The sequence below is a fragment of the Symphalangus syndactylus genome, chromosome 1, assembly GCF_028878055.3.
Source record: "Symphalangus syndactylus isolate Jambi chromosome 1, NHGRI_mSymSyn1-v2.1_pri, whole genome shotgun sequence".
NCBI classification, from domain to species: Eukaryota; Metazoa; Chordata; class Mammalia; order Primates; family Hylobatidae; genus Symphalangus; species Symphalangus syndactylus.
The window spans coordinates 35,456,068-35,577,963 of NC_072423.2; the positions used below are offsets into that span (position 1 = coordinate 35,456,068).

Sequence of the window (121,896 nt, forward strand, 5' to 3'; positions counted from 1 at the left end):
AATACTCATCTAGTCGAATGGGAACCAGAGGCAGAAACAGCCTTCAAAACCTTAAAGCAGGCTCTAGTACAAGCTCCAGCTTTAAGCCTTCCCACAGGACAGAACTTCTCATTATACATCACAGAGAGAGCCAGGATAGCTCTTGGAGTCCTTACTCAGACTCGTGGGACAACCCCACAACCAGTGGCATACCTAAGTAAGGAAACTGATGTAGTAGCAAAAGGCTGGCCTCACTGTTTAAGGGTAGTTGCAGCAGTGGCCATCTTAGTGTCAGAGGCTATCAAAATAATACAAGGAAAGGATCTCACTGTCTGGACTACTCATGATGTAAATGGCATACTAGGTGCCAATGGAAGTCTACGGCTATCAGACAACCGCCTACTTAGATACCAGGCACTACTCCTTGAGGGACCGATGCTTCAAATATGCACCTGCGTGGCCCTCAACCCTGCCACTTTTCTCCCAGAGGATGGGGAACCGATCGAGCATGACTGCCAACAAATTATAGTCCAGACTTATGCCTCCCGAGATGATCTCTTAGAAGTCCCCTTAACTTATCCTGATCTTAACCTATATACCGATGGAAGTTCATTTGTGGAGAATGGGATATGAAGGGCAGGTTACGCCATAGTTAGTGATATAACCATACTTGAAAGTAAGCCTCTTCCCCCAGGGACCAGTGACCAGTTAGCAGAACTGGTGGCACTTACCCGAGCCTTAGAACTGGAAAAGGGAAAAAGAATAAATGTGTATACAGACAGCAAGTATGCTTATTTAATCCTACATGCCCATGCTGCAATATGGAAAAAAGGGAGTTCCTAATCTCTGGGGGGACCCCCATTAAATACCACAAGGATATTATAGAGTTATTGCACTCAATGCAAAAACATGAGGTGGCACTCTTACACTGCCAAAGCCATCAAAATGGGAAGAAGAGGGGAGAACAGCAGCATAAGCAGTTGGCAGACCAGCAAGAAGGAAAGAGAGAAAAAGAAAGTCAGAGAAAGAGCAAGAAATAGAGACAAAGAGAAGGAGTCAAAGAGAGAAAGAGGAAGTCAGAGAAAGAGAGAGACAAAGAAGAAGTCAAAGAGAAAGAAAGAGAGATGAAGTAGTAAAGACAAAAACAGTGTACCCTATTCCTTTAAAAGCCAGGGTAAAGTTCTGTCTACCCAACCAAGGCATATTTTTCTATGTGGAACATCGACCTATATCTGCCTCCCCACTAACTGGACAGGCACCTGCACCTTGGTCTTTCTAAGTCCCAACATTAACATTGCCCCAGGAAATCAGACCTTATGAGTACCCCTCAAAGCTCAAGTCCGTCAGTACAGAGCCATACAACTAATACCCCTACTTATAGGGTTAGGAATGGCTACTGCTACAGGAACTGGAATAGCCGGTTTATCTACTTCATTATCCTACTACCACACACTCTCAAAGGATTTCTCAGACAGTTTGCAAGAAATAACAAAATTTATTCTTACTTTACAATCCCAAATAGACTCTTTGGCAGCAGTGACTCTCCAAAACCGCTGAGGCCTAGATCTCCTCACTGCTGAAAAAGGAGGACTCTGCACCTTCTTAGGGGAAGAGTGTTGTTTTTACACTAACCAGTCAGGGATAGTACGAGATGCTGCCCGACGTTTACAAGAAAAGGCTTCTGAAATCAGACAACACCTTTCAAACTCTTATACCAACCTCTGGAGTTGGGCAACATGGCTTCTCCCCTTTCTAGGTCCCGTGGCAGCCATCTTGCTGTTACTCACCTTTGGGCCTTATATTTTTAAACTTCTTGTCAAATTTGTTTCCTCTAGAATCGAGGCCATCAAGCTACAGATGGTCTTACAAATGGAACCCCAAATGAGTTCAACTAACAGCTTCTACCGAAGACCCCTGGACCAACCCTCTGGCACTTCCACTGGCCTAGAGAGTTCCCCTCTGGAGGACACTACAACTGCAGGGCCCCTTCTTCGCCCCTATCCAGTAGGAAGTAGCTAGAGCAGTCATTGGCCAAATTCCCAACAGCAGTTAGGGTGTCCTGTTTAAAGGGGGGATTGAGAGGTGACAGCGTGCTGGCAGCCCTCACAGCCCTCGCTCGCTCTCGGCACCTCCTCTGCCTGGGCGCCCACTCTGACAGCACTTGAGGAGCCCTTCAGCCCACCACTGCACTGTGGGAACCTCTTCCTGGGCTGGCCAAGGCTGGAGCCGGCTCCCTCAGCTTGTGGGGAGGTGTGGATGGAGAGGCGTGGGCGGGAACCGGGGCTGCGCACAGTGCTTGCAGGCCAGCATGAGTTCCAGATGGGTGTGGGCTCGGCCGGCCCCACACTCGGAGCGGCCGGCCAGCTTCGCCAGCCCCGGCCAGTGAGGGGCTTAGCACCTGGGCCAGCAGCTGCTGTGCTCGATTTCTCACCAGGCCTTAGCTGCCTCCCCGCGGGGCAGGGCTCGGGACCTGCAGCCCGCCATACCTGAGCCTCCCTGCCCCACTCTGCCATGGCCTCCTGGGAGGCCCAAGCCTCCCAGACGAGCACCACCCCCTGCTCCACGGCGCCCAGTCCCATCAACTGCCCAAGGGCTGGGGAGTGTGAGCCCACTGTGTGCAACTGGCAGGCAGCTCCACCTGCAGCCCCATGCGGGATCCACTGGGTGAAGCCAGCTGGGCTCCTGAGTCTGGGAGGGACTTGGAGAACCTTTATGTCTAGCTAGGGGATTGTAAATACACCAATCAGCACTCTGTATCTAGCTCAAGGTTTGTAAACACACCAATCAGCACCCTGTGTCTAGCTCAGGGTTTGTGAGTGCACCAATCAGCACTCTATATCTAGCTCAAGGTTTATAAATGCACCAATCAGCACTCTGTGTCTACCTCAGGGTTTGTAAATACACCAATCCACACTCTGTATCTAGCTAATCCAGTGGGGACATGGAGAACTTTTGTGTCTAGCTCAGGGATTGTAAATGCACCAATCAGCACCCTGTCAAAACGGACCAATCAGCTCTCTGTAAAACAGACCAATCAGCTCTCTGTAAAATGGACCAATCAGCAGGATGTGGGTGGGGCCAGATAAGAGAATAAAAGCAGGCTGCCCGAGCCAAGAGTGGCAACCCGCTCGGGTCCCCTTACACACCACGGAAGCTTTGTTCTTTTGCTCTTTGCGATAAGTCTTCCTACTGCTCACTCTTCGGGTCTATACTGCCTTTATGAGCTGTAACACTCACCGCGAACACCTGCAGCTTCACTCCTGAAGCCAGCATAGACCATAAACCCACTGCGAGGAACGAACAACTCCAGACGCACCACCTTAAGAGCTGTAACACTCACTGTGAAGGTCTGCAGCTTCACTCCTGAGCCAGTGAGACCACGAACCCACCAGAAGGAAGAAACTCCGAACACAACCGAACGTAAGAAGGAACAAACTCCAGACACACCACCTTTAAGAACTGTAACACTCACCGTGAGGGTCCGTGGCTTCCTTCTTGAAGTCAGTGAGACCAAGAACCCAAGAATTCCGGACACAACAGGACGTCTCCTGGAGGGCCCAGCAGCCTCGCAGTGACGATCCAGACTCCGCAGAATCCAGGTGCTGGGAGCGTCCGCGCAAGGCTGGGCCTGGCGGGCTCTCTGAAGGCAGCGGCCCAAGCCCACCCGGCCTCAGGCTCTGCACAGGGCCAGCCCCTCAGGGACCACGGTGGACGACTCCGGGCTGGGACCACTAAGCCCACCTGGGTCCCGGGACATTGTCTATCTAACCCGGAGGAGCTGAGAGGACGGAGGCGCCTCGGGAAACGCGCGCCTGCTCCCTTCGCGGGGCAAGGGCGACACCCAGTGGTGGCTGCGGGAACTCGGCTGCGCGGTATCTTACCCAGCGCAGGGCAGGCGCCGGGGCCCTCTGACCCCACTGCCCTCTTTCCTCTCCTCCCTCCTGCTCTGCTTCCAGTCCCCCACCCGCCCCGCAGACCCTGCCCCGGTTCCCAGGCTACCATCAGCGCTGCTCACCCCGGCTCCCTCTGCCCCACAAGGGACAAACCCTGGCCAGGGCGGGGGCACCCCGTCTCTTTCCCAGGGTCCACCGTCCAGGGGGTCTTAGGTGGCCTTGAATACCAGGGACTGCCGCCCACCTTTAACTCCAGTCTCCCCCGCTGGGTGCATGGCCCCGTTACCTGTGGGCTTTCGCAATAAACGCAGCTCCTGTCAGCCCCTTCTCGCTGGGAAAATCCACCTCCCCAGGGCATTGAGGGGACCTCGCGCTGTCACACAAAGGGCTCGCTCCACACCTAGAATCTGGAGCTCTCTTCACCTGCAGATCCAGGACCACACCTGCCACAGTGGTGAGCCTTGGAGGAGGCCACCATTCCCCAAACAGGACACTGAACAGTCCCTCAAGGCCAAGTTTATGACCGGCTTGTCCACTTCAAAGGCCACGGACATCTCCCAGACTTAACACTTTTCCATTATGCATCCCTTTCACTTTCGGTAACGATGCCTCAGGAATGCCTTCCCAGGCTCCAGTCATATCGTTAAGAATGTTACGTACACTTTTCTCACTTTATGCTCACACCAAACCTAAGAAGTTAGGTATTTCCGTCAGTGTTTTACAGATAAAGAGTCTTTCAAAGTTAAAAACGTTGTGAAGTTCCAACATGCAATAACAGAACTAAGATTTGACCTCGGGAGGGACGGATGCCATAGTCTCTTAATCTGACACCTGAACGTTCAGTTACTGATTCCTGTAAACCTGTAGGAAGATGTATTATTGTGGTAGTGTGGTCACCCATGGTGGAATATTTTGCACCTTTACTCTCCCTCCTGTCTGAGTAGTTCTTTGGTTGGTTTTCAATGTACCAAGGACAGGTACTTCCAGCTCAGCAGAGGTGACAGCTAAGTCCTCCTGCCCCAGTTGTGCCCTGGATGTTCCTCTGACTTGCTCTGATCCCACCGCATGTGCTTCTCAGCCTCCGCCTCTGCAAGCCAAGGCTCTGCATTCCCAGTGGGTTCCCTTAAGGACATTGCAAGGTGGCCTGGCTTGGCCCAATACTATAATAATTTCTCCTTAAAGAAAGCAGCCTGCCAGGGCATTAAGTCTGCCACCATTTTGCTCAGCAGAGAGTCCACCTGCAGCCCCCAGCAAAAAGCCTGGCTCACAGTGGGCACGTGCTGCACACTTGAAGAATGAATGACCCCAGGCTCGATGGCTCACACCTGTAATCCTAGCACTTTGGGAGGCCAAGGGGAGTGGATCACTTGAGACCAGGAGTTTGAAACCAGCCTGGCCAATATAGTGAAACCCGTCTCTACTGAAAATACAAAAAATTAGCCAGGCATGGTGGCGGGCACCTATAATCCCAGCTACTTGGGAGGCTGAGGCACGAGAATCACTTGAACCCAGGAGGTGAAGGTTGCAGTGAGCTGAGGTCGTGCCACTGCTCTCCAGCCTGGCTGACAGAGAAAAAAAATATATTCCCATGGTGCTCTCCCTGGTGTCAATCTGTGTCTTTTCTTTTTCTAAGGACATCAGTCATAGTGAACTGAGGCCCACCCTAATGACCTCATCTTAACTTGATTACTTCTGCAAAGACCCTGTTTCCAAATAATGTCACATTCACAGGTACTAAGGGTTAGAATAACATCTCTTTTAGGGGGACACAATTCAACCCGTAATAGCAGTGAAGGGCAATGTGCCTGTGGTCTCACTGTCAATTAAAACGAAAGCTCTCAGGGCTTGGTTTGTCACAGGAAAGGTCAGCGGCGTTTATGAGGTTGGGTTGCTTTACACACTGCAGAGATGTACTGGTTTCCGCCATGACTCCTTTCACTTTTTATTGGTCTATCAGTGATGCTTTTGTGGTCACTGTAATGACTGTGTTTACTCCAGGCTTAAGTGCTCGTGTTTCTCTCTCTCTTTCGTGTTAGGTGTTAAAATGGACTATTAACTTGGAATACAGCCTCTCCCTCTTGGGAAGTGGCAAGAATATTCTAATGTCAAGATAAGTCAAGCTGACCTTGCATTTTTACTGAAGCCCATGCTCCTCTGCCTAGTCCTTACCCTTCATCCCGGTCCAGCCCCAACTGTTTCCTGCTGCTGATCCTCCATTCTCAGCTCTACACACTGGCTGCTTGCCCTTCCTGAAATGCTCCTCGGGATTCCACACTTGGCTGTGTCTTTCCTGGAAGCCCCTTTCCACATCCAGCTCATCCTGTTGGAATTCTCCCCAATCTTCAAGGCCAGGTTTAAAGGCCATCTCCTCCAGGAAGCCTTCCCTGATCCTCCAGCTTCCTCCTCAGAAAGTTGACCTTCAGTGCAAACACCAATCATGTGCTACTTTAATCTGAAGTAAAGGTATGTCTCTCACCCTTCTCCTTTCTCCTATGCAGCAGTAACGGAGAGCATCTGGAGACCTCGCATAGAAGAAATCGCTGGGGCTGCTGGGAGTGTTTCATTGAAAAAGAGAACACTTCCTGGAGTCATGAGTCATGTGCCCTAAGCTTCTTTCAACTGTTAATCATCTATCAGACTTTGAACTCCTCATGGAAACTCTACCTGGGCTTCTTTGGAGATCCTTTACACACATAGACACACACATGCACACACACGCATGCACACACACACCCCTGTTCCTAGCACAAGCAGTGCCCACATACAACCTCCTGTCTGATGTGAAAGGTCTCTCTTTTGCACCCTCATTGGTGGTATGGTGGGCAGAATTCTAAGACGGTTTCCAAAGCTTCCTGTCCCCTGAGTGCCTGTGCCCTGACCTGAAAGATCCCTGAGACTGTGAATATCATGGATTTTACTCCTGTGATTCAGTTATGTCAGATGGTAAAGTTGATCTTAAAATAGGGAGATGATCTGGGTGGCCCTGACCTAGTCACGTGAGCCTTTTGAAAGCAGACCGTTTTCTTCCATGGGTCACAGAAGGGGAAGACTGAGAGTTTCAAAGCATAAGAGGGACTTGACGGTGGGTGGGTCCCGTGACTGAGCTGGAGGAAGTCACGTGGCAAGCCCTGAGAGTGGCCTGTAGGATTTGAGAACAGTTCCCAACCAACAGCCAGCAAGACAAAGGGACCTCAGTCCTCCAACTGTAAGGAAATGAATTCTGCCAACAGCCCGAGGATGTCTGGAAGTGGATCAAGCCTCCAGATGAGGACACACCTGGCCAGTACCTTGGTTTCAGCCTTATGAGATGCTGAAAGGAGGACCCAGCTACAATGTACTGGCCTCCTGCTGGATGTGGAAGTTCACCCTTGTGATCACAACTACTTGGGAGGCTGAGGCAGGAGGACTGCTTGAGCCCAGGAGTTCTAGGCTGTAGTACACTATGCCCATCAGGTGTCTGGACTAAGTTTGGCATCAATAAGGTGACCTCCTGGGAGTGAGGACAACAGGGTTGCTCAAGGAGGGTCAATTGGCCCAAGTCGGAAACAGCAAGTTAAAATTCTTATGCTGATCAGTAGTGGGACTGCACCAGTGAGTAGCCACTGCACTCCAGCCTGGGCAACACGGCGAGACTTCATCTCTATTAAAACAAAACAAAACAAAAAAGGCTGCACTCCTGACCCATGGAACAGTGAGCCAATAAGTTGTTGGGGAGGAGTATTTTCATCTGCTCTGCATGTTAAAATCCTCTTACCTTAATACTAGTCGGGAAAATGCAAAGTAAAATGACATTATAGCATCGCTCTTGACCCAATGTGATTGACACAGATTCCTAAATATATAACATCCAACGTGGGCAAGGGCAATGGAATATATAAACACTTGAATACACATTTGGTGGGACTGCAAAATGATAAGGTCTTCTGGGAGACAATTAAAATTTTTAAATGGGCATACCCTTCAATTCAACAACTCCCCTTCTCAATATCTGTCCTAGAGAAATATACTCAAAGGCATGTGAGATATATTTATTGAACCATTTGATACTATTTAGAAACAAGTTAGAGACCTATTAATAGAACAGTGGTTAGAGGAGTTGTGGTAGAACCATACTGGGAATACTGTAGGTTTCATTCAGTGTTTTAAAACAAGGTAGCAGCTCTAAATGGACTAACGTGAAAAGATCTTGTGCATATATCAGTAGATGAGAAAAGGAATTGCAGGACAATACTTATAGACCACATTTTAGCAACGATTCGGAGACACCCACTTATTACTTTTCAACATCTCAGAAGGCACCTTACAATCGAGAGTGGCCCAGTGCCAGTCAAGCTGCATATCCTGAACATATGTGAACCCTTGAAATTTCAGTTAACAAACCACCTAAGGACAATTTGAGGAAGGAACAAGGAGTCCTGTCTGTTTCTGAAAGCTTTCTATGAGATCAAGAAAGTATCAGCATCAAAAATTGTAGGCCAGGCCAGGCACGGTGGCTCACGCCTGTAATCCCAGCACTTCGGGAGGCCAAGGAGGGTGGATCACCTGAGCTCGGAGTTCAAGACCAGCCTGGCCAACATGGTGAAACCCTATCTCTACTAAAAATACAAAAATTAGCCAGGCATGGTGGCACACACCTGTAGTCCCAGCTACTTGGGAGGCTGAGGCAGAAGAATTGCTTGAACCGGGGAGGCAGAGGTTGCAGTGAGCCAAGATCAAGCCACTACCCTCCAGCCTGGGTGACAGAGTGAGACTCCATCTCAAAAAAAAAAAAAAAAAAAACTGTAGGCCAGGTGCAGTGGCTCATGCCTGTAATCCCAGCATTTTGGGATGCCAAAGTGGGAGGATCACTTAAGCCTAGAAGTTCAGGGCCAGCCTGGGCAACATAATAAGACCCTGTTTCTACAAAAAATAAAAAATTAGGTCAGGCACAGTGGCTCACGCCTGCAATCCCAGCACTCTGGGAGGCCGAGGCGGGCAGATCACCTGAGGTCAGGAGTTCAAAAACAGCCTGCCCAAAATGGCAAAACCCTGTCTCTACTAAAAATACAAAAAATTAGCTGGGCGTGGTGGTGGGCGTCTGTAATCCCAGCCACTCAGGAGGCTGAGGCAGCAGAATCGCTTGAACCTGGGAGGCAGAGGTTGCAGTGAGCTGAGATCGTGCCACTGCACCCCAGCCTGGGCAACAAGAGAGAAACTCCATCTCAAAAAAAAAAAAATTAGGCCGGGCACAGTGGCTCACGACTATGATCCCAGCACTGTGGGAGGCCAAGGCGGGCAGATAGCTTGAGCTCAGGAGTTTGAGACCACCTGGGCAACATGGCAAAACCCTGTCTCTACAAAAAATACAAAGATTAGCTGGGTGCAGTGGCATGCGCCTGTAGTCCCAGCTACTTGGGAGGCCGAGGTGGAGGATCATCTGAGCCCAGCAGGTGCAGGTTGCAGTGAGCCAAGATTGTGCACACCACTGCACTCCAGCCAGGGCAACAGAACAAGATCCTGTCTCAATAAATAAATAAATAAATAAATAAATAATTGCTGGGCATGGTGGTGCATACCTACAGTCCCAGCTACTTGGAAGGCTGAGGCAGGAGGACTGCTTGAATCCATGAGGTTGAGGCTGTAGTGAGCTATGAACATGCCACTGCACTCCAGCCCAGGTGACAGATCAAGACCCTGTTTCAAAAAAAAAAAAAAGAAAATTGCAGAATGAGTGTTGGCAGCCAGGAAGACAATCCCTGAGATAGTAGTGAAGCAGTCTTTCCTTCTTTTTGTTGCCCAGGCTGGTCTTGAGCTCCCAGGCTCAAGCAATTCTCCAATCTTGGCCTCCCAAAGTCCTGGGACTACAAGTGTGAGCCACTGCGCCTAGTCACTTTTTAATTGCCTGTTTAAACAAAAATAGTAACAATGTAATGTGGGGTCTATAACATATATAGAAATAAAATGTACAACTGCAGTAACACAAAGAATAGAAGAAGGAAAATGAAAATAAGGTTGACATATCATAAGTAAAGAAATACAATTCTATATAAAGGTAGGCTATGTTAAAAACATATATTGTAAACCTTAAAAAAACCACTAAAAATACAACAAAGAGGTAGTGCTAATAAGCCAGTAGAGAAGATAAAATGGAATCGTACAAAATTATACATAACTCCAAAAGAAATCAGGAATAGAGGGGAAAAGAACAAAGAAAATGTAGAATAAATAGCAAACAAATAGCAAGATGTGAGTTTTAAATCCAACTATATCAATAGTTATATGAACTATAAATGGTCCAAATACTCCATATAGAGAGATTTTTTTAAAGCAAGCTGGTCATGCTGGATGAAAAAAAGACCCAACTATAAGTAGAAGGATGGGGAAAAGATATACCATGCATATGAATCAAAAGAAATGGAGTTGTTAAAATAACATCTGACAAAGTACAATCAAAGCAAAGAATATGATCAGGGGCCAGGCGTGGTGGCTCACACTTGTAATCCCAGCACTTTGGGAGGCAGAGGTGGGCCGATTGCTTGAGCTCAGGAGTTTGAGACTAGCCTGAGTAACACACAGAAACCCTATCTCTACAAAAAATAGAAAAATTAGTTGGGTGTGGTAGCATGTGCCTGTTGTGTTCCCAGCTTCTTAGGAGACTGAGGTGTGAGGATCACTTGAACCTGGGAGGTTGAGGTTGCAGTGAGCTGTGTTTGTGCCACTGCACTCCAGCCTATGTGACAAAGCGAGACCTTGTTTCAAAAAAAACAAGCAAAAAGAAATTATCAGGATAAAGAGAGACATTTCACTAATTAATTGCTAACTCACTAAGAGGATGCGCAAATCCTACATGTAACCACAATCAATAACAGAGCTTCAAAACACATGTGGTCAATTGGTTTTTTTGTTTGATTTTGTTAAACTTGTTATTTTATAAAGTTTTAGATTTACAGAAAATTTGTGAAGATAATTCAAAAAGATTCCATATAGTTTGCATGCAGCTTCCCCTATTATTAACATCTTCCACTGAAATGGTACATTTGGCATAATTAATGAAACAATATTGATACATTACTATTAACCAGGGTCCATAATTTATTCAGATTTCCTTCATTTTTACCTAATGTCCTTCTGTTCCTGGATCTTATATCCATAATACCACATTCCATTTAATTCTCATGTATCCTTAGGTTCTTCTTGGCTGTGACAGTTTCTCTGACTTTCCTTATTCTGAATGACCTTGGCAGTTTTTAGGAGTAGTGGTATTTTATGAAATGCCCTTCACTTGGAATTTGTCTGACATTTTTCTTATGATTAGACTGGAAAAAAGACCAAAGAGGTCAAGTTGCATTTTTATCACATCATATCAAGGGCACAGAGTATCAGCGTAAGTGTTGATGTGAACCCTGATTGCCTTGGCTGAGATAGTGTTTGTCAGGTTTTTCCAGTGTGAAGTTACTTGGGCAATTACTTTTTCACAAAGGTGCTAAGGTGATTTAATGGAGGAGACAGAAACACTTTTCAATAAATGGTGCTTGAACAACTGGATATACTTATGGGAGAAAATGAACCTTGACACTTACTTCCTAGCACAGGTAAAAATTAACTTGAAATGTATCATAGACCTAAACATGAAAGCCAAAAGTATAAAACCTCTAGAAGGAAATCTTTGTGATCTGAGGTAGGCAGATTTCTTAGAACACAAACAGCACAAAAAATAAATTTTAAAATTCATAAAGTTGACTTCATCAAAATTTTAAAACAACTCTGAAAGTCACTAAGAACATGAAAAGGCAAACTACAGATTGGGAGAAAATATATCTTTCTCCCTGATACAGGTCTTTATCCAGAATAATTTTTTTAACTCTTACAATTCATTAACAAGGCAAACAATCTAATTTTTAAGTGGCAAAAATTTGAACAAATACTTCACCAAAAAAGATATGCAAATGGCCAAAAAACACATGAAAATATGCTCAGTATCAACGCGTCTACCCGGTCGCCCTGTCTGGGAAGTGAGGAGCGCCTCTGCCCGGCCGCCCCATCTGGGAAGAAATGAGGAGCACCTCTGCCCGGCCGCCCCGTCTGGGAAGAAGTGAGGAGCACCTCTGCCTGGCTGCCCCATCTGGGAAGAAGTGAGGAGCGTCTCTGCCTGGCCGCCCCGTCTGGGATGTGGGGAGCGCCTCTGCCCGACCGCCCCGTCTGGGAGGTCTACCACGGAGGCCAGAAGCAATGTGGGGGCTGGACGTGGTGGCTCACGCCTGTGGTCCCGGCACTCTGGGGGGCCAAGGCTGGTTGATCACTTCGGGCTAGGAGTTCGAGACCAGTCTGGCCAACATGGCGAAACATATGAAACATGAAAAATACAACAGGCAGACCAACCAACCAACTCAGTGACAAAAAAACAGGTCTACCCTGGAGTCATACTCTAATTTTTTCTATTTTCCTCCCTTTCTGATCCTTTATCCCACTTTCTTTTTCTTCCTCTTCCTTCTTCTTCGTCAAATAGAGGATTGAGTTATCACTGATCCATATAAAGTCCCTCTCTCATTTATTTTAATTCCCACTCCCCATTTCTATTCCCCGTCTTCCCATGTGCAACCTTCCTAATATGTTTGATATGCATCTTTTTGTTTGTATGTATTTTTAGAAAATGTTTATTGTTTTTGTGTGCAAAAAAAATTAATAAAAAAAAGAAAATATGCTCAGTATCATTAGTCATCAAGGAAATGCAAACTAAAACCACAATGAGATTCCGTTACATACTCCTTAGCATGGGTAAAATTAAAAAGACTCACAATACCGAGTGTTGGTGAGAATGTAGAGTAATGAAAACTTTCATTTTTCTCTGGTGGAAAAGTACAATGAAGCAGTGGATGCAGTGGCTCATACCTGTAATCCCAACATTTTGGGAGGCCAAGGTGGGAGGACCATTTGAGGCCAGGAGTTCCATACCAGCCTGGGCAACATAGTGAGACTCTGTCTCTTTAAAAATTGAAACAAATTAGCTGGGTGTAGTGGTATGTGCCTGTAGTCCCAGCTACTCAGGAGGCCGAGGCATGAGGATTTCTTGAGCCCAGGATTTCAAGGCTGCAGTGAGCTATGACTGTGCCACTGCACTCCAGCCTGGGTGACAGATTGAGACCTTGTCTCAAAAAAGAAAAAAAAAAGTAAAATGATGAAACCACTTTGGAAAAGAGCTTGAAAAATGTTAAACATACATTTACTCTACAAACAATTAATATTACTCATAAGGTTTACCCAAGAAAAATAAAAACCAATGTCATCTAAAGACTTGCACATAAATGTGCATACCAACTTTATGCATAATAGCGAAAAACTGAAAACAACTCAAGTGTCTCTTAACAGGTGAATGAACAAATTGTGATACATTCATACAATGGAATAGCACACAGCACAAAATGATATGAACTTCCAATACATACAACAGTTTGGATGAGTCTCAAAAGCATTATGCTGAGAAAGACGCACCAAACACGAGAGTGTACAGACTGTATGATTCCATTTCTAGAAAAGGTCACTGTATATGGACAGGAAGCAATGGTGGCCCAGGGCCGAGGGAGTTGATGTACAAGAGGGAACACTTTGGGGTGATAGAAATGTTCTTTATATCGATGTTGGTGGTGCTTCCATTTGTCAAAACTCGTTGAACGGTAAACTTTAAATTGACGTGCTTTATTGTCTTCCTTGATTAAGTTGATACAATACAGTATCAGAAGTCAAGAAGCTCTGCTCCCGGGAGTTGACAGCAGTCCAAAGTTTTCTGTGACCCTTGGCTCTGCCCCAGGAGGTCATTCTTTCTCCATTATCATCCTCTTTGGCTGCATCCGAAGAGAACATTTGAAAATATGACCTCTTAGGGGCTCAGCAGAAGACAAGGGACTCCACTGTTGTTTTAGGTCTGGTGCAGTCAGTCTCTGGTGGCAACAGGACTCTCAAAACCTTCAGCCAAAGGCATCTTTTATTTCGGTTGGAGTTGCAGCAGTGAGTGTGATTACCACACCCTTGATTTGGTACTTGCCACCTCGAAGAGCTTTAACCAGCCTTTGTTCCTCAGGACACTTCTTCCTTCTCCTGTTTTATCTTCTTGAGAGTGACACATTACTTCTGCTGCATTCCAAAGGTCAGAGCAGGTCACATGGTATCAACTTGGGGGAAAGACAGTATAATCTTCCTGAAACAGGAGAGTTCCCTGATTCCCCTTGCAGGACTTCTGACAGGGGTGTGGCTTGCCTGTTTGGTCACCCTGCACCTCAAACCCCTAGGGGGAGTGTGCAGATGGGCAGGTTCAAAGGCTGGGGTGAGTGCTTTGGGCTTTCGGCCCTGCAGTAGTGTCTAGGGGTGCCTGCAACCCCAGTGTTACCAAGCTCTTCCAGCTTTGTGGTCTGCAGATGGCTTGTGTGTCAGTCAGCTCAATAGACCCTCTGCCTTATCACAAGGGCAGAGGTCAGTGTGACAGCCTTCTGCATCCCGAGCTCTTGTCCAGCGTCCTGAAAGAATCAGGTCATATGCAGACTCAAAGGAAGAGTGCAAGGTTTTATTGGTGGTGGAGTGGGCTCTCAGCAAGATGGATGGGGAGCCAGAAGGGAGGATGGAGTGGGAAGGTGGTCTTCCCCTGGAATCAGGCCACCCAGCAGCTGGACTCTTCTCCAGCCGCCCTCAGCCAAACTCCCCTTGGTGTCCAAATATCCCTCCTCTTCTCTTTCTCTGCTGTGTCGTTCTACCATCACTGGTCTGCTGGTCTTGACATTCAGCCACTTGTGTGTGCCCGCTGAGCTCTTGGGTTTATATGGGCACAGGAAGGGGGGTGTGGCAGGTCACAGTGGTCTTGGAAAATGCAACATTTGGGCGCAAAAACAGGAGTGGCTGTTCTCACTCAGGTCCATGGGCATAGTCCCGAGGGCGGAGCCCTCACTAAGGACCTTGCCCTTCTATACCCAGCACTTCCCTGTCCCCCTCCCATATCATTCCCCCCATGGATGGGTAGTGGATTTTTTAAACAACAGTAAAATCAACCACATTCACCAAATCCTATAATAGGAGTGTGCCCAAGATTCTGTTTATTATCTGCAGTGAGGTAAGTTTGTTTTGGATAAATAAAATGAAGATGACATCAGCCAAATATAGAGTTTAAACAAATCTTATAAATAGATCACCTAGTTCAGGGTTATGTAACCAGGCTGTGCAACATAATCCCCCAAGGAACTTCAAATAATACATATTATTAGGCCCCAGAGAGTCTGATTTAGTAAGTCTGTTGCGATACCAGGAAATCTGCAGTTGTATAAAGCTCCCCGAACTCCTGGGACATTCGAGTGCCACCAGCCCTGCACCAGCACTGCTGCCAACCCCCACATCCACTGTCTGGAAACCATTACAAACTCTGATCCAGTTCACACCCAGCCCCTCTCATCCAGTGCAGGATGCTACTACCTTAAACGGGGGTATCAATGAAAAATAGAAGTGAAGTCAAATAAGACCTGGACCGCAAATCTATAAATCTCAAATGGCAGCATAATGGGAAGCAGTGATGAAAACCTGAGGACTATGAAAGGGTCTTTAGTCCTGAGATTATGGCAGCCCTCCTGTTGGCATTGCATGAGCACCAGAGCCCTAGACTGCTCAACACAGATCCAGAGAGCCAAGTAACTTTTATAAAACCAAGTAAAGAAAAAAATCCTGAGTTAGTATCCTAGCTGCAAAAAAGGCTGACAAATGTCATCTTTTAACTGGATCTTCTTCTACCCAGAATAAGATCGGAGTTCTGTTGCAATGGAAAAAGGTGAGAAGACATATGGAGTAGGGAAACTCCATAATATTGGTTGAATAAATGAGTTACAAAGAAATGAATAAAATAGATTGATATATTTTATTGGGATAGGCATTTTACTGAAATACTAGGTTTCTGACATTCTTAGTTGTGTCCAGGTAGACTGGTTCAGTAAGAACCAATTAAGTTGGCTGGGTGAGGTGGCTTATGCCTGTAATCCCAGCACTTTGGGAGGCCGAGGTGGTGGATCACCTGAGATCAGGAGTTCAAGACCAGCCTGGCCAACAGAGTGAAACCCCATCTCTACTAAAAATACAAAAATGCTGGGCATGGTGATGCATGCCTGTAATCCCAGCTACTTGGGAGGCTGAGACAGGAGAATCACTTGAACCTGGGAGGTGTAGGTTGCAGTGAGCCGAGACCATGCCACTGCACTCCAGCCTGGGCAACAAGAGCAAAACTCGGTCTCAAAAAAAAAAAAAAAAAAAAAAAAAAAGAACAAATTAAGTTGAAAACCAGAAATAGTGACGAATACGCAGACATCTGTTATTTTATGGATCCTTAATCAGCAAGATTTTAGCTGAGTCATGCCCCAGTCACAAATTGGAAACAACCTGCTTATTATCTATGCTAAGTATTGTTTAGGCGCTACAGAAAATACAGAGTATTCCTGCTGTAGCCTAAGTTCCGTCTTATGGAATCCCCACCTTCCTAAGCAGAGCCCAGGTCCTGCTACAGAACCCAAATATGCCAAATCTCTGCTTTCCCAGCCTCTCTTGAGGCTAAGACAGGGACACATGATCTATGCTCTCCACCCACGTTTACCTGATGCACTTTGCTTTGTAATCAACAGGAAGAAGTGGGGACTGTAAAGAATCTGGGCCTTTGGCAGGGCAGTTGCCTCCAGGCTCCAGAGGCAGCAAGGACAGTGACCTAGCAATAGCATCCAGGCCACAGAGTGGGCAGTGTGGGAAAAGCTCACTGTGAGTCTAAGTTCAAGCCCGAGCCCAGCAACAGTAGTGAGGACTCCGCCAGACCAACTCTGCAATGGGATGTGGGGCAGTTCCTTCCTGACTCTGTGGATGCTAAGCCTGGGTGTCCTACTCTAGTGGAGATTCTGATTACTAAGCTGTATCCTTGACATAAATTTCTTATCTGCTTAAATTAGCTAAAGTTGGTTTCTTTGCTTACTAGATAAATCATGTCCTTAAGGAATTCATATTCTAGACAAGAAGCATAACACAGTCTCCCTGAAACAAAAGGAAACAAAAAAGAATAATTACACAAGTAAACTGGGTAGAAGAAACTGGAAGCAAGAGGGATCATAAGGTGATCCAGGGATTTTGAGAAAGGCTTGGTGTGGATGAGCCATTATCCAAGTAGGAAGTGAGCCTGGCTCCTTCCCATGGCCACATGGCTGTGAGACCTGCAGGCCCAAGGACCACCCTTTCCCTGAGGGTCCAGAAGAACACCACCAGAGCATCCATTGCTCTTCAGAGCCAGAGCTTCCTCGGCAGTGCTGGGATGAGCTGGGGTTCACTCCGGGAAGCTTCTTAGGGCTCACTCACTAAGCAGTGCTACTGTGATCTGGAGAACCTGCCAATTTCATCATTCAAGGGAGCACAGCCCCCTACCCAGAGCAAGTTCTTCTCAGATGTGTCTGTTTCCTAGAGATCAGCCTGGTATGAAAGCAGCACAGCACTGAGAGGGACACAAGCTCCTCGAAGAGAAAGTTTCCAGTCCACCCATCAACACGTCTCTTGGAGTACATACAACAAGCAAGCACATGCTAGATTTCATGTGTGGAATGTTGTGATGATGTGAAATAATTAGAAATAGATATTAGATCTTCCTTTCCAGCTCCTGGTCAGAGTTTCTAAAACCCTTATAATTTTCTAAGTGCTGAAAGTGGAAGAAGCATCTTATGTTATATTTGGCTTTGTCTCCAGTTCCTGAAATAGCTCCAGGGTGATAAAAGTGAGAAGAGTGTCTTGTTATTTTCAACCACAGCTGAGTTTACATTAATGAAATGATTTTTGGGAAGCCCCTAAGGATGGGGGAGCTGGTTGCCAGGGGAACCAACCACATGATTAGAGGATTGGATTTAGCTTCCCCCTCCACCTCCAGGGCTGGAGATTTACTTAATTACCCATGGTCAATGATTTCATCAATCATGCGTTTGTAACGAAGCCTTGGTAAAAACCCTGAAGAACAGGGTTTGGTGCCAGGAGAGTTGTGTGAGTAGGTAAAGATAAAGTTTTTTTAAATTTTAGCCTATAATACCAGCACTTTGGAAGGGAAAGGCAGGAGGAGGGAGGATTGCTTGTGCTCAGGAACTCAAGACCAGCCTCCAGCTGGGTGCAGTGGCTAATGCCTGTAATCCCAGCACTTTGGGAGGCCAAGGAGGGTGGATCACTTGAGGTCAGGAGTTTGAGACCAGCCTGGCCAACATGGTGAAACCCTGTCTCTACCAAAATATACAAAAATTAGCTAGGCATCATTACACAATGGTAAAGAGATCAATGCAACAAGAAGAGCTATCCTAAATATATATGCACCCAATACAGGAGCACCCAGATTCATAAAGCAAGTTCTTAGAGACTACAAAGAGACTTAGACTCCCACACAATAATAGTGGGAGACTTTAACATCCCACTGTCAATATTAGACAGATCAATTGAGACAGAAAATTAACAAGGATATTTGGGACTTGAACTCAGCTCTGGACCAAGCGGACCTAATAGACATCTACAGAACTCTCCACCTCAAATCAACAGAATATACACTCTTCTCAGCACCACATCGCACTTATTCTAAAATTGATCACATAATTGGAAGTAAAACATTCCTTAGCAAATGCTAAGAAATCATAACAGTCTCTCAGACCACAATGCAATCAAATTAGAACTTAGGATTAAGAAACTCACGCAAAACCACACAACTATATAGAAACTGAACAACCTGCTCCTGAATGACTACTGGGTAAATAACAAAATTAAGGCAGAAATAAATAAGTTATTTGAAAACAATGAGAACAATCCATGCAAATAAACTAGAAAATCTAGAAGAAATGGATAAATTCCTGGACATATACACCCTCCCAAGTCTTAACCAGGAAGAAGTCGAATCCCTGAATAAACCAATAACAAGTTCTGAAATTGAGGCAGTAATTAGTAGCCTACCAACCAAAAAAAGTCCAGGACCAGATGGATTCACAGCCGAATTCTACCAGAGGTACAAAGAGGAGCTGGTACCGTTCCTTCTGAAACGATTCCAAACAGTAGAAAAAGAGGGAATCCTCCCTCATTTTATGAGGCCAGCATCATCCTGATACCAAAACCTGGCAGAGACACAACAAAAAATGAAAATTTCAGGCCAATATCTCTGATGAACATGGATGCGAAAATCCTCAATAAAATACTGGCAAACCAAATCCAGCAGCACATCGAAAAGCTTATCCACCATGATCAAGTCGGCTTCATCCCTGGGATGCCAGGCTGGTTTAACATACACAAATCAATAAATGTAATCCATCACATAAACAGAACCAATGACAAAACCCATATAATTATCTCAATAGATGCAGAAAAGGCCTTTGACAAAATTCAACACCCCTTCATGCTAAAAACTCTCAATATACTAGGTATTGATGGAACGTATCTTAAAATAATAAGAGCTATTTATGACAACTCCACAGCCAATATCATACTGAGGGCAAAAACTGGAAGCATTCCCTTTGAAAACCGGCACAAGAGAAGGATGCCCTCTCTCACCATTGCTATTCAACATAGTATTGGAAGTTCTGGCCAGGGCAATCAGGCAAGAGAAAGAAATAAAGGGTATTCAAACAGGAAGAGAGGAGGAAGTCAGATTTGTCTCTGTTTACAGATGACATGATTGTATATTTAGAAAACCCCATTGTCTCAGCTCAAAATCTCCTTAAGCTGATAAGCAACCTCACTCAGCAAAGTCTCAGGATACAAAATCAATGTGCAAAAATCACAAGCATTCCTATACACCAATAATAGAGAGCAAAATCATGAGTCAACTCCCATTCACAATTGCTACCAAGAGGATAAAATACCTAGGAATACAACTTACAAGGGATGTGAAGGACCTCTTCAAGGAGAACTACAAACCACTGCTCATGGAAATAAGAGAGGACACAAACAAATGGAAAAACAATCCATGCTCACAGTTAGGAAGAATCAATATCATGAAAATGGCCATAATGCCCAAAGTAATTTATAGATTCAATGCTATCCCCATCAAGCTACCATTGACTTTCTTCACAGAATTAGAAAAAACTACTTTAAATTTCATATGGAACTAAAAAAGAGCATGCAGAGCCAAGATAATCATAAGCAAAAAGAACAAATCTGGAGACATCATGCTACCTGACTTCAAACTATACTACAAGGCTACAGTAACCAAAACAACATGGTACTGGTACCAAAACAGATATATAGACCAATGGAAGAGAACAGAGGCCTCAGAAGTAACACCACACACCTACAACCATCTGATCTTTGACAAACTTGACAGAAACAAGCAATGGGGAAAGGATTCGCTACTTAGTAAATGGTGGTGGTAAAACTGGCTAGCCATATGCAGAAAACTGAAACTGGACCCCTTCCTTACACCTTATACAAAAATTAACTCAAGATGGATTAAAGACTTAAATGTAAGACCTAAAACCATAAAAACCCTAGAAGAAAACCTAGGCAATACCATTCAGGACATAGGCATGGGCAAGGACTTCATGTCTAAAACACCAAAAGCAATGGCAACAAAAGCCAAAATAGACAAATGGGATCTAATTAAACCAAAGAGCTTCTGCACAGCAAAAGAAACTATCATCAGAGTGAACAGGCAACCTACAGATAAAATTTTTGCAATCTATCCATCTGACAAAGGGCTAATATCCAGAATCTACAAGGAACTTAAACAAATTTACAAAAAAAAAAAAAAAAACATCAAAAAGTGGGTGAAGGATATGAACAGACACTTCTCAAAAGAAGACATTTATGCAGCCAACAAACATACGAAAAAAAGCTGATTATCACTGGTCATTAGAGAAATGCAAATCAAAACCACAATGAGATACCATCTCACACCAGTTAGAATGGCGATCATTAAAAAGCCAGGAAACAACAGATGGTGGAGAGGATGTGGAGAAATAGGAATGCTTTTACACTGTTGGTGGGAGTGTAAATTACTTCAACCATTGTGGAAGACGCTGTGGCGATTCCTCAAGGATCTAGAACCAGAAATACCATTTCACCCAGCCATCCCATTACTGGGTATATACCCAAAGGATTATAAATCATTCTACCATAAAGACACATGCACACATGTGTTTATTGTGGCACTGTTCACAATAGCAAAGACTTGGAACCAACCCAAATGCCCATCAATGATAAACTGGATAAAGAAAATGTGGCACATATACACCGTGGAATACTATGCAGCCATAAAAAAGGATGAGTTCATGTCCTTTGCAGGGACATGGATGATGCTGGGAACCATCATTCTCAGCAAACTAACACTGCATGTTCTCACTCATAAGTGGGAGTTGAACAATGAGAACACATGGATGCAGGGAGGGGAACATCACACACTGGGACCTGTCAGGGGGTGGGGACCTGGGGGAGGGATAGAATTAGGAGGAATACAATGACGGATTGATGGATGCAGCAAACCAGCATGACACGTGTATACCTATGTAACAAACCTGCACATTCTGCACATGTATCCCAGAACTTAAAAGTATAAAAAAAAAAAAATTAGCCAGGCATGGTGGTGCACACCTGTCATCCCAGCTACTCAGGAGGCTGAGGTAGAAGAATTGCTTGAACCCGGGAGGCAGAGGTTGCAACACTGCACTCCAGCCTTGGTGACAAAGCGAGACTGTCTCAAAAACAAAAACAAAAAAAAAACCTGGCCTGGGCAACATGGCAAAACCTTGTCCTCACAAAAAATACAAAATATTAGCCGGGCAAGGTGGTACAAACTTGTAATCCCAGCTACGTGGGAGAATGAGATAGATAGGATCACTTGAGCCTGGGAAGTCAAGGCTGCAGTGAGCTGTGATTGCTCACTACACTCCAGCCTGGGCAACAGAGTGAGCCCCTGTCTCAAAGAAAAAAAAAAGTTTTTTATTTTAACATGAAATGTAAAGTATACTCCATGCTCTCTGAGAACTCATGGGTTGGAGAGAGAGGTGGTTTACCTAACAAGCCCACTATACAAAACAGGAGTTAAAGGAGGCTCTGAAGAGCCCTACAGGCTGCTTCATGGTCGACATGGACTTTCCCAGAGTTCTATAAGGACACCACAGGCACAGCAGCAGTCACAGGTTTCCCCAGCCCTGCCCTCTTCCTATGCTTCCATGACCTGCACTGCCCGATTTCTGCCTGAAGCATCAACTGTGGCAGCTGCTGTGGACCATGGCAACTCTGCAGGTTTTCTTCAAGTAAAGGCTTCCCCAGTGGCCCAGCAGCCCTAGGTCCCCAAATCCACAGGGTATTTGTAAAAGGTTGTTACTGTCACAACCATTCTAGTTCTGAAGGTGGGGAGTGGGTTTGCGGGTGCTCATTTTACCATTACACTGCATATCTTATATATTATATTCATTTTTATTTATCAAGCATTACACAGTATGTATGTATGTATTTTGAGATGGGAGTCTCACTCTGTTGCTCAGGAGGGAGTGCAGTGGCATGATCTCAGCTCACTGCAACCTCCACCTCTCAAGTTCAAGCGATTGTCCTGCCTCAGCCTCTCAAGTAGCTGGGATTACAGGAGCACACCACCACACCTAGCTATTTTTTTTGTGTTTTTTGTAGACAGCGGTTTCACTATGTTGGCCAGGCTGGTCTCGAACTCCTGGTCCCAAGCAATCCACATGCCTTGGCCTCCCAGAGTGTTGGGATTCCAGGTGTAAGCCACCACCACACCCGTCCCAGTATTGTTTTAATTGTTTAAAATTGTTTTAAATGCCAATAACTATAGCCAAAGGAGTTGTGTGCAAAGTTCTAAGGAATTTTGCAAAGGATACTGTTAGCACTGGAGCTCTCGTGGCTGATCCTCCTGCCTGTCAATTGACTCCTGCGTGCAGCCTCAGTCAGATGATGGTGATGCCAGGACGAGTGAGACAGATTCTGTCCCTGCTGAACTCCTGCTTCCTGGGCCCATCAGTAGATACTTGTGGAGAGGCTTTGCTGCCTTCCCTAATTTAAATTCCCTACTCTTACCATGCCTGCTGTTACATTTGTTTCAGGGATGTTTTTAGATTTGCCCATTTCTATATGTTTTCACTGGCAACTCACTAAGGTCACATCCTCCAACTCTCACTTTCACCTTTTTGGTCCCAAAGAAGAAACCTCAAGAATATTATCACTGATGGTGAAGAGATGTCCATAGATGACAACTATGAGGCAGCCCTAGAGAAATGCTAGTCCTAATTGGAGCTCTAAGACAGAGGGCCACCTCCAGAAGAGTCAATTAATTAATGGAACTGAAAGGTTGTCTGATGTGACTGACCATAATGAAGGAATTTTATTATTCTGTTGCAAAGTTGGGGGCTCAAATAAGAGCTACACAGAAAAACAAGCAAATAAACATATTGAGGCAATTAACTTCCAGAAAAAGGCAAAAAACTTGTATAAGAAAGAAAACTGACAGAGTGGCCCAGCTGTGAATAACGAATTAATCAAAAGTTGTGATTTACTTTCTTCAGTGAATGGGTAATAATGGTGGTAGTAGTGGTATGAGAGAGCTAACTCATCATTTTCCACAGTAAGAAGTCAGTAGATGTCTACATTTAATAATAAAAGAAAGATATGGCAATATGAGTATGCTATTTAGAAAGATGTGGGTAAACCCAGAAAAAACAGCTAAGAAACAGGAATGGGAGTGGAAAATGCGGAGGTAAGAGACTGTTGTCTTTCATCATAAGCCTCATAGGAATGACTTTTTAAAATTAAAACTTTGAGGTAATTATAGATTCACATGCAGTTCTAAGAAATGACACAGAGCAATCCCATGTACCCTTAACACAGTTTCCCCCAACAGTAACATCTTGCTAAATGCTAGTACAATATCACACCAGAGTATCCACATTAATAGAGTCAAGACAGACAACATTTCCATCCCTAGAAGAATCTGTTACCCTTTTAGATTCATACCCACTTACCTCCCATCCCATGCCCTCCCTTGGCAACTACTGATCTGTTTTCCATTTTTGTAATTTTGTCATTTCAAGAACATTTTGTAAATAGAATAATCCATCTTTTGGGAATGGCTTTTTTCACTCAACATAATTCTTTAAAGGGGTTCATCAAGGTTACTGCATGTATTAATAATTTGATCCTTTTTATTGCTGAGTAGTATTCCATGTGTGTATTACAGTTTATTCAACCTTTCATCTGTGAAGGACATCTGTGCTGTTTCTAGTTTTTAAGTTGGTATAAATAAAGCTGCTATAAACATTCAGGTACGTCTTCATACTTCTCTGGGATAAATGCCCCGGATTACAGTTGGTGGGTTATATGGTAAGTACATGTTTAGTTTCTTTAAAGGGAACTGCCAAAGTGTTCTTCAGGTGGATGTACCATTTTACATGCCCACCAGCAATGTGCATATGTGGTCCATTTTCTCTGTATCTCCACTAGCAGTTGGTGCTGTCACTATTTTTTATTTTAGCCTTCCTGATTTATGTGCGGTGATACGTCACTGTGGTTTTAATTTGCATTTTTCTAATAGCTAGTGATGTTGAACATCTTTTCATGTGCTTATTTGCCATTTGTATATCGTTTTTGGTGAAATGTCTTTTGTCCATTTTCTAATTGGATTTTTTTTATTGTTGAGTTTTGAGAATTCTTTATACATTCTAGACATGAGGCCTTAATTGGATATATGGCTTGTAAATATTTTCTCCCCGTCCAAAATTTGTCTTTTTATCCTCTTACTAGGGTCATTCACAGAGCAAAAGTTTTCCATTTTGATGAAATCCAATTGATCAGTTTTCCCATTTCTGAATTGAGCTTTTGGTGTCAGGTCTAAGAACTTCTTGCTTAGTTCTAGATCCCAAAGATTTTGGTTATTTTCTAAAAGTTTTATAATTTTACATTTTAAGTATGTAGTGCATTTTTAGTTCATTTTTGGACAAGGTATAAGACTTGGGTCAACATTCATTTTTATGTGTGTCCAGTTTCTCCATCACCATTTGGTAAAAAGGCTAGCTTTCCTCCACTGAATCGCTTTTGCATCTTTGTCAAAAATCAGCTGTGTGTATTTGTACGGATCAATTTCTGTGTTCTCTTTTGTTCCATTGGTCTATGTGTCTATCCCTCTACCAATAACACACAGTCTTGATTACTGTAGCTATATCTTAAAATCAGGTAGACTGATCCCTCCCACTTTATTCTTTTTTTCAACATTGTTTTAACTATTCTAGTTTTTCTTTACACACAAACTTTAGAATAAGCTTGTTTGTACACAAATATATCTTGTTGAGATTTTGATAGAAATTGCATTAAGCCTGTCAATTTTAATAAAATTGAGGGAGAAGCAACAGCTTTACCATGTTGTGTCTCAATCCATGAACATGGTATGTTTCTCCATTTATTTAGATCTTTAACAGCATTGTGTAGTTCTTAGCATGTAAGTCCTATACATGTTTTTTAGACTGACACCTATTTCTTTTTTTAAGTGGTTGTAATTGGTATTGTATTTCTAATTTGTGTTCACACATTCATTGCTAATAATAAAATTTTTGTCTGTAGAGCTTGTATCTTGTGTCCTTGCTGGACTCATTTATTAGTTACTTGTTTAAAAATACTTTCCTTGGAATTTTCTACATTGATAATCACATCATCTGCAAATAGGAACCATTTTGTTTCTTCCTTTCCAATCTGTATTTCCTTTTCATGCCTTATCACACTGGCTAGAACTTTCAGCATTATTTTGAAGAGTGGTAAAATCAGACATCCTTGACTTGTTCTCAATCTTAGGCAGAAAGCTTTCAGTTTTTCACCATTAGCAATAAAATGTTAGGTGCAGGTGTTTGCTAGATGCTCTTTATCAAGTTGAGGAAGTCTCCCCCATTCCTATTTTTCTGAGTTTTTATCATGAATGGTTGTTGGATTTTGTCACGTGCTTTGCCTGCATCAACTGATATGACAACATTTTTCTCCTTTAGTCTGACAATGTGATGGGTTAGACTGATTTTCAAACATGAAGTCTGGGATTCCTAGAATAAACCCCACTTGCTCATGATGTATTTTTTTTTATAGGTTGCTGAATTCCATTTGCTAATGTTTTGTTACGGATTTTTGTGTGAATATTCACAAGGGATATTGATCTGTAATTTTCTTTTTTTGTATTGAGTTTGTATTAAGGTAATACAAGTATCATAAAACGATTTGGGAAGTGTTTCCTTCTCTTCTGTTTCCTGGAAGACTACAGAATCAGTGTTATTTGGTAAGAATTCTCCAGTAAAACCACCTAGGCCTGATATTTTTGGGATTTTAAGAATCTTACTTCCTTAATAGCTATAGACTTACTCAAATGATCTATATTTCATATTGTTTGAGCTGTGGTAGGTTTAAGAAATTGGTCTGTTTCAACTAGTTTGTCAATTTATGTGTGTAGAGTTGTTTGCAGCATCCTCTTATTATCCTTTTGATGTCTGCAGAGTCTAGTGATCTCCTGCTTCATTCCTCATATTGGAAATTTGTCTTCTTTGTGAGTCTTACTAAAGGTTTTTCCAATTTTAATTTTTCCAAATAAGCTATTTCATTGGTTTTCTCTAATGTTTTTGCTTCAATTTTATTTTTTTCTGCTCCTATCTTTATTTCCATCTTTTGGGCTGCTTTCAGTTAATTTTCTTTGTTTTGTTTTGTTTTCTGAGAGTTTCACTCTGTCACCCAGGCGAGTGCAATGGTGCAATCTCAGCTCACCGTGACCTCCGCCTCCCAGGTTCAAGTGATTCTCATGCCTCAGCCTCCCAAGTAGCTGGGATTACAGGCATGTGCAACCACACATGGCTAATTTTTGTATTTTTACTAGAGATCGGGTTTCACCATGTTGGCCAAGCTGGTCTCAAACTCCCGATTTCAGGTGATCCACCTCCCTCAGCCTCCCAAAGTGCTGGGATTACAGGCATGAGCCACCGCACCCAGCCTCACTCTCCTTTTTCTAAGTGCTTGAAGTGGGGGCTTAGGGTATTGAGATTTTCCTTTTCCTAAGGTTTGCATTTAGTGCTATAAAGTTCTCTTTCAGCACTGCTTTTGCCATATTCCACAAACATTGGTGTTTTATTTTCATTCTCATTCAGTTCATGGTTTTAATTTTCCTTGAGACTTCTTTGACCCATAGATTATTTACATTGTTTTAAGTGTTTGGAGATTTTCCTGTTATCTTTCTGCTGATGATTCCTAGTTTGATTATATTGTGGTCAGAGAAAACTTTGACTTCTTTTACACTTTTTGAGTTTTGTTTTATGGCCCATGATATGACCTATCTTGGTTTATGTTGTTAGCATTTGAAAGGTATACGAATGTTGCTGTTATTGGATGGCTTATCCTATAAATGTAAATTAGATCTTATTGGCCGATAGTAGTGAGTTCTTCTATATTCTTGATTTTATGTTTAATTCTGTTGATTGCTGAAAGAGAAATATTGTAGTCCTCAAATATAGTTATGGATTTATCAATTTTATTTTTCTTCACATATTTTACTGCTCTGTTGTTTGGTGCATACACATTTAGGATTCCTATGTCTTCCTCATGGACTGACCCTTTCATCATTATATGTTCCTTTGATATTTTCTTTGCTCTGAAATCTATGTTGATACTAGTATAGCCCATTACTGTTTTCTTTTAATGTTTAGCTGATATGTATCTTTCCATACTTCTTTCAGCTTGCCTTTATTGTTATGTGAAGTGAGTTTCTTGTAGACAGTATACAGTTGGGTCATGTTTTCTTGATCCATTCTGCAAGCATTTCTTTTAATTAGTATAGACCATTTATAATAATGTAATTACTGATATGTTAGCATCTAAGTCTCCCATTTTCCATTTACCTTTGTTTTGTTGTTTCTGTGTTCTTTTTCCTGCCTTATCCTGAGTTACTTTTTGAGAATTCTCAACATTTTTGAGAATTTCATTTTGATTTATCTGTAATGATTTTGTGTATACATCTTTGTATACTTTTTTCAGTACTTGTACTAGGAATTTCATTATATATTCATAACATCACAGTCTACTACTGTCACTTTACCAGTTTGAGTGAAATGTAGAAAACCTATATTCCTATAGGTTCCTTTACTCTTACCTGTTTATAATTGTTTTAAATATTTCCTCTATATACATTTTGAACCACCTCAGGCAGTGTTATAATTTTTGTTTCAACTATCAAATGTAATTTAGAAAACTCAAGATGAGAAGGAAATCCTACTTACCCGTATTTTTGCTTACCATGTTTTTTTGGGGTTTTTGTTTTCTCCTTCCTGATGTTCCAACTTTCCTTCTATCATTATTTCCTCTCTGCTTAGGGAACTTCCTTTACTACCATTCGATTAAGGTAGGTCTGCTGGCAGTGGATCGTCTGCTCTCCCTGAACCCCTCCTGTCCATCTGTCTGAGACCTAGTGGTGGCCCAACAAAACTATCAAAATATAGATGTGGATGCCACTCCAAAAGTACGCCAGAACTAACAGAATTATTCTTTTAGAATACAAAGGGCTGAGGAGAAAGGGCATTACAATTTATCAGTAAGACAACACGGGTGGGAAAGGTTTGAAGAAGTGATGGAGATGTCCTAAGCTTTGAGACTGCCATTTCTGAGAGACTTGTGATGTGGGAGGAGATGGAATTAAGCAGAAAGAATTAAGGGTCGAGAGCAGAAAGCAGAGAGACACACAACTGCCCTTTCACCTGAAGTACTCCACAATGTTTGTTTTTCCTTTTTCTCAACTGAATGCTAACCTACTATCCTCTTCAAGTTCTAGCCTAAAATACTATAAATTTCAGGTTAGCAAACAGGTGAGAACAAATCTCTTAGCCCTATAAACTCTCCAAAACTCATGTCAGCAAGCTTAGAAATAAAATGTTGATGTGCATGTTATATACAAGCCTTTGCCACAGAATCTACTTACCTGACCACCACTCCCCTCCCATTGACCCCTATTTCAGAGAGAAGGCAAATGGGAGAGAAACAGCTTTCCTTATCCCTTAGCTGGGCAATGAAAGGGTCTCCAATTTCCAATTTGTACCTCTCCTTTAAGCATCCTGGTTCTTATAATCCCCCTAGCACCCATCTCTCTGATCACCATCACTCCACCTTCTCCTTTTAAAAATGAGAAAAGAACGGGGACTGTTATTCCAGGGTCATATTTTAAATGTCACATTTCCCATTTCAGTGGCCACAAGGCAATAAAGGAAAATGTTGACCTAAAGTTTGAAAATTCTCTAAGTGATTAGAAACCCTTTCCAGATCCAAGACATGCACAAGCTTAAGAAAAAGAATGAGCACATGATTTAGTTGGCTTTCTCTTTTAATCAAAAACATACTTTGTTACAGAGTTCTCAAGAAAGGTTCAACTATTTTTTAGCCACAGACTTTAACCAGGCAAAAGTATACAGAAAGCCACAAAGGAACTCCTGGGACTTTCAACTGACCAGTTGTCCCAAAAGCAGAAGCTAAGAGTGGCTCTTCTCTGGCTTCTGGCATAGCTGCATTCCTCTGAATTTAGGGGAGGAAACAGTTGGGAAATACCACCACCAAATCTGTCCCCAACCCCCAACTCACTTCTTCTAAACTGGGCTCTGCAGCCCACCAGGTTTTCATCATCTATAAGCATTCACTTTTCCCTTAAATCACATGTCCAATGCATTGAACAGAACTCAATACTTGACGAAAGTCTGCCAACTCCATGTTTAGTCTTAATCAATCCAAGCCCATGAGTCCTTCTATCAATGACAAGCAGCCTTTGCAACAGCAGCTGGTTTCATCCCTTCCTCTCCAGCTACCACAAAGCTGGTCTCTACCAGGACTCCCCAACCCCCCACCCTCAACCCAGCCCCAAGGAAGGCTCCCAGGCCCTTGAAAATATGAAGTTCATTAATTGTACTCATCCAAGGGTAGGCTAAAAGAGAGCTCTGAATGATCCAGCCAAAAGTCACCTAATCAAAATGGACCTAAAAAGAGCCAAGAATAAAGTTAATAATCATCTACTGGTATTGTTTTCTTGAGTCATATAAACCAGTTTAATTGACGCGGTTCAGGTGAATTTCCTTGTTTAGAGCATAATATCACTAGGCATTAACAACAGGTTTTCAATCCATTTTCACTGAAAAAAAAAAAATTACAAGCACACACCACTTAGGAGGGTGGTATCACACACACCAACTCAAAAGCTAGAATGTCATGACTCGAAAGCCTTAATAAACTCTGACCAGAAAAAATGAAGGCTTTTCCCTCTCAGGAGTGTGTGTGTGTGTGTGTGTGTGTGTGTGTGTTTCCCTCTCAGGGGTGTGTGTGTGTGTGTGTGTGTATGTGTTTCAGTGTTTATTGCAGCCCCTAGTTTTCCCTCTCAGGGGTGTGTGTGTGTGTGTGTGTGTGTGTGTGTGTATGTGTGTGTTTCAGTGTTTACTGCAGCCCCTAAGGTAGTGCTAGGCCTTTGGTTAAAATTAAGTCTTAAGGGCATACTATGTAACCTTTTGTCCATAAAAGAACAGTAATAAAATATCAAGCCTAGTCTCCTTTGAATAACATGGAAATAAGTAAAAAGCCCCCTCAAACAGCAGAACAAAGATAAGGAAGAAATCCAAAACTGCTGCAAGGTAGCCAAGGTCACTTAGAATTTCAAAGCTGGAATAATTAATCTACTCCAACTCCCTCATTTTACAGATGAGGCAACTAAGGCCCAGAGAAGATAAATTACTTGCCCAAAGGTCACACATCAAATTCGTGGCAGAGGGCAAACTAGAGAGTGCAACTGTCTGGCCCAACCCAGAGCCATTACTTTCAGGTTGAACAAGAACACTGGCTCTGGACCTATTGAGAAAGCATTTAAATAAACGGTGTGAAAAGTATCACATCAACAGAGAGAAATGATTGTCTTCACCAAAGGTTTTCCTTAGTCCTTACTACATTAAAAAAAAAAAAAAAAAAAAAAAAAAAAAAAAAAAAAAGGACAAAAAGTTTCATTCATTCATTCAAGTCTGATGTTAAAATCCCTGAAAACACTAGCAATTACTTTAGCTACTCCTTGGGGCAGGATGTCAGACCCTCAATTCTCATAAAGGCACCTATAGGTCAAAAATATCTGTACAGGAGTAAGGCCAGAAGGCAGGGCTTCTAAGGGAACACCAAAACAAAACAAATGGCCTTAGTTTCCCAAGGTTTGTTTTGTTGTGTGTTGTTTGCTGGTGTCCTCCAGGCAATGGTATTGCCTCTGGCTACTGATGCTAATTTAGTAACCCCTGTAACCCCAGTTTTTGTAAGAGCAGCATTCAAGTGGAAGCAATGAAACCTTTCAAAATATTATTCTAAGGGAGAAAATAGGAATATGACTCACTTCTCTCTATCTCAACTACCTGAAACTCAGCAGGAATCAGGAAGCACTCTAAGCTACATCAAACTGATATCAAATGCCAATGCAATGAGGTCTTTTTCAGCACTTCACAGGAAAGTGTCTTGGGTCCTGTCCCAGAGTTTGTACTTGTGTTTTAAAGAACGTTCTAGTAAGTTTGGTTATCTGGTTTCCTTGCCTAAGCAGTCAGAAATGAAGAATCAGAAAGAGAAGAAGAAAATGCTAAAAGGAGAACACTAACACTCACATATGAATGGTAGCTGTCAGAGAGGGAAGAGACCAGGAAGCGAGAAGCGGGTTAAAAAAAAAAACTAAAAATTCAAAACCATAGCTGTCTGAGGCCATTTAGTAAAGGCAACACAGTCCTGCCTGTTTTAGAAGCCCCTGAAGTCCACAAAGATAGCCAAGCACAAAAAGAAATGTTACCATCTAGTATATCCTCTGATATACGTATTAAATAACTCCACCAAAAAAAGGCTAAAAATTAAAACGTTTTACTGCTTAAATAAGGCAATTCTGGATGATGTGGAAAATTTCATTCCATGGTGATTCCAGATAAACAAGATAAGCAACCTAGCAGCATTGGGACAACTGCTAGGGATAAGGCTGGTCCTAGGATGCCGCTTTGTGGATGAATAAAGCCATGGACTTTTTACGTACTTCCTGGTATGTTCAAAGAAATTACTTAGTTATCAGGGAAAAAAATGGAAAGGCTTGCACAAGATTGTCACAGCCTATTCTCTATAGTCTTTGCAAAAGAAAATATAAGATTATTTAGATAGCTATCTGCAACAAGATGGATTCTGCCTTTACGGAAAAAAAAAAATGCATTACTTTAAGCTGAGTGTACCCCACCTACAAAATAATTGTTAACTGGCTTTAGAGGTAATTGCTTTCATATACTCATTTACCTCCGTAACCTAAATTTACCATTTTCCCAATCTGCTATCATTAAATAAAATGCCAATAAAGTTGGCAATAATGAAGGGAGCAAACTAGAAATTATCAACAAAAAGAACTCTGTTCCACTGAGAATAAACCTGCTTCTCCCAAAAGGCTCTCAGAAAGGGTGTGAACTAATGTGACTCTGCAAAAAATAGTGAGTAACTATTAACCAGTTACCATCGAACCAGGCACAGAAACATTTCTTGACCATTTTATTCTTTAACCTCCATAGACACTTAAGGAGCATTATAGCAAAATGTAAAATTTTCCTTCCTCAGATGACCACAGTCAAAGATACCTGCAACTCACCTTCCTACAATTAGCAATAAACTTTAAAAATAATAAGATGTATATCATCTGGGAGACAGGACATTTTATTTTGCCTTCAAAACTTGTATTACAAACACCCCCCTTTACACACCACACCCTGCCCCACAAAAATGGATTTTAAGTCTGAAATGCAGCACAGCTAATATGAGTTGTTTACTCGGATGTCTTAAGTATGGCTCTCCTTAAGCCAGACCATGCAACCTGTAAATCTGCACTGTTCGCAGGAGGAATAGGACAGGCAACCTATTTAGTGGTTACAGCAATACAAAAGAGCCATATTTCTGGAAAAAGCAAGGTTATATGGCAGTGATTTATTGTCATTATCTTTGTATACCAGGGGCGGTAAACTATTAAAAATGAGATAGACTATATCCCACGATCTACTCCCCGGAAAATAAAGGCAACACCATGAAGGATTCCCTTTGATAATGCACTGAAAGGCACTGGACAAACATGGAATGAGGTCTTACGGTGGGTGTACACGGCTCATCTCTCATTTAGCTTGCACTGAAATTCAACATTTTGAGAGTCTTTGAGATACGAATTAGCTAGAGAAAACCCACCCAGAACCATAACCTCATAATTTTACCCTTAAAGTAGGCATAAAATTTTAAACCTGTGAGAATCTTTAGTCTTATTCATCAAAGATGACTACCACTAAGAAATAGAAATATAGATTAACAACCAAGTTCTCAGGAATAGCTGATCATAACATACTAGATGTTTTCTCAAAAGCATGTGACTAAATCTAGGTACAAATATAAGCACTTAACAACTAGAAGTATTTCTATACTTTATGGCTCTTAGTAGAAAGAAACCAAGACAGGTGGCTTGGCTCCAAAGAGATACTTCTTAACAAATATTTTCCACATACTTTCCCCAGATGATTAAACATGAAAACATTCCTTAAAGTAGAAAAGGGAACAATGAGGCCAGGTACAGTGGCTCACGCCTGTAATCCCAGCACTCTGGGAGGCCAAGGTAGGCGGATCACTTGAGGTCAGGAGTTCAAGACCAGCCTGGCCAACAGGCAAAACCCCGTCTCTACTAAAACTACAAAAATTAGCCAGGCATGGTGGTGGGCACCTGTAATCCCAGCTACCAGGGAGGCTGAGGCAGGAGAATCAGTTGAACCCGGGAGGCAGAGGTTGCAGTGAGCTGAGATCATACCACTGCACTCCTGCCCGGGCAACATAGCAAGACTCCATCTCAAAAAAAAAAAAAAAGAAGCAATGAATTATGTCAATGTATGATTAGGGTTTTAATCAAATCATCTGGATTTTTAAAAATCTGTTATTCTAAAACTCACTCCTATTCCTCATTCACAGTTAAATGGACCTAAAGTTAGCACTTTCTAGAGAAGATGTCTTTTTATAAAACTGCCAATAAAACTTAAATCACCAAACTTTTACAGAAGTTAGGTTTTTACTGAAAGAATCTGTAAGTAATCAAGAGTACAAATGAGTTGGTAGATAAGCTATTTAAAGACAAAAGTCATATAGCTTGGATCAAGATCTATGTTTAAATCACAGAAATAAGCAAACTCAGTGGTTTCTAGGACGGTCTATTTAAAAGACCTTCTGAGCAAGGCAGTAGAAGCTGTGTTCATTCCAGGCAATATAAGGAGGACTATCAACACACAAGTGTTTCTATAGCTAAAAGTCCTCCAGGCAAAAGTAAAAGCATCTGAAAGATAATCCTTGATTTTATTTCATACTGTTTATCCTGTAGACAATCTATTTATCATCTTGTGGACAATCAGGCCTATTTCTGCTATAGTAAAATAAAAATTCAAAAAAAACCAACTCTACACATGATACACAATGTCCATGGGGAAGTCCTGGTAGAGTGTGAGGAAAAAAAACAAAGCTGCCCAATAGAACTGGCTGTTGCCTGTCATTTAGTAGAAGGTACCTCACCACTGAGATTGGACTCAAAAGTGCAAAAGAAAAAAAAAATCTTAAAAATCAAACCTAGAATTCAACTTTGTATGTTGAGATTCAGTTTTATTTATGCTACCAGCTAGGTAAAAAGCATACATATTGTGTCTGTGGTACAGTCAATACATCTGCAACTTTTCTACTTAAATTCTCTATACAAAGTCACTGCCAATTGATATGATCATTGATGTCAAAGGACTTAGAATAACCAAAAGATATAAAAAAGTTTGCAGTCTTGCCCCAAGATACAAAAACTGAATTTTAAACAATATCATAACATACATGATTTAAACATTATACCAAAAAAAGTCACATCAAATCAAGTACAAAAATATCCAAACTACCTATTATGAACTGTAATGTTTCCATTATTCTGCACAGTATTTAACATAGAATTTAGCAGTTTCCAAAATATTCAGTTTATTCATTATTTAGTTTAAGCATTGCCACCTTTGCAGAACAGTGAGACATTACGTAGAGTGACACTGCTTTTAGTGTTTTAAAAAATACAAAACCTTTCCCTATGAATGAAGGAAAGGAAATTCCTCTTATAGGCTTCTTAGCAACCAACCTTGTGCCTAGAAATACAAAGAATACAACTACTGTTTAACAGGGGAAAAGTATACTTCTTCATAAAGAGTCATCCATTAGGAATAACAAATGTAATTTTAAATGACTTTTTTTGTCTGGTAATTTTAAGGGATTCTCAATATACACACAGATGAGAGAGTTTTTTGCCTTGGCAAAAATAAAACTGAAGTTGCAAGACAATCTGAATTGAAATCATCTTCACTAATATAACTTGCAAAAAATATTTTGGATGAAAGATTACAATACATTATTAACTTACTTTTTAAACACAGAGTAAAGTTACTCTTGGTAAAATTAACTCACCCACATGGCACATTATTTTTGAAGTATGTTCAACAATAACAACTTGTACACAAAATAATATAGGTGAATTAACTTTGAGAACTTCTCTGCCTTTAAAATCAGCAATACTGGATTTATTCTGTAGAATGATATACATATCGATGTTCTGCAGATAAAAGGCTCTAAGACGTTTTAAAGGGCTAAATTTTCTAGCACTGGAATGATTCCTTCATACATAACAGGTGAAGAATTAATAAAAATGTGTTTCTCCTAATCTTCAAGCTCTGAGCCATGCCTGAAAAGTTCTGAACAGGAAAAAAAAAATTGTTTTAATCCAGTTTCTGTCTGCTAGGAGCAAGGCAGCAAACACATTTTCAACCCTTTATGAAAAGATAAAGCAGAACAAAAGTGAAATATATCTTCAGATTATAAACAGGATTGTATTTTGTAGTCCACCATCCTGATAAGGTTAAGGGCCCCAAAGGTAAAAGACCTCAGTCTAAAGGCTGTGGGTCTGCAATCGGCATGGTGTGAAGTACTTCGTCTAGGAGCTGGAGGGCCCGGTGTAAGTGAATTTCAATCCAGCAAGGTGTTTCTTTGATGCTCTGTCTTGGGTAATCCGGTCCCCAGCCTTTCACAAAACTCATCCTGAGTATGCATAAGCGACGAAGGTCATCAACACCAATTCCTGCAGCAGCTGACAGACCTAACAGAAAAGATTTGGAAGACATCAGAGGGACAGGGTGATCTCTTCCCATCCTCCCTACATTCTAAATTAATCAAGTGACCAGCTTTCTGTATTTCATTCTCCTCAGCATATAACTTCTCTGCTAAAGTGCCAAGAAGTAATAGTAGATCTAAACTTTATCAACAAGCTGAACACTTTTGGTTAAGGAACTTTACATTCCACGTGTCTTCTAGCTACAACCAATTATGAAGTAAATCACCACAATCCACCAACACCTCACCTATTTTTCTCTTTAGAAGTGGAGGTGAAGGGATAAGAAACAACTTGTTTTTAAGAGGTAGTGAATGTCCACAGGTTGCTTCTAAAAACATTACTGTCTAAACAGCCTAGTTCAGAATAAGACATAACTAATAATGAAGCAGTTAATACTCTTAGTTCCACTAAGACCTCTTAGATGACCAAGATGAAGTCTCTCTCTCAATTTCAAAGTGTAACAGAGTAATACACTATTACTCAGTGGTGGCAACTGATGAGAATAGGAAATTTAATAATAGTTCTGGATTCTTCAGTAAAAGCATGTTTATAACACTGAAACCAGCAAATCAATGGTTTAGATCCCCAAATTTTAAAAAATCAAATTCTCTCAATGAATATGCCTAATCTACCTCTAAATTGTAAACTCCTGAACATAAGTCACAATGGAGACTGCATCTAATTTTCCAGTCAGAACATACAGTCATATAGTCCATCTGCATTCATCAATATTACAATGAAACTAATGGGAGGAATTTGCATGTACTGTAGAGAAACCTGCAGGGCCACTGCAGTTTTCTTAGCCAGTGTGATTTGCTTACCACACTGAAGAGGTTAAGAACAGGGGTTGAATGAATCACTAGTTATGCCTTCAGACGTGGAAGATGGGTGCCACGTGTTTCCATCATAAAAGTCTATAGTCAGGAGTTTAACTCTGCAGTAAAAAATTCCCCATCAGTGTGAAACCTGGCACACAGTTCAATTTTACCCTAAAATTAAAAAAAAGTCTACAAGTTATCAAAATACCACCCTCACTTGCGTTTTCGCTCCATGTTTAGCATACTTTAAAAAAAAAATTGGAAAAGTGTCCAATTCTGAAATTGAAATATGCTTTCCTTACTAGAATAAAGCCAAGCACTTCAGTGATTACAACCCACCCAGGCTGGTGAGGCAGGGATTATAATAAGCATCAACAAAAAAGGAGGAGATGGAACAGTATAATGTAATAATCATCCCCTTTCTCCTTTATCCCATACTCCATTTTTGATACAAAAAGAATGCAAACAGGGTCACAGGCAAAAAGCAACTATTACAGAAGAACAGATTTTACCAATTCAAAAATGTTATCATCCCAGGAAAAAAGAACTTTAATTTCTATTATTGCTCAAAGAAACTAATCAACTGAGTAAATCAAGATAAAAATATCAACTATTATACCTTTAAAAAAAAATCAAAAGCATACTTACTGATAGCTGGAGCTATTCCACCTACTGATCCCGGGCCAGGGATATTTCCTGCCACGGCTGCTGCCTGGGCAGCTGCTGCAGCTTGTGCAGTGGCCGCCTGTTGCTGCATCTGTCGATGACACTGACGCAAATCAAAGACCTTTTAAGAAAAAACATTTCATATTATGAGTCCATAAAGAAAAATTCCATACATCAAAAACCAATGCCTGACTTATTTAAAACTCAGTTTCATTATACTTCTCACATGAAAATAATTAATTAAAACATGTAAACTTTTATGTACATTGTGATTGGTCTAAAACTAGTTAGGAAAGGTGGCTTGGAGCTCACCAAGAAGATCATGTCAACATCATGATGGCTTTGGCTGCCACACGCCTCTGTATCTTTTATCTAGTTTGATGTGGGTCAGCTGTTACTGTCCTTATGAAAATCTGTGTAAAATGTACAATTAAGAAGTCCCCCTCCTCCTTTCATAACCAAATTGCTGAATTTTCCTTAGGCTGGAGTTGATAGCTTTGGTCGCCTGGCCAACTTTTTGTCTTACCATTCTTGCTTATTTGGAGGAGTTTAACAAAATGGCACTGTCGCTATATAAGAGATCAACATTTTTCAGAGACGCATACTTTAGCAAATAGAAGCAAAATAATATCCAGGACTTGTTTTAAAATACTTGAGAAGAAACAACAACAACAAAAGACTAGATCAAACAAATATAAAATTGTAACTACTTAATCCGTGTGATGGGTGTATGGGATTTCATTAGTTTCTCTCTACATTTCTTTGTAAATGTTCATAATTTTTAAGGAAAAAAAAGGCCAGTTTTAAATCCCATCACTGATATCTGCTCATTACACGGGTTGAGTTTCTTTTATCTATAAAATGGGAATGCTAAGTGTATATACTTTCATGAGGTTGTTGCAAACTTGGCATAGTATACAGTTACTTATTTTGTTTTTAGCCTCCCCTGTAGTCATTTATCTTTCAGGATGAGTTAGGGAGTTAATAATTTTACTTTTATCAACCAAGTGAAGAACTGGCATAGTAAGGAAGGGGCTGCCATATCTACCCTTATATTTATGAAAGTACTGGAATGTTCTTTTAATATGCAACAAATTACAGATAATAAATCACACATTACCTTTTTTTCTGGGGAAAAAAATCTTCCTAAAATATTTGCTTATTTGCATTTTTAAAAAGCATTGGAAGATTACACAAAAAGAATTTGCAGGAAAGGAGAACAAGGACAGGTTCTGAAGCAAGGCTGCTCAATGTCCACTGTTTTTAAATCACTTTAATTTCTGAACCATGTGGCTATACTCCCTATTCTAAAAGGACATGAATATTTTTTAAAGTCCCATTATGTACATAAGGGGCCCAACACACGCAAGCATAATTAATCTTGAAAATAAGAGAATTCTGAGAATGCGTAATTTATTAGTTGATGAACAACAGTTTTAGAACTTAAACCATAATTTTCAGATGCTTGAAAAAATTCTGATCATCTTCAACCATGGTATTTACATGAACCACAAAAACATACAATAATATACTCTCTCCAAATAACAAATTGCACTCCTACTTACTCCTATTTCTCTACTCAGTATCCATTTCCTCAAAAAACCTTTCCCAATTAGCACCAATGAAGGACAACACTTAGACTACCCTATTCTTTGAAGAGATATGAATTTGTCCAACATACATGTATGTATGTCCTGGACTATTAGGTCCTAAAATACTTTAGCAAAGAAAGCAATGACAGAGGCATGGTGGCAGATGCCTGTAATCCCAGCACTTTGGGAGGCTCAGGTGGGAGGATCACTTGAGCCCAGGAGTTCAAGACCAGCTAAAACCCCATCTCCACAAAAAAATTTAAATTTAAAAGAAAGCATGACAAAGTCAGGTTCTAGAAATCAGAAATCCCACAACACCCAGAAGTGAAACCACTACTTCCTCAAATTTCTCACAGTCCATTCGTTTCAGAACTTCCAGGCTATGACATTTGGAAGGCATTACCCAGTACAGAACAAAGCAGGGACTCAAACATTTGAAAAGGTAAATAGCTCTACAACCACTTTTTTAAAGAAGTAAATTAATGTTACTTTTTAGAGCAGTTTTAGGTTCACAGCGCAATTAAGCAGAAAGTACAGAGTCCCTGTCCCCACACACAACCTTCCCCCACTATCAACATCCCCACTACAGTGACACAATTGTTACAATCAATAAATTTACAGACACATCATTATCACCCAAAACCCAGTTTACGTTAAGGGTTCACTCTTGGTGTTGTACATTCTATGGGTTTGTACATATTTACGATGCTGAACCCCTTTTCATATGCTTGTTTGCCATATGTGTATCTTCTTTGGTGAGGTGTTTGTTCACGTCTTTTGCCTTTTTTTGTTGTTGTTGTTAAGATGGGGTCTTGCTATGTTGCCCAAGCTGGTCTTGAACACCTGGGCTCAATGGCCCTCCTACATCAGCCCCCCAACTAGCCGGGACTACAGGCACATGCCACCATGCCTGGCTAATTTTTTTTTTTTTTTGGTAGAGATGAGGTCTTGCTGTTGCCCAGGCTGATCCTGAACTCCTGGGCTCAAGCAATCCTCCCACCTTGACCTCCCAAAGTGCTGCGATTATAGGAGTCAATCACTATGCCCAGTCTATTCTGCCCATTTTTTAACTGCATTGTTTATTTTATTGTTGAGTTTTAAGAGTTCTTTGTAATTTTGGATAACAGTCCCTTACTAGATGTCTTTTGCAAATATTTTCACCCAGTCTGTGGCTTGTCTTCTCATTCTCTGACCCTGTCTTTCACAGAGCAGAAGCGTTTCATTTCAATGAAGTCAGGCCTATCAATTCTTTCCTTCATGGATCATGCCTTTGATGTTGTATCTTAAAAGTTCTCCCTTTTTCTCTTGGCCAGGCACAGTGGCTCTCACCTGTAATCCCAGCATTTTGGGAGGCCAAGGCAGGCAGATCACTTGAGGTCAGGAGTTCCTGACCAGCCTGGACAACATGGTGAAACCCTGTCTCTACTAAAAATGCAAAAATTAGCCAGGCACGGTGGCGCAAGCTTGTAATACCAGATACTTGGGAGGCTGAAACAGGAGAATCCCTTAAACCCAGGAGGCGGGGGTTGCAGTGAGCCAAGATGGCGCCACTGCACTCCAGCCTGGGCAACAGAGCAAGACTCCGTCTCAAAAAAAAAGTTCTCACTTTTTCTCTTATATTATCTTCTAGAAGTTTTATAGTTTTGCGTTTTACATTTAGGTCTCTACAACCACTTTTTTTTTTAACCATCACTAACCAAGTATGGTGTGTATATATAATGTTATCTGGGAGTAGGGAATAAAACTTAATTATAATCTCCAAGATTCAAGTATGCCTTTAACATTAACACTCCCCCACCCCACCATGAGTCATTTAAAAAAATAACCAAGTAATATGTCACACATAGGCTCTCTCCAATGTGTTGTAAATAACTACAATTAGGATTGTTTCAGCCTGAATCTATGCTAACATCAGCAGCACATATTACAGGTTACCCACATGGATTAAACTTTATGACTTACATCTGCAGATGTAGTAAAAATGATTTGTTGGGCACCTCAGCAAACCTCCCTTCCACAGATTATTTACGTTAATTATAGCACTCAAATCAGAAGACCTAAAATTATTCAGTTTGGTTCACTAATAACTAAAACCTGCGTTGCCTCCTGACTTCACACTGTAACTAATCCATTGATAACTGATACTATAACAGATTCCATTTGTTACACTGGATGATAAAAATTAAAGCTATTATTGAAATGCTACTGTCTTCCTTTCATAATTTGACTAAATTGTTGACAAAGGCAATTCAAAGTAATCAAAGGCTTGAAATATTCTTTTTGGCTCAGATCCAAAAAACATTTCTGACCACCACTCCTGAGCTAATTTCTGCTTTATTTAACCATGTTTTCTAAATTTATTACAAACCCGTATGCGTGTCTCATAAAGATCACTGTCAACATCTTTAGGATATTGTCTTTTACAACCAGGAGTCAAATTTTGCCATTTTCCTTTGACAAGGCTTAAATGCAATACTATATAATCTTAAATTAACATTAGGAAACAGTAATCCAGAATGAAAAACGCACCTGAACATAAATAAGATTGTGCTAAGGACATTCTAAGTTCTACCTGACTTAGGGAATCACAATGAGTGGTAACTGGGAATAAATTTAAATGAGGTTCATAATACCCTCTGACCTAGCCACCAGTGGTTTAGAAACATCTGCTGCCCTTTCCTCTAAAATAAATGTGTTCAAAAACAAACCCAACTCAGTATTAACAGAGAAAGTTTGCAAATCAAAACTACCATAATAAGATTATACTTCACACCTACTACAATGGCTAAAAGAGATAACAAGTACTGATGAGAATGTAGAGAAACTGGAACTCTCGCACCCTGCTAGTGAGAATGTAAAGTGGTGAAGCCATTTTGTAAAACAGTCTATCAGTTTCTCAAAAAGTTTACATAGAGTTATCTTACAACCCAGCAATCCCACTCTTAGGTATGTACCCAGGAGAAATGAAAACACAGAAATACTTATACACAAATGTTCATGGCAGTATCCTTCATAATATAGCCAAAAAGTGGAAATCAAGTCCATCAACGAATAAACTGATGAACAAAATGTGTGTGGAGCACTATTCAGCCATAAAAAGGAGTGAAGTATTGATATGTGCTGCATGGATGAAGCTTGAAACATTATGCTTAGTGAAAAGAAGCAAGTCATAGAAGACTACATTACATAATTCTCTTCTATATAAAATGCCCCGAATAGGCAATCTACAGAGACAGAGACAGTAGAATGGTGGTTGTCTAGAGCTAATGGGAATGGAGATTTGGGGGTGATAGTTAAAAGGGTATATGGAGTTTTTTTTCCACAGTCATGAAAATGCTCCAAAATTGAGAGTAGTAATCACTGCACAATGTTGTGAATATACCAACAATCATTGAATTGTACAATTTAAATGGGTGACTTGTATGTCATGTGAATTCTCTCTCAAAATCTCATAAAGCTATTAAAAACTCGAAACGCCCAGTGCTAAATAACACAAAACAAAACAGATTTTACTTTTGAAAGCAAAAGAACAAGGCCACTTAAAGAGAATTCAAACATTTGCTTCATTTAAAGCTTGTAAAATGTCATTTCATTACATCAGATTTTCATAAGTATAAAATGACTACTATGTCATGAGAGAAGCAGGAAAAAAAGTCAATTTAGAAGGGGAAAAAAACCACAATTTAGTCCTAGCTTCTTGGCTTATAAAATGAAATTATTGCTCTCCAAGTCTGTTTTCCTCATTTTAATTAAAAACGGGAATATGTGTGTGTGTGTGTGTGTGTGTGTGTGTATGTGCATGAGTGCATGTTTGTGTACTCAAAGTGTGGGCACTCCTTCCAGGCGTGCATGTTATCTACATACAATTTACCCCAATAATATCATCTCCCGCGAAAATCTGATAACTTACAAATCCCTTCGTTACTGCTACCCAAAAAACGAATGAAGAAAATGCCAATGGTTAAATTTTAAGGTATACAGTATTCCTCCCTTATCCATGGGGGATATGTTCCAAGACTTCCAGTGGATGCATGAAACTTTAGATAGTACTGTGCAATATACTATGTTTTTTTCCTATACATACATACCTCATAATGAAGTTTAACTTACAAATTAGGCATAGTAAGAGATTAACAACAACAGGTAATAATAAAACAGAACAATGTTAACAATATCCCAGCATCATTACCCTTGCACTATGAGACCATTATGAACTAAATAAAGGTTACTGGATGACAAGCACTGTGAGACCATGACAGTCAATCTGAAAACTGAGGTCGCTACTCAGTGACTAACAGGTGGGTAGTGTAGGCAGCATGGATATGCTGGGCAAAAGGTTTTACATCCCAAGCAGAATGGAGTGAGATTTCATCATCTACTCAGAACAGTGCACATTTTAAAACTTATGAATTGTTTCTGGAATTTTTCATTTAATATTTTTGGACTGTGGTTGACTATGGATACCTGAAGCCATGGAAAGTGAAATTGTGGATGGGGGCTGTACTTGTAACTGTCTCTTTCTGACTAGTAAGACTCTTCTGAAGAACAGTAATATAGTTGGTAAACAGAAATAATTATTTTAAAATCTTAGTTAATATAACCAAATGAGTTTTTTTTTTAACTCCAAATATCTTGTCCAACAAGATATTTATCTGCTGTTCATGGTAAAAGTATGAGATCACTATTAAGATCTGTCCAAGACAGTGGTTTATCAAGTGATGACTTGTCTCACACCTTGGGGGCTTTTCAAAGGCCATCTGTACCAAAATATAAATAAGTCACAATATATTTATTTGACATCCAAGAAATTACACTTGCACGACTCCACATTATTTAAGCTCAATTGTTTTAAATACTACTCCATATCTGATTAAGTTTATAAATACTATCTGGCACACAGTATATATTCAACACCATAGTTCTCTATCCAGTCACTTTAAATTACATAAATAACACAAGAGACTTCTCAGTCAAGATGGGTAAGTGGGTATACATAATCACCTTCTCTCTCTGCTCCAACCACATACAAATAACAGAAAAACTATTTAAAATAGTCATCCTCTCCAAACTGATCATGAAATTCATATGGAAACAATCCACACATCCAAACTGATGATAAATAAAACCCACAGTGGAAAGCAGAGACTAAAGATAGGAGGTACTAGGGGTATACAAAGACCATAAACAAAGGGTAGGGGACAGGAATTTGACTTCTTGGAATAATATGGAGAGAGACAACAGCCAAACTCTCTGGGGGCTACAACTGGGCACCTGCCCATAAATCAAGTGCTGGTAAAATACAGCCAACTCAGAAGTACACCTAGGAATAAAATATTTGCCCATGGCAGGGAAAAGTTTCAGAGAAATCTAGGCAATCAGGAATTAGGCCCCAAGCATACCTACAGAATGGAACTCAATTTCCTCAGGAGATAAAGTCCCCCTACTTCCTACATTTATAAGATTTGGTTCTGAGATGTGAATCCCAGATGCCAGGGTAAGGCAAAATTGCCACATAGGGTGAAGCAATGAAAAGAAGAAAAAATAGAAAATAAAACGAGTGAATTCTCAAAACAAACTTGGCCAATACAAAATGGACTACAAAACACATAACGAAATCCAAAGCCATTAAAAAATAATAACAAAAGGCCAGGTGTAGTGGCTCATACCTGCAATCCTCGCACTTTGGGAGCCAAGTTGGGCTGATCACTTGAGGTCAGGAGTTCGAGACCAGCCTGGCCAACATGGTGAAACCCCATCTCTACTAAATACAAAAATTAGCTAGCCGTGGTGGTGCACACCTGTAATCCCAGCTACCAGAGAGGCTAAGGCATGAGAATCACTTAAACCCTGGAAGCAGAGGTTGCAGTGAGCCAAGATGGCACCAATGTACTCTAGCCAGGGTGACAGAGCAAGACTCTGTCTCAAAAATAATAATAATAAAGCATAAATAACCAATACAAAAATTACTTGTGGAAAAAAACTGCAAAATACAAATAATTTCCACCTCACAGAGACAATTCCATTATACATACCACTCTAGACTTATGGGTACATATAAACAAATACAAATATCATGATATCATTTAACAAAAATGGGATCATAGTCTATGTGTTGTGTATTTATTTACTTATTTTTGAGAAAGGGTCTCACTCTATTACCTAGTCTGGAGCACAGTGGCATGATCATGGCTCTCCGCAGCCTTGAACTCCTGGGCTCAAGCAATGCTCCCATCTCAGCCTCCCAAGTAGCTAAAACTACAGGCATGCTCCACCACACCCAGCTAATTTTTTAATTTTTTTGTAGAGATGGGGAGTATCAACGTGGCTCACGTTGGTCTTGAATTCCCGGCCTCAAGCAATCCTCCAACCTTGACATCCAAAAGTGCTAAGATTATAGGCATGAGCCACTAAATCAGGCCTTATGTATTGTTTAATAACTAACTTTTCTATACACATGGATATCCTATCAATAAATATAATACTTTATTGTTTTATTCTATTGTTCTAACAGACTAAAAGTATAACTGATGCTCTATTGTTGAAAATTTTAACAGGGAACTGATGCTAATTTATTAAGTGTAATAAATAGCACTGCGATTATGTTTTTCAGAAGTCTGTATAGACTTGAGAGTTACACAGGAGTATTTTATGAGTTACTCACACAGAAATATTTTATGAGTGACTATGCTGTTTGGAATTGGCTTTCAACGACTCCAGGAAAAAAAAGTTGGGGGAGAAACACATTAAAGATTGGTAAAGTGCTGATAATTGTGGCAGCTGGATGACGTGTACATGCGGTTGTTTTCTCTATACTTGGTATGTTTTAAAGTGTCATATAAAAAAATTCCAATATTCTTTAACTGAACTGTAACTGGAAATGAGAAACTGGGTTTGCTGTTGTAAGGCAATCAGGCAATTCCATTTTTATAGATGCTATGGGGCTACATTATTTTTATCCTAAGCAACTTCCTGGTAATAAGTTATGAGATACAGTTAATTCCACCAATTTACAATCACTGACAATGAAAATGTTGAGGATGATGCAAAATTAAAAATATATTTAGGCTATCTAATTACAACTATCTTTCTCTTTCAAAAACAGGTTATATTACAAAGTAAAATTCAAATAGGTTGAATATATAACTAGTGAAAAATATTTCAGGCTTATCAGGTTCTTAATTTGAAAAGCTATTAATTTTAGAATTCCCTTCCATAAAATCCTGAAGATTGGCTAAGATGAAAGTCCAGAGTCTGATTCTTACAAATTTCAAGTTACAGGAATACAACTTTGGAGGCTTCACTATTTTCAAGAGCCTTTGTATTACTCTAAAACATGTAACAGGCCTGGCGCAGTGGCTCAGACCTGTAATCCCAGCACTTTGGGAGGCCAAGTTGGGCGGATCACTTAAGGTCAGGAGTTCGAGACCAGCCTGGCCAACATGGTGAAACCCTGTCTCTACTAAAAATACAAAAAATTGCCAGGCACAGTAGCATGTGCCTGTAATTCCAGCTACTTGGGAGGCTGAGGCATGAGAATTGCTTGAACCCGGGAGGCGCAGGTTGCAGTGAGCCGAGATCATGCCACTGCACTCCAGCCTGGGCAACGAGAGCAAGACTCTGTCTCAAAAATAAATAAATAAATAAAATAAAAAATAAAACATGTAACAAATTGGCAATCATAAAACTAGATTACTGATAATGTCAATAAATGCCCTCAGAAAATGTGATTTTATACTTAAACACAATTTCTTATTATTTAATACATAAAACATTTTTCCATTCCTTCCACCCGGATTTCAATTCTTTTGAGAACAAATAGAGTTTCAAGTCTAAAATATTCAAATAAAATTGTAACTAACCTTTATATATGCACTTGGGTAGATCTTATGAACAGCATCTCCAGGTGCACGCCCAGCTTCTCTGTCTAAGTAGTAACTCTGTACAAAGACCGCGTGGTCGCTAAGGCACCTGACCCAAACATCACCTTCACCTTTACATTCCAACTGCACACCTTTGCCTATGTGCAACCTTAGGAAGAAAAAAGAAATTACATTTTATCTTGATAAGTATTTTAAATTAAATTTTAGTTCAGATTGCATAGCATGCTTAATATTGAAAAATTAAAAATAAAGATCATACAAAACCAAAAGATAGCTATTAACATTTTTGTATATTTCCTTTTTTTCCTGTTCATATCTAATAATGATGCACATATTTACAACACTTACTATGTGTCAGGAGCATGTAGTATGAATTCTCATTAAACCCTTACAACTCAATGAGTACTATTATTCTCATTTTTTTAGATAAGGAAACTAAGGCATACTGTCCAAATTGATAGCCACTAGCCACATGTGACTATTTAAATTAAATTAAAACTAATTAGAAATCCAATTAGTCAATCATGTGAGCTATAATTTAAGTGCTCAATAGCTACATGTGGCTAGTGGTTACTGAACTGGACAGTGCAAATATCAATCATTTTCTTCATCACAGAAAATTCTATTAGCCAGAACTGGCTTAGAGGTTAGGTAATTTGCCAAAGTCACACAGCAAGTGATAGAGCCAAGATTATGTTCCTTAGCACACACATCCTTAAAAAGCTGAGATCATACAGTAGCTAAAATGGTATGTTCCTGTAATATTTCATTGTAAGCATTTCCATTTCATTATATAAACTTTTTTTTTTTTTTTGAAACGGAGTCTCGCTCTGTCGCCCAGGCTGGGGTGCAGTGGCACGATCTCAGCTCACTGCAACCTCCACCTCCCGGGTTCAAGCAATTCTCCTGTCTCAGCCTCCTGAGTAGCTGGGATTACAGGTGTGCACCACCACATATGGCTAATTTTTTGTAGAGATAGGGTTTCACCATGTTGGCCAGGCTGGTCTCGAACTCCTGACCTCAAGTGATCTGCCCGACTCCGCCTCCCAAAGTGCTGGGATTATAGGTGTGAGGCACCGCACCCAGCCTCATTATATAAACTTTTAAACATTTTAATGACTATACAAAAAAAGGAAAAATTTATCATAATTTACTTAACCATTTCGCTTTTATTAACAATTTTTTTAACATTATAAGTAAAACTTTCAGAAACATGTTCTCATTTAATATTACTTCCTTTCAGTAATTTGTAGAAATGTATGATCACAGAAAATAAAATTTTCAAGCTGAATTCCAAAAGGTATACTTACTATTCGAAACATAGAAACCTACTAACATAAAAAAGGCTATCTTTTATCATTATATGTTAAACAACAAAAACATCGACAATTAAGATGGAGTGCTTACAAATTCTGAATTTTCAACATGACCTTTATTCCTTTATTTATATTTAAGAACACATATAATGTACATGGGAAAACGTAACCTTGAATAAAAGACAATGTACTATGCTCAATTTTTAAAGTAACTATCTGACTATACAATCAATACCTTGCTCTCTCAATGGCTTCTGTCCTGTGGACATTGGAGAGTTGACCCAAACAAAAGCGATCTCCTCCAGAAGGGTCCACGTATCCATCAACAGTAACAATAGGGCAGCTTGAAGGAACCTTAAATGTCTCTCCTACCTGAACATCCATTTCAAAGTAAGCAATGGAACACCAATACTCAGGAGCTATAGGAAATAAATGGGAAAGAACATCCTCCCATGAGAGAAAGATATAAGGCTTTCACTTGCACTCCACAACACAGTTTTTGCTAAAAGAAAGGGTGAAGGGAGGGGAGAGGGAAATGTAATGCACCCAAAACAACTGGATTAAAATAACATAATGCATTAAAAGGTAGGAATTTCCATGTCTTCTATTTTCTAGCTCAGTACCTAGCACTGTTCTTAAAACCCTAAAGTAATTTGTTTTTTTTTTTTTTAATTTCCAATTACAACTTACCCTCAAGTTCTAAAAGTCATTTTTTAAAATCTGGAATTTGGTTCTTACCTCAAAGGACGAGGTCAACTGAGAATTTAAAGAACAGAAATAATCAGAATCTAAAATAAATTATTTTACCATGTTTCATTTGACTACACATATTCTCTATGTAGTCTCAACTTTTATTTTTTAAAAACACACTGACCCTAAGATGTATTCCGGGGAACCGTCCTTGAATAACATCGATTCATGACATGTTTTTATAGATTCCCTAATTGAGAGAAAGTGCATAAGCAAGTCAGCTATCCCATCCCTGAGTTATGGTTAATTATACTCTAATCACACAGTTGTTGTACACACAGATTCTCAACTGTCTCTTGGGTAGGTCATTTGTCCCATCTATGCCATAGCAAAAGATATTTTTAGTGAAGTCAGGTCATGTTAACTACCACAATTTTAACTTTGAAGATGTATTTAGTGTATTCATTTGAACAATAATATATAATTCTAAATCACTGGGAAAAAAGAGGTGCTACTTTGGTTTGCAAAGACAACTAATCGAGTACTTCTAATTTTTATTTGTACACAACAATTATTAAAACAAGCCCAAATACATAAAAATTATTTGGCTTTCCTGTTTTAACTCATTTAACAGATATCTGCAGAGTATCTAGGGATCTTTCTGGGCACTGCATACACAGTAGGAAACAAAACAGCTACAGTCCCTGTTCTCACAGAGGTGCAGGGGCAGACAAATAAGCAAACAAACAAAATAACTCAGATAACAATGAACACTGTGAAGAAAATAAAACAGGGCATGGAACAGCAGATGATTGGGAAGAACACTTCAGACTGGATGGTAGGGGACATCCCATCTGAAAAGATGAGACCTGAATAACCTTTTATCTATGTGAACACTGAACAGATTTCAGAGAGGAAGCAAAAGCAAAGACCCTAGGGTGGAAATGGGCTCGACATACTTAAAACAAAGATTTATCCGTATCTCAATATATGAACTTTAAACTATAATTTGAAGCAATAAAACTTTCAACAATCTTACTTTCAACAAAGTTACTTAGAATGACAAAAAAGAAACCCAGATCTTATGAGAAAAAAAAAACCTAAAATGAAGTATGACTGATGCTTAAAATTTTTTTAAAAAGAAAACACCTTGTAAAAGCTATGTACCCTAATTACTTTTCAAAATGCTGCCAAGCAATAAAATACTTTCCAATGCAATGAGGAGTTACCAAAACAGACCACATGAAGACTGGATAATTCAAAAACTTAAAAACTCAAATGTTTTGCCATGTCACTCTAATGAACTCGTCACAAAGATAAATATTTGTTTAAATATATTTCATTATGATTAGAACATAAAAACCAGTGATACACTAAGTGTCTTCACTGAGTGTCTTCTTAAAAAGCCAGTTTTGAAGTATTTATGAAATTATTTTCAGCCCGGCATGGTGGCTCATGCCTATAATCCCAGCACTTTGGGAGGCCAAGATGGGCAGATCACTTGAGCCCAGGAGTTCAAGGCCAGCCTGGGAAACATGGCGAAACTGCATCTCTATGAAAAATAGAAAAATTGGTTGGGCGTGGTTGTGTCCATCTGTAGTCCCAGCTACGCAGGAGGCTGAGATGGGAGAATCACCTAAGTCTGGGAAGTCAGGGCTGCAGTGAGCCATGAGAGTGCCACTGCATTCCAGCCCAGGCCACAGAGTGAGACCCCATCTCAAAAATTAAAAAACAAAAAAAAATATTGTCTATAGAAAATGTAATGTGAAGGTATCACATTATGCTATGGACAAGAAGCTTCAGCAAACAACGGATAGGTACACTGGTTAAACCAAAAGTACAGAGATTGTCTAAGACAACAATTACCCAATGTTTTGGTGGCCAAAAAAAACACAACAAAAAAACAGTAACAACACTTAAAAGTGATCTTTACACAATCAGTCCAAATGTTAAACTTTGTTTTAAACAATTATTTATAAAGCTAGGTAAAAAGAAAATGAGGGCCAGGCATGGTGGATCACGCCTGTAATCCCAGCACTTTGGGAGGCCAAGACGGGCAGATCACGAGGTCAAGAGATCGTGACCATCCTGGCCAACATGGTGAAACCCCGTCTCTACTAAAAATACAAAAATTTAGCTGGGCATGGTGGCGCACACCTGTGGTCCCAACTACTCGGGAAGCTGAGGCAGAAGAATCGCCTGAACCTGGGAGGCAGAGGTTGCAGTGAGCCGAGATGGTGCCACTGCACTCCAGTGTGGTGACAGAGTGAGACCCCATCTCAAAAAAAAAAAAAAAAAAAAAAGAGATCCAAGTACATACATTTCCTGGTTTATACTGAAGGATACTAACCAGAAGCAAAGTTCCATAGTAAGCAACGTTTTTTCTGTTAGTCAACGGTGGGGGGATGGGAGTTTTATAGCCTCCACGTTTAAGAAAAATATATGTTTTTTGGGAGGAGAAGGGAGATGGGGGTCTCACTCTCTTGCCCAAGCTAGAGTGCAATGCACTCTTAGGATAGCCCAAGCTATCCTAAGCTATCCCGGGCCCAAGCTATCCTCTCACATCAGCCTTCCAAGTAGCTGGGAATACAGATGCAGGCCACCATGCCAGGCTAATTTTTTAAATTTTTTGTAGAGATGGGGTTGGGTCCTATGATACCCAAGCTGGTCTTGAATTCCTGGGCTCAAGTGATCCTCCTGCCTTGCCCTCCCAATGTGTTGGGATTACAGGTGTGAGCCCACCACCGGGCCTGAAAAATGTAGTCTTATCATCATTATTTACAACACCCACAACTGCACCTAAACCTTACTTTATTATTTCCTACTCACCAAAGCAATTGTTTTTGTCTTAATAGTTCAGATACCATAAAACAACAATGGTTATCTAAAGCTGCACTCTGAACAGGTTTAGTTTGAGTTGACACGCTAGTACTGGGAAGAAATGTTTTCTGAGAATGAAAAGAAATGGGCATAGGTGAGTGGCACTACCGATCAGTGATTTAAAAAGGCCTAGGAAAGCAAAGGTAAAGGGACTACCACTTATGAGGACAGAGAAGTCTAGAGCTAATCTAAGTGAGTCCCAGCAAATCTGGCAGTACTGAGATACAAAACACTATGTGAAAAACTTTCTTACTCCAATCTCAATTTGCTAAACAGTCAGAAGGGATCATTCTTATTTTAAAAACAGGGGATGGTAACAGGAAAACACCTATTAAACTTTTCTAGAATCTCTTCACTCTTTTGCCCCCGAGGACTAATGCCATATAATGACAACTCTGCAGTTCTCAAAACTAGCATCAACAGAAGGCTGGAATTATTCAACACAGAGTGGGCTTTCTGAATGCCCCAACTGTAAGACAGTTATGTGGTAACTTTGATATTTTTATATTTTTTGCTCCTAAATTAGTGAAGTTAAGCCAGTCTCATGAAGCCCAAAACTGCTCATCACTGGCCAAAGAAAAGATTTTAAAAAACTGAGTTAACAAAAAAAATTTTTTACAATGAAAAAACTTATCTAAATATTTTTTGTAATGGGGAAATTATAAAGCACAGTCTTATCAAATAAATGTTGTTAAATTATAATGAAAGATTTAAGTCTCCAAGGTATTATCTTCAATTTTTTGTTTTCAGAATCATTATGTATTTTCTTGAGACCCAGGCTGGAATGCAATGGTGCAATCATGGCTCACTACAACCTTGAACCCCCCGACTCAAGTGATTCTCTCACCTCAGCCTCTAGAGTAGCCGGGACTACAGATGCACACCACCATGTCTGGCTAATTATTTGGTACTTTTTTGTAGAGACGGGGTCTCGTTATGTTGCCCAAGCTGGTCTCAAACTCCTAGGCTCAAGCGATCCCCTGGCCTGGGCCTCTGAGAGTGCTGGGATTATAGGAGTAAGCCAAAGTGCTCTGCCTATCTTCATTATTTTAAATAAAAATAAAGTCATTCCAAATAAAGTGTAAAGATTTGCTTAAAGCACCTAAGTGACTCATTATGAATTACTACCTTTATTATTTAGATCTGAATGAGATGCCCTGTGAGAATCTTTTATGAATACAAAAAGGTACTCTCCAAAGTCTAAAACACACCTAAAGTTGGAAATTTGTGGGTTTCGAATCCATTTGTGATTTGAACAAAATAACCTCAGACACTGAAGAAATCTTTCACTTTAATTTGCAATCAATATTCAATTTGATGAATATATCTCAGCTTTAAGAAAAAGTAGAAACAGTAAGTTGGTAAAAAAGAAATGAGGTGATTAAACTTTTCCAAAGACAACACATGGAATCACCAAGTATGTTGCCTACCTGAAATCTTTAACATCAAGGTAATTACGACCAATCTTTATTATTTTCATTTTCTACAATTATATCATCTATTTCCTAAAACATTTATGTATCTTCAAAAATAACTTCTCAAAATAAATTTACTATATATTATTGATGATTTTTACACATATAAAAGATTCAAAGGTATATTTCCTGTTTAAATAATTCTAAATCTATGGTAGAATATTTTAGCATTTCTTAATCAGACCTTAAGGGCCTACATTAACCATATACCTACACAAATTTTTAAACTTTGGTTTCTTTTCTACATTAAGGAAGGATAGCAGACATGTAAACTAGTAGCTATAATTTAGTATGATTATAAAGTACTAGGTAGCAGGGAACTTCCCATCAGTAGTGTACTTGAGCTGGATCTTCAAAGAGTTCACTACATTTGGGAGGATAGAGGTGCATGGGACCCAGCATTCATGATGACCCCCAATGATTCTCACCTCCTGATATTCACATCCTTGTGTAGTCCCCTCCCACATAACATGGACTCTTACAGATATGATGATGTAACTTCTGAAGCTAAGTATTAAAAGACACTGAGGCTCTGTCTTACTCTCTCCTGATCACTCGTTAGCTGTCATATTATAAGGATATTCAAGCAGCTCTACAGAGAAATCCACAAGAAGAGAAACTGGAGCCTCCTGCCAAAAAGAAAACTAACTTGCCAGATATGTCAGTAAACCACCCTGAAAGTGATTCCTTTAGCCTCTGAAAAAGCCTTCAGATGATGGCAGCCCCAGCTGACAACTTTAGTGCAACCTCATGAGATCCTGAGCCGAAACCACCCAGCTAAGCCATATGTAGATCCCTACCTATAGAAACTAAGTGATATAACAAATTGTTATTGTTTCAATTTGCTAAGTTTGGGTTAATTTGTTGTGGAATAGATAACTAATATAGAGGACGAGAAAAAAGCAGAGGGATGATATACCTAGGTTAAAGCATCAAGAGATGAGGCTAGAGAAGCACACAAGCACCAGGACCAGAGATTCTTTTCTACCTAGCTAAGGAATTTGGACTTTATCCTATGGCCAAGCACTGAGTAGGGGAATAAGTTCTTGAGCAAAGAAATAACTAGATTCAAATTTTAAAATAAATACCTAGTAGCAGTAGAGATAAGAGTTGAGGAGGAGGGTACTAGAACTGGAAGCTCTCCTAACAGGGAAATCAGTCATAGTATTCTTGAAACAGTACAAAAGGAGAAATGAAGAGGAACAGTTGTGAGATAGAACTCCTCAAGGGCCCATTAGTATCCACAGCCAAAGACCATCTGGGTTCTACCTGCTGACTCCATTAAAGGTGTACATGCAGAGCAAATCCTCTCTGGCAACTACCTTGACAGAGACCTTTTCAGGATCAGCCTCACCATTAAATCACTTCCTTATTCTACTCAAAGATAGAGGCCCATAGTGAGACACGGTTTCTTAAATATAAAAACAAGAGGCCGGGCGCGGTGGCTCACGCTTATAATCCCAGCACTTTGGGAGGCCGAGGCGGGCGGATCACGAGGTCAGGAGATCAAGACCACGGTGAAACCCCGTCTCTACTAAAAATACAAAAAAATTAGCCAGGCGTGGTGGCGGGCGCCTGTAGTCCCAGCTACTCGGAGAGGCTGAGGCAGGAGAATGGCGTGAACCCAGGAGGCGGAGCTTGCAGTGAGCCAAGATTGTGCCACTGCACTCCAGCCTGGGCGACAGAGCAAGACTCCATCTCAAAAATAAATAAATAAATAAATAAATAAATAAATAAATAAATAAATAAAAAACAAGAAAAAACAAAAAAAGAAAAAAATCAGACAGAGGCTTTAATGTCAATGCATACTACTATAAACGCATAGCCTCAACTAGTTAATGCTATTTTCTAACCAGGAGATGTCGGGCTTAAACACCAGTTCTACCATGAAAAGAATGAATTAAATCTACCAAGAGGCCAAAGGCAACTGCTGAAGAGGTCCAAATGACTAGCTAAATGCCACCAGTGCTATACCCACCTATGCTTCTATCCAGGGTAGGTCTTTCTTCAGAGCCTTGATTACCCTCACTGCTGCAGACTATCTCCCACTAAGCTATACGAACACTGAGCTCCCTAAGTTGCCAGGAGCCACTAATGACTCTCAAGGATAGCCAGCAAAAATTCTCATTCTTCAGACTCTAGATTTTCCCCTTGTCACAACATATTCACACACGAATCAAGATCCTGATACAGTAATTCCACTTATATAATTTAAAAAACAAGTAGGCCAGGCGCAGTGGCTCACGCCTGTAATCCCAGCATTTTGGGAGGCCGAGGCGGGCAGATCAAGAGGTCAGGAGTTCGAGACCAGCCTGACCAACATAGTGAAACCTCATCTCTGGGCGTGGTGGTGGACACCTATAGTCCCAGCTACTTGGGAGGCTGAGGCAGGAGAATGGCGTGAACCCGGCAGGCAGAGGTTGCAGTGAGCCAAGTCGCGCCACTGCACTCCAGCCTGGGCGACAGAGCGAGACTCTGTCTCGAAAAAAAAAAAAAACAAGTAAAGCCAGATTACTGGACTGTTTAGGGATGTATTCATCACTTTAAAAGAGCATAAAAGGGCCAGGCATGGTGGCTCATGCCTGTAATCCCAGCATTTTGGGAGCTGATGGGGCAGAGATCACTTGAAGCCAAGAGTTCGAGACCAGCCTGGACAACATGGTGAAACCCTATCTCTACTAACAATACAAAAATTAGCCAGGCATGGTGGCAGGTGCCTATAATCCCAGCTACGCAGGAGGCTAAGGCAGGAGAATGGCTTGAACCTGGAGGTGGAGGTTGCAGTGAGCCCAATTGTGTGACTGCACTCTAGCCTGAGCGACAAAACAAGAGCTCATCTCAAAATAAATAAATAAAAATTTAAAAAATAAAACAGCAAAAAAAAAGTGATATCCATAAAAAGCAGGACAGTAGCTACCTCTGGGGAGAAGGAAAGAGAAGGTTTTGACAGAGATAAAATTCATGGGGTAGGAGGGTTCCTGGGATGCTGTAATGTTTTAGTTCTCAATCTGTGTAGTGGTTACATGAGTATTGGTTTTAGTGATGTTAGACTATATACTTACTTGTGTTATGTACTTTTCTGTATATTACATTTCTCAAAAAAAAAAATGTTTATGAAAAGGCTAGACCCCTTGACCTACAAAAATGTTTAAAATCACAACATACAATATAACACAGAAAATCCATTAAAGAAGATAATAAATATATTATTTAAAGAATGCTTCTGCCCCACTAACATCACCTTTTTCCTAACCAGAACAAGTATTTGCCTCTTAAATCAGCAAAAAGTTTATTAAACTATGACATCTACTGCTAGCCAGCACAGTAACACTGGTTCGCACACTCTGATGTCACTGTAATATGGCCTTTCGATCTAGAGATTCTATAAATTTCTTAAACTAAAATATGAGAAAAGTTATAAACACAAAGATGTATCCTTCTATTTTTTTAAACAGCTAGAAGAAAAATTAAACCAACATAATCAATAAAAGAAAATTTACACAAAGAAAATTATGTAGACCTATTTAAGAATTGTATGTTATCCTTTAAATTAATCATTATGGGTGCTGTGTTTATGTTTTTAAAAACCTTTACTGGAAATATATACTAAGATATTTACATATAAAACTATTATATAGGATTTGCTTCAAAATAATATAGAATGAAGAAAGAGTGAGTATGAATGAAACAAGATTGGTCATTAGTTGATAATGGCTGAAACTGAGGAATGAGTACAATGGGGGAACTTCCTGTATTATTCTGGTATGCTTAAAATTCTTTATGCTTGACTTATACACAGTGGAGTACTATTCAGCCATAAAAAATAATGCGATTCAGTCACTTGCGACAACATGGATGGAACTGGAGGTATTATGTTAAGTGAAATAAGCCAGGCAAAGAAAGACAAACATCACATGTTCTTATTTGTGGGATCTAAAAATCAAAACAATTGAACCCATAGAGACAGACAGTAGAAGGATGGTTACCAGAGGCTGAGAAAGGTAGTGGGGGATTGGGGGAAGGTGAGGATGATTAATAGTACAAGAAGTAGTTCGAATGAATAAGGTCAAATATTTTACAGCACAACAGGGTGACTGTAGTCAATAATTTAATTGTACACTTTAACTAACAGAGTATAGATTGTAACACAAAAGATAAATGCTTGAGGGGATGTATACCCCATCTTCCATGATGTGATTATCATGCATTACATGCCTGTATCAAAACATTTCATGTGCTCCATAAATATATACATCTCCTACGTACCCACAAAGATTAAAAATAAAATCATTTAAAAAAATTTTTTTTAATTTTTCAAGCTTGGTGTGGTGGCTCACGTCTATAATCCCAGCACTTTGGGAGGCTAAGACAGGAGGATCACTTGAGGCTAGGAGTTCAAAACCAGCCTGGACAACATAGAGAGATCCCATCTCGGAAAAAAACTTAAAAATAAATAAATAAATTAATTAATTAATTAATAAAATTATTAGCAGGAGGAATGCTTTAGCCCAGGAGTTTGAGACCAGCCTGGGCAACATGGTGAGACCCTGTATCTACTAAAATACAAACATTAGCCAGGCATGGTGGCCCCTGCCTATAGTCCCAGCTACTCTAGAAGCTGAGGCGAGAGGATCGCTTGAGACCAGGAGGTCAAGGCTGTAGTAAGCTGAGATCATGCCACTGCACTCCAGTTTGGGCGACAGAGCCAGGCCCTGTCTCAAAAACAAACAAGTAAAAATAAAAACATAATTCTTCATAATAATTTTCTTTTAATTAGGAGGAAAATTGAGTTTATAGTTTCCAAAAAATTAAGGTGATTAGTTGAAGTAACATACTTGCATCTTTTTATGCTAAGAAAAACAGATACGAAGGGTGAGAAAAAAATTCAAAATCTGTTTGTGTTACAAGGGACTTTCAGTATTTTATTTTCAAGTGTTTTCTGTTTTATTACCTCTATAGTTTCAAAAATTATACACAAACTTTGAATTGAAGAAAGCTACTTAGCTATTTACTCTTTTGCATACAATTTAATCAAATAGTTTCTAAATTCCAGTTGACCAGAGATCCTGAATAGAGTGAATTATTTTTCTTTTCAGCATGTACTGAAGATTCTTTCCTGGCTTTTTAAGCTATAGTTTTACAGCTGTTCTATTTTGAAACCTAGTTTTATTCTGCTGCATATTTATGTATTCAATGATGAAGCCAGCATTTCTGTAATTCTCATTTTAGCTGAAAAGATAGTTCTTTTCCTTTGGGGACAGCTAAACTGAATAAAATATAGACAGTCTATGTGTGACTATACTGGCTACTCAAACTGTTGATTAACTCATGTCATGATGAGTATTGTACTTATCTGAGAAGTTAAGTGACCCTATAATTCTATTAAAGCCTGTGTTTGTGCATTTCAATCACCACTAAATCAATCTAAATACAGGAAATCAATTTTGAAATACACTTACCAGGATGATTGGAAATGGGAGGCTGGAATGCAAGCTCATTGTGAACAGGCCCTAAAGAAAAGACAACAAAAATTCTATTTTTATTAAAAGTTGTCTAATGCTAAAACTTTCAGTAAATCGTACTTAAATATAACTATTATAGGTTAGGAATTGTTTAAAACAAGCTTATGCAATGTCTAAGAACTTAAAAGTTTACAATAAGCAAATAGTCTTAAACTATTAATACTTTTGTGGATATTTAATAACTAACATTTTAGTGCTATCTGCCAAGTGCTATTATTACACAATTTACACATAATTGTATATCCAATATTTAATACAGATCATAAATGAATTATTCATGTAACATCCAATACAGTACAATTTATAAGGCAATGTATAATAATAAACTGTTAGGTCTATTCTAAAAACAAGTACTTATGTTAATTAAGGATGTTTATTTAATGGAATCGTAGCTAACATAATTGAAAACTTGTAATGTGTTAAGACATTGTGCTAAACACCTCACATAAATTATTACGTTTACTTCTTACAAACACCCCTTGAGGTAGATACTACTATTATTACTCTTGAGGCTTAATGAGGTGAAATAACTTGTCAATGGTCACACAGCCTGTTAAAGGTCCAAACCCAGCACCCTTCAACACTATGACGGCCTAGGCAGCCATTAAAAATTACATTCTCTTAAGAAATGGAAAAAATAGTAACATAACTGAAAAGAAGCAAGATATATACAATACACATAGAGTGGGAGCCCCCTGTCAATTTACATATACCTGTTTATATGACTGGAAGGAAAATAACAAAATATTAGAAGTGGCTGTTTTTGAGTAGCAGGATTCAGGGTAATTTTGCTTTTCTTATTTACACTTTTCTATTATTTTCTAAGTTTTCTTTGGTACTATTAATATTATAATGAGAAGAAAGGGATTTAATGTATATAAAAGAGTTACACTCTTGATCTTACTAAGCCATATGAACAATGCTCCTATTCTGCCTGAAACTACAGGCTATCTGTAGCGTATTCCTCCCAATCATGCCAGCACAGAGTTATCTACAGATTCAACATTATCCAAAGTACACTGAATACTATGCTGAGGGAAACCTTGAGAACTTAGCGCTCAAAGGGTTTCAATCCATTATGCATGGATATACAAGACAGAGATGAGATCTAAAAACATATACAAAGCAAACAAACAAATGAATGGAAATCAATGTGATGTCAATGAAACATTAGCAACAGAGAAACAAATGTATTTAGCAAACATCACTCCTCTAAAATAAAAAGGTAGGATAACTATGAAAAATAATACTGTTTACAAAAAATACTGAAAAGCACTATTTAATGAAACAAAATCACAGGATGAATAAAAGATGTAAAAACATTTTTAAAAAATAGAAAACAAAGCCCTACCAAAAAAAAAAAAAATAGCCCTTACAACAAAAACAAGAGCTTACAGTAATGTCCGGGATGGGGCGGCATAGGCGGGTGGTGCTGAAGATGGCCGTTTTGGTGGTGAGGCAAATTAGGTGTGTATGGTGCAGTCCTACTTCCAGTCCAGGTGGTAGTGCTGTCTAAAAATTAAGGCCCACATGGGTTAATTTGCTTTTATAAAGGCTGCCTACTTTTTTCTCAACTATTTAAAAGATTTTTTAAAGTATGTACATACTATGATGGTAAGTAGCTGGCTGACCAGTAAATCCATTCTGCTGCTGTCCTGGCTGAGGCCCTGATGCTATCTGCAACAGTCCTTCACTATGGCTGCCCCCCAGTATACTGGCAGGCTGACCTAGAGGAACAAGAAGACATTAACATGGTACATTCATAGATGTCATCTTATGATTTCATATACCAAATGAAGGACCAATTTTATCTGATAATGTACGACTATAAAGATGGGCAAAAAGCGTAACTCACCCATGGCCTATCAGGTAAAAAACCTACAGTCATCTATAAAGGCAAACTTTAACTTGAGGAAGCTCAAAATTATTCCATTTTAGGTAATGTCTAACTAATTGTAATGGCTTATTTCTTCACAAACATATTTCAAATGCCAGCAAAACACCACTGTATGTCTGGCCTATCATATTAACTTCTTCAGAAGTATGTCAGTTCATCCTGGCCACTCCATCCACCTCTCTCTCTGGATCTTTCTGATTAGGACCCCAAAAATCCAGGCTCAAGAAAATGTTGAAAACTGAAAAATTAATCATTATCAGCACTGGTACTAGCAATGGCAGAATGCTAGGGTTTGACAGAGAAAAGCAGAGCAGAAAATTATTTTAAATAGGATGTGATAGTGAAGATGACGAAGTTAAAAAGATCTAGCTCTGCTGTCCAATCAATATACCATTTACTGGTTAAAAACAAAAAAACTATCAGTCTACTTTCAAATTTTTTCAAGAGCTTTTATAAACCAAGAATCATTTCTTTTCAAGAACACCATCATATTCCCAGATGTACAAGAAATTAGTTGCCCTCTCTGTATGTAATATACCAAGAGAATCAAGCTTCTCTTGGCTTCTATTCTATTCAAAAAACCATCCTATGATATTGCTTACTGTCCTACATTTTTAAGGCTTTTTTTTTTTAAGTGGCAATTTGGTTTCTTAAAGAGCATTAATTAAGTCGACTGTTTATCCTATTTGGAAAGCACTAAATTTATAATTATTTATAACTGGCATCACCTCATTCTTTTCTAAATGGGAGTATAATCAGATGGAAGACAGTAACATGTCACCATTGCTCAAAGTATCAAAGAAAAGGAATATTTTTCTTTTCTTTACATATCACATTTCCTTAAAGCTAAGAATTACAAAACCAAAAGCTAAAGAGAATATTTCAATACTCCCCAAATTATTTATCTATAAAAATCACATTTTAGCAACCTCCCTTCCTACTCATCCCCCAGATTCTACAAGTTATCTTTAAAGGTTAATTATGCTTTTGTTCATGTTTTTAACAATTCTACAGGCAATACTCTTAGCTAACTTACAAAAACTGTCATTAACTACACAGGATAAATTATTTTAATTTACAGGTATTTAAAAGGAAATTCTTAAAATATTCAGGTGTCAAAAGAACATAAATTGTAAAGTGACTCACTGTAGTTATCCATACTGAATACTTCCCTTATACAATTCTAAGTATGTAAAATAAAGTTAAACAATACGACTAAATCAGCTCACATAAAATAGCCTTTCAAATCTTCTATTCTAGTTCAACTTCTTTTCTTTCATTTAATTTTATCAATATACTTTTTGAGATCTAAGGGAACCCTTTTTTTTTTTTTTTTTTTTTTTTGGAGACGGAGTCTCACTCTGTCGCCCAGGCTGGAGTGCAGTGACTTGATCTCTGCTCACTGCAAGCTCCGCCTCCCCGGTTCACGCCATTTCTCCTGCCTCAGCCCCTGAAGTAGCTGGGACTACAGGCGCATGCCACCACATAAGGGAACATTTTGACACAAGTTCTAAAACTTACAGTATTTACAGTATTCAACTATTAAAATCTACCCAATAAATACCAGGATAAAATTAGCTGCATTTTATTTGTATCACTTTTTTCTAATCTTTGAATAGGATTCAACCTCAGGAAACAACACAGTCAAAATGAAGTCACTTTAGTAAGCACTGACAAAGGCATAGAAATTAAATCTCCAGATAATATAAACAGAAGTAGGTAGCTGTGCTCTTGCATTAATCTACATTCAAGTGGCTATAATGTACCTTCTTTTATTTTCTATCACTACCCACTGTTTGTCAACCATATTCCTAATTTGGTAAATAAAAAGTAGACAGATAATAGAAGCACCAAGTGATTAAGGATCTGGGTTCTCAAGTGCTTAACCTATATGACCCATTTAGAATATGCTGCCTATAGTGAGACTGTCATCTCTTATATAGCAAACCACAAACATAATGCTTTGAAGTGGTGTAATGAATTAAAGAGGGGAAATTTTGGTATACTTCACTTGAAAACTCACAATTACAGAAATCAGTCCCCCATTTATTCCAAAGATCAAAATTTCTATGTTGAATCTAATCTGACAGTAAAGCAAACAGAATAATGGTACTTTTGGTAGCAACTAACACAGTATTAGCCCACAGCTGTCAAAAATCTATTCTGATGTGGGTTTACATAAATTCCTTTAGCAACTGCATGCAACTAACACCATACACATGCCAAGACAATGCTCTATGATTAATTGAAAAAAAAAAAAAAAAGAAAAAGAAAAAAAAGCTACTTCCTTTGCCAAGCAGCAAACTATCAAACCTTCGGTTACTGTGAAAATAAGTAACAGAACCAGGTCATATGATCAGGCCCCCAAAAACCTGAACCTAGCAGCCCCTCTGCCTCCTGACATGGCAGAAAAGAAGGATCTTTCTGAAACAGACGGATCTTTCTGAAACAGACTTTAAAAAAAAAAATATATATATATATATATATATATTTTAAAAAGAGATATAGAAGTTAGCTTTTATCAAAATTGACTTAATTAATGTCTATCTTGAGCAATATATAACAAATTTGTCAAGATCCCTTTGCAAAGTGAGAAAATCAGACAACTACTATAAGGTAATATTCTCCCAGATAAACCAAAATAAGAACACTAGATTAAAAGAAAGGTTGCAATTCCATTAGCACAGACCTTCATAAACATCTTGGATCAAATATTTCTCCAAAATCTATCTGGGAGCTTAAGAGGCTACTTACTTCTACACGTAATAGTAAAGTACAAATCAGATCATTAATTTAAATCAATATTATAATCAAAGCCACCACTTAAATTCCAAGTGATTGTATATACCTGTTTAATACCTGTTTACCTATGAAAGATACTACAGTTACTGTTAATGTTTACTTACTTGGAGTTTCCCCCCAAGTGACTACACATAAATAAGCAACGATTAGGAAAACTCAACTTGCTGACTACATCTGATTCTAGAACTCACTTGTGGAAGCCACAGGAATGTTGGGAAAGTTGGCAGTGCTGGTAGCATTAGACTCAGATGGGGCTAACAGAGCTGGGGTGCTGTATGTCTCCGTCGACGCACGATTACTTGGTGGATGCTGGATGGTTTGAATTGAATGTCCTTCAGTGGACAACGATGGCTGTCCCTCAAAGTCATGCACATATTCATCCTTCACCATCATACTTGATGGAGCTATATAGAAAATTAAACATATTTTAAATTTTTATAAGGTTCTATTCCCAGAAAAAAAAATCTTATTAGCAAGTAATACAATAGCATCTAAAATCAATTACAGTGTAAATTACTAACTTTAATTCAGAATTTTTTCATATTATTTTAAAAGCACACTACTTTACCAGCAAAAGTCATTTATTCAGCAGTAACAGCATCAGATATATTTTATCAATCTGACTCTCAAATTTGAAGCTAGTCTATGTTCCAACAGCCTCCAGCAACAATCCTAAAAAGGTACTCCTCAGCTTCTTGATAAACCTAGAAGAATAATCACCTAAATACGTAAGGCAGGCAAAAACCAAATGGCTGGAAAATGTGTGTCCAGCTGAGAAAAACAATTATTCGGTCTAAATTGAGACTATTTAACTATATCTTTTTGCCAATTTCACACTGTGGAGATATGAGTGGGATCTGATAGAGATCCAATCCCAGGATCTATAATTATTGTTAAGCAACATATTCTTTAAAAATGAAGTGTACTGAATGTAATGTCCCCTATAGATTTAGAACCAAACGGAAAAATTCTAAATGAAAAGTCAAACTGAAATTTCCCTCTCGAAACCCAACCCAAATAAGAGTATTTGATTAATATATGGTGTTGAGAAAACTCAGTAATCAACATCTTTCACCTATGTGGTTATACCTTCATAAGCAAAGCTAGATTCCAGCTGATATAGTGTAACATCTTTCCATTAACAAACCAGGAAACAGTTTGCTCTGCTGTATGAAAAACAGAAAACTGAAACTGAACTGCATTAATAATGTTAATTCTCTGCCCAGAACCTTCCCATTTGTTTTTAGGTTATTGTTTTAAGGTTTGCTTTTTACCTTTAGCAACCAATCCTTTATTGCTTCTAAACTAACACTACTCCAGAACTTAACAATCCACTGAACTAACAGTAGGTTCTCTTCTTAAAGCAGTCAATTAGTAGACCACAAAAAGACATTCCCTTTTTCATTAAGAACCAGCATATCATTTCCCTTATCTTTCCCTATGTCAACCTTTGAAAAAAATCTACTACATGTAAATATCAGTTAAGTTACATGGGTATTTTTTTATTAAATTGAGACTAGTTCAAGGCAGTAATAACCATCCATTGTGCAAGTTTCTATATACAACCTCTTAAAAACCTCTTAAGAAGTATGTTCATGCATCAAAACTCATGAAGATGATATTCTGAAGACCTATGAATCCCATTCCAAAGTTCCTCTTTAGAAATTTTATGGTAACAAAAAGATAATCAAAAGGATGCTTAACAAATTATGTATCAATAAAAAAACTGAACACAACCACTCATCACTAACATTGGCCAAATTATAAAAATAATAAAAAAAAAAATTGGGGCATAAAATTGCTATGTCTACACTTATTCAGCCTTGTATTATACCCTTCAACAAAGTTCAGTGATTTTCTTCATATAAATCCTGACATCTCTAATTAATTCCTGGACATTTTAGGTTTTTTGTTGTTATAATGACTGGGATCTTTTTACCGACTTACTGGTTTTGCTAGCTGATTTGAGGATACCACTGGTCAACTTGGTACTCACTGCCTTTGCTTTTCAGATGACTCTTCAGTTTAATCAGCAATCATAACATCTTTAAGTACCAACTGTATTCTGCTTTTAAACAGTTATGACCCATAAATCTTTCTTGTCTTAAATATACTGGCTAAACTTCCCAAATGTAAGTTTGAAACTTCTACTGGTCTACAGATCTCTTTAACCCCAGATAATCTATAATAAATGTTTCTCAGGTAAAACTAAAGGTATCAACAAGGATAGAAGTCTGCAATATATTTTTGCCAAGAGAATCAAAGCAAGTTACAAAACACTATTGTACACTATGATCATACACGTTTAAAAAATCATATACTGTAAGTAAAAAAGCAAGGTCCAGAACAGTATGCATTGTATACGTTTTGTGTAAGAAAGGAGGTATGTATTTTTTGCATATAGAAACCCTGGAAGGAAACACCAGAAACTAAAAAAAGTGATTACCTGAGGTAGGGGGGAATGGGGGCAGGGGTGGGAGCACTTCTTTTCACTGTATACCTTTTTATAGTATTTTGATTTATGGACCATGTATTGCCTATTCAAAAAAATAAAATTAAAAAAACATATAGTATATATTTTTTAAAGTCCAGAAAAACAGATACCAAACTGTTAAATATTTCTCTTTATGGGCTAGCATTCAACAAATTCATTCACTGAAAAAATATTTCTTGAGCACTTCTGTTCCAGGTACTGTTCTAGTATTCGGGATATATCCATAAACAAAACAAATATCCCTGCTGTCATGGAGTTTGCAGTCTTTTGTAATATTTTTCCATTGTTTAAATATCTAATAGCAAGCACACATTACTCCGGCTCCTCCTAGTTGTCTATTCTTGGGCAAGTTCCTTCACCTCTCCAGGTAGCAGTCCCTTCATCTGTTATAAGTATAAATAATCCCACCTCCCATGTAGAAGTATCATGAGAATGATGACACAATACTCAGAAATCATTTAGCTCAGTCTGACCCGACACACAATGAGTACCCAGTGTTAGCTATTATTATTTAACCATATTTTTAGAGTAGTTATACATATATATAGTGATTATAAAATGTTCTAAGAGGGCTGGGTGCAGTGGTTCATGCCTGTAATCCCAGCACTTTGGGAGGCTGAGACGCGTGGATCGCCTGAGGTCAGGAGTTCGAGACCAGCTGGCCAACATGGTGAAACCCCGTCTCTACTAAAAATACAAACAAACAAAAATGCTGGGCATGGTGGCAGGCACCTGTAATCCCAGCTACTCAGGAGGCTGAGGCAGGAGAATCGCCTGAACTCGGGAGGCGGAGGTTGCAGTGAGCCGAGATTGCACCACTGTACTCCAGCCTGAGCAACAAGAGCGAAACTCCATCTCAAAAAAGAAAAAAAAAAGTTCTAAGAGGGTCAAAGAATATATTCTCTATATATAGGTGACAAAAAAGCTGAAACCACTGGGCCCACCTTAGGTCTGTATTCTTTATCATCACCAGCAGCCAGGACACAGCACCTATCTCATGGTATTATCACTCTCTTATTTACTTTTTCTCTCCTCCACTAGACTATAAGCTCACTTGAGTAGACAAAACATACCTTATCTTAGCATCCCTGGAACCTAACACAGTACCAGGCAATACATGCTTATTAAATATTTGTTAAAATGAATACACAGGTCGACATGGTCATAGAAAGTTTCACGAAAGATAAAAGATAGGCTGGAAATGATTACCACAAGACTTTAACTCAAAAATGAAGGAACTGTCCCATTGTCCTAACTTTTAGTTACCTGGTCTTGTATTATTCCTTTGTCCAAATCTAGAAGGAGCTGTGAGAAATACCAGTTGTTTTCTGAGGAAATAAGGCACTGAAGACAGCCTTTACAAAACCACCACTAGGGGGATCTACAAGGCTGAATACAGCCCTACAGTCACTAAAGAAAGGCTATCAACCCATACAATCCCATCAATAACAGTGCATCAATAATTTTAGAATAGGGGAGGTGTGTGATGAGCATTCAGAATTTGAACCCCCTCACAAACAGCCCCATAGAGAGATTCAGACACACTTATCATTGCAGTCTCCCAACCTTTAATACCCACTGAGACAAATGTTTTCTCCAAAAACATGGATGGAAAATGGTGAAGATATGAAGCATGTTTACTTTCAAAAAAAAGAAGTGATATAATATCAATGTCTGTGTAGCAAAGAGGCAGAGTTTTAACCAATCTTAAAGCAACCCTTCCCAGACCACCACAACAGCTCCTAATAATAAACCCACACTTGTCAGAAACCTACTAATCACTAACAAGCACCACAAGACAGTGAGCCTTCCTCCACTACCAGTGATATGGGAGAAAGGTGGAAAAAAAAAACAAGTAGAATTGCATACTCTTCCTAAATTTTGGTTAAGGTCACCTAGTATTTCTGACCCACCTCCAAAATTCTACAAACAAAAAAGGTGCTAAACTACTACTAATTTCCCTCCAGAACAAGAGCACGCCTTTCTAAGATGACAGTGGTTCCTTTTTTTTTTTTTTTTTTTGAGACAGAGTCTCACTCTGTCAACCAGGCTGGAGTGCAGTGCCACTATGTCGGCTCACTGCAACCTCCGCCTCCCGGGTTCACATCATTCTCCTGCCTCAGCTTCCCAAGTAGCTGGGACTACAGGCGCCCGCCACCACGTCCGGCTAATTTTTTCTATTTTTAGTAGAGACAGGGTTTCACTGTGTTAGCCAGGATGGTCTCGATCTCCTGACCTCGTGATCCACCCTCCTCGGCCTCCCAAAGTGCTGAGATTACAGGAGTGAGCCACCGCGCCCGGCCCTTTTTTTTTTTTTTTTTTTTTTGAGACATTTTCGCTCTTGTTGCCCAGGCTGGAGTGCAATGGCGTGATCTCAGCTCACTGCAACCTCCACCTCCTGGGTTCAAGCGATTCTCCTGCCTCAGCCTCCTGAGTAGCTGGGATTACAGGCACCCGCCACCATGCCTGGCTAATTTTTTATATTTTTAGTAAAGACAGGGTTTCACCATGTTGGCCAGGCTGGTCTCAAACTCCTGACCTCAGGTGATCCACCCGCCTAAGCCTCCCAAAGTACTGGGATTACAGGTGTGAACCACCGTGCCTGGCTGACAGTGGTTCTTTATAAGAGTTTCTCTGCAAATTAATTGTTCTTACATAAATTTTAGTTTATTAAGTTCTAAGTAACAGAGCTAAAGATTTAATAAAACTCCATTCTCAAATATTACAATAAAGAACAAAAACACACACCCCCATTCGCATTTCATTTTCTCACCTTAAAACACTTTTTCTTTTTAAAAATACAATTAGGTAAGCTGTGATGGGCATATCCTTTAAAGTAGCCTTGATTTATTTACTCAAAATGTAACAAGACTGAAAAAATACAAATGAGGGCAATTTTAAACCATTCTCAACATTATCATTCATAAAAATGTTAGGCTGAAATGAAGGAAAATTAGAATACTGGTATTTTTAAAGGATATGTTATACGTGATTCCAGATTACCATATTACCATACATTCTGGGTATTTAACATCCATTTAAACTGGCTCTGTGAGATTTTCTTCAAAAATAGGTCTTAACTCAAAAAATATTCTTTGTATTTGTTTTTGGTGCATTCCTCTATCATATTTTTTACAGTACTTTAGTTCATAAATTGCAGTTCAAATACAAAGAGCAAATAGCCAATTTATATCCAGTTTTAAATGCCCCTGACCTCAAAATCTACATTTCCAAAGCAGTAAGTTATTTTCTTGTTAATGTTACTGCCGCTCACACAAACTAATTCTAGGTCAACAAAAAAACAGAGAGGATAGGACAAAACAAAGAGAAAGTAATAAGAAACAGATTACCTACCATTACTCTGCAGTGTTAATCCTGAGAGATCTTAATTGTTTAAAGGGGAAAACAAATGAAACATTAATCATTACAATGAAAGTATTTTCCATTTAAAAACAGAGAATGTAAATTTAAACCAGAGATTACAAAAGTTCATGAACCATTTCAATTCAGAAGTTAGCATAAACGCTATCTAACAATACATAACTAAGTATTCAAATTTATAATGCTTTCCATCTTATTTCTCAAAAACAATGTTCTAAATGGGCAAAGTATCAACTACAATACTTGGTTTTAGCAGTCAAAATATAAGTTTGCTCCTAAGTTCAAATTTAAATACATATATTAAAAATGTCTGATTCTTTAACCTCATTTAAAGTCGTGGGCTATCTTCCGAATTTATAATTTAACTTACAAAAAGTAAAACATTATTGAGATCCTTTTCCTTTTATGTTTCTTAGGATGAAAGCAAAGCCTACTTACCAATTCCAGGTGATACAACTCGTTCATAGTGATATGGATTCACACAGACACTATCACATTTTAAGTCAAATGCATACTGACAATATTTAACATGTTTTAGTTCATTTTTGTGAAGATCAGGCCACCTCCAGAGACGGGCATAGATCACATGAGGAAATCCTTTCCGGCCAGCCACCTAGAAAAATAAACGACAATTTATTCATGTGTCACATTATGCAAGACACTTTTACATATATTCTGATTTAATCCTCACAATCCTACCAGGTCAGTATTACAATCCCCATTTCATAAATAAGAAAACTAAAATTCACAGTAACTAACTTGGCCATGTCCTACATCAGACCTAGAATTTAAACCTTGGTATAATTTCAAGGTCTGTGCTCAGGTTTCAAAAATGCAAAAAGTGGCTGGGCATGGTGGCTCACACCTGTAATCCTACCACTTTGGGAGGCCAAGGCAGGAGGATCACTTGAGCCCAGGAGTTCAAGACCAGCCTGGACAACATGGCAAGACCCTCGTCTCCACAAATAATAAAAAATTATCCAGGCATGGTGGTATGTGCCTGTAGTCCTAGGTACTCAGGAGGCTAAGGCAGGAGGACTGCATAAGCCCAGTGGGTCAAGGCTGCAGTGAGCCATGCTTGCACCACTGCACTCCAGCTTGGGCAAGAGTGAGCCCATGTCTCAAAAAAATAAAATAAAATAAATAAATATGCAAAAAGACTGTGTTGTAGAAACTATGTGTAAAGTCTTGAAATAAAACTTTAAAATCTAAGACAAAATTTCTGTAAGATTTATTCAAGCAAGGGAGATGTACTATGAAGTTCTACCTGAAAAAACGTGATCAATGAAACATTTGATAACAGTGAAACATATCAGATTTCTAAATTATAAAAGGACTAAGTGTAATCCTGTTGTTTAAATGTACATACAATATCAAAAAAGAAAACAACATGACTGGGCACAGTGGCTCATGCCTGTAATCCCAGAATTTTGGGAGGCTGAGGCGGGTGGATCACCTGAGGTCAGCAGTTCGAGACCAGCCTGACCAACATGGTGAAACCCCATCTCTACTAAAAATACAAAAATTAGCCAGGCATGGTTGCACTCGCCTGTAGTCCCATCTACTTAGGAGGCTGAGGCAGGAGGATTGCTTGAACCCAAGAGGTGGAGGTTGCAGTGGGCCAAGATCATGCCACTGTACTCCAGCCTGGGTGACAGAGGAAGACTCCGTCTAGGAAAAAAAAAAAAAAGAAAACAACAGGCTACAAAAATGAATACCAAAGTGCTAAAGGTAGTTCTTGCAAAGTGTGGGTTTTCTGCTTTTTATTTTCCAAATTTTCTCCATTGAACATTTTTCTGAGCAGAACATTAAAAAACTTTAAAATTTTATCTTTTGCATATTCTTCCACAAATTCCCATAATGCATATTTGTACAGGATGCACAGTATCTGAAGAGATGGAGCACGAATTAAATTACCCTGTAGTAGCTTGAAAGGAAATGTAGGAAGTTTTTTAATCTGCCACCACAGAGGGTATAGAAAAACTCTTGTAAGACTAACCTGAAGCCTCCCATCCAATGTTCTCTGTATGGTAACACATTTACTAGGATGAGCTCCATTTGTAGTTATAGCTGTTATTAAAGAATCCAACTCATCTTTTTTCTCCTTCAGCTTCTTTACCAAACTTTCAATTGCTCTTTTTGCAAATGTTTCACTCTCTCCACCTTGTCTATGGCACATCAAACTATGCACAATGCTCAGACAGGCATCATTACTTGTTGGTGTATTCGTAATAGACATATTGTCCATTTGTTCAAGTTTTTCCTTTTAAATCAAATATGTCTCCAATTTCTGAAGCAATTTTGATCCTTTGGAAACAGTGAAAAACAACAGCTAACGTTGCAAGGCAAATTGTTAGACATGTATTCAGGATAACCTAAAAAAGAAAAAAAAAAGACACACATCAGAACACATTTCACGAAGTAGATCTGACTACTTGGGAAAAGATGAAATTGCTCTGGTTAAGTCAGAGATTCAATGCACATAATTAAAATTTGATGCTCAGAGTTGAAAATTACTTAAAATTCTTACAAAATATTAGCCATTAAAAATAATTTTAAAAAATAAAATTACTTAATTAAAATGTCACTGTTTTTGACATTCCAAAAATATTAAAGTTAGGTCTTCTCATTATGATAGTGACATGCTCAATCAAGTCTTACTGACTTTACTAGTCACCCTAAAGGAAAATCTTACCAGCACTTTTTTAAAGGATTACTTATGAGGATCAGCACTAGTTAAACCTAAAAGTCTATTACTAATATTTATGAAAAACTTACCATCTCCTGGTATGAAATGCTACCTAATAGTTAACACTCACCTTTGTTAAAAGAGACCAATTAAAAAAAAAAAAACAATAACCCAATTTAGAAATGAACAAAAGGATTCTAAAAGACACTTCTCCAAAGATGATGGCCAATAAGCACATGAAAGATGCTCGACATTAGACATTACGGAAATGAAAATCAAAACCACAATGAGCTGCCACTTCATACCTACTGAGATGGATAAATCAAAAAGACAGTAATAAGTATTGAAGAAGTAGAGAAATTGGACCCTCATTCATTGCTGCTGGGATTACAAAATGGCACAGCTACTTTGGAAAACAGTCTGGTATTAATATAAAATGTTAAACAGAGTAAATACGACCCAGCAATTCCACTCTTCACACTTCTACTTGAGGGAAATGAAAACCCATGTCCATGAATGTTCATAGCAGCGTTGTTCATAATGGATACAACTCAAATGTCCATCAACTGATGAATGCATAAATAAAATTCCATACAACAAAATATTATTCAACCATAAAAAAGAATAAAGTACTAACACGTTATAACATGGATAAGCCTCGAAAACACATGCTAAGTGAAAGAAGTCAGTGACAAAAGGTCACACATTATATAATCCCATTTATATGAAATATACAGAATAGGCAAATCCACAGAGACAGAAAGTAAATCAGCGGTTGCCAGGGCCTGGGAGGAAGGGGAATGAGGAATGACTGCTAACGGGTATGGTGTTTCTTTGTTGTAATGAAAAAGTCCTAAAAATTGATAATGGTGATGGCTGCACAACTCTGACTACAGTAAAAACTACTGAATTGTACACTTTCAAATAGTGAATTTTATGGTATGGAAATTATATCTCAATACAGCTGTTCTTTAAAGAGACCACTAAATTCCTCAAAAGATTTTACCTGTAAAAGCAGCAGGGTAAATTATTTTCAAAAAAAATTAAAATAACAAAAAGTGAAGATTAATAAAGAATCCATTCAACAGGTAGAAAACTAACTTATCTGACCCCAAGACCCCACAGAGAATAGGAAAAGGCCATTAGCCTAAGAATAAAGAAGATAAAGCAGGACTGGAGCCTGTACTTTGTGTGCTTGGTTGTATTTTATTTGTTCACTGAAGTTGCATTCCAGACTTATTTTGCTTTTATTTTCTTTTGCTGCATACTTGAATCTTTAAAGTATCCTCCCACAAGATTAATAAAACTCATCATTCTACCAAAATCTCTTCCTCTTCTGAAGACCTTTGTTAAAGTATCAATTCCACTCAATTACCCAGCCTTGGGAAGCTTTGCAAAAGATCTCTGACCTGCCTCTTTCTTTCACTATCCCTATATTCCGTCACAGTTACAAGATTCTTTACCTCAGTCTTTTCTATCTCTCCTCCCATTCTCCCTGCCACTGTTGTAGTTTTGAGCCTCTTCAGAATGTACATCAATCACTTGATATTTAAGACTTGCTCCTCCCTCTGTTGTTATCTTTTACATAAATGTCTGTCTCAACTCATAAACCCCATGCAGAGAAGCAGTTTTTCATATGTCTTAGAGCACTTGCCCACATTCAATACACATGCTGAAGGTACACTTTGCAGATAACCAAAGATAACCTGTATGGGAGATTTTGGAGTCAAGAGATCTGAATTAGAATTCCAGTTTTCACAGTAGTCAGAAAATGAAGTTACTCTGAATCTGGATTAAAAAGAGGGTATACAGAAGCTCAAAGGAAAAATTCTACATAACGTGTCTGATACGTAGTGTTCAGTAAAAAAGCTACTGTTGAAATATTAACATGCTTAACTGTGGCCAGGCACAGTGGCTCACACCTGTAATCTCGGCACTTTGGGAGGCCGACGCAGGTGGATCGCTTGAGCCCAGGAGTTTGAGACCAGCCTGGGCAACATGGCGAAACCCAATCTTTACTCAAAATAAAAAAATTAACCGGGTGTGGTGGCACACGCCTGTTGTCCTAGCTACGCGGGGAGCTGAGACTGGAAGATCACCTGAGCCTTGGGAGGTCAAGGCCTTGGTGAGCTGTGATTGTGCCACTGCACTATAGCCTGGGCAACACAGTGAGACCCTATTTCAAAAAAATAATAATAGTTTTACAAGGAGATTTTTCCTAAAATGCATTACGCATTTTTCTGAATTTTCTATTAAAATCTGTCTAAAAAAAATGTAGGAGGTTCGCCAGGCATGGTAGTGTGGGCTTGTAGTCCCAGTTCCTCAGGAGGCTGAGGCAGGAGGACTGCTTGAGCTCAGGAGTTGAAGGCTGCTGTGAGTTATGATTGTGCCACTGCACCCCAACCTGGGCAACAGAGTGAGACTCAGTAGAAAGTAAAGGAATCGGGAAAGAGGGAAAAGGAAAGATACATTAAATTACAATTTAACAATTACGATTATAATTTAATTGTAAATTATATGTGTAAATTACAATTTAACACATTAGTTATTTGATTACATATCTGTCTCACATTGTTGCCACAAATTAGAAATCCAAGAAAACAGCAACAACACTCTCATTTTAGAAATTCCCAGCACCATGCACAGTTCCTGACATATACCAGGCCAAGTGTTTCTAGACTGACCATAGCTTTTTATTCTGTGGAATTGTCTTACAACAAATTAGAAGAGTGCAGATACTTTTAAAGTCATTTTCTGATATTATATTCCAAAAGATGTGTATGAATCTACAATGCAATTAAAATGTTTAAGGGTAAGTATTTCACCACAATCTCACCATCATGTCATCATTTCTAAAATTTATGCTATTCTGGGGCCTTAATGGTATCTCAAAGTCTGTTTTAATACCAAGTTGCTTTGAATACAAATGATAATGACCTTGCTTTCTTAAACAAACACAGCTTTCTCATCTCTCTATTGTATTCCTATGACCACAAGTGCCTGAAACATAATTAAAAGTTATGCATATAAAAAATAATACTAGCAGGAATAAAGAGATGTATTCCTACATTAAATGGTTCTAGATTATGGAAGTATGGTAGGCAAGGGCATAATATTGATATAAATAAAATTATATATTCTAATTAAAGGTCTAGCAGCATGACTGAATGTTAACATCTCTTTCAATTGTCTCATCTATAAAATGGTAACACCTGCCCTGACAACTTTACAAATTTGTTGTGGTAATTAGATGCAACAATGTACATAAAAGAAATTTGGGAAATATAAATTGACCAATTCAACAAACACTGTATATACAAAGCACTACAGATACAAAAACAGGAAGCCCATAGTAAGAAAGTCGGTCTGGACTCTCTCAGACCAACATCCCATTTTTTTTCCAACAAATAATTTATATCACCACCTTAGCTTTACTGAAACAAAATTCTAAACTACTTACACATATTTTGAAAATTTAACAGTGCCCTAACTATAACAAAGAGGAGGAAAAGCTTAATATATAATGTGTACTTCCGCCTATAAATACTCAGGTATGCCAACTAAGTTAGAATGTATAATAAAGAAGTTAGATGCTAGCACTTATATACAGAATCATAACAAATAAGACAGCTACAAATTCAGACCTTCCAAGACAAATGTGTTATACTGGCAACTCAAATAGCACAATGGCACTGCAGTCAGTAACATGGATTTTCCCAAATGGTGAACTCTTAAACAATTTGAACTAAGAAAATGAATTAACAAGAGGCTGGGGCAGGAGGACTGCTTGAGCCCAGGAGACCAAGGCTACGGTGAGCTATGACTGAGCCACTGCACTCCAGCCCAAGTGACAGAGTAAGATTTGGTCTCAAAAACAAAAAAGAAAACAACAAAGGCCGGTACAGTGGCTCATGCCTGTAATCCCAGCACTTTTAGAGGCCGACATGGTTGGATTACTTAAGCTCAGAACCAGCCTGGCAACAAAGGACAGTTGCCAGGACCAGCCTGGCAACAAAGTGAGACCTCCTCTCTACAAAAAATACAAAAAATTAGTGGGGCATGGTAGCACATGCCTATAGTCCCAGCTACTCAGAAGGCTGAGGTGAGAGGATGGCTTGAGCCTGAGAGGCAGAGGTTGCAGTGAGCCAAGATCACGCCACTGCACTCCAGCCTGAGTGACAGAGCCTGAAGTAAGGGAGGGAGGGAGGGAAGAAGTAAAAAGAAAGAAAACAGAGAGAAAAAGGGAGGGAGGGAGGCAGGCAAGAAAAAAATGAATTAAAAGAAATTTAACTCCTGGCAAAGTGAATATATATTATAGAGTTAGGTTCTGGGCTAATTATGTTTTCCTCCTACATGAATTTCTGGGGCATCTGAAAGTCTTGTGGGATGCAAGATAATTATTCGCTGTCTCTCACATTGCAGGATGGCATCCCTGGCCACCAACCCACCAAACCCATCCACAAATTTCTACAACATCCCTTAAAGAGCAGTACTTATTCCACTGAGAACTACTAATCTGGAAGACCCAAACATATTATTACATAAGTAATAAATGCTAAAATAAGTAGGTATAAAGTGATTTGGGACTATAAATGAGGGAGCATGGAAAGTTCATAGGTAACCTAGGTCTTGGCACAACGTATCAGTTAGGATTGGCTAGTCCAAGCTGCAGTGACAACCAACCCCCAAAAGATCAGTAGCTTAAAACAAAAACTTATTTTCCGCTTAAGATATAATACACATTCATCACAGATCAACTGGGGGCACTGCTCACTGGCATCGCTCAGAAATTAGACTGACAAAGGCTCCATTTCCACATATGTCCTTAAATGGCAGGAGAAGGGATAGGACAGCTCCTGTATCTTCTTTTAAACACTACCACTTCTGCTCGTTTGACTGGCCAAAGTCATAAGGCCATGCCAGTAGTTCTCAACCAGAAGCAACTTTGTCCCTCAGGGGACACTTGGCAATATCTGGAGGCAATATATGGTCACAACTGGATACTACTGGGCATCTGGTGGCTAAACGCCATGGTTGCTGCTAAATACCCTGCAATGCATAGGACAACCCCCAAAATAAATTATCCAGCCTAAAATGTCAACAGTGCCAATGCAAGAAACTCTGGGCCATGCCTAATTTCAAGGTAGGGATGAGGGAGATAAAGAAGCACAATACTACCATGTGCCAGGGGACAGCCATCAGAATATTGGTAGAATAGTATTAATGGATTACCACACATGAATAAGAATTTGCCAGGCTGAAGGAAAATGATGAGGAAAAGCAGAGATGGATAAGAGCTTTGTCTAGAGTAGGTTCATGGTAGAAAAACAGGTGAAAAAACAGCATTAGATTTGTATTAGAAAGAAAACTTCAGTGAGAGCCTGGAGAATAGCTTTGGAAAAGGAAATAGAAAACCAGTTAGGAAACAATTATCAGAAAAGTGGTAAGATCCTAGACTGGGGAATGGGCAATGGGCCAAGGAGGGGAGGGGGAAATCAGTGAGCTATTTCTAGGTAGAAAAGACTGGAGTCTTTAACCAACTGAAATATGAAGGGTGAAAAAGGGGAACTATTAAAAGATGACCCATTTCTAGATAACTCAATGATTAAAAAATTTAAAAGGAGGTATGTAACAAATTCAGTTTTAGATATCTTGAGTTTGAAGAGATGAGAAGTTAGGCCTATCTGAAAGGCACTAACATATACAGGTATTAGATGCAGTCAAGAGTTATGAGAGGTAAAGAGTCAGCAAGAAGAGACAGCTGATTCTTGTATCTGCCTGTTGTGTTTTTCCTCTAGGCCTTGCTATTAATTGTAAGCTATCAACTGACGTTGACCATAGGTATACTAATAAATGGACTAGAAAGCCAAATAACCAAACTAATTAAGATACTCTCTAAAATTAAACAGGCTGAATACTGGCCTGAGAGAGGTTCTTATGTAAATTCATATATTTTAGGTAAGGAGTGTTGACATTTTTTTTTCAGATGTTAGTTTACTTTTGAATTAACTGTGTTATATGTGTCAAACATGTATTTTCTAGAAGTTATAAGTGTTTTGATCAGTGATCAATAAACTACTTACTATGGGAATATTTGAGAAAAGTGCTTTTTTTTTTTTTTTTTTTTGAGACAGAGTTTCACTGTGGCCCAGGCTGGAGTGCAGCGGCTCCATCTCGGCTCACTGCAACTTCTGCCTCCTGGGTTCAAGCGATTCTCCTGCCTCAGCCTCCCCAGTAGCTAGGACTACAGGGGCGCACCACCACGCCCAGCTAATTTTTGTATTTTTAGCAGAGACAAGTTTCACCACATTGGCCAGGATGGTCTCAATCTCCTGACCTCATGATCTGCCCGCCTTGGCCTCCCAAAGTGCTGGGATTACAGGCATGAGCCACCATGCCCGGCACAAAAGTGCTTAAATTTAACTAGAGGAGGAGAAAAAAGCTGGGCCTGGTAATGTATCACTAGGAAGAAACTCTAAACTTAGGTTTACCAATAGCAAAAAAAGGTGTTCACAGTTAGTGCAACCGTCTGCAGCGCAAGCTAAAGACTAAATCCTAGACAGCAAGTTCAGGTTCTTCAAACTGAGGGCAGTTGGCGAACTTCCAAGAGCACATTTATAAAGCAATAAAAGCAACAAAAAGTTTTTTTTCTTTAACTTTTAAGATGAATGACAAAGGACAAATTGAGATGTATGCTTCTTGTTTACCCCCATGTGTCTTAAATTTAAATGTCATTTTGGTATGCCACCTTCAGTTTAAATGATCTTCTTTAAAAATTACCCTTTTTGGATTAATAAATTAAAGGCTGTTAAAAGAAGAAATAACAAAGTACTATAGGTGGACATCAGTTTTTGTGTACCAGCATGTATTTCCCCATTTGTAAAACAGTAGTCTGATTTTCCAAGGAGAATCTCCCCATCTGGCCAGGTGGGACAATTCCCAGACTAACCAGAGCCACCCCCTGGCCACAGTGTTGTTTCTGATGAAAAAGAACCCAAGGCAGGCAGGCGAGTGACATAGCTCCAGCACATCCAATGGAACTACAGAGGGGGAAAAAAAGGCCCTCTTCATGCTTCCTTGAAGCTGGGAATAGCCTGCAAACTACCTGAGAAACAGAAAGAAAGCAAAGTCAAGAGTCCTGGTGATGCTGCTTGAAACTCTGGATATAGCAATCTGAGGTCAGCTCTATCTCCAGACCAAGCCAATGAATTCCCCTTTTTACTTAAGTCTGACTCTTACATGTTCCCTGATAACTGAACAGAAACTGAATGACTAACATCCTTAGAAATAACAGCAATATAGTACAAACCACATAAACAAATCAATCAGTAATTTAGTCGATAATACACAGAAATAGTTACTTTAAAACAGCAGCTGTCAAACTCTCTGATCTCAGGATCCCTTTATTCATATTCTTTTTCTGAGACAGAGTCTCAGTCTGTTGCCCAGGCTAGACTGCAGAGGCATGTTCTCAGCTCTCTGCAACCTCTGCCTCCCAGGTTCAAGTGATTCTCGTGCCTCAGCCTCCCAAGTAGCTGGGAACACAGACATGTACCACCATGCCCAGCTAATTTTTGTATTTTTAGTGGAGACAGGGTTTCGTCATGTTGGCCAAGTTGGAACTTTATTTATATTCTTAACTATTAAAGACATCAAATAGCTTTTATGTGGGCTATACACATTGATATTTATCATATTATAAATAAGTAAAACTACTAAAATTTTTGGTATTTGCTTTATTAATTCATTTAAAATAATAAACCCATTACATGCTAATATAAATAATGTATCTTATGAAAAACAGAATTTTCTAAAACAAAGTTAGGAATCAGAGTAACACTGTTTTACATCTTCACAAATTTCTCTTAATGCCTAGCTTAATAGAAGACAGCTGGATTCCCGTATCTGCTTCTGCATTCAATCTGCTATATGTTTTCTTTAAAGTACGTGAAGAAAATGTGCCTCACATGGACAGCTAATTGGAAGAGAGGAGTATTTTAATAGCCTTCTCAGAAAACAATGGATATTCATCTTTTATTCAACACCAAAACTCAAGTGGCAATTCTGAAAGGTTAGTTGCAATGTGGAATTCACTGTATCAATGAACTTTTTGGCTCTGGTATATATAAAAATCCATTTGTCTATGTTGTACTTTGAATGGATCGCCTACCCATGCACGATTTTGTAACATGAATTGGTCATTTGGGAAAATATTGGTTCAATGAGTTATACAGATCTTCCCAGAGTTGACACACTTCGTCATACTGCCCCCCCAACGACACCCCCCCACACCCCCCCACACACACAGTCTCGCTCTGTAGCCCAGGCTGGAGTGCAGTGGTGCCATCCTAGCTTAATCCAGCCTTGAACTCCCTGGCTCAAGCAATCTTCTCACCTCACCCTCCTGAGCAGCTAGAACCACATGCCACTACACCTAATTTTTATATGTTTTTGTAGAAACAGGGTCTCGAACTCTTGGCCAAAAGCAATTCTCCCACCTCCGCCTCCCGCAGTGCTACAAATATGGGTGTGCACCATCATGCCCAGCCCAACGTACTTTTTTTTAATCACATTCCTTAATATCACCACCCATCTCATCAGAAAAGTCTTTTAAGTATTAAGAAACTGGCAAGTCATAGTGACAGGAATTTCCCAAAAATCTAATTTTCACTTAAACATCAGATTTTAGCACTGGCTATAAATGTTTTCCTCGAAGTGGCCAGCTCACTTTATTCATTTCCAAGGAATTACCTGCCAAATACTCAAATCTAAACAGCTATCTGAGCTTATCTGTCATCCTGTTAAATAAAAATAAAAATGGTGTCCCACTAAAAAGCAGCTAGTTCAGCATGCAGCTCAATCACACAAGTGCTTTTCCTAGAAAAGAACACTGTACTTCAATGTGCAGAAATGCTTTATGCATATTTCCCATTTAATCACACTGAATATTAAAAAGACATATACTCCAAGGTAGAGATTTTAAAAATTAAACCTTTTTACTGCTGCAGCAAGGGGATTATTAAGTGAAACCGGCATTTTTTCAAATGCTTAATGTGTGTTTGACTATAAAGAACACAATGAGGACTCATATGTTTGGTACAACTGCCTAGAATCATTTTAAAGTGCCAGCAGTTTACCCACCACTGCTCCTTCACCATCCATACAAATGTCCTCACAGTGAAAGGGCAAATAACGTCTCAGTTTCATTATGAAAATAATTTTGATTTTGTGAACCCCTTAAATATAAGGATCCTAGGGATCTCCAGGAGTCTGTGGACCATACTTGGGGAACCACTGTTTTAAAAGATAGTGGAAACCAAACTGAATTTTAATAACTGATAACTGAAAAATACATTTCATAAAACTTTTTTTACTTTTTTTTTTTTGAGACAGTCTCGCTCTGTCGGCTAGGCGGGAGTGCAGTGGCAGGATCTCGGCTCACTGCAACCTCTGTCTCCCAGGCTGAAGCAATTCTCTTGCCTCAGCCTCCTGAGAAGCTGGGATTACAAGCGTGTGAGTAGCTGGGATTACAGGCGTGTGCCACCACGCCCAATGAATTTTTGTATTTTTAGTAGAGACGGGGTTTCACCATGTTGGCCAGGCTGGTCTCGAACTCCTGACCTCAGGTAATCCGCGCCCCCCTCGGCCTCCCAAAGTGCTGAGATTACAGGCGTGAGTCACCGCACCCGGCCTCATTTCATAAAACTTTTAAATGAAGGAGACTTTCAAGTCATCTAGCTTATTCCTTCAAAGGGGGATGTATCAAAATCCCCCAAAGGTTAGGTCAGCTCCACTAACTAGAATCAAGGGTGGGGCTGTACCTTTAAAAAGCACTCTGGAAGTCTGAGGTACTGTTAGTTTTACAAAGCATTGATCTAGTCTACAATCTTTACTTTACAAATTAAATATCATGAATATATGCAACTGATTAAAAAGACTAATTATATAGAAGTTGTATCATTTTTCCTTACAATTAGCCAGCCCCTTCATTATTTCAGCATCTATACACGTTCTTCCTTCAACTAGTTTTAGTAGGCATATTTATGATGTAAGACACACCTAATGTGTTTATGTACAATGATTCCTGCCTTAGCTTACCCCATTAAACATTATTTCCAGTCATCCTTTCACTAGATTATTCAATTTTTACAAGGATTGGCCATCTACTGATAACATATGCTCTACAATTCACCAGTGAATATCACTGACAAATATCCTTAATTCAGTTTATATTTAGAAATACATTTTGACTTGAAAAGACCTGAATAGCATACATTCATCCATATTAACATACAGAAATAATACCTTACTATAAAAATAAATATTCGGTAGCAGTCCTAGTTTTAAATCATAAATAAGATTTGGCTAGCCTGGGCAACAAAGCAAGACCCCTCCCCCTCAATCTCTACAAAACTGTTTTAAAAAATCAGCCAGGCGTGGTGGTGCACGCTTGTAGTCCTAGCTACTCTGCAAGCTGAGGCAAGATCTCTTGAACCCAGAAGTTGAAGGTTACAGTAGGCTATGATGGTGTTACTGCACTCCATCCTAGGCAACCTCTCTCTAAAAAATAGATAAAGCAGTAAGGATAAGGATACTAAAATAAACAAAACATTTAGAATCAATAACACAGATTCCCATGCCTCCTCCACTCCATTCCCATTCTGAAGCAGCATGTGTGTTGCAATCAGATGGGAAAAAATATTTTTATTTTTTTAAATAGCTCTTCCAGAGACAGAGATGAAACTACTCCATAGCCCAGCACTTGGGAACTACTTCAGGTGATGTAAATGGAGAGTCGAACATGCCCTAGATGATCTCTACAGAAGTACTAGCTAAATGGCCTAGCTGAGCAAATGTCTCGCAGTGTATAAATTAAGCCCTGACAGAAAAAGCCCAATGCAACCTGCCTCTCAGAAACCAGTTAAGTGACTAGTTAATTGGGGGTTTGAAAATGTATGGTTTACCAAGTAGATTAACCCCCTAAGAAGACAATGTGCGTTGGGGGATTTATTTATTTATTTGCTTATTTATTTTAGAGATGAGGTCTCACTTTGTTGCCCAGGCTGGCCTTGAAATCCTGGGTTCAAGTAATCCTCCTGCCTTAGCCTCCTGAAGTGCTGAGATTATAGACGTGAGCCACCAGACCAAGCCCACAGGAGTTTAGATGCTAACTTGGGGACTTAAAGTAATTAGTCTCCAAAAGGAGTACAAGTAAGCATTTGAGAATATACTTTAAAAGAAGACTAACTTCCTATTTAAAATAGTGATGATATACTAACTTCTGATCATGTGAAATACAGCTTCCTAAAACTTACTACCAGACAGTTCAAACAAACCGAAAGTGAAGAAAGAAACAGAGGAGAAAGGAATAGGTGACAGGAAGGGGGAGAGAAGGAAAGAGAGAGACACAGAAGCAGGGCAAATGTGGCAATACTTTCAAAAGACCCATTAAGTTAGATGTGTGAGATGGCTGCACTGTACATGTGTGTATCACTGTATTAAAGAATGTAAAGCTAACACAAGTGAAACAGTTCAAAAGAAAAAGTCAGAGGACCCTAATGGCTCAATCACTGCGGAGGGCTAATCTGGCTGCACCCTAGACCAACCAAATCATAATTTCTGGGGCTAGAATTCAGGCATCAGTATTTTGTAAAGCTCCTCAAGGGATCTAAAAATACAGACAAGATTGAAAACTACTTGCCAGGCGTGGTGGCTCATGCCTGTAATCCTAGCACTTTGGGAGGTCGAGGTGGGACGATCACTTGAACCCAAGAGTTCAAGACCAGCCTGGGCAACAGAGGGAGACCTCATCTCCACAAAAATTTTTCAAAAAATTAGACAGGTGTGATGGTGCGTGCCTGTAGTCCCAGCTACCGCAGCAGCTGAGGTGGGATTGCTTGAGCCTGGGTGGTAGAGGCTGCAGTGAGCTATGATTGCAGCACTGCACTCCAGGCTGAAGCACTGAGCAAGATGGAAAGAAAAAGGAAAAAAAGAAGGCTGGGCGCGGTGGCTCATGCCTATAATCCCAGCACTTTGGCAGGCTGAGGCAGGTGGATCACCTGAAGTCAGGAGTTCAAGACTAGCCTTGCCCAAAATGGTGAAACCCTGTCCTCTACTAATAATACAAAAAAATTAGCTTGGCATGGTGGCGCACGCCTGTCATCTCGTTACTCAGGAGGCTGACGCAGGAGAATCGCTTGAACCCAGGAGGTGGAGGTTGCAGTGAGCCGAAATCGCACCATCATTGCACTCCAGCCTGGGCGACAAGAGCAAAACTCTGTCTCAGAAAAAAAAAAGAAAAAGAAGAAAAAGAGAGAAAGGAAGGGAGGGAGGGAGACAGGAGAGAAGAAAAGACCGTTGCCCTAAACGTTGGGAGTAAAAAAGCAATAAAAAGATGAATTCAACACATTTACAAGTTTTCCAAACTGCAAAAAATTCTCATTTGAAATATAAATAATGAAATACAGTCTTTGAGCTGAACGGTCTTTGGTTACCGCCAATTTTAAACTGATTAAAATGTTAACAGACCCTCTTTACAATTGGTCTTTGGTACTTATCTGATCTATGGTATAATTTGCAGTAGCAACTCATCAAGGCTTAGATTATAAGAACCTTATAAATTGTAAGAATCCGACTACCTACCATCTTAGTTTTACATATGTAAGCACTACCCTAGTTTTCATTCACTCTCATAGTTAAAAACAAATGTTCCTGGATGCCAATTACACCATGTAATAGTGTCAAGGTGACACAACCTAAAATACCTTGTTCCTGAGAAACTGGAATTCAGTCAAATTTCCCATTACCAAAATTACATATTTTAGAAAGAGAAAACAAAATCCAAAAATTCTACATCTGACTTATGATCAAGCATATGCTTAGCATATGCAAACAGCATCATTCTACAAGTAGCTCAAATGAATATATCTAGATATATTTGTGAACTGTTTGAATTTCCCATTTTAAAACAATTGAGACTTCATCAACTGTTGAACAAAAAGCCCAAAATGTGATAATTTTACAAAACTGTATTAAATGCTGTGTTATAGGACAGGCGCAGTGGCTCACACCTGTAATCCCAACACTTTGGGAGGCCAAGGCGGGCGGATCACCTGAGGTCAGTTGTTCAAGACCAGTCTGGCCAACATGGCGAAACCTTGTCTCTACTAAAAATACAAAAATTAGCCAAGCGTGGTGGCGCTTGCCTGTAATCCCAGCTACTCCGGTGGCTGACGCAGGAGAATCGCTTGAACCCCGAAGGCGGGGTTTGCAGTGAGTGGAGATCGCGCCTCTGCACTCCAGCCTGGACAACAGAGCAAGCCTCCATCTCAAAAAAAAAAAATGCTGTGTTATGCTGGTCTAAGTCCTTTAACTGCAGAAAACAATGAAAACATTTTAGTAAGGTTACTTTTATACGCGATTAATGGTCACCTCAGAGTCACCCCATTCATCATGGCTTTAAGCCAAAAAAAAATTTTGCGGCGTAACTACACAGTCTTCTAGTTCAACAAAATAAGAGAAATCCAAACATATATAACGAGCATTGAAATGGCTAATACAAGATGCTTAAAGAACCTCTAAAAAAAAATCGCTGGATTAAAAATGAAAAAAATGGTTAGTCATGAACTAGAGAGGGACAAAATGAACTAAGTTTCAACATCGGCAAAAGAACATGTTTTCACCAAAATAGGCAAAAATTTAGACAAACCTAAATATGCAGTTTAAATATAATGAACCCTGCAGATTCTGTAGGGTTAACCTCCCTAGCAGAGGCCTCAGTAATTCACACCTCAATTAGAATAGTGTCTAATGATGTTACTATAACACTGGCTCAATCAGAAAAAAACTGCTTCCAAGTGGGAGAGCTGGAGTGTGACTGGGCAGCATAAATTAGGTTAATTCTTGCTCCTTAATTTGCAGGGAGAAAGAAAAACTGAAGGGGAATACAGAAAAAGAATTCACACACAATCGCTCGACTAAAATGCAGCTTAAGAAAGTGAAGCACCGGTTTTTAAAAATAAGATTTGCTGCTTCCTAGTAGAGGCAGAATTGCTTCAAACAGCAAAGCTATCATAAAAGGTCAATCATTCATGTAAAACTTACTCCAAAATATTTCAAAGTGACTTTCTCAGCACAAATTTTCATTAAGTCTGAAAAACAGATTTGCAGTTTGGTTTTTTCTAAACTCAAGATTTACACTGAAGGCAGTGACCTAAACAGAAACATACACTCCCACTTCAAAAATAAAAAAACGAAGATGCAATACTTCTTTAAAACTCGCCCAAAAACCTGGAAAGCAAAGAAAAACCCACTTCTATTAATAGAGTCACAAAATGTTACAACGACTTTTATCAAAAGAAGTTTTTAGTTTTAATTCCAACAACTTAAACCTACATAATTCACCACCGTCTTTAGATCTAAAGCTACTCCAGATTATAAATGCTTGTTCTATCTCCATTACATTTGTTCTGTAACAAACCGATTTAAGTAAACACAATCATGACAGCATTATGGAAGAAATACTAATTTTAAAAACCGTATTTTTAAATGTTAATCATTTTACAGTTTGGAATATTATGTACTAATCATATCAGAACTTTCCAATATACAGAGTAAGTCCTTAGCATTAAAAAAAGTTACATTTTAGAACTTCCTATATTTCGACTGAAATATATATATCTAGTCTCCGCAGGGTATGGCAAAAGTAATTTATGAAATCCACCATAAAAATTACTCAAATGCCATGTTCTAAATCTAATTACGAAATTACGCATTTTTTTTTTTTTTTTGAGACTAAATGGTTTTTGCCAGCAAAAAGGAGTGAACCTACTTCTTAAACACCCGAGTAACCAAGCTGCTACTAAGACTAGAAGGATGCTAATTCTGGCAAAAGTCAAAGGTTATTAACAAAAATTAGCTAAGACTATATGTTTGCAGAAAGTCAATTCAGGATAATTCCGCTATTATCCTGTTGTGTTTATTATTCCTAAATAACTGGCAATTCCACTTAAACTACGGTGCAAAAACTAAATGCATTAAGAAACTAATTTGGAAATAAATGTGTTTTTTTTAAATAAAAACGAACGTACTTAGGTTTTTGAGGGGAAACAGCTATCAGTCTTCAACAGGGCTTTTTAAAGCCTCTGCACCAGCAAATAAACCTTTCATGTTAACTAAACACACTTGTGTCTTTGCAAATCTAGTTTGAGAAATCCTAACAGCAGTTTGGGACAAGTGATGGAGCCACCGCCCTCCACCCTCAACCAATTTCACTGTCAGTACATGCAGTGCTAACAGTAAGATCAACTATGTCTTTTATTAGAAAGCATGTTTTATTGGGGGCAAGGAGGGGTTAAGTTAGGTGCTAAGAATGTGTCCTGCATACCGCTGTCACTCTCAGTACTCAAAAAGTAAACATATCAAAGCCAGAAGCGTAAACTGGCATGACAAGACTAGGAAGAGAAAGTAGGGACAAAGACAAAACAGAAATTGGCTGGAAAAAATAAATTTAGACCAACAATTTACAACTTTCATTTAGACCCTAAGGCAACACATTCCAGCCGACCCAAGGCGCTCAGCCGGGGCGACGGTGAAACTACTGAGAACAACAAAGAGGAGCGGCGGCCGCGGCAGAAGTCCCGTCCGAGTTTAACTTGATTCTCCCACGAGCTGCAAACGGAGCTGGGGGCCGGAGGGACGCGAGGCACCGCCACCCGGCATTCACCCGGCCCGCCCGGCCCGGCTCGTCAGGCGGCCACGATCGCCCTCCTAGCGGATTCCGCGCGCTCCCCGCCGCCGCCGCCGCCGTAGTCTGGAGCCCGCCCCGGGGCGGGGAAGCCGCGGGAGGGGTGCGCGGGCCCTGCCGGGGGAAGGGGAGGGGACATGGCGCGGTTACCTGGGCTCGGGCGGTGGCGAGGGGAGTCCGCTCTCCCGCCGCTGCTGGTCCGCGGACGCGCCGGGCCCGTAGCTTTCCCCGGCGGCCCGGAGAGCTCCTCGGCCCCCGCCCCGAGGCGTCCTGGCCAGGCCGCCCCTCCTCAGCGCCGCGCCGCTGCCCGCGCGGGCAGGACCGCCTCGAGCTCCCGGGCCGCCCCGCGGCGGGGGGCCTCTCTCGCTGGGCGCCTGGCTCCCCTCACCCGCTCCCACCCCCTGGGCGGCCGCGGAGCCTAGGGGAGAGCAGGAAGGGCCTCCCGAGGAGAGCGGGAGGGCGCGAACTCAGGCTCCGCCACCCAAACCGCTCCGTTACGGCAGCGGCGACGACGACCAGGGCCGTGTTGTTGCTGCCAACTTGTCGAGAGGCCACTGAGCATGCGCGCGCGGGGACCACATCCGGGTAATTTCAGGGTTTGGCCCTTTTCCCCCGCAGCTTTCCTTTCTCCCGGCTGCCCCCGCCTCCCGCTCCGAGTGACGGGGAGGGTCGCTCTGCGCAGGCGCCTGCAGGGCAGCGCCAGCCGGCGGGCGGCTCTGAATCCGGGCCTGGGCCTGGGCCTGGGCCTCAGCGCGGGCGGAGGCGAAGGCCTGCTTGAGGGAGTGGTCGCCGGGGAAATTGGCATATCTTTGCAAAAAAGTACCCAAGGAGCGCGGGAGAGCTCGGCGTAGAGTGGGCGTCCAGTAAGTGTTTATAAATAGCTATTAGCCCGGCCTTTGTTGTTTTTTTGTTTTGTTCTGTGTTGAGGACCTGCGTAGGCACAAAAATTGGCCTTCAACCACCAGCCGACAGCTCTGGGGAGAAGGTGGCTAGGTTGTAGGAGTTCACTTCGGGAAGAAACAGACGCTGGCGGCACCTTCCTTCTCTTTCTGGCACCCCGAATCACGAGCCCCAGAGGTGTTCACACTCGAGAGACGCACAGAACAGTCAAGGAATCACATATTGAAGAGGCTTGCCAGGCGTTGCAAGTGTGAGTGGATTTTGTTGGAAGAGATGTAGGCGCACTCTTGGAGCTGGAGGGGAACTTCGAATCCTACGACACACCTGTTAACTAGGTTACCTGTTTGTTTGGTGGGGGAAGGCATAGGCTCTGCTTTTGACTTTATGCTTCTTTTATTTCATATTTTTTACAAGACGCATGCATTTCTTTTTCATTTAAAACGCATTAATGATTTATTTTCACCAACCAGGAACTACTTTGGAACTACTTTTAGTCCCTCCAAAACTAATGATTAGCCAGTTCTAAAGTCATTTCTTAGGTCACGTCCCCCAGAAAAACTCTACACCCACCGCACGCCTTCGCCGCTCATACTCAGTGCTTCATTCTGTCCTCCACATTACTGCCTGGGCCATTCCCTCTTTTACCAGAAAGCCCCTAAAGCTCCAAACTGGTGTTCTCTTACCCCTGGGGTTTATGGAGACCAGTTTTAAGGGAATTCATTTCCACATCTTCCATTGCTATATGTTCTATTTTCTAAAATTGCCCAGCTTGAGAAAGGAGCTGAGGACACAGCATCCCCTTTCGAAACTGTTCTCCCACCTTACAAAAGAAAGTCAAAATTCTCACCCACTACTAAGGTGCATGGGATCAATGCAGAACCTCCCCAGCAATCCAAAAGGGACAATTCAAAAATCGGTATCTGTGCTGAGAAAGTAAATGACCTTAGTGAATGGATATTAAATTTTTTTTCAAGTCAGATAGTTTTCAAATCTTTTCTGTCAACAAAACTGAAGGAAGATCTGTCAGCTGATAGATTACCAACCATGATTTGGTAACAGATCAATATGTGAATCTTAGGTAATATACCTCAGAAGAAGTTTTTAAGAAATTGAGACATTGTTATAACTAAACTTCTTCTATTCCATCTGTATTAGTTACCTATTGTTGTATAACAATCTCATCACAAATATAGAAGCTTAAAACAACAAACATTTATGATCTTACAGTTTCTCTGAGTCAGGAGTCCAGGCATGGCTTAGCTGGGTCCTCTACAAAGTGAGGCTGGAACAAAGGATCTGCTTCCAAGTTCATGTGGTTGTTGGCACCATTCAGTTCCTTGCAGGCTGCAGGACTGAGGGCCTTAGTCCCTTGCAGGTTGTTGGCTGGAGACCCCCTCTGTTCCTTGCCATGTGGTCCTCTCCATAGGGAAGCTAACAATATGGCAGCTTGCCTCTTCGAAGCCAGCAGCGGGGAGAGTCTCAGCAAGACACTGGTTTCAATCTTATGTAACATCATCACATACACAGTGTCACTCATACTCTGTCACCTTTGCCATACATTGCTGGCCAGAAGCAAATCACAGGCGCCACCTACACTGAAGGGGAAGGAAACACACAAAAGCTTGAACACCAGGAGGTGGGAATCATATGGGGCCTCTTTAGAGTCTACCACACCATCTATTTATTTATGCAAATAATATTCCCTATAAGCTCAACCTTTTCTCAGAATTTCCCTTCAGGTTCCCTTCACCTTTTTACTTAAGGAAACCCAACTTTGCCCTGGGACACTGCTCCTCCTTCCACCTCTCAAGTAGTAGCAACTGTGTTTTCTTTTTTTTTTTTTTTTTTCATTTTTAAAATAGATCAGTTTTATTCTGCTAGTTCCATAAAAACAGTGTAAACACAAGCGTTCTGTACATCTTGCTGGTGAATTCACATAATGCTTAGTTCCCTAATCCTTTGACCTCCTCGTCTTCTCCAGTTATTTTCTGTTTGGACTACTGGCCACAGGAGTGGAGTGGGATTGGGGCTTAGGAGAGACCAATGTGGCCTTTTGGTATGACTTGTTTTATTGCTTGCCCTCTCAGCACTCTTCTGTTACTCCTAACACAAAGGTTGAGATTTAAGCCCTTAAACCTGTAGGTTTCACAATCAGCTTTTTCATTTTTTTCTTTTTTTCTGGCATAGGCATTACTAGGGGCACGAATGGGAGACTGGTATAGAAAGTGGTGAGGAGCCAAAGCCAACAAATTGCTTTAAACACAAGATGAATATGCTCTGTTCTGTCCACACAAAGAATCACCTGATACTGGTGTGAGGCATCTCACTTAGCTGTAGAAAAGTCCTTGGAATTAGATCTCAGAAAGACAGTTCCAGCTTTAAGACAGTAAAACCTTTTGGCAATGGGCTAATTGCCTTAAAGGAAAGAAGAGTTCTTACTTGAAAGACCTTGCAGATGGAGAAATTGTCCTACAAATATTCTTGGAAATGTTAGTGGAGATATCTGACATGGTAGCTGTGGGACAACCAGGAACTGTCAACAGCCGGATCTCAGCAAAACCAGGACGGCCAGTTAATAGTTCCTTCAGTTCTCTGATGGTCACAAATGTAATTTTATTTAGCCTTGTGGAGGTTCCGCAACAAATGTAATTTTAAAGGAATTGGGAGCCAGAAAAATAAATGCAACTCCTTCAACTATGTGACAGGGCAGACTGGTTAATCTGGGTTCCCAGAGTGTGGAGCAAGTGCCCTGCATCAGAGAATGGCCCAGGGGGAGCTTGCATGATGCCGAACCCCACAGGACAGAATTACTTCGGCAACTGTGTTTTCAACCTTCAGCTTCTTAGTGCCCGGAGGTGAGATAGGTTTCCTTCTTGCTTCTCAACATTCTTCCAGGTCATTCCCCTCCTCCTCTAAACCAGCAGCTTTAAATCTTGCTGTCCGATACCTCTATCGCTGACCTCACCCCACTTCATCTCTGCACAATTTGCTCCTGTCAGTCACTCCAATGCCACTTCTGTCCTAGTGCTAGGTGGTTATAAGATCTTCCCACTACCCTGGCCTCTCAGTTCCTTTTCTTCTTCTTCAAGGATCTTCTCTCATTGCTTCAATTTTATGATCTCACATTTTCTCTGGGTCAGGAGTCCAGGCATTACTTAGCTGGGTCCTCTACAAAGTGAGGCTGGGACAGCGGATCTGCTTCCGAGCTCATGTGGTTGTTGGCAGCATTCAGTTCCTTGCAGGCCTCAGGACTGATAGCCTCAGTCCCTTCCTGGCTGTTGGCTGGAGGCTCCCGCTGTTCACCATTAACCTCAGGTAGACCTTAGTGCTGTTCAGCAATTCTCTTATACTTCCCTGTTCCACTCTTCGGCATTTTGTACCTTCTCTGTCCTCTAACTTACACATCCTCCCCTTGATCATTCTAGATTTTGTACCTTCTCTAACTTCTAACTTGCACATATCCTAATTCAGCCACTTCCTCCCATGGTCATAATCACCGTAGCCTTATCAAACTCTGCAACTTCTTCATTATCTCAGTTTCAAACATCTCACACCCCGATCACCACCTCAGTTTTCCAGGTCACTCCCTGTAGTACTCTAACTGCAACAATTCTTGAACCCTCATATCTGCTGTCACCCAGCCTCAACCCCTAGCCAATCACAATCACTCTTACACATGTCCTCAGCCCCCTTGCCTTTTTCTCCCTTTGTTGTGCTTGCTTGGCAAAGCCACAACCCTGATTCAAGCTGGCACCCATGCATCTGAATGTGGCGAGAGAAGAACACAAACACTGACTACTTTCACTTTAATTTCATCACCATGAACCTCAGATAGACCCTTAATGCTGTCCAGCAATTCTACTTCCCTTCTCCATTCTTCTGGATTTTGTACCTTCTCTGTCCTCTAAGTTGCACGTCCTCCCCTTGATCATTCTCAATTAATAGACTTGTTAGAGAAAACTGAAGCAATGAGAGAAAAAATTCCACAGAATCTCAGCATCACCCACACCCACATACCAGCCTCTACTTTGCCTTCCCCACCCTCACATGGTTGAATTGCTGTGCTCCTAGCTAAAGCAGCATTGTCACCAAGACATAGATTCCAGTCCTATCTTGCCTAATCAAGATCCTCACTGTCACTCCAGCAATTATCCATCTATTCTGTATTATCAGTATTTTTCTACTGGGTCATTCTGATAAGCTTACAAGCAGCTGTGATTTTTCCAATCCTACAGATTCTTCTCTTTGACCTATTTCTACTGTCAGCTATCACCCATTTCTCTACTCCCTTTACAACAAAACTTCTAAGAGTTTTCTATACTTTGTCTCCAGTTCTTCTCCCATTCTGCAACAGCAGAATACATCCCATACAATACCATTTATACAAAGTTCAAAAACATGTCAAGCATGATACGTATGTTAAGACTCCATACATATGTAGTAGAATCATTACATGCGAGGTACACGTGTGGCGTATTTTAGGTCATCAGCTAAGTGTTAGGTCTCCCATCCTCTCTTAAACTCCATTCCTGCTTTCATCCTTACTACTGTATCAAAACTACTCTTGTGAAGGCCAACAATGAACTTCACATTGGCTAAACCCAATGATCTAGTCTCAGTTCTCATCCTGATTGATGAGTCTCAGTTCTCATCTTATCTGTAACAGCTGACGCAGCTCATCACTTGATTCTCTTTTTTTAACCACATCCTCTTGGTTTTCCTCCTTCATTCGTGGTTCCTCCTTCCCTGTCTTCTTTGCTGGGTTCCATCTCTTCTGTCAGACCCCTTAACTGGGGCTTATTCCTTGAACGCTTTCTTTTTTTCAGACAGAGTCTCTCTCTGTCACCCAGGCTGGAGTGCAGTTGCATGATCTCGGCTCACTGCAACCTCTGCCTCCCAGATTCAAGCAATTCTCCCTGCCTCAGCCTCCCAGGTAGCTGGGATTACAGGTGCCCACCACCATACCCGGCTAGTTTTTGTATTTTTAGTAGAGACAGAGTTTCGCTTTGTTGGCCAGGCTGGTCTTGAACTCCTGACCTCAAGTGATCTGCCTGCGTCAGCCTCTCAAAGGGCTGGGATTACAGGCATGAGCCACCGCACCTGGCCCCTTGAATTCTTTTAAATCTATATTCATTTCCTTAATCTCATCCAGTCTCCTGACTTTCTGTACCATCTAAGATATATGATATTATCATATATGATGACAACTCATATTTATATCTCTAGCTCAGATCTCTTACCTGAACTCCAGATTCTGATACCTCAAACATGTCATAAACTGAGCAATATTCTCCCTCAAACCTGTTGAACCCACTAGCTTTCCAATCTCATTTGATAACTCTATTGTTCAAGTTGCTCAGACCAAAAACCCTGAGTAGTTTCACTTTAATTTCATCACCATGAACCTCAAGTAAATCCTTAGTGCTGTCCAGCAATTCTGGATTCCCCTCGTTTTCTCACACCCATGTCTAATCCACAGAGCATCCCTAACCACCTCCACTGCTACTCCCTGGTCTGAGCCACCATCATCTCATCTTTGGATTCATCTTTTAAAAGCTCTCCCTGTCCTCATGCTTGCCTCTTCCCAACATAATAGCTAGAGTGATCCTTTTAAAACATAAGTCAGGGCCGGGCATAGTGGCTCACGCCTATAATCCCAGCACTTTGGGAGGCTGAGGCGGGCGGATCACGAGGTCAGGAGATTGAGACCATCCTGGCTAACACGGTGAAACCCCGTCTCTACTAAAAAATACAAAAAAAATAGCCGGGCCTGGTGGCGGGTGCCTGTAGTCCCAGCTACTCGGGAGACTGAGTCAGGAGAATGGCGTCAACCCAGGAGGCGGAGCTTACAGTGAGTGGAGATCGCGCCACTGCACTCCAGCCTGGGTGACAGAGAGAGACTCCATCTCAAAAAAAAAAAAAAAGTCAGACATCTCTCTGCTTAAATCCCTGCATTAAATGATCCTCATTTCATTTAGAGTAAAAATCTACATCCTTACAATAGTCTAAAGGGTTCTATAAGATCAGCATCACCACTCCACCCCTGAGCATTACTTCTCTAATCTCATCTTCTATCAGTCATTCTCCAATATGTTCTAACCTTCCCGACCTCTTTTCTTGTCCCTAGAAGATGCCAGCCATGCTCCCAAGTTAGGGCCTCTGCACTGGCTGTGCCCTCTGCCTTGTACATGTTTCCCCCAGATATATGCATTGCCAACTCTCTCACCTCCTTTGGTCAGAAGTTACCTCATTGAAGCCTATCTTGACCTTTTAAAAATTACAGCCCATTCTTAACTGTCACAGTACACCCAAAGCCCCTTTACCCTGCTTTCTCTTTTGCTATAGCACTTCTGACATACTATATGATTTGCTTATGTGTTGTGTTTATTGTTTATTGCCTATTACCCCCCACTAGAATGTAAGCTCCATGAGGGCAAGGATTTATCTGTAGTGTTTACCAGTGTATCCCAAGTACCTAGAGTAGCTATTCACACGTAGGAGGTGCTCAATAAATATTTGTTGAATGAATGAACAAGGTGTTTGTGCTTCTATCCATAGAAGTGAAAACTAGGACTAGGTTTGACCCAATTCTCTTTCATTCAGCAAAAATATCCTTTAATTTTAATAGATACCAAAATATGTAATATTTTATGTTGTTTAGATCAATTAGATATTAAAATTATACATTCAAAATGAGCTTTTTAAGCTTATCAGACTCAGTCAAGAATTTTTTTAAAAAATTTTTTTTGTAGAGAAATATGATAGGTTGATCAATAAAAGACTCTCCAGCTTAAAATACTATATTAAAATATTGAGGGGTAAGTGGAATGGAAATACAAGATAAGAAAAAAAGAGTGATGTAAAATTTATTTTAAAAAAAAGCTTGTTCATGTATTTTTTAAATGGATGATAGATGCATTATGATCTTAAATTTCCTTGGATACATTTAAAGAATGATGTAACTATCTTATTTTAAAATGCCAATACTTACGCCAGAAATAACAAACCTTACTATTATTTAAACTTGTGATGAAACATTTTAGATATGACCTTTAAAAGTACAAGAAGAAACAGTTTTAGCGAGGCGTGATGGCTCATGCCTGTAATCCCAGCTACTCAGGAGGCTGAGGTGAGAGGATTGCTTGAGCCCAGGAGTTTGAGGCTGCAGTGGGCCGTGATCATGCCACTGCACTCTAGCCTAAGTGACAGAATGAGACCCTATCTCTTATTTTAAAAAAAAAGAAAGAGAAGGAAGGAAGGAGAGAGAAAGAAAGAAAAAGGAAAGAAAGGAAGGAAGAAAGAAAAAAACACAGTTTTTCAAATTTCTTTTAGGAGAAAAGCAAGCAAGAAATCTTGAAGACCATAGTTCCAAAGCACTCAAAGGGAGCCAAGCTACTGCCAGTTCTACATAGATCTCTGATAGGGGCAGGCAAAGACTTGAAAGGTTTATTTTCCTTTTGTTTTATTTAATGGTTTTACCTCCTATGAATAGGAGCTTTCTAAGGGTGAGGAGAATATGGAAGTTTAATCTTTTCATCCTAGGGATGGAGACAGAGTGCTCTTCCCTCAAGCAAAGGACCTCCTGGCACAAGTTAGCATCATGATATTTTAGTGTCAACCCAATGTTTTGGGTTTGGTTTGGTTTTGTTTTTTAGAGATGGGGTCTTGCTGTGTTGCCTTGGCTGGACTCAGATTCCTGCGTTCAAGTGATCCTTCTGCCTCAGCCTCCTGAGTAGCTGGGGACTACAGACATGCACAACTGCACCCAGTTTAACCCAGTGATTTTTAAAATAATTCCAGTTGCTCCTGAAAATTACTTGACATCGATTAACCTAAACATTACAAGTGATTCCCACATTCCTAAAAGCAATAAAATAAACTCTCTCATCTCTTTGGCTTAAAGTATACAGCCACAGAAATGTATTACCTATTCAAAATATTAGATTGAAACTTGATTCAAACTTGAGATTCAAAATGACCGGAATCCAGGCTGTGTCTGGAATATTCTTGTTCCTGTCCTTTAGGACTCAGTGGTCCTCTAGGAATGGTGCCCTGCTGTGTCAGAGTTGGCTGCCCTTTCTTTCTGCTCCCAGACTAGGCTGTGAGTTCCCTGAAGATAGAGGTTCTCCTTCCCCCATGTTCTCCGAGTACCCAACACTGAGCTTGCCCACGGCAAGTGTCAGAGAGGCGAGAGATGAGGCTGGGAAGATGGATCTGGGGCCAGACAACGAAGGAAGCCGTGCTGATGAATTGAACTCCATTCAGGACCAGATATGCTTGGGTTTTTTTCTTCTTTTTTTATAATCTTATTAAGGTACAATTTACGTATTATAAACTTGATGCAGTGGACAATTTGACGCATTTGGGCAAATATATGCAATGTGTAACCACCACTACCAATCAAGTATTAGAACACCTCTATCCCTCCAGAAAGTTCCCTTATGCCCCTTTGCAGTCAGTGCCACCTCCCAACCGTATGTTCCTGTCCCCAGGCAACCACTGCCATGCTGTCTGTTCCTAAGGCTTTGTTTCTTCTAGAATTTCACGTAAATGGAGTATTTCCATATGCAGTCTTTTGTATTTGGGTTCTTTCACTCAGTGTGTTGTTTTTGAGATCCAGAATGTTACTGTGTATCAGTAGTTAGTTCCTTTTTATTGCTTAGTAGTATTTCATTTTATGTATATGCAAATCCACAGAAACAGAGGTAGATTAACAGATCAGTGGTTGTCAGGGGAATTGGGAGGTATAAGGTTTCTTCATGAGGTGATGGAAATGTGGAATTGGATAGTGCTGAGAGTTGTACAACATTGTAAATATACTAAGAGACACTTAGTATATTTAACCATTTGAAATGGTTAAAATGGTGAACTTTAGGAAAATTTTATGTTTAAAAAGCAGATTTTAGCAAGCACCACCATAATTCCTTGGATTTGAGGGTGGGCTGAAGACTGTCCATTTCTAATAAGCTCTCAAATGAGGCCAATACTGCTGGTTCCAGAGGCAAAGCCCTAGACTCCAGGGTTTAGAACTGTGTAGGACCTAAATCTAAAATGTACTGGGGAGGCGAATAATGGAACACTAAATTTAGGAGACAGTTCACAGTCATGATTCTACCCACCTAAAATGCTTTTTGATAAAAGTTAAATTTTCAGACATCGTTTCCATTGAATAAACATGTAGAGTGAGCCTACTGGGTGCCATATCTTAGAATGCAGAATTGAATGGCAATGGATATGAACTGAAACAGAGTTTATCCAGTCTTTCCCTTCCCCCAGTAGACGCCAGATCAGACTTACATCTAGACAGATTTTAGTCCCTCAGGTGAACTTGGCATCTAACAGTTTTCCTCAGTGTCACAGGTACAAGAGAGAACATCACAAGCAGGGAGTGGTGGAAATGACAAGTTCATCAAAAACCTGCCAGGCACGGTGGCTCGCGCCTGTAATCCCAGCACTTTGGGAGGCCGAGGCAAACCATTTGAGGTCAAGAGTTTGAGACTAGCCTGGCCAACGTGGCAAAACCTCATCTCTGCTAAAATACAAAAATTAGCCAGGCATGATGGTATGCACCTGTAATCCCAGCTACTCAGAAGGCGGAGGCAGGAGAATCGCTTGTGCCAGGGAGGTGGAGGTTGCACTGAGCTGAGATTGCACCACTGCACTCCAGCCTGGGCGACAGTGCTGTGGTGTCATTTCAGTGGTAAAATTTAATGAATGTCTGTGTTACTTTCAACTCTGAGGAGGAAAACAATCTACCTAAACAACACCAAATTCTTTCCATAGTCTTTAAGCGTTTTTCTTATTTATTTATTTATTTTTTGAGAGGGAGTCTCCCTCTGTCACTCAGCCTGGAGTGCAATGGCCCGATCTCGGCTCACAGCAACCTCCACCTCCCAGGTTCAAACAATTCTCCTGCCTCAGCCTCTTGAGTACCTGGGATTACAGGTGCTCACCACCACACCCGGCTAATTTTTGTATTTTTTAGTAGAGATGGGGTATCACCATGTTGGCCAGGCTGGTCTTGAAGAACTCCTGACCTCAGGTGATCCGCCCACCTCAGCCTCCCACAGTGCTGGGATTACAGGCATGAGCCACTGCGCCCGGCCTCTTTAAGCATTTTTCTTGGGAGACAACCTTGAGGAAAAATAATTAACTTTAGCTTAGACCAAAATCACAGTTACTATTTTTTTTAAAACTTTTAAGAATAATCAAGAGTTACTTTTTTGAGGTAAGAATTAGGCCCATCAGATGGGTATTGAAGAGAGAAGGAGACTGTGAGCACTTGGGTGAGCACAGACCTCATGTCTGCTCTTCAGGACAAACTGTGTGTAAGGGGCAGAGAAGGGAGGGGATTCCAAGACCCAGCCCCTCCTCCAAGGAAAGATGGAAAATCCATCACTGCTCTGAGGCTCCCGGAACACTCGCCCCTCTAATGTCTGCTGTCCCTTTCTCCCAGAGCTGCTGCTGCCTCTCTGCTTTTCCTTCTTCCCCTTTCCTTTCTCTGGCTGACTTTCGCTTCCCTGGCACTTCTGATGTGCTTCTCCCAGCTGCTGCCCTTGAACTGCCACCCCCTTCCTTCCCTCTGTGCTGTACCACCCAGGGGAGCTGGCTCCCAGGATGAGCTGGAGCACAGCGCTTTCTCGGGTTGAGGGAGCCTCCTCCAGGGCTCGGGTACTAAGGCATCTACATCTTTAATCAGGAAGGAAATAGCACCACATAACCCTGGCCATAGGTGTTTCCCTCCCTCCTCCTTTTCAGGGAGGGTGGTTCCCAGGTCACCTCCTACTGGGTTCAACAATAACATCCCTCATCTTTAAGAAAAATGCTGTGTTTCAAAAGCCCATCTGGGCCCAGCTGCCTTCCCCAGTACACAGATCATCTCCATTGCCAGGGAGCTGCAAAGTGGCTCTGCACTTGCCAGAGGCTACACTGGTTAGTTAGAATGCGGGTCCTGACTGCAGGTCTAACCACAGTCCACAAAAGCTCCTCAGAAAGTGTTCTTTGTTGGTAGGTTTGACACAAAGGCCCAGGAATGCGGCTTACACAGTCCTGACCCTACAGCTGGCCCTCCATCCTCTCTGCTCTCCCAGGAGAAGATGGGAACTGGCTTCTTCAGCCAAGGACAAAGCCACGGTGGACAATCGCAGGCCTAGACCCAAGGTTTGCCCTCCCTCCTGCCTCCATCTTTACAAATCTCATGCATGAGGCCAACTCCCCTCCTACTGATGACTCCATCTCCTCCGCTGAACTCATCTCCATCTCTCTGCTGATCTCATGGAGTGGAACCTCAAGCCACTCCACTGGCACTTGATTTTGTAGTCTTGTGTGTATACATTCCACTTCATTATGAGACGGTAGATAGAGGCTAAGATAATGGATGAGCTTTGAAGTCAAATGGACAAGCATTCAAATCCTGGCTCTATCTCTGTGCCCTCCTGGCAAGTTACTGAACCTGTCTCACCTTCAGTTGCTTCAGCTATAAAAGTAGGTATAACACTTGTTCAAATTTTTCTTTTCCTAAGATTTAAATGAAAATTCTCATCCAACAAAAATTTATTGAGTTTCTACTGTTTGCCAGGCACTGCTCTAGATGGAGATATAGTATGAGACAAATTTCCTGGTCCTTAAAGAACTTATTAAATACATTCCTTTTTTTTTGTTTTTTTTTGTTTTTGAGACAAAGTCTTGCTCTGTCACAAGGGTGGAGTGCAGCGGCACGATCTCGGCTCACTGCAACCTCTGACTGACTTCCTGGTTCAAGCGATTCTCCTGCCTCAGCCTCCCAAGTAGGTGGGATTACAGGCATGTGCCACCACACCCAGCTAATTTTTGTATTTTTAGTAGAGACGGGGTTTCACCATGTTGGCCAGGATGGTCTCAATCTCCCGACCTCATGATCCGCCCACCTTGGCCTCCCAAAGTGCTGGGATTACAGGCATGAGCTACTGTGCCCAGCCGCTTAAAGAACTTATTAAATACATTCTTTATAAAGACACATGCGTATGTTCATTGCTGCACTATTCACAATAGCAAAGACATGGAATCAACCTAAATGCCCACCAGTAATAGACTGGATAAAGAAAATGTGGTATATATACACCATGGAATTCTATGCAGTCATAAAAAGGAACAAGATAATGTCCTTTGCAGGGACGTGGATGGAACTGGAGGTCATTATCCTTAGCAAACAAATGCAGGAACAGGAAACCAAATACCGCATGTTCTCACTTATAAGTGGGAGATAAGTGATGAGAACACATGGATACATGGAACCACACGCACTGGGGCCTGTCAGATGAGACGGGATGAGGGGAAGGAGAGGATCAGGAAGAATAGCTAATGGATGCTGGGCTTAATAACTGGGCGACGGGATGATCTGTGCAGCAAATCACCATGGCACATGTTTACCTATGTAACAAACATGCACATGCTGCACATGTACCCAGGAACTTAAAAGTTAGAAATGAAAAAAAACTTACATTCTAGTGGGTGATATACATAAGATGAACATGTGGCCAAACAGATAATATTAAAGTGATAATTGCAATTTTACTTTAAAAAAGACCATAGAGATTGATTAGATTGGGGGAGGAGGTGGAGCACTATTTTAGATAGGGCAATCAGGAGAGGTTCTCTGAGAGGGTGACATTTGTGTAGGGACCTGAATGATGGAGAGAGCTATGCAAAAATCTGGAGAGAGCTGATGTAAAGATCCTGAAGCAGAAGTAAGCTCAGTGTATTCACATAACAGAAGTAAGGTCAACACAGTTAGGGCAGGATAAGAGAGGAGTGAAGTAGGAGGTGAGATGGGAGAGAGAATATGTGTGGAAGAGGCTCCATAAATATTCTTTTTTTTTTTTTTTTTTTTTTTGGGACAGAGTCTCACTCTATCACCCAGGCTGGAGTACAGTGGCACGATCTTGGCTTATTGCAACCTCTGCCTCCTGGGTTCAAGCGAGCACATCCAGCTAATTTTTTGTATTTTCAGTAGAGATGGGGTTTCGCCATGTTGTCTAGGCTGGTCTCAAACTCCTGACCTCAAGTGATCCGCCTGCCTCAGCCTCCCACAGTGCTGGGATTACAGGTGTGAGCCACCACACCTGGCCCAGAAAAAACTGGAAACAATCCAAATGTCCATCCATAGGTGAATGGATGAACAGATTGTGGTAAATTCATTCAGTGGATGTTTTAGTCCATTCTGTGTTGCTATAGCAGAATACCTGAGACTGGGCACTTTATAAACAATAGAAATTTATTTGGTTCACGGTTCTGGATGCTGGGGAGACTAAGAGTATAGCAGCAGCATCTGGTGATGGCCTTTGTGCTTCATCATAACCTTACCGCTTAATGCCATCACAATGACAATTAAATTTCAACATGAGTTTTGGGGGGACATTCAAAACCATAGCAATGGAACACTACTCAACAATAAAAATGAAATGAGTTACTGACACATTCAAAAACATGGTGGTTGGGCCACCCAGTTGGGGCATCTATATATTATATGCAGTTAAGTGATTAGTTATGCTTATATAATATTTATAGTTTGGAATATTTATGTTGCATTTGTGGTGTTAACTAACCATTCCTGTGGTGCTGAAGCAGCATCACTGTCTGGGGTAAACACCTGGGGTTCATTGTCTCGTGCTAAGAAGATTAAGGACACGGACAAACAAGGAGTGAGTTTGGAAGCAGAGGTTTAATAGGCAAAAGAAAGAGAAAGGAGAGCAGCTCTTTTTTGTGAGAGAGAGAGGCGTTGTCTGTAGGGGAAAAGCTGGCCTGCAGCAGACTGCAGCAGATTTTATAGGCAGGCTTGAGGAGGTGGTGTCTGATTTATGAAGGGCCCACAGATTGGTTCGACCAGGTGTGATGTTTACGTAGCACAAGGAGACGGCTGGTTGCCCCACCCCAATCTTATTATGCAAATGGGCTTTCCACTTGGCCAGTGCCATCTTGTCTGCTTCTTACTGTACACATGGCTAGCAAAGAGAAGGAAATATGCAGCTACCATTTTAATCATGCCTAGTGCCAGGTAGCCTTTTCCTATTGGCACAACTGCCAGCATTCACCCATGCAAGCTTCCAGCTTGCTTGTCTATGCCTGCAGCTCGATTTTACAGGCTGCTCTTTGTTAGAAAAGAAAATGATTTGGGGGCTGCTTTTCATTAAAAGAAAAACCTTACCAAGGACTTCCTTACCTTCACAATCTGCCTAAGTAATTTCTTTTTAACTCCTTTATCAGTGTTTCTCAAATTTACCTGATAATAATTACCTGGTGCAGGCCAGGCGCAGTGGCTCACGCCTGTAATCCCAGCACTTTGGGAGGCAGAGGTGGGTGGATCACCTGAGGTTGGGAGTTCGAGACCAGCCTGACCAACATAGAGAAACCCCATCTCTACTAAACACACAAAATTAGCCGGGCATGGTGGCGCATGCCTGTAATCCCAGCTACTCGGAAGGCTGAAGCAGGAGAATCACTTGAACCCCGGGAGGCAGAGGTTGCGGTGAGCCAAGATGGCGCCACTGCACTCCAGCCTGGGCAACAAGAGCAAAACTCCGTCTCAAAAATAATAATAATAATAATAATTACCTGGTGCAGTAGGCTGAATAATGGCCCCACTATGTCCATGCCCTAAACCTTGGAACATGTGAATGTTACCTTGAATAGTGTTTTTGACTGTTTTCTGTTGCTATAACAGAATACCTGAGGCTGGATAATTTATAAATAAAAGAAATTTATTTCTCACACTTCTGAAGTCTGGAAAGTCCAAGAGCATGGCACCGGCATCTGCTCAACTTCTGATGAGGGTTTTCATGGTGAAGGGCATCACATGGCAAAAGACCACAGGCATGCAAACTCAAGTCTCTCTTCCTCTTCTTATAAAGCCACCAGTCCCATCATAGGAGCCCCATCCTGATGACGTCACCTAATACTAATTACCTCCCCAAATCTCTGCCTCCAAATAGCATCAAGGTATGAATTTGGGGATTTAGTTTTCAACACACGAAATTTGAGGGACACGTCCAAACCATATAGCATATGGCAAAGGGAGTTTGCAGATGTGACTGAGTTAAGATCTTGAACTTGGAGATAATGCTGGATTATCCAAGTGGACCCAATGTCCAATGGTCCTTATAAAAGGAGCACAGAAGGAGTCAAAGTTTGAGGAGAAGGTGATGTGATTATAGAAGCAGTAACTGGAGTGATGCTCTTCAAAGATGGTGGAACGGGACACAGGCAGCCACCAGAAGCTGAAAAAGGCAAAGAAATGGATTCTCCCCTCAGAGCCTCCAGAAGAAACCTCCTATCAACACCTTGACTTTAGCCTAGTGAAACCAATTTTGGGTTTCTGACCTCCAGGACAATAATAAATCCATGTTGTTTTAAGCCACTAAATTTGTGGTAATTTGTTACAGTGGCAATAGGAAACTAATACACCTGAGGTACTTGCTAAATATACAAATTACCATCCTTCTCCTATATAAATTCTTATTATGGAGGTCTAAGCTGGGAGCCAAAGAATCTGTTTTTTAACAAGGGTCCAGGGGATGTTTATCTTCAGGTCAATTTGGGAACTGTTGCTGTAGTGAACTGGGATAGCTCAGCCAAATTCTTTACCACTTTTCTGGTGATGGACTTCATCTGCTTTGGCTACAAGTGTGGAGACATAACCAAGGATTGGTCAGTCCTGGCACTCCATTGCTCTAGAGCTTGAGACTGGTTCACAGGCAGACGTGGTCCACACTGACCAATCACAATCCTTCTCTAAGACATTATACATGGAAGCCATCAGAGAAACGTGTTCTTTCTTTGTGCTGGGATTTGGTTTAACAGTGGTACCCCAGCATGGAGTATTGGCCTGCCACTCCTGGCAGTCAGCTTCTCTGACTACATCGAGGAAGCTCATTTGCAGTAGGAAAGAAGATAATAAACAAGAAAGCAGAGTAGAAAGCCAGAAGGAGAGAGAGAGAAAACCCTACTCTCCTTTGAGCCTCAGATCCAATTGCATTTGATGCTGGTACCATCCCTGTTTTTTTGACCTATGAGAATCAATACATCTTATTATTTTTCAAGCTCATTGAATTGGTTTTCAGTCTCTTGAAATATATGGACTCCTAACTCTCACACTGGGATGTTATCTGGAGTGGGAGGGGAATAAATTTTTTACATTGTCTGGCTTTCTTTTCTCCCATTTCTGTGTCCAACATCAACTGCTTCATGTTTGTCTATGCCAGTTTACACTAGTCTGATCAGAATGTATACACTAAAAAAAAATTTATATAGTAATTGTGTAGAAATTTTAGTCACTGTCTCCACCACTCACACTAACTCCTTACGGTATAAACATTTTCTACCCCAACCACATAGTCCCCAGCATCTCTATGTTCAGGCTGATTCTCTTTTCTGCTTCTAACTCCCGCTCTGTCCCATCTATTCAATGACAAGAAATTCTGGAGCGGTGGCTCTCTTCCAATAAAAACAAACCGTAAAACTCCTATGATTGCTTTTGTGCAAAGTGCTACCTACAAAATATCTTCTGTGGTTATATTATATGGAGTTTTATAGGCATCTTTAGCTTGAAATTTAAGGAGCAAGGAGATTGAGTGTTGACTGGAAGATTCTCTCCCATTATTTGTGTTACTTCATTGATGATTCTTTCTTGTCTTTCAATTCCAAAGTGTGTCAGCTCTAGCAGATGCAGCTAAATACTGTTATCTGCAACATTTGCCTGATAGAAATCCTCCTTGCCAGGGGGTGGCTCTATAACATTTACAAATTGGGATTAAGCATATGAGACCCATGCTTTGCCAAAGGCTCACAACAGACTACCATTGGTAAGGTTCTTTGTAGAGTCAGGCTGTAAATATTGGTGGAAGAAAATAAAAATTCCTAACACTTTTCTCTACCAATAAAGTAAAAAGAGCACTGGGCTAGCAGTCAAGAAACCCAAGTATGATCTTGGCTCTGCCATTTGTTACCATGTAGTAAACTTAGGCAAGTCAGTTAAAACCTCTAGGTTCTAATATCTTCATCTGTAAAATGGAATTCACGATACTTCCATGCCTGCTTACCTCACTGAGTGGTTGTAAGAATTAAATAAGGTATACAAATGTAAGGTGTTATTTTGCACTATACAAATATAAGGTGTAATTATGATGCCTTAGTCCTAGGCATCTTTATTTATCTTTATTGGATTGTGACTATTCTACTTACCAAGATGGAAAAAAGTGAATTGCTTCTCATAAGCTAATTTATTTAATATCCATATGCTATGAATTAGGAATTATGCAAGCCCATGTATAGCATAGTAGCAAATTTGGAACATCAGTTAGGATACTACTATATGCAAAGGGTTGACAGTTCAAAGTATGGAAACACATAATAATGTAAATAGATGCTATACATTTCTGCAAAACATGCCTAAAAATGATCTTTAGCATATGCTTCCAAACTGTCTCTGGATTACAGCTTTCAAACAAAACAAAAAACCTAATGGATTTGGACCAGAGATCTTTAAAACCTCCTCTACCCCCACAACTATCTTTATTTAGTACTAAATTTAGAGCAGATGGAGAAACCAGCAAGCAAGACAATGCTACATCTGCTAATATATTAATACTGCTGAGCTGAGCAACTAGAAAAATCTTGAGTGGTCTGTATATGTTAGCAGAGCTACAAATAATGCAAGGCTCCTGCTTTTGAGGAATTTTATAATTTATATGATTTAGACATAGTGTTGTTAGGTAACATTTATTGAGGATTTACTATGTGTCAGGCACTATTCTAACTGCTTTACTCAAATGGACTCATTTAATCTTCCTAACAACCCTGTAAAATAAATAGTTATATTATCCAGTCTACAGGAAGACACTGAGTCTCACAGAGATAAAGTGACTTTGCCCAAGATCACCTGGCTAGTAACACAATTGGGATTCCAAAGCTCACACTCCCAACCATATGCTAAACTGCTCCTTTAGAAAGCCACAGATAGGGCCAGGCACAGTGACTCACTCATGTCTGTAATCCCAGCATTTTGGGAGGCTGAGGTGGGAGGATGGCTGGAGCCCAGGATTTCAAGACCAGCCTGGGCAACATAGCAAGACCTCATCACTACTTAAAAAAATTAGCTGGGCATGGTGGTGCACACCTGTAGTCCAAGCTGCTTGAGAGGCTGAGGCAGGAGGATCGCTTGAGTCCAGGAGTTGGAGGCTGCAATGTGCTATGACCATGCCTCTGCACACCAGCTGGGGCGATAGAGCAACACCCCATCTCAAAAAAAAAAGAATTAAAAAAAGAAAGACACAGATACGAAGAAATAGAATGTCCTATGACTTCATTTCATACATACCATGTATTTATTATTTTTTAAAAGGGCAACCTACCCCAGTTAGAATGCTCTACAAGTCTGTATCATAGCACTTATGGTAACCCTTGCATACAGTAGGTGCTCAGTTAGTATATATATTGATTTGATGACCAACAATATTATTTTAGATCCTTAGGTTGCTTTGAACATAGAATTATCACAAGAACTTAAAGTAGCTGATCAATGTCATGACACATGTCAGATCTCTGAATTCCAGCAAGTCCCATATCCAGTACATGTGTTCAGACTGCATTGCCATTGCCATCTTCCCTTCTGCTTTCTCCCTGAAGGTTGTAAGTTCCTTGAGGGCAAGGATAGTGTCCAGGTCATCACTACATCCTCAGTGAACAGGCTGGTGCCTGGTGCATATTAGTGAGGAGTTTTAATCGTGAGTAACAGGAGCTCAGCTGGTATTTGTTAAAGCAGAAAAGGAACTTGGAAGGATGCTGGGAAACTCCTAGGTTCCAGCATCCTGGAACTGCAGGAAGAGCTGCAGTAAGCAGAGGAGCTCCAGAAACTTGACCCAGGGCTCCTTGCTGCTGGGACTTTCAAGCCATCTCTTTCTCTGCTAGGGAAAAACACATCCCTCAGAACCCTTAATTCACAGCCTTCTAGCTCAATAATGTGACACATATCAAGGGGCTACTTCCTCTTCCCTAACTCCAGTGAGAATGATCTTGAGGAAGTCATGGATTGGCCAAGCTTAGGAGGTGAGCTCATTTCTGACCAATCATCTGGAGCACACCACTTGGCCATACCTAGAGTGTGTGCTTATCCCTGGAGATAAGCGGAGTGTGGGATTAGGGTAAGAATGATGTGGAAGCATGCCAGGTAGCCAAAATAGTAGCTGTCACACACCAGTAGGTAATCGAAGTAACTGATAATTGAGGATATGGGCTGGGAATGTGGAGTGAATTATTTCCTTAAAGAGTTGATTCCATATTGAAAAATAATAAGGCTTCCTTGTTATTCAACTTATATTCATTCAACCAGTAGTTTTTAAGTGTCTTATCAAGGGCCAGGCCTAGTTTTAGGTGCCAGGTGTACTTACAGGAGACAAAACAGTCCCTATCCTCCTGAATTTCCATTCTAAAGGAGGGAGACTGATAATTAACAAACAAATGTGCAAACACAGAATATGTCAGCTGGTAGTGTTATGAGACTAATTAAAGCACGGTAAAGAGAATAGAAAGTGCAGAAGGGGCTTGCTGCTTTTTACAGGGAGAACAGGGTAGGTTGCTTTGATGAGGTGACATTTGAGCAGGCACCTGAAGATGAGAAGGTGAGCTCTGTGGACAGCTGGGGATGGAACATTTCAAGCACAGGAAAGAGCAAGTGGAAAAGCTGTACAATGGGCACCGGCATGGTGCAAACAAGAGTAGTAAGGAGGCAGAAAGAGAGGGGAGGTCAAAGGCAGTGAGGTCAGAGCTTCAAGGCTCCCCTTAGCCTGGGCAGCTGTTGTTGGGGTTGTGGAGAATTCTAGATGGGGTAAGGGGAACCAGGCTGCAATCTGGAGGTATTCTGTGTAAACATGTCTGATAATTTGCCTAAAGAGAGATCAGAAGAAAGGGACCAGAATTTCCAAGAATCCAATAAATTGTTGTGATTTATTTTCTCATTCTAAATTCACATTCAATTCTGAACCTGTGTTAGGGTTCTCCAGAGGGATAGAGCCAACAGGATATATGTATATATAAAAGGGAGTTTATCAGGGAGAATTGGCTCACATGATAGCAAGGTGAGGTCCCACAATAAGCCGTCTGCAAGCTGGAAAAAGAGAGAAGCTGGGAGTGTGGCTCAGTCCAAGTCCAAAAGCCTCAAAAGCAGGGAAGCCAATAATGCAGGCCTTAGTCTAAGGCTGAAGGCCCGAGAGCCCCCAGGAGGCCACTGGTGGGGGGTCCCAGACGTCAAAGGCTGAAGAACCTGGAGTCTGATGTCCAAGGACAGGAGGAGAGTAAGCAAGCATCCAGCACATGAAGAGAGAGAGCAAGAAGACTCAGCAAGCTGCTTTGTCCCCCTTCTTCTGCCTGCTTCGTTCCAGCCTCTGTTGGCAGCTGATTGGATGGTGCCCACCCACACTGAGTCCCAGTCCAACAACTGAAATGTCAATCTCCTCTGGCAACACCCTCACAGACACAACCAGAAACAATGCTTCCCCAGTCATGTAGGCATCCCTCAATCCAATCAGGTTGACATCTCTATTAACCATAACAAGTCCACCCCTTGTCAACTTGGCACTCACACACACCTTCTTAAATCATACTTATCTCCAAATAAAGACAATAAGGTCATAATTCTACCCAACATAATGTAACTATCCTTTGTACAATTGAAAATGCACTAATCCTTAACTTAAATACTATTACATAAAATTAACAACACTTAAATGCTGATGTGACATCAGTAAATCTTACGTTACATCATAAAGGAACAAGAAAAGACATAAAACAAAGATATCTGCTTAATACAAGTGTATATATGCACAAATGTATTATTAACAAAATAAGGAGAGAATACTCATGACAATTACAGTCCTCGTTTCTGAAATGGGTCATGTAGTGGTAGCTGGTATTGATAACTGTAAGGTTAGCTGAAATAAAGGACGAGAGAGAGAGAGAGAGAGAGAGAGAGACCCAAGGTCAGGCAAGGAAGTTTATTAACCTGCCAGACTGTTCCACCACAGTCAGAGGAGGCAGCCCTGAGCTTACAAAATGAGGGGTTTATATGGGGGAGAGAGACTCTGGGATTGTCGGTTAACTTTACCACATATCATCTCGTGACCAGCTTACAATATATTATCTTGTGAAAATAGGAATTTACAAGAGGGTGTAACTTAGGTTTCTCCTGACCTCTCCAGTGCCGCCCGGGGGGCTATAATCAGGGTTTGCTCAGCAAGTCTGGTGACCTTGCTGTGGTGCCTAGATAAGGGTTCAGGAATGCAGCTGCAGAGTATTCAGGGTAAGGGTCAGCTGCATTGCGGGGCAGGGTGGGTGGGGGGAGGGGGGTCCCTGGGGCAGCTTGTCCCTAACCATAACTACCTTCTTCTACTACCCATTCTGTATTCCCTTTGCTATTTGGAAGCACCTCAGCCGGTTGTGGTTTTTTTACCTGGTGGCGTGACCCAAACCTTCATTTCTGAAGTCTGGGCCATTTGTAGTCCTGCCTGGATTGAGTTGCTGTAGTTTTCCACTGACCTTAATTACAGGGCAGGGTGATACTAAGAGACACCCTGAGGGATCTCCTAAATTACAGACATTCTTCCTTTCCTCCATTGTGGAGTAGTAGTCTGATTTCACCTTGACAGTCTGGGTAAATCACCCCAGGCAACACTGTAACTCACTTCCTAACCTGTTGACTCGGAAGCTTGAGGAGCCTAAAGTAGCTCCTCAAGCTACTTTTGTATTGTGTCTCCTGGTGGCAGCATTTCTCCCTCTGGAACTAAGAACTCTAGGAGGCAAAACATAATGCCACTGGAACAAGAAGCAAACATTTTGCTAGTGGTCACTAGGGGTGATGGTGAGTGGTGCCACTTCCACTTCCACTCCTTGATTCTTGGACCTGTGAATCCTGGCTATGGGAGAAACAGTACCGTATACTAGACACTGATTCAGAGCATATACAGCCTTCTGGAGAAGACTTCAGTCCTATAAAGTATTGTCACCTAGCTGGCATTGTAATTGTAACTTCAAAAGGCCATTCCACCATTCTATCAAGCCAGCTGCTTCAGGATGATAGGGAATATGGTAAGACCAGTGAATTCCATGAGCATGAGCCCACTGCTGTACTTCTTTGGCTGGGAAGTGAGTTCCTTCGTCAGAAGCAATGCTATGTGGAATACCATGGCAGTGGATAAGGCATTCTGTGAGCCCACAGATGGTAGTCTTGGTAGAAGAATTCCATGCAGGAAAGTCAAATCCATATCAGAAATAACTATCTGTCCCAAGGATAAACTGCTGCCCCTTCCACGATGGAAGTAGTTCAATGTAATCAGCCTACCATTAGGTAGTAGTTCCACTCAAAACTAGCAGCCTTTTGTGTCACTCAATAAATGGGCCAGAGTAACACGCCCAAATGAGGAATGTGTTGCCTCGAAAATCCAAATAAGCTCACTAGGTGTTGCACCTCTTTCATAGTTGTAGGAGAGGCCAGATGCAACAATTTATCCTTCACCTTAGAAGGAATATCTCAACAGGCCCCACGCCACTGGACTCCTAGAAATTTCACTGAGGCAGAAGGCCCCTGAATTTTAGTCAGATTTCTCACCCCTGATATGCAAATGTCTCACCAAATAAGGCCAGAGTGGTTGCTACTTCTCACTCACTAGGTCCAATCAGCATAATGTCATCAATGTAATGAACTGGTGTGATATCTTGTAGAAGGGAAGAGCAATCAAGGCCTCTGTGAACAAGATTATGACATACAGCTGGAAAGTCAATATACCCCTGAGGTAAGACAGTGAAGGCACATTGCTTCTGGTGGGCCTTATGGGCAGCAATGGAGAAAAGGGCATTTGCCAGATCAATAGTTGCATACCAGGCACCAGAGGATGTATTAATTTGCTCAAGCAATGAAACCACATTTACTATAACAGCTGCAAATGGAGTCGCCACTTGGTTAAGCTAATGATAATCCACTGTCATTCTCCAAGATCCACATCTTCTGCACAGGCCAAATAGGAGACCTGAATGGGGATGTGTGGGAATCACTACCCTGCATGTTTCAAGTCCTTAATTAACTATTTTCCTAGGTAGAGGCATCCTTAATGGCTTCCATTTGGCCTTTCCCACTGTAATAGCCCTCACCCCACAGGCCAGGGAACCAATTTGGGAATTCTGCCAGCTACTAAGAATATCTATTCCAATTACGCATTCTAGCACTGGAGAAATGACCATAGGATAGATTCAGGGACTCACTGGACTTGCTATAAGTCAGACCTGAGATAAAACTCCATTAATTATCTGACACCTATAAGCCCCTAGTCTAATTGGAGGGCCACAATGATTTTTTTTTTTTTTTTGAGATGGAATCTTGTTTGTCGCCCAGGCTGGAGTGCAGTGGTAAAATCTCAGCTGACTGCAACCTCCACCTCCCGGGTTCAAGTGATTCTCCTGCTTCAGCCTCCCAAGTAGCTGGAACTACAGGTGCATGCCACTAGGCCCAGCTAATTTTTTGTGTTTTTAGTAGAGATGGGGTTTCACCATTTTGGTAAGGCAGGTGTTGATCTCCTGAACTCAAGTGATCCGCCTACCTCGGCCTCCCAAAGTACTGGGATTACAAGTGTGAGCCACCACGCCCAGCCCCACAGTGATATTTTGGCTCCCCTAGAATCAATGACAGTTCAGAACCAGTATCCAGTAGCCCCCCAAAAGTCTGATTATTTATTTCTTCAGAGCACAGTCACCCTGCTAAAAGGCCAGAGGTGTCCTTGAGGAAGGTTAGGAGAAAGATTAACAGTATAAATTTTCAGTAGTATAGTGGGGTCCTTCCTCAAGTGGACCTGGCCTCCCTTTCATTCAAGGGGTTCTGGGTCTATAAACTAGCTCAAGTCTGGAAACTGATTGAAGGACCATGATTCTCTGTTTTTATAATTCAAATTGGACTTTTGTTCACTTGACCTGGAAGTTTTCTGCTTATACAGATCAAGTAAGAATATAGGAGGCTTCCTGTTGATTTCACTTCTAGGAAAACCATGATAAATTAGCCAATGCTAGAGCTCTACAGGTTTCAGACTATTCTGATTGCTGTTTTGCCTCTGCTGTCCATTACTAACTATGCCCACCTTGCCTTTGACGGTTGAGTGCCGCCACTTTGCCTCTGCCACCTCGGGATCCAATTATTCCCACTGCATTTAAGTTTTTCAATTGAGTGGCTGTGGTTCCCACTGTAAGATCTGACATACAGAGAAGAGCAATCAAAGAGCTCTTCAAGGATGCTGGTGCTCCCTTCACAAATCTATTTCACAAGGAACTGGTGAAAGGTGTGTCTTCTGGATCCTCCCAGTTGGGATGAGTAGGTCCTCACTGACAAATCCAAATCCACTCTAACATTCCAATCTCCCTAAGCCTTTGGATCCTTCCTCTACATTAAACCAAGGGAGATCAGGCATTTCCAGCTCGCTCACAGTGGGCCATCTTTCGACCCATGTTTCAGCTAACCAAGCAAATAAACTATTAGAACCCTTTTTTAACTCCCTGAGCTGCAATTATTAAATGCAGAATCTCTGTTTAGTGGACCCATAGTAATGAGTTCATCCTGATCCAACTTTATGGTCCTTCCTCCATTATCCTACGCTCTTTTTTTTTTTTTTTTTGTACTTTAAGTTCTAGGGTACATGTGCATAACATGCAGGTTTGTTACATATGTATACATGTGTCATGTTGGTGTGCTGCACCCATTAACTCATCATTTACATTTGATATATCTCCTAATGCTATCCCTCCCCCCTCCCCTCACCCCATGACAGGACCCAGTGTGTGATGTTCCCCATCTTGTGTCCAAGTGTTCTCATTGTTCAATTCCCACCTATGAGTCAGAACACATGGTGTTTGGTTTTCTGTCCTTGCGATAGTTTGCTCAGAATGATGGTTTCCAGCTTCATCCATGTCTCTACAAAGGACATGAATTCATCCTTTTTTATGGCTGCATAGTATTAGAAGGTGTATATGTGCCATATTTTCTTTATCCAGTCTATCGCTGATGGACATTTGGGTTGGTTCCAAGTCTTTGCTACTGTGAATAGTGCTGCAATAAACATACGTGTGCATGTGTCTTTATAGCAGCAAGACTTATAATCCTTTGGGTATATACCCAGTAATGGGATGGCTGGGTTAAATGGTATTTCTAGTTCTAGATCCTTGAGGAATCGCCACACTGTCTTCCACAATGGTTGAACTAGTTTATAGTCCCACCAACAGTGTAAAGTGTTCCTATTTCTCCACATCCTCTCCAGCACCTGTTGTTTCCTGACTTTTTAATGGTGGCCATTCTAACTGGTGTGAGATGGTATCTCATTGTGGTTTTGATTTGCATTTCTCTGATGGCCAGTGATGATGAGCATTTTTTCATGTGTCTGTTGGCTGCATAAATGTCTTCTTTTCAGAAGCGTCTGTTCATGTCCTTCACCCACTTTTCGATGGGGTTGTTTGATTTTTTCTTCTAAATGTGTTTAAATTCTTTGTAGATTCTGGATATTAGCCCTTTGTCAGATGTGTAGATTGCAAAAATTTTCTCCCATTCTGTAGGTTGCCTGTTCACTCTGATGGTAGTTTCTTTTGCTGTGAAGAAGCTCTTTAGTTTAATTAGATCACATTTGTCAATTTTGGCTTTTGTTGCCATTGCTCTTGGTGTTTTAGTCATGAAGTCCTTGCCCATGCCTATATCCTGAATGGTATTGCCTAGGTTTTCTTCTAGGGTTTTTATGGTTTTAGGTCTAAAATTTAAGTCTTTAATCCATCTTGAATTAATTTTTGTATAAGGTGTAAGGAAGGGATCCAGTTTCAGCTTTCTACATACAGCTAGCCAGTTTTCCCAGCACCATTTATTAAATAGGGAATCCTTTCTCCATTTCTTGTTTTTGTCAGGTGTGTCAAAGATCAGATAGTTGTAGATGTGTTGTATTATTTCTGAGGGCACTGTTCTGTTCCATTGGTCTGTATCTCTGTTTTGGTACCAGCACCATGCTGTTTTGGTTACTGTAGTCTTGCAGTATAGTTTGAAGTCAGATGGCATGACGCCTCCAGCTTTGTTCTTTTTGCTTAGGATTGTCTTGGCAATGTAGGCTCTTTTTTGGTTCCATATGAACTTTAAAGTAGTTTTTTCCAATTCTGTGGAGAAAGTCATGGGTAGCTTGATGGGGATGGCACTGAATCTATAAATTACCTTGGGCAGTATGGCCATTTTCACGATATTGATTCTTCCTATCCATGAGCATGGAATGTTCTTCCATTTGTCTGTGTCCTCTTTTATTTCGTTGAGCAGTGGTTTGTAGTTCTCCTTGAAGAGGTCCTTCCCATCCCTTATAAGTTGGATTCCTAGGTATTTTATTCCTAGGTATTTCATTCCTTTGAAGCAATTGTGAATGGGAGTTCACTCATGATTTGGCTCTCTGTCTGTTTTCGGTGTATAGGAATGCTTGTGATTTTTGCACATTGATTTTGTATCCTGAGACTTTGCTGAAGTTGCTTATCAGCTTAAGGAGATTTTGGGCTAAGACAATTGGGTTTTCTAAATATACCATCATGTCATTTGCAAACAGGGACAATTTGACTTCCTCTTTTCCTAATTGAATACCCTTTATTGCTTTCTCCTGCCTGAGTGCCATGGCCAGAACTTCCAACACTATGTTGAATAGGAGTGGTGAGAGAGGGCATCCCTGTCTTGTGCCAGTTTTCAAAGGGAATGCTTCCAGTTTTTGCCCATTCAGTATGATATTGGCTGCATTATCTCACACTCTTAATATCCATCCCATACCTGTTCCCTGGATTTCTGCTCGTGTAAATTAGAAAACTTGAGTAGTTGGAGCCAGCATCCAGTAGCCCCCCAAAAGTCTGATTAGTATTTGGAGCATAGCTTGCCTTTTCATAAGTCATACCCTGAACCTCACCTCTAGGGGCCTGTAGGAACTGGAGTCCAGTTAGAGTCCAGAGGCAAAGACAGGTGGTGGGGATGGGTCCTGAGGAGAACCATCATTGTCTTTCCTGGCAGCTGCCTCAAAGGAGGACATCACTGTTTCCCCGGGCAATGCAGGGTTAATCTCAAAGATGGAAAGGCTGGAACTGGAGTGCATGGGTAAAAGCATGTTGCCACTACTGGGGGTAGGGAGGCCATTTCCTCTGGCAAAAAAAGGCTCTTCAGAATTTAGGAGTTCAGGTGTCCCCAGCTTCATCAGAATCCCCCGTATTCCCATCCCAACTTACAGGGTCCCATTCTTTCCCAATCAAAGCCCTCCCTTTGACAGTAGACACTTGGTGAGGCTGAGCATGAACCTTCCATTGCAGGTCAGCCACTTGCATAAGAGCTTGTGTCTGATTTTCAGCAATTTCAACTCTTTGTCCACAGAAGAGAAGACTCTTACTCAGGGCACGCTGGGAAACTTTTTGGCTATGTATTTGTATCTAGAACCAGGAAATAGAATCCCTCAGCTCATCCTTTTCCTTCATCACTTTGCCCAATGAACTTAGGAGCAACCAACCAACTTCATTTTATTCCTTGGTTCTCCACAAATGTTCAAAGGTATCATGTATAGAGTCACTAAACTCCTTGCCTCTTAGGAACAGGGAATCAGGAATATCAAATGCATTTATTTTGCGTACTTCTAAACAGTTCAAGCCAAGGACTATTAGTGCTATTCATACTATTAGAAATAGAGTCTTTAGCATTTGGGTCTAATCAGATTAGATATCCAACTCCAGAAACCCCAAAACCGACAAAGGAAATTTATGCTTAAAATTATGTTCCTCTAGAACCACTCCTGATACCAAAACCTGTATTAGGTTCTCCACAGGGACAGAACCAATAGGATATATGTGTGTATATATAAAGGAGTTTATCGGGGAGAATTGGCTCACAGGATTATAAAGCGAAGTCCCATGACTGGCTGTCTGCAAGCTGGAGAAAGAGAGAAGCCAGGAGCATGGCTCAGTCCAAGTTTGAAAGCTTCAAAACCAGGAAAGCCGACAGTGCAGCCCTCAGGCTGAAGCCGATGGCCCGAGAGCCTCCAGGAGGCTGCCGGTGCAGGTCCCAGAGTCCAAAGGCCGAAGAACCTGGAGTCTGATGTCCACGGGCAGGAGGACAGGAAGCAAGCATCCTGCAGAGGAAAAGAGAGCACCGGAGAGGACCCAGGAAGCTGTTTCTTCCCCTTTTCTGCCAGATTTGTTCCAGCTGCTCTGGCAGTTGATTGGATGGTGCCCACCCACACTGAGGGTGGGTCTTCCTCTCCCAGTCCAGGGACTCAAATGTCAATCTTCGCTGGCAACACCCTCACAGACATATCCAGGAACAATGCTTCCCCAGCCATCCAGGCATCCCTCAGTCCATTCAAGTGGACACCTAGTACTAACCATCACAGTACCTAATTCTAAACTCATAATTTGGCCGGGTGCGGTGACTCAGGCCTGTAATCCAAACACCTTCGGAGGCCGATGCAGGCGGATCACCTGAGGTCAGGAGTTCAAGACCAGCCTGACCAACATGGTGAAACCTCGTCTCCACTAAAAATACAAAAATTACCCAGCCTGTAATCCCAGCTACTCTGGAGGCTGAGGCAGGAGAATCGCTTGAACCCACGAGGCAGAGGCTGCAGTGAGCCAAGATCGCGCCACTGCACTCCAGCCTGGGGGACAGAGCCAGACTCTATCTCTAAATAAATAAATAAATTCATAATTTGTACTTTTTCTTAGAAAGAACCCACGTTCATCTCCCCTTCCTTTCTCCCATAATGTAAACTTCAGGTTTTGCAAAATTTGGAACTTGATTTACACTGAACCTGAGAGAGAGGGGGTGAGGTGGAGGCTGATCACACAGGAACTGGTAGACTTTGATCTGGATATTGACCTACTTTTGAGTGAGATCCGATATTACTGGAGGGTTTTGAGCAGAGTGGTGACACGATCTGAATTGTATCTTTAAAGGACCACTCTGACTGCTGGCATTGAGAAAGACTGTCCAAAGCAGCACCGTCCAGTTGAAATACAATGTGAGCCACATAGGTAATTTTAAATTTTCTAGTACCCACATTAGAAACTGCAAAAAGGGACAGGTGAAATTAATTTTAGTCATGTTTTTTATTTAACCTGATATGTCCAGAATATTATTTCAACCTATAATCAATGTAAAAAATGATTGAACTATTGTTATACATTCTTCCTTTCATACTGTCTTTAAAATCCAGTGACTTTTTTCCACTTACAGCACATCTTAATTTGGACTAGCCACATTTCAAGTGTCCAATAGCAACATGTGGCAAGTGGCTTTAACACAAGTCAAAAGCAGTGTGCCCTGGCCCCCAATCTAGAAGGTTGGAGGCACTCCTTACCCCAGCCTCTGGGCTAGTGGAACACTGTGAGGGCACTTTCCAAAACCCCAAAGGAGTTAAACCTCCTCTGAATGATGAGGGAATATTGTAGGCTCCAATTTGAAGTTTAATAATAACAATGTCTGATCTGTTACATATGTTAAATCATTTAATTTTTTTTTTAATAGAGACAGGGTCTCACTATTTTGCCCATGCTGGTCTCGAACTTCTGGCCTCAAGCAATCCTCCTGCCTTGGCCTCCCAAAGCACTGGAATTATAGGTGAAAAATTATCTGCTTTTAAAGGGCTCCCCGATTGAGTTATGCTCACTTGGATACTTTTATAGTCAACTGGGACTTTAATTATATCTGCAAAATCCACTCATAGTTATGCCTAGATTAGAGCTTTAATTAATAACCAGGAGATAAGAATCTTTAGAATTCTGCCTAGAGTTTTTCATCAAAAATGTTAAGTCAACTTTCCACAGATACATAGCCTATGTTCAGAAAAGCACCCAAATCACATCTGAATAGATTAATTTTCACACAGTAAACACACCCATATTAACTCCTACCTAGATCAAGACTTTTAAAAGTTCTTTATAAATTCTTTAGTAGGCTGCCTCTGATGGCCCACCAATTACCCTGCTTCCTGGTATTTATTGCATCTGCAATCCCTTACCTATGAGTGTGCACGGGATTTACTGATTCACTTCTAATGAATAGAATGTGGCAGAAGTAATGAGATGTCACTTTCAAGGTTAAATTATAAAAAGACTGTGGCTTGGGTGCTCATTCTATCTCAGGTTGCTTGACCTGAGGGAAATCAGCTGCCATGTCATGAGGCAGCCCTGCGAAGAGACCCATGTGACAAGGGACCAAGGTCTGCCTACAACTACATGAGGAAGCTTGAAAGTGGATCCCTCGCTTAGGTCTTCAGATGAACCCACTGCCCTATAGCTGTCAGCTTAACTACAACCTCATGAGAGATCTTGTGCCAGAAGCACCCAGCTAAGTTGTACCGAGATTCCTGACCCACCAAGATTATGAGATCACTGTTTTGGGGGTAATTTGTTACGTAGCAACAGCTAACTACTATTGAATTCTAGATTCAAATCCTTTATCAACTCTAGGTATTGTAAATATGCTGTACCACTCTGTGGCTTGCTTTTTCACTCTCTTGACAGTGTCTTTTATGAATAGAAGTTCCTAATTTTAACATTCAATTTAACTACCTTTTTCTTTATTATTCTTAGTGCTTGTATTTTGTTTTAGTAATCTTTGCCTACTCCAAAAAGGGAGCTTTTCTATATTCACATTTAGTGCTCGCCTCGGCAGCACATATACTAAAATTCTATATTCACATTTATATATAAAATCCATTTGGAATTGATTTTTGTGTATTGTTTAAGGTAGGAATCAATGTAATCAATTTTTTCATTATTGAAATCTGATTGACTCTCCATTTATTGCAAAGGCAACTCTTTCTTCATTGCAAAGAAATTTTGTATTTGTCATAAGTGACTAAATATGTGTGGGTTTTTTTCCCCTGAACGTCTTTCTATTCCATTGGTCTATTTGTCCTCCTTGCAACAATATTATACTAAGTGATTGCAGTTTTACTGTAAGTCTTGACATCCGATAATGTAAATCTTTTAATTTTGTTCTTCTTTTAAGATTGTCCTAGCTATTCTTGGTCCTTTGCATGTCTATATAAACTTTAGAAACAGTTTCTCAATTTCTTCATAAACATATCCAAATAAAAACCTACAGTCATTTTGATTGGATTGCATGGAAACTACAGATAAATTTAGGGATAAATGACATCTTTCCAATACTGAATATTCTTAGTTTATTAACATGGTATGCCTTTTCATTTATTTTACTTTTCTTCATCTGAATAATATTTTGTAGTTTTCAGTGGAGAGGTTTTGCATATATTTCATTAGATTTATTCCTAGATTTTTGATAGTTTTGATCCTTCTGTAAATGATATAATTAAAACATTTTCTATTAGTTTGTTGTTGGAATATAGACATGAAGTTGATTTTCTTTATATTGACTGAGTGTTCAGCAATCTTATTAAATTCATCTATTTATCCTAACAGGTTATTTGCTTATTCTTTAAAATTTTCTACATACATAATCATGTCACCTGCTAATCATGAAGGCTTTATTTCTTCCATTCCAATCTTCATACTATCTATCTATCTATTATCTATCTATCTATCTATCTATCTATCTATCTATCTATCTATCTATTTTATTGCTCTGGCTAAGACCTTCAAAGCAATATAGTACATGACCAGGCACGGTGGCTAATGCCTGTAATCCCAGCACTTTGGGAGTCCGAGGTGGGAGGATCATTTGAGCCCAGGAGTTCAAGACCAGCCTGGGCAATATGGAGAGACCCCATCTCTATAAAAAGTTTTAAAAATTAGCTGGGCGTGGTGGTGCACATTAAGGGCATTCTCTCCTATCCTTTTTTTTTTTTTTCTTTTAACAGTATTTTGAGTTGCTGTTTTATCTCTTTTTTTTTTTTTTTTTGAGATGGAGTTTCACTCTTCTTGCCCAGGCTGGAGTACAATGGCTCGATCTTGGCTCACCGCAACCTCCGCCTCCCAGGTTCAAGTGATTCTCCTGCCTCAGCCTCCCGAGTAGCTGGGATTAGAAGCATGCGCCACCACACCCGGCTAATTTTATATTTTTTTAGTAGAGACAGGGTTTCTCCATGTTGGTCAGGCTGGTCTCGAACTCCCGACCTCAAGTGATCTGCCCTCTCAGCCTCCCAAAGTACCAGGATTACAGGCGTGAGCCACCGCGCCTGGCTTTTATCTCTTATTCTTAATAAGCTAAGAGTTCTTACTACAAATGACTATTAAATTTTATCAAAAAATGTTTTGTATCTGTGGAGACTGTCCCACAGTTTTTCCTCATTTATTAAACGGAAAACACTAATTTTCAAATGTTAAATGAATCTTGCACTCCTGGAAGAAACTCCTTTTATGAAGAGGTCTTATTCTTTTTATATTTCACTGGATTCAATTAGCTAATTTTCTTCAGGGTTTTTATGATGGAGACTAGCAGGTAATTTTCCTTTCTTTTAATGTCCTTACATTTTGGCATCAAGGTTATGCTAAACTCATAAAATGAGTTGGAAAGTGTTCCCTCTTTTTCTACTTTCCAGAAGTGTTTGGAGAAGAAAGGTGTATTTCTTCCTCAATTGTTTAAAATGATTCACTAACCTGGCCCTCAAGATTTTTTTTTTTTTTTTTTTTGGTAAGAAGGTTTCTTTTTTATTACAAATTCAATTTCTTTAATAAATAGAAAGTCTGGTTAGTCCTATTTACTTTCTGTGTCAGTTCTGGCAAATTCTTTTTTCTAAGGAAGTTGTTTCAGTAACTTTGGAGTTATTTATAATACACTTTTTTATCTTTCTAATGTAAGATATGTAGCAATATCTTACAAACATAAGATCTGTAGGAATATCTCATTTTTCATTCCTGATACAGGTGTTTTGTAGACAATATTTTTCATAATCTATTATTGGATCAACTGATGAGTGGATAAATAAAATGTGGTATATCCATAGAATGGAATATTATTTGGTCATAAAAAGGAATAAAGGATTGATACAACACGGATACATCTTGAAAACATTATACTAAAAGAAGCCAGTCATGAAAGACCACATAATGTATGATTCCATTTATCTGAAATGTCC

The 121,896-nt window shown here is 40.4% G+C and overlaps 1 protein-coding gene and 1 long non-coding RNA gene across 11 annotated transcripts; one reads left to right on the plus strand and one right to left on the minus strand.

Annotated features, from left to right (window-relative positions):
• Positions 1-34,499: 34,499 nt before the first annotated feature.
• Positions 34,500-90,390, minus strand: SMAD4 (SMAD family member 4). Of its 7 annotated transcripts, XR_008661044.2 has the most exons (13): positions 88,046-88,458; positions 71,461-71,836; positions 69,900-70,074; positions 69,435-69,464; positions 63,778-63,990; positions 60,495-60,614; positions 60,283-60,399; positions 58,825-58,875; positions 48,556-48,739; positions 46,984-47,152; positions 37,515-37,653; positions 36,870-36,982; positions 35,912-36,033 (listed from the first exon to the last, which is right to left on the minus strand). XR_008661044.2 is itself a non-coding variant. In XM_055298884.2 (12 exons), the coding sequence occupies exons 2-12, from the start codon at positions 71,707-71,709 to the stop codon at positions 35,822-35,824; spliced, it is 1,659 nt and encodes a 552-aa protein (XP_055154859.1). In that variant the 5' UTR covers positions 71,710-71,836; positions 90,021-90,390; the 3' UTR covers positions 34,500-35,821. The 7 variants fall into 7 exon arrangements, 6 of the variants coding, with proteins under 6 accessions (XP_055154859.1, XP_055154851.1, XP_063496043.1 ...); XM_055298884.2 differs by lacking the exons at positions 36,870-36,982; positions 88,046-88,458 and adding an exon at positions 90,021-90,390 and having other exon boundaries at positions 34,500-36,033; XM_055298876.2 differs by lacking the exon at positions 36,870-36,982 and having other exon boundaries at positions 34,500-36,033.
• On the plus strand, positions 88,533-120,234 carry LOC129493147 (uncharacterized). Of its 4 annotated transcripts, none has more exons than XR_008661052.2 (3): positions 88,533-88,758; positions 99,807-100,279; positions 103,494-104,974. It is a non-coding gene; the product is annotated as an uncharacterized lncRNA (long non-coding RNA). The 4 variants fall into 4 exon arrangements; XR_010120994.1 differs by having other exon boundaries at positions 88,574-88,758; positions 99,807-100,581; XR_010120996.1 differs by having other exon boundaries at positions 88,579-88,758; positions 100,473-104,974.
• Positions 120,235-121,896: the final 1,662 nt, after the last annotated feature.

Coding starts and splice junctions, on each gene's coding strand:
- SMAD4 (XM_055298884.2), bottom strand. CDS start 71,709: ATGGACAATATGTCTATTACGAATACACCAACAAGTAATGATGCCTGT. Junction 63,991..69,434: donor ATTAACACTGCAGAGTAATG/GTAGGTAATCTG, acceptor TTTTCTATATAG/CTCCATCAAGTATGATGGTG. Junction 36,034..37,514: donor TGGAATAGCTCCAGCTATCA/GTAAGTATGCTT, acceptor CTTTTCTGTTAG/GTCTGTCAGCTGCTGCAGGA.